This window comes from Ascidiella aspersa, chromosome 1, assembly GCF_963924565.1.
Source record: "Ascidiella aspersa chromosome 1, kaAscAspe10.2, whole genome shotgun sequence".
NCBI lineage: Eukaryota > Metazoa > Chordata > Ascidiacea > Phlebobranchia > Ascidiidae > Ascidiella > Ascidiella aspersa.
In genome coordinates this window covers 1,586,038-1,730,216 of record NC_139447.1, presented here as the reverse complement: position 1 = coordinate 1,730,216, position 144,179 = coordinate 1,586,038, and the positions used below count along the sequence as shown (strand labels likewise).

The 144,179-nt window shown below is 36.0% G+C and overlaps 8 protein-coding genes and 1 pseudogene across 11 annotated transcripts in view; 1 reads left to right on the top strand and 8 right to left on the bottom strand.

Annotated features, from left to right (window-relative positions):
* Window positions 1–4,697: 4,697 nt before the first annotated feature.
* Window positions 4,698–13,324, bottom strand: LOC146166481 (uncharacterized). The gene is made up of 9 exons (XM_083385823.1): window positions 13,312–13,324; window positions 12,844–13,031; window positions 12,198–12,375; window positions 11,419–11,490; window positions 10,833–11,011; window positions 9,762–9,924; window positions 7,769–7,834; window positions 6,844–7,125; window positions 4,698–4,810 (listed from the first exon to the last, which is right to left on the bottom strand). Exons 3-9 carry the CDS (start codon window positions 12,337–12,339, stop codon window positions 4,698–4,700), a joined length of 1,017 nt encoding a protein of 338 aa, XP_083241949.1. The 5' UTR covers window positions 12,340–12,375; window positions 12,844–13,031; window positions 13,312–13,324.
* Window positions 13,325–27,364: 14,040 nt separating this feature from the next.
* On the top strand, window positions 27,365–61,246 carry LOC146166480 (uncharacterized; annotated as a pseudogene). Its single transcript, XR_014494699.1, has 17 exons — window positions 27,365–27,548; window positions 27,884–28,050; window positions 28,509–28,659; window positions 28,736–28,767; window positions 29,208–29,330; window positions 29,988–30,055; window positions 30,701–30,758; window positions 31,135–31,308; window positions 32,215–32,429; window positions 33,000–33,173; window positions 34,515–34,639; window positions 37,072–37,135; window positions 39,086–39,262; window positions 43,356–43,518; window positions 46,769–46,904; window positions 49,138–49,207; window positions 60,630–61,246. The product of XR_014494699.1 is annotated as an uncharacterized LOC146166480 (transcript).
* A 2,072-nt stretch (window positions 61,247–63,318) lies between these two features.
* LOC146166478 (uncharacterized) lies at window positions 63,319–88,433 on the bottom strand. 2 transcript variants are annotated; one of them, XM_083397164.1, is made up of 10 exons: window positions 87,988–88,433; window positions 86,744–86,998; window positions 86,085–86,258; window positions 85,047–85,161; window positions 84,587–84,698; window positions 83,392–83,660; window positions 81,805–82,004; window positions 80,650–80,931; window positions 78,476–78,605; window positions 63,319–63,773 (listed from the first exon to the last, which is right to left on the bottom strand). In XM_083397164.1, exons 1-9 carry the CDS (start codon window positions 88,034–88,036, stop codon window positions 78,493–78,495), a joined length of 1,569 nt encoding a protein of 522 aa, XP_083253290.1. In that variant the 5' UTR covers window positions 88,037–88,433; the 3' UTR covers window positions 63,319–63,773; window positions 78,476–78,492. The 2 variants fall into 2 exon arrangements, with proteins under 2 accessions (XP_083253290.1, XP_083253226.1); XM_083397100.1 differs by lacking the exon at window positions 63,319–63,773 and having other exon boundaries at window positions 78,083–78,605; window positions 87,988–88,432.
* LOC146166479 (uncharacterized) lies at window positions 63,772–73,630 on the bottom strand. 2 transcript variants are annotated; one of them, XM_083397005.1, is made up of 10 exons: window positions 73,489–73,630; window positions 72,400–72,499; window positions 72,185–72,366; window positions 71,521–71,694; window positions 70,477–70,591; window positions 70,017–70,128; window positions 68,792–69,060; window positions 66,921–67,120; window positions 65,776–66,057; window positions 63,772–63,915 (listed from the first exon to the last, which is right to left on the bottom strand). In XM_083397005.1, exons 1-10 carry the CDS (start codon window positions 73,535–73,537, stop codon window positions 63,791–63,793), a joined length of 1,608 nt encoding a protein of 535 aa, XP_083253131.1. In that variant the 5' UTR covers window positions 73,538–73,630; the 3' UTR covers window positions 63,772–63,790. The 2 variants fall into 2 exon arrangements, with proteins under 2 accessions (XP_083253131.1, XP_083253061.1); XM_083396935.1 differs by having other exon boundaries at window positions 72,185–72,499.
* A 3,438-nt stretch (window positions 88,434–91,871) lies between the features above and the next one.
* LOC146166477 (uncharacterized) lies at window positions 91,872–102,463 on the bottom strand. Its single transcript, XM_083397262.1, has 10 exons — window positions 101,521–102,463; window positions 99,346–99,561; window positions 98,382–98,555; window positions 97,947–98,055; window positions 97,348–97,459; window positions 96,480–96,745; window positions 95,485–95,669; window positions 94,845–94,983; window positions 93,842–93,999; window positions 91,872–92,095 (listed from the first exon to the last, which is right to left on the bottom strand). The coding sequence occupies exons 1-10, from the start codon at window positions 101,567–101,569 to the stop codon at window positions 91,989–91,991; spliced, it is 1,515 nt and encodes a 504-aa protein (XP_083253388.1). The 5' UTR covers window positions 101,570–102,463; the 3' UTR covers window positions 91,872–91,988.
* Window positions 102,464–104,814: 2,351 nt separating this feature from the next.
* On the bottom strand, window positions 104,815–106,637 carry LOC146166476 (cytochrome P450 2U1-like). The gene is made up of 3 exons (XM_083385399.1): window positions 106,634–106,637; window positions 106,163–106,326; window positions 104,815–105,758 (listed from the first exon to the last, which is right to left on the bottom strand). Exons 1-3 carry the CDS (start codon window positions 106,635–106,637, stop codon window positions 105,438–105,440), a joined length of 489 nt encoding a protein of 162 aa, XP_083241525.1. The 3' UTR covers window positions 104,815–105,437.
* Window positions 106,638–108,220: 1,583 nt separating this feature from the next.
* LOC146166475 (cytochrome P450 2C21-like) lies at window positions 108,221–114,564 on the bottom strand. Its single transcript, XM_083385093.1, has 6 exons — window positions 114,290–114,564; window positions 111,551–111,699; window positions 109,829–109,916; window positions 109,076–109,185; window positions 108,766–108,883; window positions 108,221–108,313 (listed from the first exon to the last, which is right to left on the bottom strand). Exons 1-6 carry the CDS (start codon window positions 114,542–114,544, stop codon window positions 108,221–108,223), a joined length of 813 nt encoding a protein of 270 aa, XP_083241219.1. The 5' UTR covers window positions 114,545–114,564.
* Window positions 114,565–118,911: 4,347 nt separating this feature from the next.
* On the bottom strand, window positions 118,912–130,375 carry LOC146166474 (cytochrome P450 2J6-like). Its single transcript, XM_083384819.1, has 9 exons — window positions 130,063–130,375; window positions 129,077–129,225; window positions 128,603–128,693; window positions 126,999–127,108; window positions 126,382–126,503; window positions 124,791–124,912; window positions 123,188–123,332; window positions 121,206–121,378; window positions 118,912–120,306 (listed from the first exon to the last, which is right to left on the bottom strand). Exons 1-9 carry the CDS (start codon window positions 130,318–130,320, stop codon window positions 119,992–119,994), a joined length of 1,485 nt encoding a protein of 494 aa, XP_083240945.1. The 5' UTR covers window positions 130,321–130,375; the 3' UTR covers window positions 118,912–119,991.
* Window positions 130,376–141,601: 11,226 nt separating this feature from the next.
* Window positions 141,602–144,179, bottom strand: part of LOC146166473 (uncharacterized) — a 4,400-nt gene continuing 1,822 nt past the window's right edge. Inside the window, exon 3 of the mRNA XM_083389424.1 lies at window positions 141,602–142,794. Within this exon, the coding sequence (XP_083245550.1) occupies window positions 142,430–142,794 (365 nt within the window). The 3' untranslated portion in view covers window positions 141,602–142,429. The remainder of the gene's footprint in view (window positions 142,795–144,179) is intronic.

Here is a 144,179-nt window from a genome sequence, read left to right as displayed (position 1 = left end):
GGTAGATTTACAGAAAGCTTTGCAAATGTACTGCTCGATTAATTTGCGCCACATATTTAAGCTCTGTGGGTCAAAGGTGGCTTATTCCTGCTAAATACTAAACTGCTTCGGCCATTTAAGCAGAATTTTTAACACAAGTATAATATGTCTAAATCCTGGTCGTATTTCTAGCCAGATATTTTATAAATTATCATATTAAGGTCATTTAAAAAAATCTACCTAATAGTTTCGCGAATGGCAATGTGTTACTCCACCGACCAGGAATAGGCCTCCACAGGTAAGATGAAGACTTGCGCTGCGAATTTCGCCTACCATCTCGAATTGTGAGCTCGTTTTGACAAACATTACGTCATCACAGCTAACGTGACGTCACATATAAACAATATCAAGTGTTAAAGGTCAAACCTAAGAAGAAAAACACTCGCCAATCCAAACAGCAGTAGAGCTACGAGTTTTCTGTGGACGGGAAAACCCGAGTTTCTGTTAAACATAAATAAATAGTCAAATACTCTTTGTTAAGGGTTTGTTAAGGTAACTTTCGTTCTAAACGCACCAGAACGGATGCTTGGGTTAATATTTGAGCGAGAACCAACTTATATAATAATCAATAAAACGTTTTACTACAACTTCCAGCGATTATCTTAGGTTTTATTCGAAACGTTCAAATTGCTACCTATAGGTATTCTGTATAGGCTTTGATATTCATTTTACGTCTTACTACAACCTCCCGCCATTATGCTGCGATTACAAAATGTGGCACGGAATCATGAAGCTGTACACTCGCATGACCAGCGGCAACCAGATGTGCGGCATGTAAAGAAGCAAGCATGAAAAAAAAACATTAAAATGTAATTGCTCTCCAGCGATGTAACTCGGTACTTCTTGTTTAGATATAGATGTCGGCCTGTTGCAAGTTTTGCGGCTGTGCAAATCAATAAATATAAATTAATAAAAAAGTTGTTTCTCTAAAGCAGTGGTTCTCAACCGGGGCTCCGCGGCACTCTAGGGGTGCCATTTTTAGCGCTCAAAGATGAACAGAGAGATATTTTAAATTCTTCAGGATTTTAATTTTTGCTCTATTGGTAAGTTTCTTGGCACAATTTTGTGTGTACAATAAAGGTGCCAATTATTAAAAAAGGTCCTTTAATCTGTGTAGCGCAGGTAATGCGCTGTTTTAATCTTGATTATCGTAACTTTATAGTTAACCAATCAGTAAAAATACGAGCAAGGATGCCGCGAACCATATATAATTTCTGTAGGGCGGCGCAAGCCAAAAAAGGCTGAGAAGCACTGCGCTTTAAAGGTTAGGTAAACGGTTATACTAAAAAAACGGTTATAGAAAGTCAAAATATGTAAAGAGTTTCCCAAAAGGTGTTTAAACTTTTAGAACTTTATCGTTAAAGTTTTTAAAGTCGTGTTTATGCGGACTGAAACGGTTTTACTGTAGCGCGGCAACAGGGTGCCAAACAAAGCATTCGGTCGCTCCTAACAAAACGAACCTTCGCGTGCTCTGTGCTTGTTCTGTTATAAACGAGCCGAGGAAAGAAAATCCAGCGACCTTCCCCTATGTGTGCTTTTTGTCTCATCTCAAAACAAAAAATCCAAACGAGCTGAGGCGAATCGTGGGTGAAAAAAAAGTCTCCAAAATGCGCCTAAGTGGAAAAACCAACAAAAAAAGACGCAATAGACATCTTGTGGCTCGGAAAAAAATCGCCCGGTAGCGTAGATAAAGGCCGGCGACGCCGAAGAATGTCGGGTTCAAGCAAAAAGAGATGTTGTACGTATCCATTCTGACACATCTCACTCTATTGTGGAACTTTGCCTCGCATTTCTTGTTCACTTTGCGCACCAGGACAGGTTTAAGAGACCTGATTAGCAGTTTTGGCATGTCTGTACGTTTGTTTTTGGAGAAGCAAATAAACATTTTAGAAATTTTGCAAAAATTTCAAAGACTGCCATATAGTGCTGATTCTTGGCTGTTTTCAAGTATCAAAATGTATATTTGGAAACGTGAAATGACGAAAATAAAAGCATTAGAAATATAGCTTTTATATTAAAACATTAAAACTTAATAACGTTTCTAGGTTCTTGTACAGCTGATGACTAGGGATGTCCGACAATATCGGCAGGAACCGATACTCAAATGCCGATACTTGTCCGATACTAGGGCTTTATCGGTGCCGATTCGATACTAAATTGATTATAAATTTAGGCTTTTCAATTTGCAATCCAACATGGCATTTCCACCTTGAATTGTAAGTTTATCATAAAGTGTTGCTTTTCAACTGGATGTAACTAAGCTTAAAGCGAAGTTTGAACTAATAACCTGAAAACAACAAATCTTGGACGCTTCGATTCTGTCTATTTTGCTTGTTTAAGCACTGTGATGACGTCATTTGGTATGCTAATCATCGGTATCCGAAGAAATAGTCAAAATGTCATCGCAGGTAGTGATAGCAGTTATTCGTTGTAGTCAATTGACCAGGATGTGTTGTCAACTTGTGGGCCATTCTTTAGATCAGTGATGGGCAAACTGTGGGCCTTCTAGTCGAACTATTTTATTTCTAGCAACATTCGAATCTCTATATGTGTCCGTTGCGTCACGCATCCTTTTAATTGATGTTTTGTCAATTAAAATAAATAAACGCATTTTTTGCGCGACGCCCGATTAAAATAGAAGTTGCATATTTGACAACAAGGCCGGTCACAAACACCGAGGGCTGCCTGATTCTCTAACTCGTTCCTTATTACACCTGACTCCGTTAAGCAGCAGGCTGCTGAAATGCCTGTCCTTAACTTGTTGAACTCTCGACAGAATCACTTCACGCAGTTGATATTGCTCGTTGAGTATATTCACAAATCTCAAAAGTACAAAATTAAGTACCACGGTGTTTTAAGCCTCTATGAAACGTATCAAGTAGAATTAATCGCAAAACGCCAATTATGCTTTGTTCGGCTCTTGGTCACACCTCAGTGAACACCAAGTGACGTCAAATTAAGCACCACAGAGTAATTAATGCTTGATAAAGGCTAAACTATACAGCCTCACCAATAAACAAGTCAGACACGTAAGAGGTCGGTTATTAAAGAAAAACAGATCTTAAAGATCGATATTAAGTCCTGGCGTCGGTGCGCTAAAAAAATGTGGGACAGAAAGAGAAATTGAGTGCAAAAAGCGACGAGCGAAATGCATATATGGCGTGTTAAGAAAACAATGTATTTACAACTCAACAGGGCAACGTTTTATGGGTGTTTTTATAATTTTTTTAGGGGCGAAATTGTAAAAATATTTCTCTCTACGATATATATGTACAAGCGATTTAAAAATGCAATACAGAAAGCAATAAATTGTCGGCTGTGGATTCTATGATCAGAAACTCAAATGGACAGCTAAAGGCTGCCTGTTTTCTAAATCATGTATAATTTTGGTTGATTGAACCCTTTTCAAAGCGGATTAAATTCACACATACATTGATAAAATGCGATACATCGATATAAGTGGATACATGGCGATAAATTTCGTGCACGATAAGATAAACTAGGATTTTGCTTTAAGGTTATTTAGCGAAGATTTAATTTAGGCCTCTCTGACGCCATATTAGCGTTGTAAAACACTAACTCTGTCAGGCATTGTCGCGGACCCTGGTGTGTTAGATGGGCTATAATAGAGTTTTTTGGTTCGTTAGAGGCAAGTAGGAGATGTAGAAATGTGTCGTTTAGCAAATATGCGTAGTCGAATGCTCCTTACTAATGGTTTATTTCCGAAGGATCTTCATAGTTAGCAGGCTGTCTAACGTAGCTTTAGAATTATGCAAACAGCATGTTTGTAGGGCCGTTTGAGATGTGAGTTCACAAAGGGTAGGGTGAAAAGGTGAAGGGACAAGTTTGTAAGGTGCGACCGAGATTCGAACTCCGTTCGCGAACAATATAAGTCAACTATTTAATAGAGCTGAAATGTGATCCTGGTCCCACAGCGCGCAATGTTATACAAGCGTGTTACTGCACCTGAAACTTTTAACGATTTGTTGCATGGTTATAGCATTTTTCTTGAAATTTAAACGGTTAAACATTTTAGTTACTGTATAGCGTTAAACACCTTATATGTCTTTTACTTGGGTGTTGGCTGAGCATCTTCGGGGATGTTCTTGCAAGGTATTCGATCCTTTGGCTGATAGGAGAGCTATCTGGCGTCTTGAGAAGAGAAACGATTGGCTGTCGATTGTCTGGTTTATTGTGGGTCAACTTCCATGGAATTTTTTCTTTCATCTTAGAAATGTCCAGTCACGTGCATAGTGACGTCAAGTTAGGCAAAGCAATGGGTTAAGATGGAGAAATAAATGTCAAGCGCTATATTTTAAACTCTCCTGGAGCGTTAGGTTTTTTGTTTAACAAAGACCTCATGGCTGCCGAAAACAGCTACGTCTAAAGTTTTAATTCTGAAAGATGGAACTTAGCAAAACAAGGCGAACTTTCAACGGCGGTTTGAACGTTTTTCGAACATATTTGAGAACATTTTATCGCTTTTCTGAAAAAAAATTGTTACACACAGGTTACAAAACAAATATACACAATACTACGTAAACAGGCTACAATGGAACAGATTAGGACGGTAAAATACTTGAAGAGAAGGGGATTATATTAGTGGAAACATCTTGGAAGCGGTATATTACATTGGAGAAGGTTTACAGATGGTAGTTTTACTGCATTGGGGAACAAGAGTTGTAGTTTTGAAGCAACATCTTGTATCTGTACATAATGTGTTTCCAGGAATCGAAATCTCTCTTGTAGACGGTCATCATGAAGCCCGGGTCTGGGAAATAAAACAGGAAATAAGTTAATTTACAAACGTCTTAACTGGGATTTTAGTTATTTCAAAATGACCTGTTTACAACACTGTTGAACACCACATACAACGTGCGTTTTTCTAAGGTTTTAAAGGCCCGAAACGGTATTTCAAATCTCCCTAACAGTCTCTCCATGTATATGCTCAGACGAAGAAACAATTAATGGTGAAGCAGCAAAACCACAGTAAAACATAGCAATGTTTGATTTACTGCAGAGGTGTATAGACGGCAGGCTTGCACATATTTGAGAAAACACAAGTGTGGGCGGCGTACGTTGATACTGATTTTGTCCACTTAATAAAAGTAGGCTTGTGAAACTGATCTAACAGTACACATGTTTTTTATGTTAAATTAGTATTAAATTCTGAACCCTCTCAATTGAATTGTGCTTTTCGCATCAAATCACTTTAAACCCTTGTACTTTCTACGGTTGTTTTATAATAAACGAAGAACGGCAAAAGTCAAGTCCCAGTGATTATGAGAGCAAGTCAATTTCAAGTTATGTTATTGTCATAAAAGTAAACTGTTAAACCATTAAAATCGACTCATTCGATAAGGAGCAACATTTTAACTAAAAATAACACAAAGGCAATATACAGCAATATCATTGTTTAATGTGCAAAACTTGGGAATATTTTGTTAAAAAACACTTAATTTAATCCCGAGATGTTTAACAAAATGACTTAAGTCCAAGTCAAGTCATTTGTCCAAAAGACTTGAGTCAAATCAAGTCACTTGTCCAAAAGACTTAAGTCCAATTCAAGTCACTTGTCCAAAAGACTTAAGTCCAAGTCAAGTCACTTGTCCAAAAGACTTAAGTCAAATCAAGTCACTTGTCCAAAAGACTTAAGTCAAATCAAGTCACTTGTCCAAAAGACTTAAGTCAATTCAAGTCACTTGTCCAAAAGACTTAAGTCAAATCAAGTCACTTGTCCAAAAGACTTAAGTCAAATCAAGTCACTTGTCCAAAAGACTTAAGTCCAAGTCAAGTCACTTGTCCAAAAGACTTAAGTCAATTCAAGTCACTTGTCCAAAAGACTTAAGTCAAATCAAGTCACTTGTCCAAAAGCCTTAAGTCCAATTCAAGTCACTTGTCCAAAAGACTTAAGTCAATTCAAGTCACTTGTCCAAAAGACTTAAGTCAAATCAAGTCACTTGTCCAAAAGACTTAAGTCCAAGTCAAGTCACTTGTCCAAAAGACTTAAGTCAAATCAAGTCACTTGTCCAAAAGACTTAAGTCAAGTCAAGTCACTTGTCCAAAAGACTTAAGTCAATTCAAGTCATTTAAAAACAGTGACTTAAGTGCACTTAAGTCAAGTCAATGACTTAAGTCATTGCAACACTGCAGTTATGTATAAAAGCGAAATTTAAACCCTTAAACGTGCACTTCTGACAGTTCACGAAACGAGGATAAAATTTAGTGAGAATATCGAAGTCCTTATAAAAGTAGTTAGGATTTTGAACGATTTAAATATCTCTCTATTAACTTTTAACATTCGAAACGTTCAAAATGCTATACCTTCTTCTGTACGAGCTTTAATATTCTTTCTACGTCTTACTACAACCTCCAACCATTATGCTCTAGAGCAGTGCTCTTTAACCGGTGTGCAAATATGCATGGGGTTCACCAGTACGATAAGGTATAAAAGGGTGTTTTAAAGAACCATTATTATTTGACTTCTCAAGTTTGTTTGAATGCTGTTTTATGACATGCAATAGAACTCGCAAGAACCTGCAGCCAAGTCGAACTTTCACCGACATTCTGTAAAACTTAGGCAGCTCCATTAGGTTTAATTGGCCTGATGATATCAATATGCATAATGATTTTTCATATCGCTTTTACATCAGTTTACCTTTTAAGTAAACAGGGTACATGGGTTCACCACAACACCTTTAAGGGTTAACCACACGAAAAAAGGTTAAATAGGACTGATCTAGAAGACAAAACCGTATAGGCCTACTTTCCTAAGAATAGAAGAAGAAAACAAACACTGCTCACTTGTGAATTCCATGTCCCCGCAGAAGCAGTACTTGCAAGGAGAAGGGTCCATTACGCAATGCATTGCGTCCTTGTTAACACATAAGTTCTCCGGGTATTCAAAGCACTGCTGAGGCTCGAGTCCGTGTTCGACTCCATTCGCTTCAGCCCAGGCCACAATAGCCATGATGTTGGGGTGAACCGCGTTGAGGCGCCAGTCGATCATTGAGCATATCCAGGCTTTCCTCTGGTCACAACCGCGAGGAGAATTGTAGAAGCGCTCGCAGTGGAGGTTTATTGGGGCTGTAAGGGGAAAAATAGGCTTGTTATGGTTTGCCTTGGTATGTTTTAAACAGCTTTACAGAAAAAGTAGACATCGTGGAATATTAAAACTTTTAGACATGGCGTATACTGGTATGTAGGTGCGTATAAGAGGTTTACGAGTAGCATCCCAAGGGGCTTTTGATTGGGGAACATAAAACCTAATATAGTGACGTCATTGTTTTAGTTCTCTGTAGCTATCGACTCCTGTCTAGCGTTAGAAAAATAAAAATACGGAGTTCGTTCATATTCGCTCTCTTTGTTAAGCTCGCGAAGCAAAGAAAAGGCGATTGGCATGTTGTTCCAACCAAACATATCAACACCAGGCCTGCGCAATCTAAATTTGTACAAGGGCCGCAGCAAGCACAATCTATTTTGCGGGTCGCATACTGAAGTTGAATGCATTTTTAAGGATGACGTCACAAGTTACGTCATATCATGGCGTCAAACTTTCGATTTAAAAAGTAACGAATTAAGCACATATAAGAGTTTTGCATATTGCTCGAAACAACAGATGTAAAGTCTGTATTAAGATTGATTGAACGGAAAAGTTTACCGAGTAAAAGTTAGCAAATGAAATAAAATAAGGAACGAAACAAAACAATGATTTTTTAATGCGACTTACCAGGCTGGGTTGTGTTGTCTTGTGGAGTAGTAGGAGTTGTTGGTGGTGAGGTGGTCGTATTTGTCGCTACATTGAGAAAAATAACATAAAGAACGAAGTACTTTTTACTAAACATCACTAGAACATTTATTGCATGTTAAGTTTCACACCCATAGATCGGCATTATTTTAACTTGTTTTAAAGAAACTGATTTGTGTTTATACCACCTAAATTACTGTGAACTCAATTACCGCAATTTTAACTTACATTCCTATTTAAACGCTTACACTATAACATGGCGTCTTGCAAAAATAAATCTGAAAAACACTGCGCTTATTAGGTTTAAATTGGCAAAACGTTTGATATAAAAAGTGGCGGCACATAAAGAGGTTTTGCGAATCAAAGAGTATTTCGAAGGGAAGTGAAATCGTCCAGCTGCCCAATATTAAAACACCCTTTAAAGCAAATTTTGATTTTTTAGTTCGACTTACCAGGCTGGGTTGTGTTGTCTTGTGGAGTAGTAGGAGTTGTTGGTGGTGAGGTTGTCGTATTTGTTGCTACATTGAGAAGAAGAACATAAAAAACGGAGTACTTTTTAATAAACATCACTAGAACATTTAGTGCATGTTAAGTTTCACACCCATAGATCGGCATTATTTTAACTTGTTTTAAAGAAACTGATTTGTGTTTATACCACCTAAATTACTGTGAACTACAATACCGCAATGTGATCTTACATTCATATCGAACATAGCTTAAACGCACTTTGTGATATTGAATAATGAATAAAAATTAAGCGTCTTTTCAATCGAATAAGTTTTAGTGGCCATAGTAATGTGATAATTTTTGATATTGGCAAGCTAGCTAAATTTTTATATAAGAGAATGGCTGATTCGTAATCAATACTTTGTTTTGGTAATACTAGTAATACTTTTTACTTTTCATTTTTAGAGAGGACAAAAAAATAAAACAAAATGATAAAGCGGACAAAAATATTATTTTTAAAGTGGGATAAGCTTTACTTTGGATGTTAGGAAATATGTTTTCGAGTTTCTTTTAGGGGCCTTTAATTGGCAAACAAAAATCGTAAAATAAATGTGGCATCATCGAGTGGTAGCTTTAAGCTCTGTATCCCTATTGAGTGTTAGCAATATTTCGTAAAAAGAACTCGATTTTCAATTTTGTAGTAGTGTAGTGGGTTTGTATTCCAATAAGCGCTGAAAATAATATTATTTTGTTAAGTATTTTTATTATTACAAGTTCGTATTTATGCTTAGTTTTTTAGCTGAAGACGTTTATTGAGCTTTTTGCTTGTTATTCCTATCAAACGTATTAACACAAGGCCTGTACATCCTAAAGTTGTACAAGGACCGCAAGCAAGCAAAAAAACAATTACGCGGGCCACATACTTAAGTTGCAGAAGAATATATCCTAAAAACACTGCGTTTATTGGGTTTAACATTGCAAATTTTTTTATTTAAAAGTGACGTATTACGCACATAGAAGAGTTTTGCATATTGCTTAAAACAACAGATTTCAAGTATGTATTAACAGTATATGCACGGCCCAAGGCATGGAAAAAAATTACAGAGTAAAAGTTTGCAAAAGGATAAACTAAAGGCGTTAAAGCGTTTTAAGAAAATGATTGCCAGTTGTAAAAAACACATTAGGCAACATAAGTCTCTTTCGGAGTGCAAAGCCATAAAGGTCGATTACATAGACATCATCTTGACTAAGACGTTTCGGTCAATTTACTCGACATTTTTTGCTTTGCAATTTATTAATTTTGTCAAGCTGCATTACAGATCCGTGCATAATGTACCCACAAAAGGTCTCTTCGATGTTTTAATTACCGATTTCGCTGCATGTTATATATAAGTATAACAGCCAAACAAAAACTAACTATTTTGTAGTTAGAGATTCCCAAGAAAATATTTTCAGAAAAAAGTTTCTATTGAAAAGTCAGTTTCAAGACAATCGTGTTGTGCAAATCAATGCAGTTTGAAAATCTTACCGATGAAATTTCCTGTAAAACCGTTTCCGGTAATGGTAGCATCGGAGTAAAAGAACAAATAAAGATGCCCAGATGTCGAAACAAACTCGAAGTTGCTTACGTTGCCGCTCACACGTTGAACAGGGGTTTCGTTAGTAATGCTGAGGAAGGAGCTGTCATAAACCTGTAGAAAATTGTTTTACATAGCGATGAGAATTGATGGAAAACCATAAAGGCAACAGTTTAACAACTTGGTTGCAAAAGTTAGGAAAGTGCAATACGTTTTTAGCGTAACGGATTCATAGCGCTAATGATGAGCCATGTAGTTTAACTTAAGGAGGAATGAAGTGTTTACACAATTTACAGTATTACTTGATTTCTATGCTAACAGTGTATCACGTGACTATACATGACCACACCCAGTATGATTATGTATCACGTATTATTGATTCGGATAAGCACGAGCAATAGCGAAAGCAATTAAGTAAACCACCTTGTGTTATGTCTAGTCTTTGACACACAGAACTAAGCAGCGGAACACTATAGGTCCAACCTATATCCCGACAGCGCAGTAATTTTTTGGGTTAACGTTCAATGGGGATTGCAACTGCGCCCTTTTTAATCGTGCAGTGTCGTTGTTTACAAGTTTTATGCGCTTACACATTTTCATTCACAAAGCTTGCATTATTAGACACTCCTCCACATAAAAATGGCACCACGACAAACTAAAGTACCGTTCAATTAACGAGTCTAGCAGCCTGTTGATCTAATTGAAACTTAACTACTTCGTCGTTAAAAGCTTTTCCAGGATTTATAACAATGAAAAAAACTATGAAAAAAGTTCTGTAAATTTCAAGTAAAGTATGCATTTACTCCTTGCATTCTCGTCTATTAGTAATTGGAATATGTTATTTTCTTAGTTCCGCAGAACGTTTACACATTTTTTCTACAGGCGAACTGGTAATTCAAGGCACATTGTTATGGGGCCAATAGCATACACTAATTAGTAAACTGTAAAATATAGAGCAAAACGCTTGTAAAATATTGCCATCCTGAAAAAAGCTAATTAACCTTGTTCGAAAGCAGCCTTACCAGTAAATAGTCGCAGCAGGGCTCTGTGTCCAATTTTGCGATGGTAAACTTTATCTGAAAACCCCAAGGGGCGGTAAGTCCCCAATAGCAAGGACGATTGTTGGGGTAAGGTTGTGGCCAACCGGGAGAGGTGAGCGACTGTGGTGTGCTGCTTGCCGTAGTATCGAATCCGCACTCAGCTGAAACAGTATAGGGATGTTGAACCAAAAAGAATCTGATATATTATATTTATAAACATTTCATTATGTACTAAATTGCCCGAAAATAAAAACGAGGCGACGTCGTTGGGACTACTATGTATATGAAGTAAAAATAACTGAACCCTGTATTTATCATCCGGTGCTATCAACTTATTGGGGCGTTTTTGTGTTTATGAATTTGCTGTAAAATAGGTGTTTTACGATTATATGTTGCATATTATGGGTTCGCAATGAACCAAAATAATTCTGGCAAAGGTCACACTGTCCCTTGAAATATGGGCCAAATCTAGTAATGTTGTTCCGTAATTTCTGTGAACCAGTCATCCAGCTGACCGATGTTGCAATACCCTGGTTTAAACCAAATTTTGATTTTTAGTACGACTTACCAGGTTGGGTTGTGTTGTCGTGTGGAGTAGTTGAATTTGTGGTCGGTGGGGTCGTCGTATTTGGCATCATTACTACATTCAGAAGAAGAACATAACATGTAAAATATTGTGACATCATTGATTTAGTTCTCTAGAGTTATCAACTCCTATCTAGCGGTAGAAAGGCTTCAGTACAGATTTCGTCCATGTTCGTTTGCTTTGTTCAGCTCGCGAAGCAACGAAGCTACAGCACCACAAGACTATGGTATATTGGTAGAAACAACAGATATAAAGTCTGTTTTAACTTTGACTGCGCATCAAAGGCATTGTAAAAATTCACCGAGTAAAAGTCAGGAAAAGTACAAAAACCATACGCGTTAAACCATTTCAAGAGAAGGACTATTACCTTTTAAATAATCAAATGCCAGTTCGTCACTGCCTCTGGGAATGGGATTTTTGTTTTGAAGCAGCAAAAATAAAAATAAATAAATAAAATATTTTAATTGCAAAATGATTTTAAAATTAATTTTGCATAGTCGTTACCAAACTATCGTATAAAAAAAATTAAACCCTGGCAACTACCCCTTTCGCATCTAAGACATGATATTTTTCGGCCCATATCTGTTTTGCTTTCAGAAACAAGTTAAGGAAACTATAGAACAGGCAACGTTTATACTAAACCACAAACCAAAGTCAAATAAAGAATATTTGAAAGCAATCCTGATAAGTAACGCTATTTATAAAGGCCCACAAACAGCTGAAGTTTGTAGATGTTACATTTGGAGAATGTCCTTTCTTACCAGCAGATGCTGTGCCTGTGAATCCAGTTCTGGTTTTGGTTCCGGTTGTGAAGTAAACCGCTAAATAGTTGTGAAGAGACCTCTTTACAAAAGCGCTGGCTCCAGAATTTCGAAGATCACCGCTCATCGTCCCGATTGGCATTTCAAAACTTGGTGCTGAACTATTGCTATCGTAAAGCTGGAAAATAAAAATGTTTTAATAACGACTTTATTGACCATTTTGCGCCTATACTTTATTTTAACATTATGGTAAACCAATGTTGGAGAATGTTAAGTTAAAAAACAACGTTATGTCAAAACAACATTGCGTGTATCTATTATTACAGGTATTGGAAACATTAAAGGATGAAACAGTTCTTGGAACGTTGTTTCAGTAGTACTGTACCGTTTTAGAAGTTGCATATTTTGAATTAATAACTTAAAATAGTTTTGTTAAGTGGTTGACTCACGTTGTAGCGTTACATTAATCTAATTGCAAAAATATAGCAGGTTATATGATTACTACAGATTTATCTTTTAAAAAAGAGCAATAGATTATTAAAACAAAAATATAATGATTAAAGAAAAAACACTTCGTTAGAAATATTAGATATGCTCTGTCTTTTCGATGGTCCTTTATAAGCGTAGAACTAGCAGCAATACTTACGTTAAGAAAGTCGCAACAGTGTTCCGTATTATAGTAGCTAAAGTTGAGTTGAATCTGGTAACCGGTCGGTGCCAAAAACACAACCCAACAATCTAATTCTGGATCGTAATTCGAGGGATAGTTGTTTGATTGAATTGTGACGGCATTTTCGGGAGTGATGGTTACTGTTTGAGTCGAATTTTTGCAAACTGGAGAAATGCATTAGATGAGTAATTTTAAATAGCCACAAAAGGAATAAGCTATACTCAATATTGATATAAAATCAATTAAAATTTTAAGATAAGTAGTCATCTAACTAAGATTATGTAACTGCATTATTAATATTTAGTTAAATTATTCTATGTACTGACAATTTGGCATACGTATTATTTAGGAACAAAAAATTAACCTTCATATTTATATAAACCTTCATATTTAAATAAAACATTTAATATACATTTAAGTATAAATTTGTAGATGAAAACTCACATGTCACCGTAGACGAAGCTGCGAAAAAATGTATATATAACGTTTATTAATTGTAAGAAATTCTTTACCTTAGTTTACCTTACGGTTTAGTAATTTTCAATTTTAAACACGATTTTTTTAAGTTGTACGCCATTTGGTACCTGGCTTACGTGTTTGCTTAAATATCACACAAGTCGAACAAATACTGCTGCCACACGGGTCGTACACTAAACATACTTTGAATATACATCAGAAAATCGTCGCGGATAACAAACCTTCTAACAAAATATTTTGATAGTTATTGAGGCCAAAGCCTAATGGCTTCTCACAGTGTGCTTATCGACGCAATATTTAGGCAGAGTTTGCAAAATATTGCGTTTATTGCAGCAGTTTAACAGTAAGCAATTGCTATTTTCATTGGGGATTTTTATCACGTTTGACGCAGTTTGGCACGAAATTGCATATTTGCTTAAATATTACGCTATCAAGAAAGAAAGATGTTTGAAAAACATTGCAATTCGGCTACTTATTACTGTTTAGCAAAAATGTAAAACTTACATAAAATTTTAGTTTACGAAGACAAAAATTTAGATGTTTTACAGTCACACAAATAAATGGGATAAATATGACACGCCAACCGATTAAATGCCTCTCCCGTACAGACTAATAGGTGTTACTCTAATCGTGGGGAAGCATTTCGTTAACTTATTTTAGGGATATTCAGAGAATGATGTTTTGCCGGAAATATGTATTTGTTCAGGCTGGCATCGCCTTCTCTAAATCGCAATGCTGTTGCCACTACAACACTGGCCGTATCCCTAAAAAGTTTTATTTTAAATGTGTAATTCGGCGACCTATTTATACAGAATAAGGAACATTACCTTTCGGTCACATGTGACATTGCCACAACTAATTTTTAAATCATCGGTTATAAAGCGAGATATGAGCATACTGACACGTTATTGGTGAACATAATATGTAATGGTGATTAACAGGCAACAACTTGGTGTCCACCCGAGAACGATTTGGCACCAGGATTACATATTTGCTTTAAATATGACGCTAATCGATTGATTGTCGGTTTCATTCGGCCGTTTGCATATAAAGTTTTACTGGTTTTGTGGAAAAATATGTTTTATTTTACACACACTAAGCTACTAAAAACATTGGGACAACCAGTTGCCAGTGCCATTTCTGTTTTACTATTATAAGCTTCTTTTTTTCTTTGCCAATATGTACAAGACAACAATATCTAAAGCAGAATAATCTGTAATACCATAGGACAACTTGATGGCCACCCGAGAACGATTTGTCACCGGGATTACATATTTGTTTTACATATTGCGCTAATCGATTAATTGCCGCTTTCACACAGTTGTTTCCATACAAGGTTTTATTAATGGTATTGTAGAAAAATATTTTTCATTTTAAACCCATCACGTAGAAGCATTGGAACGACCAGCTGCCAGTTCCATTGCTGTCTAACTTCTATAGCAGCGGTTCCCAAACTGAGGTCCGCGGACCAACTGGGGTCCGTAAAGCATTTTCAAAGGGTCCGCGAGGAGAATTAGTCTTTAAGCTTTTTAACATTAGGCTTTAGCGACTAGTCTATGTTTTAAACATTATCTGTTATCATTATTGTCTTTAGTTATGGTTTATTATTCGATTATATAGCGTGTTTTAAGATGTCTTTTGTGAAACATGGGTCAACCGACCCTTGAATTTTTATAGGGCCGCGAAATTTAAAAATAATTATTCTATGAACCAGCCGTCCAGCTGACCGATGTTGCAATACCCTGGTTTAAACCATATTTTGATTTTTAATATGACTTACCAGGTTGGGTTGTGTTGTCGTGTGGAGTAGTTGAATTTGTGGTTTGTGCGGTGGCTGTATTTTGCATGAGTTCTGTATTGAGGAAAAGAATATAAAAACAGAGTACTTTTTATAATTTTTAAGATAATGATTATATATGTTATAGGTGGCCAAAATTTAAATTATGACCGCATTATCTACATAAATTCTATTTATCAAATATATTTTTTCGAACATCTTCCAAATGCCTCGCCATGTTTGAATTTATTGTCGCGGTAATACATAAAGAGACAAGGCCATGTAATAAAGTTTCACCCAACGTAGAACACAGGAAAGCTTTGCTAAAAGCTTCATTTATATGACGTTCGTTACACTAACTATGTCGCCAGATTGGTAACAAAAATGCTTGAAAGTTTTTTTGAAGGTAACGCTTTTAGGCGTCCAGTGCCAGTTTTGTCACTATCTCTGTGAATGGTAATTTTGTTTTGAAGCGGTAAAATTGCAAATGATTCTAAAATAACCAAAATATAATAAAATAACCACCTACCCCTTTCGCATCTAAGCCATAAGTTATGGCGGGCAATTTTTCGCCTATTTCTGTTTTCGGTGTTTTGTATTTGTACACGCAAATGCAAAACACCCAAAAATGAAATGAAAACGGTTTGTTTTTAAAGTGATCTAACTGAAGTGTATACGATTCTATGCGGAACTTTTGTAAAAATTAAAAAACTTTTGTGAAGTTATATTTTGTAAAATTAATAAGTTCTCTGTGCGAAGATGGTGCAAAATCCATTCGGTCACTTTTCTCAACTTTTAAACACATATTAGATACACTTGTGTGAAAATGCAGAATATTAAAAAGTTAAATTTCTCACCGTTTGTAGCGGCTACCGCCAAAAGAAGAAAACAAACCAGCTTTTCCATGTTTGGTAAACTCGTTTTAAATTTACCAGAAAAAAACTTTGAAAAAACTAAATAAAGAAAAACAAAAACACAGAGGTTATTTGAGGTATTCTAAAAAAATTAAAAACATTTACGATGGAATTATGTGTTATTTGTACCACTGGATCGCTTGTGCTTAGTGCCTTGGTATTGCCCGGAATTTGAACGCGGACAACGTACAGTACTTGGGTGCATTACGCAATAAGCATGGATCAGCTTGAATGAAATAATAAGGAAAATATATCGAGTGAGGGGAAGGGGGAAGCTGTTTATTTTTTAATGCAATGTTCTATTAAAATTTGAATGGTTTTTCCGCTTAAAGTAAGAGATATTATGTTAATGTAAAAGAAAATGCGATTAAACATGGAGGAGGGCGCGCCAATTTTATAATTTGTCCCCGGGCGCAAAATAACCTGTCCACACTTCCACACTTCTGCCCATAAAGGTCTTATTCTAGAAAGTTTTGGTCATGTTGCAGTAAACTTTAGGTCATATTACGACAAAGCAGGGGGTTATCCTTCTGACTTTGATCATTTTAAGACGATGTTGGTGCTTATTTTGACTGGCTTGGGCCTTATTCAGAATATTCTGACAACATTCGTTCTTAGTTAGACGAGATTATGCCATTGAAGAAGGCATTTGGTCTTATTCCATCGGGAGGGGGGGAGGTGGGGTACATATGTCCCCGGGCGCCCAGGAACAGGGGCGCCAAAATGAGGCTGCCTTTTCTTTAAATACAACATTCTATTACATTTTTTTCGTCTTATATAAGTGAGGTATATATTATCTTAATGTAATAGAAAATGTGATTTAACATGAAGGAGGGACGCCTTTTTTATAGTTTGCCCCAATTTTATAGTTTGCCCCCGGGCGCAAAATACCCTCTCTGCAAACAAGGCACAACAAGCCACAAGACCAAGAATTGGAAACAACTTAACATTTGAAACTTATTTCTATACGTTAGGTTTAATTCAGACGATTTTAGCTCTAATTCTGTGGATAGTGCCACGTATTTGGCTTTATTCTGTCGTTGGTCTTAATACTACGGTATTTAGCATTACTTCGCTTTAACTATTTTTGCCTTGTAAGTCCGATTGTGCGTTTTTAAATAGAGTTTAAACCTACACTTTATTGGGCAACTTGATAGAAATTAGTGAAGTACAAACACAAAAGTTCACTAAAAGTATAACAATTGCGTTTTCAATTTAATCCGACTCTCTTGCGAGATGAAAACCATTTTTCCCCGCATCTTAAAAAGTGTCTTTAGACAGAGACGCTTTCTAAAAGAAATCGTTTTTTTGCATTTCAGCAAAGCGTAAGTTTAAAGCTTGCATTGTGAATACCGTTTTTGTTGCAAGTAGATGTTTAGTCAGATGTATACTCGTTAGATGGCGACGTTGAGCTATGCGGTTTAACAATTGGAGTTTAAAGCCGACTCTATTGTATGTCAACCAAAGGGCCCATTATGTACAATGAATTGTCTGGTAGGACAACGCAACATTTTTACGGCGTCTCTCATTTAAAACGGCGTTCAGGCGAAAAGCTATTTGGCTCCTTGACTTTCGTGGTTGAATAAATTTCTCGAGCTGAAACCCACAATTCGAACGGATGCATACATTTCCATCCTTGTTAATTTCTCATTTAGACACGATTATTAGAAAATTTTACCGCTAAATCGCGCTTACGCATATTTTTAAATGCTGTGTTTATTTTGAAAACATTTTTAAAGCTGCAGTGTCATTAGATCAATTTTTTTCTGGTCAACTTTTGTCTTTATATCCTGTGTTTATTTTGCTTTACGTCCTTATATCTAATATATAACAATAAAAAAAAAGTTTAATCCGAGCAAAACACAGGATCACACATTAAAAAATAATGTCCGATTATGGTTTTACTCTAGTTTTTAAACTCTGAGTTTTTTTGTTAATATACGCGTCAGCGGAACAGTGATCGACAAGCAGAAACCTGCTGCAATGGTTTTGGATTCCATAAAAATACGCCCTTTTATAGACCAACTATGTTACGTTAGGGGCAACAGCAAAATACTCTAGCAAAGCTGGCAATTCAGGCCAGACACTATTGAAATATCCTAAAATATATAAATAGTTTTTGCTAGCCATTGTCAGTATATCTTAAATTTGAATCATTAGAACCAATAATACAATATTCCGCGTCAATTTTTCTCTGTAGCCCCACAAATGTCTTAAAATGTCGTTTAGCACAGCTAGCAAAATCAGGCCAGACACTATAAAAACATCTTAAAAGATATAAAAAGGGTATCGTCAGTACATCTTAAGTCAAATGACTCATAGGAGTAAACTATAGAAAATTTTGCGTCAATTTATCTCTGTAGCCTCAGAAAGGTTTCACACAGTAGTTATTTTAATGTGTGGGTTGCGGTGGTAACGACTTTGCGGTTTCATGCGTGGTTGAGCACCACGTCTACACTTGATCGTGGGGTCTGGGTGCCTGAAATACTGTTGAGCGCCAATCGAGATCAAGTCAAGCATTTTTGCCTTAGCGTGACAAAATGCTGACCAACCATGGAACAACAGGTAAAGAACGTCAGTAGCTAACATTGTGTGACCTTTTGGCAGGAAACCTAGGCGCAGATTGAACAGCGGTTAATTCAAAAAGTTTTTACAATGTTACCTTCTTCTTGGTTTTCGTCATCGTTTTTTTGTCCAAATACGCTTTAAAAGGAGATATATAAGTGAATTGTAATTCGCACTTTTGCATCAATATTAATATATAGAGTTGGGAACATCCCATCCCGCCTAATACAGTTAAAAAGCTGTTTTTGTTCCGTATTTAAATTAAACAGTTAAAAAACTGTTTGTTTTAAAATTACTCTGCAGTTAACAACGAGAACTGTGTTGCATTAAAAACGACAAAACCAACTAAATTTACCACGGGCAATTAAAAAAAGGCTCCTACGTAAACAGTACGATATTTTTCATATAACATCAAGCCATGTCTATTCATGTTGGCCATACAGTTTGTTTATGGGAACTTAGACATAACACAGCGAACTGCGCGCCGATCCTTAATGTTGAGCCAACAAGTTCAAACTTTAAACACATAAACTAGGAGACATGATCTTCACAAATAGCCATAGATCAGGGGTGGGCAAATGTATTCCATGGAAGAGCCATTTGCAAAAATACAAGTACCAGAGAGCCTCAAAATTATTTTAATACAAAAACGGTAAATAATGCAAGGCCAGAAGATCCACAAGAAACATACAGAAGAGTGGCATGTGGCTCACGAGTCGCAGTTTGCCCATCATGTTCAAATTAATTCGAAAAGGTGTTTAAAACTTCTACGAAAATTCATCACTGATTAAGTTCAAAAAAATTAAAGTAATTAAAGCCCTTCGCAATAAAAGTAGAAATTCAAACCTAATAAAACTATTTTACACTGCAGCCTTTTACGGCGTTCACAAACAAAAAAAAAAGCGACAGACTTTGCAGGACAAATTAAATCTTGTGAAAAGCATTTCACTGGTGAACAAAATTTCACTTTTTTTAAACGAAAATGTAAGTTCTTTTTTTACTTATATGTATTTTTCACGCTGATTTCGAATATACCTTTAGATATTTCTCTAGCACATCACATTTTTAAGATGTCGTCAAATTTAAATTTTCCGAAAAAAAAAACCCATTGAAAACAAACCACAGCTATGGTTGTATTACCATGAGAGCCATATTTTACTTTAAATTTAAATGGACCAAAAAATCGTCTAACATACAACTTTTTTACACATAACTCAGGTCATCACCATAGAATGTCTAACTGGCATTTTTGAATATCCTTCTAAAATCCTTGGTGACAGGATTTCATAGCTTAAAATGTCGTTTTTGTTGGTCACTAAAATGAACCAAGGTTCTCTGGAAAAATGTTTAAGTAAGAGTGCAGAAAATGCTCTTTGAATGACATGCATAACCCATCAACATGTAAACCTACGTAGATCATTAACACCTACCGGAAAAGAATGCATTTTTTTTAAAGTTAGCATACAGTCACTAAATACCAGCCAAGCGCGCAATTCTACATTTTACAACGTGCAATGTAGCGGTGTAGCCTATGGGTTACATCGCACTTCAAACAGGAAACTGATAGAGCAAAAGTTCCAACATGGTGCACACTCATAGCCTTATTTAGGGAAAAATAGGCAGAAAGGTGAAGGGCCGCAAAAAAATAGAAAAGGGCCGCACGTTTCCCACCCCTGAATTAGGGAACACTGGCGCAGGTCTCCTTGCTAAATCTAACAGCCTAAGTACAATTGTCCAACTTAGTGAAAAGCATAAGTAACAATATTACGAGACTGATTAAAATCGGGCATTGCGGAACATTTATTCAATATGTTTATTTGTGCTGTACCGGTAGTACTACAGAGTAGCCTACTTATTTAAACAACATTAATACACTCAGCTTGGAATGGCAGATTTTACATCTGGATATTAACGCTTTAATTACAAAAAAAACGTTGATTAAACATTTTTCCTATACTTTTTCCAATGATGTTAATAAAACCATATAGATTGATGCGTGAATCATGTCAAAGTTGAATTATGTCACAGTGCGCAATATATGCCCATATTAATAATAATACAGCAAAACATTGAAAAAATTGAAACGCGAATAGTTCAAAAACCTCATGTGTAGTAAATATATCATATCCCCGGTTAAAATTTGCTGCTGACCAGTGATTTTTTTAACACATCTATTCATGTTTTTACTCTTCAAAAGAACATTTTTGCTGGTAATAATTAAAACAATATCAGTGCCGAAAAACGTTAAGAAATCAAAGAAAGAAACCAAATTCGTTGAACTCTAATTGCCAATAATCCTTCGTGCTTTAAACTTCAAAGCGAATACTGGTATAGTTCAAAAAACGGCGAATAATCAGATGGGCGACTGCAAAAACAACATATAACAATCTAAGTCTTTTAAAACTATATTTCTAAAGTTTTTATTTTCATCATTTCACATTTCCAAATATACATTTTGATACTTAAAAACAGCCAAGAATCAGCACTTTATAGCAGTCTTTGAAATTTTTGCAAAATTTTCAAAATGTTTATTTGCTTCTCAAAAAACAAACTTAGGCTGCAGACATGCCAAAACTACTAATCAATTCTCTTAAGCCTGTCTTGATGCGCAAAGTGACCAAGAAATGCGGGGCTTTGGCCTATTCACAAAGCAAAGTTTTACAATAGCGTGAGATGTGTCCGATTGGGGACCAACATCTATTGTTGCTTGAACCCGACACTCTTAGGCGTCGCCGGCCCTTTATCTACGCTACCTGGCCATTTTCCGAGCCATCACGTGATTTCTATTACGTCTTTTGTGTTGTTTTTTCCGCTCAGGCGCATTTTGGAGACGTTTTTTTTTCACCCATGATTCGCCTCAGCTCGTTTGGATTTTGTTTTGCGGCTAGACATAAAGCACACAAGGGGTCGTCATCGGATTTTCTCCCCTCTACTCTTTATGACAGAACAGAGCACGCGAATGTTCGTTTTGCTAGGAGCGACCGTATGCTTTGTTTGGCACCTTGTTGTCGCCCTGCAGTAAAACCCCTTTTGAGTCAGCAATCACCATAAACATGGCTTTTAAAAACTTTAACGATAAAATTATTAAAGTTTCGACACCTTTGGGAAACTCGATCTTTACACATTTTAACTTTCTATAACTGTTTTTAGTGGTATAGCCTAACCTTTAGAGCGCAGTCTTTCTCAACGTTTTTTGGCTTGCGCCACCCTACAGAAATAATATATAGTTCGGGGCACCCTTGCTCGTATTTTTACTGATTGGTTAACTATAAAGTTACGATAATCAAGATTAAAACAGAACATTAACTGCGCTACAAGATTGATAAAATTTTTTAAATTCAAGAAGCAATTACCAGTAGAGCAAAAATTGAAATCCTTAAAAATTGAATTGGAAATATCTCTCTGCTCACATTTGAGCGCTAAAAATGGCAACCTGAAATGCCGCGGCAACCCGGTTGAGAACCACTGCTCTAGAGAAATAACAAATTTTTTGTTGATTCATTTTTATTGATTTGCACAGTCGCAAAATTTGCAACAGGCCGACATTTATCTACACACGAAGTACCGAATTACATCGCTGGAGAGCAATTACATTTTAATGTTTTTTGTTGGTTTTTTTCCATGCTTGCTTGTTTACATGCCGCACATTTGGTTGCCGCTGGTCATGCGAGTGTAGAGCTTCATGATTCCGTGTCACATCTTGTAATCGCAGCATAATGGCTGGAGGTTGTAGTAAGACGTAGAATGAATATCAAAGCCTATACAGAATATTTGTAGGTAGCATTTTAACGTTTCGAATAAAACCTAAGGTAATGGCTGGAAGTTGTAGCAAAACGTTTTATTGATTATTATATAAGTTGGTTCTCGCTCAAATATTAACCCAAGCATCCGTTCTGGTGCGTTTAGAATGAACGTTACCTTAACAAACCCTTAACAAAGAGTATTTGACTATTTATTTATGTTTAACAGAAACTCGGGTTCTCCCGCCCACAGAAAACTCGTAGCTCTACTGCTGTTTGGAAAGCGTGTAAGAGAGTGTGTTTTATCTTTGGGTTTGACCTTTAACGTTCGATATTGTTTATATGTGACGTCCGGTTAGCTGCGATGACGTAATGTGTTTGTCAAACGTAATGTGTTTTGTCAAAGCTCACAATTCAAGATGGTAGGCGCAATTGGCAGCGCAAGTCTTTCTCTTACTGGTGAACTCGTGTTCTATGCAGAAGCACATACGCATGCGCAAAACTATTAGGTAGATTTGTTTTAAATGACTTCAATATGATAATTTATAAAATATCTGGCTAGAAATACGACCGGGATTTAGACATATTATTTGTGTTAGAATTCCTGCTTAATTTGCCAAAGCAGTTTAGTATTTAGCAGGGATAAGATACCTGCGACTCACAGAGCTAAAATATGTGGCGCAAATTAATCGAGCAGTACGGTGCATTGTCAAGCTTTTTATTTGTAAATCTACCAAGAATAAAGCACTAATTGTGTTTGATTTGTTGTCGCTTACTAGAAATTAGGCTACTTGCGTAACTGGCCTTGCAACCCCCCGTACTGTGAAATTTGTATTTATTCGTAGAGCCCAGGTAATGAGTATAAAATATGCACGGGTTTCATTAAAACATGACATTCTATAATGTTGTAGTATAGGTATGGTTTTAGGCTGGGCTGTAAAGTCGGTTAAAATAACCCGATACCTACTACCGAGTTCTCCAGTCCGACTCTTGACGAATGTGCGATTTATTCGAGTCCCGAATGCGGCTCTGGTATCTACAGCTTGGTCTCATATAACTCATCCACCCACAATACATGGTTCAAAATATTTTACTATATGTTACGTATCCCTGCTTATAAAATCTCTTTTGAAAACGTTTGAAATATCGGTTCACCGTAAAGCATAGAATACTCAAGCCTGTTTTATTATTCTATGAGCCAGTACTGTTTTGTATTTCGCGGTTTATTCAACTCGGAATCGAAGTTCGTGTTTGATTTGTTAAGTAGGTTTTCAAGTTGTTATTGGCCCGCACGTTAGGTAGCAAGGGATTATTGAGAGAGCAAGTGTTTTTATTTTGGCTACAGGGAAATTTTACTGGTGTTTAATGACAAGGCAACCCTGCTTAGGTTACACAACTTACGGTGCTGGTCTAGAATCCTACCACAGTAAGGCACAGTTATAAAATAAACGCACAATATTTGGGTTAGGGTGCGAGTTAGCATTTGGGTGTGGGTGGGTCAAGTGTTATTATATTCTTTATTTAATAATAATACTTGTCCCACCCTAACCCAAACGCTAACCCGCACCCTAACCCAAATAATGTGCGTTGTGGTAGGATTCTAGACCAGCGCCCAACCTACAAGTTGCTTGCATTTATTAAGACTTTCAAAAGTGCACCCCGAAAAAATCTAGACTGCACCCCATTAATGTAAAACGCTTGTGTGGCATACGTTTGCAATGCAATACACAGTGCATCAGAAAATCAGTCTAGAATCCTACCACAGCGTTGATACAATTATTAAAGCAACGCACGATATTTGAGTTGGGGTATCGGTTAGTGTTTGGGTGAGGGTGGGTCAAGTATTGGCGCTCTTTCACTATTGTACGTAAAAATTAATAAAAAAAAATTTTTCTTAACATGCCGCATACCACAACGCATGTTGTTTGGGTTATGGTGCGGGTTAGCGTTTGGTTGAGGGTGGGTCAAGTTATTATTAATAATAAACATAATATTACTTGACCCACCCTCACCCAAACGCTAACCCGCACGCTAACCCAAACAATATGCTTTGTGGTATGCGGTATTATTATTTTTTTTTTTTGCATAACTTTTCACGTACAATGGTGAAAGAGCGCCCAAGTATTATATTTTAACAATATTACTTGACCCACCCAGACGCTAACCCGCACCCTAACCCAAGTAATGTTTGTTGTGGTAGGATTCTAGACGAGCACCGAAAATTTTAAGTACATCCAGAAATTTGAAAATTTTTGCACTTTTTTACCTTTGTTGCATCCGGATTTATTCGGCTGTGCACCAGGGTTCCTCTTTTTCACGGATTTTTTCACTCCCGGGAAACGGGATTGACAAATACACTTCCCGCGAATCCTGACGAAATTTTCAGTCATTATGATGTTTAAAATTACTTTATATTAGCTCCAAACGTTTAATTAAGCTTATTTATGTTCTGTAGTATTGCTTCTGCAATCTTACAAAATGTTCTCGTATTAAAGTCAGCACCCTTATTTCTTTTTATTTAGAAAATATGTGCATACTAGGCGCATTTTTATTGGTAAAATAATTTTAATTACCTTTTTCCGCTGGTAAGCGCAAAAAAAGCAACTCAGGCAACGTCTTTAATAGGTTTGGTAACATTTTTTTTCTTCATATTAGTCAAAAATGACAATTTTTTTTTTGTTAAAAATGACGAAGTCTTGCTATGTTGCCGAATAACCGGGATTATAAAAAAATTCCCGGGATTCAAGATTGTTAATTTGCGGGAATTTCCCGTCGCAACATTCCCGGAGAGGAACCCTACCGTGCACTCACAAGTCGAGATTTTCTTTCCAGACTGGCTCGTTGGTATAGAATTGATAATTTACTATTTATAACGTGAATAATGGGCCTTTATCAGGTATTTTGTTGAAAATTTGTATTTTGCACAGGTTTTGGTGCTGATCTAGAATCCTACCACAGTGCACATTATTTAGGTTAGCGTTTGGATTAGGGTGACTTAAGTATTAATATTAAACGATAAATATAGTACCCGTGGAAAACAATAACCAGCGCCCTAACCCAAATAATTTGCGTTAATTTAAGAATTGTTCAATGCTGTGGTAGGATTCTAGATCAGCACCCAGGCCTTTTGTAAAAATATACATGTTTATATTTATCTCATCTTTTTATTTTGTATGTTTTTTTAAGATATTATTATTTATATTCCAGTCTGCATTTTGTTGAGACTGAAATCTGTCCAATTTTTATTCTAAAGAAATTTATGTCCATACCTCAATTGGTATTTTGCGAAGTTAGATTTAAAACAAGCTAAATTGTAGTAGGATTTCCAACCTAACAAGCAACATAATTGCACACCTCAAACTTTGGGTTCTGCACACCTCTTGGTGTGAAGTGTCATGAAACGCAAAACGGTTTCTGTTTATAACTAACCCAATTTAGCATAAATATGTAACATTCCTAATAGGTAGTGTTGCCAATATAAATTTAACCAGCAATAATTTGTTGGGTTATCGACAATAAAACAATTGATGGTAAAATGTAAATAACTACAAAAACTACACATTCACAATACATAGCTTATTTAGCTGCTCAACAGGCAAACATACACTAATTCCAAGATCTTCTATTTGTTCGTATTATATTTCACTGTTGTGTAGGAGTTCGGACCATTTATCAAAATGCAAAAAATTATACCTTCGCTTCTTATTTATTGGCACTCAAATAGGTACGAGATATAAACAAACCTATATTTATTTTGATTTAACTTAAGGTTTTTCTGAAATGTTGGAAGTTGGGGGTTATATATTGGTTTATTTTCCGAAAAAGAATTATTTCATTACCTGGCCATTGGCCATAGACAATTCGTTTTAAGTTAATGCAAATAAATGCTTTGTAAAATTGACAGTGGAACATAGTGTACAAAATTTTAACCTAAATCCGCATTTTTTTCTTTAAATGTCAAGCAAGTTTACTTAATATTGGTTACACATTGATTGTACCTTTTAAGTTTTAGTAAGATAAGGCAATGTTTGTTATTGGGCTCAAGTACAGACACACTTCAAATCACTCAAGAGTGACTAGCACACTTACCAGCAGGTCTACACATGCTGTGATCACTTACTGTGTCAGTTGGTTATTTGAAACTTATACGCTTTTGTGTGCTTGTATCAAATTGACAAAAGGCGGCTAGACCTCACAGGGGCTAACACTTATTTCTTTAGACAATTTAAATGAAAATGTTTAGGGTCACAACTAATAATAACAAGACTTGTGTGTCATTTGTTGTTCACTGTAGTGTTTGCTTAGGAAAAAGGTTTTGTGAATGTTTTTTTTCAAAACCTGCTCCATCTAACCTCATAGTCAAAAGTGGAGTCTCATAGATTGTAAACGGAATGAATTTGATATTATAACTGTGTATTTTCTTCTGCAAGAAAATATAGGAATGTATTTTTATAGGTTTTGAATGTTTTGCCTTGGTAACTGCCAATAAATCAGCGAATTAGCTTGCTTTAGATTTTACAACTGTTGCAGATATATGAGTGACCGCTTGGTCCTTCAAAGAATCACTTTATATTTGTTAAAAATTTAAAAATACATTGAATAATGGGTCTCAAGTTTGCTTAGCAAGTTTATCAAACAGAAAACATACTTTTTTTTTGTTGTTTATATATATATGCATTTGCATATTCTACTTTTTTATTTATTTTTTATTTTTTATCTTCTTTTTTCTTTGTGTGATTTTACTTTGCGCCTTGTTGGCTTTGTGTGTTAGTCCCTGGCGAAGGCTTGCCGGATAGTAAGCCGAAACGTTGGTTGAAGAAATGCCAGAAGAACCTATTTTAAATAAAACTACTTTTTGTGTTGGTATTAATTTGCAAAATCAAATCTGCCTTAATTATTCATTTTCAGTACAGATTCAAAGATAGAAAATCAATCTGGTTATATAAACAAAACAAGATAAAAAGAAGAAATAGTTTTTTAATTTCAAAATAATTTTTTTTTGCAGTTTATTTGGTTTGGTAAATTATTTACAATTTTTTAAGATGGCTACCATTTGCCAGTTAAAGTTAAATTCTGGACAATAAGTAAGCTTTCATAAAACATGAAAACTAAGGCGATGAAGTATTGTCCCTCGACCGTGACAAGTCTGTTTTGCAACGATGAAATCTATAGCAAGGAAATACTAAGCACTTCGATACCGCTACCAAGGTTTGTTTTATTTTTGTGCAAAAAGTTGAAAATTATTTTTCAAGTTGCTTAACGTATTGCGTTTTAGATCTGTATTAACAAAAATTGCAAAATAGTAAAACCGCAATTTAATCTTAAGAGAGCTAACATTGGTAAAATTTGAGTAATTAAATATATGTAAACCATATAAAATCAAAGTTGCTGATGAACAAAGAAGTTGTAACATTCTCTGACCAGTTTTACATATTTTTTAAGAACGAAGTTCTTGTTTGCAGATCATTTTATGTTATATTTCTTGCATGTTTAGTGCTTGGATGCCTAATAGTTTAGAAATATATTTTTTTGTTTATCTGCAGGAATTCTAAACCCGCAGCAAGTATCTCGTTCCAAGGTAAAGTTTGCCATTCAGCGTCAAAAGTTCTGGACAACTACATCGCTGATTATGAAAAGGAGCAATCGCTTAAGCTGGCTGCCACGTTAGCAGATGGATGGCACACGCCAAGGAAGCAACAAATTATACAAAGTAACAAACCTTTTATTATTTTACGTTAAACTTGAACATCATATGGTAATATAGCTGAATTCCTGTTCTTTAGTGATGTGTTTAATAAAATTTATGTAATAACTATGCTATCCATTTATACGTTCAAGTATATTCCTTACTTTACATCACAAATCGTTGTAATTTTTTATATTCCAACAAAAATTGTGGCATTTTTGTTCACATCTTCGTATTGTATAAAGGAGTAAATCATTATTGAATCCAAAACTCAACAATCAGGTATCTCCTTGTGCTATATACAAGAAAACTCGGAGAGAGAATTAATGCACTTGATGTGATCTATATACTGAACTGAAACATATACCCCCTTTACAAGCCATGTAACCCTACATTTTGCTAGTTTTGCTAGAGTTTTTAAACCTTTGCTCTTTTTTTCAAAGCTTTTCCTCTAAGGCTCTCCTTTAATTTTTATTTTTTAGGCCCTTCAACCCTGACCAAAGAAATTCAACTTGCTCAACAACTTCTTTCTTCAAGTTATCGTCAATCTTCCAATAATTCTACAAGTTTGGCAACAGACGATTTGTTAGCTGCCCCTTCATCCTGCTATAACACCACAACACAGGTATATTAGTAGATTTGATTACTAAACTGTGCACTAATACTATTATTAACATTTATGTTGAATTTTATGTATTTCTATAAAAAGCCTGCATGTTGATATGTCATAATGTAAAAGAAGTATGTATAAGGTATGAGTATTTTGGGGGCTGTGTGCCATTTCAGCATTTACTTGCTTTGCTGTTTGTATTTTAGTTGTGTAATATTTTAATTACTTGTGCATTGGCTTTTTTTTAATTTTACCACCACAGAGGTACATTAGTAGATGTGGTAATAAATTAAAAGTGTGCATTTCTATAAAAGCTTGTTAAAACCTGCATGTTGAAATCTCCTAATATAAAACAAGTATAAGGTATGAATATTTTTCGAGGCTGTGTGGATTTTTTCAGTATTTACTTTGCATTTGCACTTTTTTTTAATTTTAACATAAATTTGCAAAAGTTCTCATTTGTTTATGTAGGCATTCTAAGAATTTTAATCTGTTGGAATTTGTTACAATGTATTTACACAACATATTATTTTTATTAACCACTTACCATTAAACTTAAATATTTACCCAGGAACGTCTTCTTTCTTCAAAGCACCGAAATATTTTGCATGAAAGCAGAAACTTGGATTCTTCGCGATTAAAACTTTTACATCTTGAATCAGGACACCATCGGAGTTCAGAGTCTCTCACTACGGTAATTTGGCAACATTTTTACGACATTACAGTCAGATATGTCATGTAAATCAATTTATATTCATAGTTTTTGTAATTGTGTTGTATTTATATAATTAGCCATTGACATAATTAAGAGGCCAGAATGGTTTATAATCAATACAATGTCACTATCTAAGGCAGGGTTTCTTATCCTTTTTGTATGTTTTACTCTTTTAACAAAGATGAATATCAAATTTACCCCAAATATATAAAGCGGTGCTGATTTAATAAAAAACGTAAGTAACAAGATACATCAGTTATATTCAGTGCGACGGCTGCCCTTGCTTTTCATCAATGAGTTGTTTTAATGTCTGGTAAAGTAGTAGGTAAAGCACAACGTATATCAAATTCAAGTCGGTTTCATGCTTTAGCTTTGCATAGGTAGTTAAAAGAAAGCGGAACCAGAATATTCATAGCTTGGATACCTATCCTTCTATTTATCCCCTAAAACGAGGAAATTTACCACCCCAGGTTAAGCATGGCTGATCTAAGGAAATAATGTAATTTTATTAGCTTCCACCTTTCTATAGAAATAATATTTTGTCATTTTAGTATATATATAGTTTTTGTAGGTCGTTTTAAGACTTTATTATACCTGTTGCTGAACTAATAACCGTTTTGCCTTGTTTATGTGAAGTCAAGTGAACGCAGTGAAAATGAGAGCAGCACCTCGGGATCTACAAGTAGTAGCCAAATCTGCAACAGGTATTTATAGCTAGTGTTTTTGGCTAGTAGTACTTAATTGTGTTAAAATATATTTTGTAAAATACTTATGAAGGGTTGCCAGTTGCCACAAAGTCGATGAATCCTAAAAAGCCTTTAATTGTCTTTATTAGTCGTTAGAATGTTTTGCATATCTTCAAAAACTCTTAATTTTGTTTTAATCGTCGTTGGATTTATTTTTGTGTGCAGTAATTTATCTGTTTCAAAAGCACCAGCAGAAAAAAAATCAATTTTTTTTATTGTTTTAACTATGGAAGGTTTTGTGACTATAGTCTATTTATTGTGAAATGATTCACAATAGGGTTGTATAAATATACTGAACTACTCTGTTGGGAAACAGGCAAACCAATAAAGGAAAAAACACAATGGACCACGTTCTAAACTAAACCACGAGGCGAGAAAAACTTATAAATACTTTTTCGCTTTTAGCAATAATGTTGCCCTTAAAAACATTGCTTAAATAGGTGGTCAAATAGTTGGTACTTTAATAAAATTTTGCCGGAAGAACAATTTTACAATTACGTAATATGGTGTTCATGTGATGTAAACCGATTGTTATTATGACTTACCATTAGCAACCATACCTTATTAAACTTTACTTAATATTCTTCACTTTTGTGTTTTCAGCAGCAGCATGAAACGTCTGCGAAGAACCTTAACTTTCACAGAAGACGATTTACGGGAGGTAAGTTGTTTATAATCTTGATTTATTTTCAGTCATAAAATACCCAAATCCACTAGTAGTCTTTTCTCTTGGTTTTCATTGTCAAAATAATTTGTGTGATAATAAATTAATTGCTTTGTCAAAATCAGTTCTTTTTTCTTTCTTTGTTAAAATCATTTGTGTGACAATAAATTAATTTATTTTTCAAAATCATTTATTTTGTTTCAAAATTTTTGTGACGATAGATTAATTCCTTTGTCAAAATCGCTTGTTTTGTTGAAAAAAAACAATTTTCTTCTGCCAGTCAAATTCCAAATATCAGACAAAAACAGCAAAATTCTAGAAACCGTCCGCGTGATAAAAAAATAGTTTAAATTTTAAACCATTTTTGTCTCAGCGCTCATCCGCCGATTCCGACGATTATGACGTAATACTGCCGCGCGTCAGAACCCCCCTGACCCCACCCACCCCCTTCACCCCCCAAACCGATTCAACGGGGGCGTCCGAACCGGATGTGACGCAACAAGTTCGTGAAATCGAGAAAACCTGGCGGTTGGTCGACGATTTGAAGGTGGGGAAAAATCCTACTTTAAAGATTGCAATGGAAATGCTAAAAAACGTTTTTTGTCCACTTATGATGAACTCAACTGAGAGAGGATAAGTAAAAGTAAAGAAAGTAGGTCAGGTTTGTGGATCGGTTCTTCCCATTGGCCAAGAAAGATGCCGGGAATTTCTGAACCCAGGCCTCGACAACCTGTCTTTACTAGGGAGCAGGTGCCGCCGCTGAGGTAGGGCCCGAGTTCAAGCTGAGCAAGTCAGTAGTGGTCTGAGCCCAGTCCTCTGACAACCTGTCTCCACTATGGAGCAGGTTCCGCCGCGGAGGTAGAGCCAACCCTACTTGTAGTCCCAGTCAATGGACCCATCGTGGCAGGCTGTTGTGCTAAGATACACAGTACCCACACAAATGTGTCCAACAACTGTGATCTAGCCCTTCTGAAGCTGCTTTTTGACCTACGATTATGTTAAGTTGCTTGTACAAACAGAATGTAGCAAGCATTGACGCATGGTTATTTCTCGACTTGCTCCTCTCTGAGCCTGTGTAGCTCAGTTAGTAGAGCGATCGTGGTATGGCCACGGTCGTGAGTTCGAACCTCACCACAGACTGGTTTTACGAACAGGATGCAGCAGGCAACGGTGCTATGGTTGTTTCTCGACTAGCTTCCCTCTGACCCTGTGTAGCTAAGTTGGTAGAGTGACGCTCCCTGTATGACCGAGGTTGTGAGTTCGAACCTCACTGCAGGCTAGTTGTTTTACTATCTGGCTCGCTTGCATCGTTGATCGACAGATTCGGTGAGCATGATGGCTTTTCGGTGCACAAAATTATAAAGGTATACTTTACCAAATTCATCTTGCGTCTGTATTTTATTCGTAAAACTTTTCGTTGTCGGTGGTTATTAACTTTTAAAGTCACTTTCAGGCCGACTTGGCTTCTACCACTGACTCGACTCAGCAGCGCCCCCACCCGGACAGGGAGTCCCTGATCGATCTCATTCACCGACTCTCTATCGCCGCCCGACGGAAGGAGGATGCATTACGCCGTACGCTGGGTGGCGACAGAGAGGCGAGACTGGCGGAAATTTTCGACGATGGCGAAACATCAGAAGACAATTCGCCAGAAGCTGAAACTAAGTGGTTGGTGACAAATTGTATCGATTGCCGACAAGCTTTCGCACCACCGCGCTTTTACTAAGGCTAAAGTAGATTTCATTTGAATTAGACAAATACTGCGATCTGCAACGATTGTTTAACATTTGAACCGAAAACTTTTCTTGTAACTTTTGAAAAAATAACAACCTAGCTAAAGCAAGTTGCAGAAATTGAAAAAATAGAACCTTAAAACAGATTAACAGAATATGAGACGCAGAAATAGTTTTTTCGACATATTGAAACTACTTTATATGCCATGTAGTTAATATCTGTCCTTATTTTAACTTACAGCAACTAACACAGACACTTTTTCCTATTAGTCTTTACAAATTTCAAAATTGAAAAATATTTCTTACAAAACTCTTCAAAGCAAAAAAAAATGTAAACCAGAAATTAGTATTAACTAGAAAATCGAAAATGGTCACGTGAAGTTTAAATCAACTTGCCCACAGCAATCCTCACCAGAAACCGCAAAAAGGTAATTACTTTAACCCAACGTGTCACTTGCACCCATTCCACTTGTTTTCACTAATTCTTAACATCACGTGCATTAAGGTTGCGTCGTGCCCCACCAACGACCTCTTCAAGCAGCCCTGTGACGCATCACGCTTTGATGACGTCACTCGAAGATTCCGATCCGCGCCGTTCCGCCTCGCTGCGCCGCCGGGCCCGCTCGACCGTGACGCGGTCGGAGCCGTGCGCGCCACTCAAGCGTGACCGCATCGCGAGGTACTTTTTTTCCTGTTGTTTTTTTGTCTTTTTTTTTCATATAGTAAACTTCTAATATTACCCTTTCAGATTTTTTGTCAACAAACGTATAAGTCCAATGGCGTGAAAAATCCTTACTTTAACACTGTCGACTTAAATTATGTTGAATGCAAAACAAGGTTTGATTTCTGATGCACTGAGTGCAGACCTTGTTGGCTTATTTTGTTCGAAACGGTTTTGCTTCTCAAGCTGTCAAAAAAAATTAGAACTTATACATTATGGTCGGCATTATGTGTTTTGTTGGAGGGCAAGATTCTTTGTGGAAACACATACTAAGTTACAGTGAGGTGTATTTTTCTTTTTCTCTAAAAATGTAGAAAAATAAATCTTTTATTTAAATTTATCGCTTCCGTTTAAGTTCAGATGCCCAGTGATATGACCAGTGTTATTTCAATGTTAAAAACATCATTAAACCGAAAAACATCTCTCTTAAGTACGTCGCAAAAACGTGATCATTCCAGGATTCTTGATTCATTTTGTTTTGAGTAAACAAGCTGGTGTTATTGCGAAATTCCAGGAGCTTTATCGAGGCAAAACCTTCGCATCGTTGGTAACCCGATATGGCCTGACGTCACAGGACGGTTTGTCAGGCCGCCATTGTGCTGGTCACGTGACTTGCCGAGACACCACTCTCGCCCACTCATGGGATTAAGGCGGGTGACCTTTTGTCGACTTTTGAAATTCCTTTCTTGGTAGACTTGGATATGTTTTCATTTCAACAATTGTAAAATTGAAATTGAGTCGAAATACATTTAAGGAGAAGGCGTCTTAGTGTTTTTTTTATTTTACGTTTTTTAAATTTTAAATGATTTATTTTTTCAAATTATTCACTAAGATTTTGATTAGGCCTTCCCAATCCCCTAAAACTAGTTCACATACCTCCAAAACCAAAGTTTTAACGTTTTTAGATGAGAAATGTGAGTATGCTTAAAACTCAAATTTTATGTTCTGGCCGAATTTTGTTGTCCGCGTGTTGAAAGACTCCCACAACAATGTTTTGTTGCATCTAGTGAAACCCGTGATTTTAAGAATTCATGGTTTAATGGAGGTGCCTACCCCTGGGTGGTATGTTCCATTAGTTTAAAGTCTTTCCATTAAGATAAAGTCTTTACAGGATTTTTTTCTTTGCTTTCATAACAGCATTACGCCTGATAAAATCTATACAGGATTTTCTTTATTGATTTAGCTTTGAAAAGCACAACGGTTATTTACATTCTCATACGTTATAGAGAAGGTTGCACTTCATATAATACACAACATTTTGTTTTGCATTCACACAAACTTCTGTATTTTAATGGCCAGGAGTTTCAATGAAGACGATTTTCTCCTCTCTAACAACAACAGCAAGAGCAGCGACGAGAACGATTCGACCTTGAGAAACGCCCAAGGTCGAATATCCGCCCAGCGACCTTCATTGTCCGACCCAGGTATTTCGCGTCCCAACAATGGTTTCGCGTTAAGTTTAATCCGGGATTTACGTTTTGTGTAGAAGCAGTTATCAGCGGGATTGCTTTATTGCCCAACTTCTCCCAAGTTGTGTTGTGAGTAACAATATACAAGCTTTATAATTGGAATGGGTAGATTTGTTCCGATAAGTGTATCCGCTCGGTTAAACATCTCACAAGCATCAGGGTTGAATTATTATTTTAATTTTTTTTATTATTATTGATTTAACGACAATCAGGTGGCATTCTTACGAAAAAACGTTTGTTGCGACACCAATTATAACGAGTAACAAACGGATAACATGTAATAACTTAATAGTGTACATTGGGAAGGGTTTACATCATAATCTAAAGCTAACAAAAAGTGATGCACAATGTTAAATAAAGTGAAAGATTTAGATAAATGTAAATCGGAGTGTCCGAACAGAATATATTCAACAGAGTAGCAAGAGACACAAAAAAAACTTACATGGTGACATAACAGAATTTTCGACCAACAGAGAGCCAATTGAGCGAACCAAAACGGACCTTTTGGGGGAATAAAGTAGACAAAAAATTGAATTTACACCTCTAAAAGCTAAATCTTCAAAAATAAACAGCGTGGTCTTATGAGGTTACATGTCACGTTTCAATGTAAATTTGTGACGTCGCCGTTTGAGGTAAATTTGTGACGTCGCGTTATGACACAACTTCGTGACGTCATCTCTGAAAAAAATTCAGACCCCAATCCCTAAACAAAAACCTGGTTACAAATGAACATCTTTTCATATATTTTGTTTGCCAACTTGCTTTGTTTTGTGAATATTTATTTTTGACAGCTATACTGTAATTAATTTTTAAATAACGAAAATCAGTGACATTTTTTAGTACATTAGTCAAAATTTTGTCAAATCCACTTTTTTAACTTAGAAATGGCTACAGACCTTTAGGAAAGTTAAATGGTTTTGTTACAAATTCCAAAGATAGGCTTAACTTGTAAATTGTGTGTCATTTTCATAAATGCGCGAGTTGTAGGCATGCGCATTAAATCGACCTTTCCAGAATTATCTATTTAATATGTAAGGATATATTTTGCTCTGTTTAAAATATAACCTTTTTTTAGTGGCCGTTTCATTTGGGTCGCAGCTTTATATTTAAAACGTCCTGGGCAATTTATCAAGCTCGCAAATTCACTTTTAAACACAAAAATATTCAAAAACATTTGAAACGCATCAAAACTTCGGCATACAAACACCTTTTTAAAATCTAACCTAAAAAAATAGCTAAAATAGCTAAATAGACTTCACATACAGAACTACAACTGTCAGACATACGCATTCCTTAATGCCAAATGCCGTAGTTCACATGGTTAGAGTCGTTGTGACTGATTTTGAGCATTTATTTAAAATTTGAATTGAATTCCAACCCATTTATTCTCTGTCTTATGTTTTGCTCACTAACAAATAGTTCAGTGAAGATAATGGGTCGCAAAGCTTTCGTTGTTTTGCTTAAGCTTAGTACCTGGTTCGCCACTAGAAGGGTTGAGAAGCACTGCTTGTGACAAAAATCATAAATGCCTAGTATATCGCCCTCAAATCTACGCTTGTGAGTTTAAATAACCATTTTAACATATCTTCTTAAATCCTTTAAGTGATTTCTTCCCTATAGAGAGAACGTCTGTCTGTCTGGCTTGTATTTATATCAATAATCCCCCCACAACCACACACACTGATCCCTGTAAGCAGTTAGAAGCTTGTAAAGTCTTTATGCGGCCGTTGTCTGATCACAACAAATCTCTTCACATTGTACGGCGCTTAGTAAAAAGTATTTTGTTTCTAAACAACAATAAACCGCAAATATTTATGCTTCTATTACTATTTTTGGTGTTGACAGTACGTATACCCTCATTGAGTGTCCCTCAACTTGTACTTTAACTTTGGTAAACCTGATAACTCAGTGTTTTTTAACCTATGGGTCACGGCCCAAAATTGATTCTTCGGTTGATTTTGTTGGTTCTGAAGTAGTTTTGCATAGTTGGATTTATTTATATTGGAAGCGAAATTGCTGTAAAAGAAAGTTACGGAATCAATATAAAGGCATACTTAGATTTGCACTTATTTTATTCTAATGTCTAATGTTTGATTCGCTTACAAAAAGTTTTGTGAAGAAAATTTGACCGCAAACCCTTCGCTGTTGTACAAACTTAGGCTTTTGTCGTCGCGAAAAAAAGGTTAAGAAGCTCTACTTGCAGAAATTTTAACCACCTGGCCTGTAAAAAGCATTTGAACGTCAATCCTGTGATCCTAAACTAACTTTTTCCCTGTAATCTTTTATAGTGACCTCTTACCCGTATGACCTATAGTCAACCCCTGACCTGTGTGACCTATAGTGGCCCCTGATCTGTGTGACCTACAGTGACCTCTATATTTTTTCAGATGCTGACTCGACTCTTCTGACAAGCGACAACATTTCGGAAGCACTTCGGTTGATCGACCAGAGGTTTGTGGTTAATTATAATTAACAAGGACAAATTCATCGCTACTGTTTCAATCATTGTAATGACGCAGAGCTGTCATTTAAGCGTTTAAGTGTTTTTTTCACTCATTTCTCATTGTATCGGCTCGCGCATTTTCGAAAATCACTGAAATTTAAATTTAATTTTAGGTTTCTAGTATTGACCATTTACTATATCTGTGGTTGTGACTAGTTGAACAATTAGTTTTAAAAGGTCGCTGCACGAGAAACAGAAAATGTCTTGGAAGGCTGGGTCAAAACGAGATTTAAATACTTCTAATATAAAGGGTGATTCCTTTACAAATATATCTCTAAATATCCTTGTTTTGACAAGCTCGTCGAAGTAGAAGTTAAAAAAATATCGCTGGTCAAAACAGACCCTCGTAAAATTCGATGGAAAAACTAAGCATTGCGCGAAAGAAATTCGATTTACTTTCTTTTTAGCTTAGTTGCCAATTCAAATTTAATAAAATTAGCATTTACATGCAACTCTAGTTTTTTGGATATAATTAAGTAAGGCTTAAACCAAATAATACGAGCGATTGGTTATTATGCTTTAGAAAGCTGGCTACACGTATGCACCAAATTAGAAGTTTAAAATAACACATGGATTTGAAGTTAACAGATAAAGCACAAATTTTTAATTTAACATTTTAAAACACCCGTTTAAACCCCGAGCGCAATGAAACCACGAAAACTGCTGGAATTGTTTATTCATTGTGTTTTGCCACCCCATAAAAGGCTTTTAATGACCCCACATGGGTTCGCGACCTATGGGTTGGAGACCACTGCCTTACTTAAAGACTGACACCATTATGCTTTCATTTCAAAGTAACATTGTGTTGTGAACCAAAATACCCACTGCTGTTTGTATTGCGTACTTTCAGGATATCCCGAGGTATTGGATGACAATGACTGAAATCTCTACAGCTTTCAACAATAAATCTCAAAATTTAAAAACCTGAGTAAAACCAGGATCAGGCATTTTGTTAAAGAAATATATATTTCCCCTATATTGGCATCGTCAGTTCCTTAATTCGAATGAATTAATATACATTAACGGAACAGTGATCGACAATGGTTTTGGATTCCATAATGATACCTCATATTATAGATCTCTACAGTTCACAACGACCTGTCTCTCATAGCAGTATTCAGGAAACATAATAACAGTGCTGTAGAGTTGTATATATCCTGTGTAACGGATGTAGTTGGCTATAGGCGTGAATCGTTATTTTCTTTTAACTTAATTTTAGTAATTTTAGCCGAACCCATTGTTCTAAAGTTTAAGTCCGTAAAAAGAAACGATTTTAGTCGTTCCTAAAATATGTGAATGGAATGTCGGGGTGCGAATTCAATTCACTTCGATGTAATGGTAACATTTGTAAATTTTAGTTACATCGTTCTTAATAGGCGATGTTCTTTTTCGTAGTGTATTTCAAAATCATTGCCAAACACTCGCAAAAATCGCACGTATTTCTTAAAAACACAAAGGCTAATTTAACAGGACTTGTATTTTATTTAAATAGGATATATCTAAATAGAAACAGTATAGTGTTACAGCAGCACTAGTGTTGGTTTTATTGCAAGTTAATGCGAAATATTGTAATTATAATAGTGTATCGTAATGTTTTTCAAAAATTTGGAACTGCTCGCCTAATAAATTATACAACTTACAATATGTGGCAAGTTTTTTTTTCGATTTTTTATATGCAACAGAAGCGCACATTTTTCAAATTCACATTAGAATTAATATACCCTAAATATTTCAGAATTTTAAGCCGAATTTTGCGGAAATTTATGAGTAGTTTAAGGTTAGAGGCTACGTACCCAGTGTTTGCTAAGAAACTTAAAAAATACCACTAAATCGAATGTAAAATAAACTTTTTTCATAAATTTCCCATTTTTCTCAATTCGAACAAATTCTATCCTCAGGACACGTGACCAGTCACGCTTCGCCGATTACGTCACGCCCGAGTGCTCACCGGCCGCTCGTTCCGCTTCATTGCACGCTGGCCGGACCCCCTACCCCCACAAAAGGGGAAGTCCCACCACAACGGAGCAGTTATTATCGGGTGACAGATCTTGGGAGATTATGGCGCCGAAGTCGAGGTAATTTACTATTTGAAGTAGAGGTTATACAACTGGGGTCATTTACCCACATAAGGGGTAATTTGGGGTTTAAGGGCTTATTTTTGAAATATTTTACGATGCTATTGAATAAAAATATTAAAGCCATAATATTCGATTAAATCGACATTTCGCAATTTACAAACGTGTCGGTAATGCCTCATGCCATCATCAGTGTAAAAAAGCAAGTGGAGATAAAATCGCTATAACACGCACAAAAGAAAAAGGACAACGATTTTATTCAAATTACTGAAAAAACGTGCATTGTGTTCCAAAGTTTCCGTTACTTTTTAAAAAGGGTGTTACTTGAATATATTCCAATATTCTCGTAGGTAACCTTGTTGCAATGTATAGGAGCTTATTACGTTAGTCAAGTGTGAAACACATCCGCTTGTTTTCCGGATTATGGCCGGTTTTGAAATTGGTTATGCCTCAGTGCAGCGAAAAACGAGGGCTTAGTTTGAGACATTTTTGCACAATGTGCGCACATTTTGACATAGGTAATGCAGGCGTAACTCTAACTCAAAAATGTGCGCACGTTTTTCAAAGCATTTAAATTGTGCGCTTTTTCTGAAAAAAGTGCGCATATTTTTAAAAGCATTTTAAATATCCCGCCCCCTTTTCGCTCGCACATTTATGTGCACACTGTGAGAAACAACGCCACGTCCACTGTTGTTTGAATTGACGCGTGATTTGGCACCTTTATAACACTTATATCTATACAAAGGCTGATAAGTCACATTTAAAAGTGAAGAATTTAATCCTTAGAATTAGGGATGTTCTAGTTTTATTCTAATATCAATACTTTGTGTATATTATGGGCAAAATGTACCGCTGTCATTCTATAACAAATGACAATAGATTACATTGAAAATTTAAGGGGAGCCGATGTACGATGCCAAGTGGTAGTATATCGATACTTGCACGATACTAGGGTGGTATCGGTACTCGCCCGATACTAGGGTGGTATCGGTGCCGATCCGATAACAATACCAATTTATTATAGACATTTCTGCCTTGGTTTTTGATCTAACGTTTTTTGTCATCAAAGCTTTATTTTTTTTTTTAAATATTACATTAAAAATTGAAGATATCTAGGCTTTGTCACGTCAAGCATATTTTACCGAAAAAATATCACCATTGAACTTAATGTTTATTCAATTGTGCTTATTTGTCCATAGTAATGACGTCATGTGCTCGGATCGCGGTACTTTTTCCCAAAATACCGTGAATCGAAATAAATTCTTCCACTCCATACATGCCACTTCACAGCAGGCCACATTACAGACTAATGAAACGAAATGAGCGTTCAATGCGATAAGGTTACCAGAGCTGGGATATTACACAAACATTAAACTGGAAGGCTGGGAATCATGAGTTTTTTGAAACCTGAGCTCTGTTTGCGAACAATGCCTATTGAAGCTTAAGGCACGGAGCGACGAGATATCAAAATACAAAGTGTTGAGGTTGACCACTTGTACTGATTTCACTGCAAAGTGCGAACGGCACTTATGGAAATATTGTTTTACGCACAGATGTTGATAAAATCCCTTTAAAGATTGCTACGGTTTTAAGATTGAATAACTCCGCTAACACATGTTGCCTGGGTTTTTACTCTTATTTGATGATGTTAGAAATTACGATCGCGGGCTGGATAAAAAATTGTCAAACTTTAACCTAATACAGAATTGTATTATGAAGAAAATATAAATAACTATGCAATAATAATTGTAGTGGGCCCTAATAAATTGTCGTGCAGTTCATCAAAATTTAGTTTTCAATGGCATTCGACAACATTAGCTAGGCTAATACATGTTGCCTCTGTTTTTCATCAAGTTCTATTTGGTTGATGATAGTAATTTTGATAAAGTTGAAGTGTTTTTTTAACAACTCACTAGGATTTCTTAGGGGTTATATTTGGCCAGGGGGGAGGGGGGGGATTTTTTTTGTCCCACCTAACTTAGGTATATGTGTGAAACACGTCCGTAGCATTGTACACCGAACGTGTTTTTATAAATATATTCTTAACGTATTGTACTTGTGGTATAAGCTCACAGAACAACAACTCTCAATAAATGTTGTATTTAAAAAACGCCACTCTTTGCTAATTTTGGTATTTTCGCCGATAAAATTGATTTTTTTTTAATATTCAAACAATAAAATGGACACTACTCTGCCCTTGCTTGTTTATTATCAAATCCCTTAAACAACTTTTTTTTCAAAATTGGCTTAAAAAAAGTTTAAAACACACCAGGATTGAGTTAAATGTCCACTTTACCAAACGAGAATCAAAATTAATTTTGCAAATAAACCAAAAACCGAGTTTCTGGTTTGTGTTTTAACTTAGTTTATATAAAATGGTCAAAATCAAGGAATTTTCCAACGAGTAAAATGACTTTTAAAGCAACACAATAGCACAACCTTTAAAACCAAATCACAACCCGGTACGTTTCGTCGTGCTGGGGGGGGGGGGGGGTCTGTTTGCGTGTAAACTCGAAATACACTTGGAACCTGATCAAGCGCAACCACCGTGTCTTTTCATTCGTGTACAAGACAGAAACTGCTCCAAAAATCCTCGGCGAAGTTGCCTTGTTTTCTCGTTCACGTTATAAATCAATCAATCTCAACTCTAAACCAAATCGAGCGTGCATTTCTGAAACCACGATAGTAGCCAAAGGAGGCGTATGGTTTAAACTTCAAAGTATAGGCTTGCAAAATGACTTCACGGTGTTTCTTAGTGCAGCTGTTTAACCGCTATCCAATTTAAGATTTGGAGTTTTATTTCTCGAAAATACGTAATCGGACTGGTTCGGATACTTCCACTTGGTATCGGTTATCGGCTCCGATCCGATATTATCGGGCTTTCCTATGAATATTAATTTTCATAAATATATAATTGTTATTTTTTTAACAAAAAAGTTTGATTGCTGGCTAAGTTAGGTGGCTTTGAGTGATGTGTAAAAATTTTGACAATCTCCTTTATTTCTCGAGTTATGGGACTTTTGCTTTTTGGCCCGATTTGAAATTATCGACGTTTATGAATTTTTGAAGGAATATTAATAACTTATCCCCGAATAATTAGCGGTCGAGTCATATCTCATTTTGAAGAGTAGAATCGTAGCTATCACCCTATGTAAGTCACTTAGGGCACATTTTAATTTAAGGGCCGAGTATTACAGAATATGAATATGAATATTTTCATGTTTTTTTTTAAAAAAAAGTCTGTTTGTTGGCCAGCTTAGGTTGCTTTGAGTAATGTGTAAAAAATTCTAATCGATATCTTGTTTACTCCTGGAAATATTACGCAAAGAATTTCGAGCTGCTTACTTCCCTTTGGTCTATTTGCGGAGCCTAAAACTAGTCGCGTATACTCTGCTCTAAGTGGGAGGAGGGTGAATAAGGGTGTTTCTAATCTTTGTGTGGGTCTGAGGGTACATACGACCCGTGTGAAGGTCAACAATCACTGATCTTATTTACTACCTCGCTCGATTGCATGCGGTGGTGACCAGATGTGTGCAATCAAATGAAGAATTGCTTGAAACCAGTCAAGTTTGTACTTAACACGAGTAACCACGTTTTCTATTACTTGCTATACCTATGTACCGTTGATAGCTGTATTTCTTTTTCTTGTTAAAAATTAATTTTAATTCAATTTTTTTTTAAATAGTTGCCTTTAGTGGCAGTTAAGAAGGTTGTGTTATACAGAGCGCCAAACCTTTATGAATAACTCTTCCTATATTTAAAATATTCAATATTTAACAATAAATAAATAATATATTATCATATATAAATGGCGATTTGCGAAAAAAATATAAAAATACTTTGAACATCCACAAAAATCTCGGACTGTAGCTTATTACAAGCATCGTAGGACTACTGCTGTTTCCTTTTTAATTCTATATTTCTAGCTGCATTCTTGTTCGTAACATAATGTGGCCATACGTATGGCACAATTCCATATATGTTTTTAACATCATCGAAAAAAACACATATTTTAACCTATTACAAGCATAACAGGGCTACTGCTTTTTGTTTTTTAATTCTATATATTCAGTTGTATTGTTGTTTACTACAGGAGGCGACCAGCAATGTTGTCAAACGCAGCATTGTATGGAAACAACAGCAGGTGTGGGGTTGGGGAGGGGAGCAACAGCGATGAAACTACTTCGCACATTTCAGTGTCGTTTTGCATGGAAGGGAAGCCGCTCGCTGTTCGCGACTTTATGGGCGATTGCCTCGCTACCACGGTGAGTTGCCACCCCCTTTTGATCGGTAATTTTTTAGCGATTTTTGGATAATTCTGTGGTTAAATGTTTAGTAATTTTTTGATTATTTTTAACCCAGATTTGTTTACATGTTACGCAAAAAGTTTGTTTACATGTTTAAAGAAACACTAAATTTCTGAACGAAAACTTCGTTCAAGGCTAAAAAAGTGTTAAAATCACTTTGTACCAGTACCACCAACTAATAAAAATCAAATTTTTACTTTTTTGGTAAACCTTAAGATGTTTTTTTTGAGCCGCTGTCAAAATTAAGCTAGCATCTAACTCAAACTTGCTCGCACAGAAAACATTTTTTTTGAATCGTTAACTTCATAATCATGTTGTGTTGGGTTTATTATAAACTGTATCAAAAAGCGTTAAAAGCTAAAAAAAAGTTAAAAACAGAAAAAGTGTTAAAAGCAGAAAACATGGTTTTAAAATCAGAAAAAAGTGTTAAAAACAAAAAAAAGTTAGAAACAAAAAGAATGTTAATAGCAGAATAAATTGTGACAAACAGAAAACAAAGTGCAAAAAACATTCTGTAATTTTTAGTTTTGTCCCTCGAGATATTTACACCCGCAACAAACCTTGGGTTTTTCTGTTGTTTTTCGCCTGATATGACTCGAAACCACACAGGATTCACTCGACTGGTTTTCGCCCGAATTGGGAATAACGTTTCTCTTATTTCTTGCTCCGCGGTACGCCTTTCATCTAAGTTGCTTAGTTTCTGTTGAAACTCAATCACAACCTCAAAGCACTTAGTGGGCAACTTGGAACCTGGGAAAACTCCCGCTTTCAGAGTTTCGATACTTTTTGTGATAACTTTTCAAGTTAGTTTCATTTATTTCCTTATTTCAGCAGCTACCAGCCAAGGGTGACTCTTCCCGTCTGAAATGCTATCACACATTTTTTATCATAATACATATTTCCATAGTTTATTATTAAGATTTGCCTGTATGAAGCAACCGGTCTCCAGCAAAAAGACTTAAACTAGAACATCAACTTCGGAATAACACACAGTTCGGTGTAAGACCAAATAACGACGGACTTGTTCTACTATTAAGTAAACCTAATTTAGGTTTTGTTTGGTAAATGGCCGTATTTGTCTAATTCTAAATGAATACAATATAGAAAACACTGTATTTGTATAACGCCACCTGATTACTCTGATTAATGATTGGTGTAGTTGTTGTAGTCTCTCCTGTCAAGTAAAGCATGTACCGCTAAATTTGTTAAATTTCGTAGTTTTGACCCACTTACATTGGGCATTGAACATCCCACGAAAAGTAATAACTGGGTGATCGGGTATTTTTGTCCAATTTCCTTGTGCTCCGTTAAAACTCACTTCAAACCTCAAAGCACTTTTTGGGCGCATTGGAAACTTGAAAAACTCAGCGCTTTCTGGGTTTGATACTTTTTGTCGTAGTATCTCAACTCTTTAAAAATACAGCGGTTCACGCTACTGATGCAAGCTTTTTCTTTTTAAAAAACAATTGAAAAAGTTGTCACGCATACAAATCGATACGATATCACCACAAAAATAAAATTAGAATGATGTTGATCTGTAACCGCCCTAACTGTGACCAGCAAATAAAGTTTAGGCCTTAACAAAGCGAGCTGCCCTATTAGTCACCAACGGCGCCAAAGGGCTAAAATTGTACATTTTTGAATTTTTTTTGGTGTTCGTAATTCTAAAGCAGTGTTCCTCGACCTATCGCCGATCGAAGTGGCTCATAAGATTATAATCTTTATAATTATTTCATTAAGGTTGGTTCTGCGCAAAATTTCTCCAAATTTAATAAAATTGCGGAAACAATACGTGGGCCTGACCAATATTTTAAAAAAATTACTTCATTTCTTATTTGTTAACTTTAAACTTTACAAAAAGTTGAGTGAAGATAATTGGGTCGCCAAGGTTTGCTTTTAAACTTCAGCTTAGTTTTTGATTGACCGCGATCAAGGGTTAAGAAACACTGTTCTAAAAATTGCTTCGCACTCACCCATTTTGCGTCTGGCGTCAAGTGCTGTCGTCCCGGTACACATAACACGTTGCCAGTGATGACGGCAAATTTCCTCGCTTCTAACCGAAAGCGTTAAAGTTAAAATACTTACACGTTTCCAAACCTTAAACGTTCCCGTAAGTGTTTTTACGCTTTCAGTGCCGCACAACACGTCTGAACCAACCTTCAAAGCTATGCACTGTTTTGTAACGTCGTTTATGATTTTTTGTGAGTATTATTATACAAATCGTACAAGAAAAGCCACAAAACAATGAAAATCTGTTTTTAGAGGGTTGTTGCTATGGATAATATAAGTAATCTGTGCGACAACTCTTTGTATAATATGAAAATCAATAAATTATTATTTAGGATATTTGTTTTTAAAGGTAAAATAGCCTCAAAAGCAACTCTGGCTGGTTTACCAACAGTTTATTGTTTCCTGCAAACATCGCTTTTGTTAAGGTTTATTTTCAGAGCCTTGTTAATGCAAACGCCGCAGCACATTCTTTCATATAAAGCGGAATGTCAGTTACAAAAGAAAAAGAAAATAAAACCCATTTCCAGTTGTCGCTATGCCTTTACAATTTCCCGTTTTTTTTTCAAGCATAGGCTCCACAGCGACGAACGCTTCTTATCAACCCAACAAACTTGGGATGCCGGTTATTATCGGATAAGAGCCGATATTAAAAAATTAAAGTTTCTATAGCTTATTGGTAATATTTTCTTGTAGTAACCAAACCGCTTTCGACGCTTAACTTTTTGTGTTGTCGTTATTAGGCGTATAACCTTTATATAATCCAAAACCAGTATAGGCGGAATATATATATGTATAGTTTCAAAATTAATTATATGTGTATATTATATATGTATACTTGTATAGTTTTAAACTTAAAGTAATAAGGGCTAATTTTTTTGTCATTTATACTTTTTTACATTTATGTATAGTTTAAATTATTTACTGATCAGCAGCAACCAGCGAATGACGAGGCTTCATTTTTTTGTGTTGTCGTTTATACGTTTTTACATTTATGCCTATAACCTTTATAGAATCCAAAACCAATATGGGCGAAATATATTCCTTTAAAAAATGTCTTATCCTGGTTTTTAAATCTTTGAGTTTTATGTTTACCTTTATGTATAGTTTTTAAAGTGACGAGGCTTATTTTTTCGTCGTTTATACTTTTTTACATGTATGCTCAGTTTAATTTATTTTCTGATTTACGCAGCAACCAGCGAGTGACGATTCCCCAAGTTTAAGCGGAGGTCAGCAGCCAGGATCAGTGGAAGCACTGAAGAACATGATTTTCACCCTGCAGGGCTTGACAAACGCGCCTGTGACGTCACAAAGGGGCCGGGAGCCAGGTAAGACATTGTCCCGCGCGCGGGCGTTTGTCCGGTAATAATGCAAACAATCGAAGGGCGCGGCATGGCAACGCTGCGAGGGAAAAAATTCGCGCGAAATTCCGTCGTCATAACTCTTGTCATTCCCTTAAAGCTAAAATCCGAAGTTTTTGTTGCTTTGAGAGAAATATTGCTCGTTGACGAAAAAAGAGAATAGGGGAGCTGCCTTTTTCCTTTTTTTGGTCCCATGACTCGGCCTTTTTTTACCTTTTGTTCTCTTATTTTCTCGCGGTTTAAAGGCTTTGTGTGGACGGATCTATTTATCTTTTTGTATGCGCTCCTAACTTTGCGCCGAAAACATTTCTCATTTATCTTTAGCTTGGGTTTGAAATGAGATCTGCGTGAACTTTGTACACAGTCCTGTATAAATTACGTAAGATCATGTGATCAGCGCAATATCTAAGGTGAACTTTAAAGTTGTACATTTTTGTATGTTACGCTTTCCAGAAATTTTACTTTTTTGCACCCTATACTTTAAGCTACTTCAATTAAAATAAATAAAACGAATTTGTGTACACTATGCACGGACCTTTAATATAGCCTGGGACTTAATTACAAACCAAAAAGGTCGAGTAGATCGGCATCATCTTGATTAATATCACCTTCAGTAAATGTGACTAAGAAATAAATCAAAGCATCACTTAACATAAGGTTGGATGCAGTTGTTATTATGTTTGCATTTTATTTTGCGTTCTAACTTTTCGTATCGAAACGTCCTAATCAAGATGTCGATCTACTCGACCTTTTTAAAATAAGTTGTAAAAATTATTTCGGTGAACACCGTTATTCTTGGGCTGTATGATTTTCAAGTTTTTCTTTATTTAAAAAAAAACTTTTTCCCCTGCATTCTATTGGGCAAAACATATTCTCCATATAATTGCTTTGTACACTGATATCTCATCAAGATGTGTTTTAACCTCTTGTTTAAATCCATGCATAGCGAAGGTTGTGGCCATCATATTTAACACACATTTCCATATTCGTTCGCATTTCAAAATAAACCTTTGAAGCATAATTGCTGGAGGTTGTAGTTGGACGTATAAATAACAAAGCTCGTACATAGGTAGCATTTTGATCTCATTATGCATTTTTAACGTAAAATAACCCTTGCTTATAAAACCAGAATATGATTTGTGTGTTGCAATTATATGTCGCGCATCAACAAATAAATGTTTTCAATAGTTTTTCAACCACTTAAAACATTCTCAAAAAAGTTGAAAATGATCGTTAAACACAATTCAACTGTTTTTTTATTCGGTGGGATAAAAATAAAAAATCAGATATATATCACATCAACATTTTTCCCCTTTTTCTTCAAACTCTTTTTTTAAGTCTGACCTTTTTCTGGACTTGGGTTGAACTTTGTACAGAGTAAGCCATGAATAGCGTGGGTGTGGCAACATATTTAACACGCATCTCTATATCCATTCTTTTCAAACTAACCCCTAAAATAGGTTGTGGATTGTGTCTCTTACCTTATTGCGCAACTGCTCTCCTAGTTATTGGTTTTAACAATAAGATGGTGTTTCTCAACCCAGGGGTCGCGGTGAAAAAATGTGACGCCGTTTGATTTGTTGGGCCACCGACTGCAGTAGTTCGTATTTATTAAAATAGTTTTTAGCCTAATTTTTTTCTCAAATTTGGATGATTTTTTTTTGATTTTTTAAGAAAACTGTGGAAGAAATTCGAGGATATGACTTATTTTGATTAACCTTGAATTTATTAACGCTATTTGTCATTTGTTTTATTCGCTTATTAAAAGGATTGGGTCTCCATAGCCTCGCTCTTATTTTTACGCCAAGTATTTCGGGTAAAAGGCTAGAAACGCTGCACTTAAGGGATAGGCGTTGATTTATTTCCATTTACGTAACCCAGTGTTTGTTAAACATTTTTTTTCTATGTTGGAATCACGACGCACCAAACCTAAACTTTACTTGTAAATCAGAAAAATTTAAATGCGGCAGGTGTTACTATCTGTCAGTATTTCACCAGCGCAACTTGAGTTTAGATACAAAACGCAATGTTTGTGTAATCCTTTTAAAAATTGAGAGAACCTTTGTAAACCGTCCCTATTTTGTAACTTGTACGTTCAAAGCACTTAAGAAGATATTTAAAACCAAACATCATTTTCTCGATAACGTAGGGCTATTTATCTGTTGTATTTGTTTATATATTTAAAAAAAATCTTTTTCAGCCAACCTATCCCAGAGCTCCGGATTAAGCGGTCAGGAAGATTTTGTCAAAGGTCAAAGTTCACTTGAAAGGTCAGTAATATTGTTGTCTACTATAAACTGAGTGGATAAAATGTGACCCCCTTCCGGGGCGATAAACACTCTGTGCCCCCTGCTCACGTTTCAGAAAGGTGCGTCACAGAACGTGCATTCTGACGTCACACTGAAACTACAAGCTTCAGTTTTACTGGAGAATAAATACAATAATATATGCCTTTGCCCCCCAGAGACCGATTCGTGAGCCCCTAGATGGGCCGAGGGCACTGGTTTAAATATCATCGAGTAAACAGCCTATATTTTTTAAAGGCATGTTACGGGTAAATATAATTATTGTTTTTCTAAGACTCGGAACATCATAAGACCTACAAAGCAACATTATTTAAGGCAGAATAATCTATAATACCATAGCACTAAGACCAACGACATAATAAAGGCAAAAAAACAGTAATATCCCCTACAAAATAAGATCTTAATCATCTAAGTAAAATCTAAGCCTGACGGAAAAAGTCCTAAATTCATCGTAATATTGCCTTAATGTCCAAAATAACGCCTGAAACTGTAGGGAGAGGGTATGATTCCAATTTAAACGTAATGACGACTTTAGGTATTGGTCCTACTTTGGTTTTATTCCGACGTTGATGTTGTTCTTATTTCGGTCTTATGGCTGGAGTCTCAACACAACAAGTAACACAAAAAAACTCCTTGAGTTCAATTTCACCGTCATGAAAAAACACAATAGTCCGTATTCTTTGTTTCGTTCACAAAATTCTTTGTCATTCCAACTTTTGGAACGCACACCGCAAAATTCTCGCCCATATTCCGCTGGAGGCAGCATATTCCCGGTAGCAGTTGCACGGGATCGCCGATGCTGGTTTCAGGGGCAAGGTCGAAGAGGTCGTACCTTGTTTTTTTTCGGGCGATTTCTTCTTCTTTCACCTTCTTTCTTTCGAGGAAAAAGCCGCACCTTCGCTGGGCGCTTATGAAAAAAATGAAAACATCGCGAAGAAATAAAAAGATTATCGGCGGCGTTTATTCAGCGCGCGCATTCTCCTGTCAGCGAACAATGGCCTTCGCGCTGTTACGTCACAATGCCAGCTCTTGTTGCCAAGAAAAACAAGATCTTTGTCGTTGCCGGACGCGATAATTTAACGCTGCCACAATGGACTTTCTTGCTTTGTGGCAGCATTAGCGAATGGCGCGCTGTAAATATTTGAACTCTTTTGACAACTTGCTTTTTTTGTGGCTTGTAGAATGGCTCTTTTTTGTTGCCGTTTTAATAACATGGACAACCCGAGGTACCTTGCAATGTGTACGCAATTGTTTGAAATGTTTTCCATTGTTTGGCACGAAGCCGGTGTTTGATCATCTTGACGAGGAAAATCCACAAAGGAATGACGCGTTTTTACATTGTATATATTTTCACTTCACAAAAAGTAGCGTTTTTTAATATTTTCTATATTTTTTACTTTGGGAAGTAACGCTTTTCTGTCTTCGTTTTCTTAAGAAGTGGCGTGTTTTTTTTATTGAGCACTTAGGTAGGGTTAAACCAGTTTTCTTGTTAAATTAAATCGAATTTTTTATGAGAAAGGTATTTCACCATAATAATTTAGTTGTAAACTAAACATATGTTTTTGTGCTGACACGCCTTTTATTTAGTTTGTTTTTTTTCAATTGTATTTAAAACACGACGAGTGATTTAATATAAGGTTTCGAAAAACCTTCGAATGTTTTAAAAAGCTACAAATAATTTTCTTTGAAACGTCTTTAAATGTCCTTCAATAATTTATGCACTTGCCCGCTAAAAATGCCATCCTATTTAAGCCGTTTTTTTTAATGTTTAAAAGATGTGTGACATTTCTAGAATATACCTCTGCCCCTAAAAATAGCATTCCCAATGCTTTTATTACATCCCTGATATCATGTTGTGCAAACACCTAAAATCGGACCTTCACCCTGCAATTAAACCTCATAACCATGCACGCCCGAATCGCTTGTATAGACAACGCTCCAGAACCGCACCTTAAAATACGACGCTTCAAATATCTCGAAAGACGCCGCTGAGTTACGCAATAGCGCGCTTTTTAACGCTAAAAATATGGGGCCTTTTAGGGGTGAAGGGGTGTTCGCGTTATTCCGACCCCATTGGCGCGCAACAGGGCGACGCGGTTGGACAATTGAAGACGTAATAATGCGCCCGGTGTCTTCATACCGATGTCACGCAAATCTGTCAGCAAATATATGACGCGTTTCGCTTCTGTTTGCTTTGGGAAACCGGACTATTGACTTTTTTGTGTTGGAAAAGAGTTTTTTGCTTCTGTTTGCTGTGATATGGAATGCTGTTGTTCTTGATTTAGAACAAGGTATTTAGAAGCCTGCTGTCACCCATGGACGCCGAGTTTGGGGTGCTTAGGGGGCTTAGAACATCCCTAGCAAAAATTGGGGTGCTGAGCCCCCCTAAATATTTTTAAATCTTTCTGTGAAATTCATGTTAAAGGCCGCTGTTCGTTAAAACGAAACCGATTGGACCAAGATTGGGCATTTTCCAAAATGCAAAATGATTTTTTTTTAATAAAGGTAATAATTACTAAAAGTTAAATACATTACTTCAGGTACAAACTCATCTTTTCAGCGGGCAGTTAATGACGTCATATTTAGCGGGAAAAATTTTTGGAGCACCCCTGTGTAAAACAAAAGGCTGTCACCTAATTATTCAATCGCTTATACTTTGCAAATCAAACTAATATTAATGCAGCCTTTGTCCGCGTGTTTGAACAATATTATAAACACAGTAAAAATAAGGGGGATTAGTACGGCCCTTAGCTCTGTTAGATTTTTTAAATCTTTTTTTACTGAAATATATTACATTGTCTACTAAGAATTTTTGTTAGAAATCATAGTTCTGTATGGTTAGGAACATAACAGGTAATGGAAAACTTTATTTTTGGTTGAATTGCCAATTTAACAGCATCATAATCAGTTCAGGAAGAGATACGTACTCTCTTTCTATAAATCTGTTTAGCCTTGCTCTTGATTGAACGTCTATATTGTATGGGGATTGGGAATTGAAGTAAACAATTCTCTACAGAGTCTTATTTGTGACAAATTATATTTCCGATGTTGTTACACCTTAAAACTAAGGTAACAATATTTCCAAAAGTTTAAAACTGCTTTAACGCGTTAAAACCTGATTTGGTTTTGTCGGTGGTTGGAAATAGGACTGAGTCCGGCTGGAAAGCGTCATGCTCCGTTTCACTTCGTCATCCTGTCCTATTTTTGCTGCGAGGCCAAAGCGTGAGAGGCGATTGTAAGCCGTGGGTCGTACATACCTGGTCGGGTTAAGGTTTTCTCCAGAATATAGGGTAACGAGATAAAATGTTAGGTATCGGACACTAGGGATCTTGCACCTAACTAACATTTTGCGTTGCCCGATATTCTGGACACAAACTATCAAAACACATAATCCCCTGAAATCAGCGTGATTCGATGCTGAAATTGGTTGTTTGAGAGTCGATGTTCTTTAATTGAGGTCCATGGACCCCTTGGGCATCGGTGAACTAGTTTAAGAGGGCCCATAAAGATCTAATTGATTGTCCTTAAAGGTCTAATTGAACTGTGTAATTAAAAATAAAATAGAATTTAACTAAAAAACGCTGTTGCGTCCCCTTATTTAATATATTTAGGCTCCATTTTAGTTTCACATTTGTTGGACCCAGAACAGAGGTTTGCTGCGAGGCCAAAGCGTAAAAGGCGATTGTGAGCCGTGAGACGAACAAACCTGGCTGGGTTAAGTTTTAAACCGTTACCCGATATTCTCGACACAAACTATCAAAACACATGAGCACCTAATAACACCGTAAGTCGGTGCTTAGTTCGGTTGTTTGATAGTCGGGGTTCCTTATCTGAGGTCCATTGACCCCTTGGGGGTCCGTGGACTAGTTTAAGTGTCAATAAATGTCTAATTGATTATCCTTAAAGGTCTAATTAAACTGTGTAATTAAAAATAAAATAAAATTTGATAAAAAAACGCTGTTGCATCCCCTTATTTAATATATTTAGGCTCCATTTTAGTTTCACATTTGTTAGACTCAAAACAGAGGGTTTCTTAAGGGTTTTTTGCTTTATGACGTCGTATTTCAAAATCCTGCCGACCCGGGACCAAACAAACAAAAACTTTTTTTGCGCGGTGCGCGTTGAAAAAGTATAATAACCCCTGATCTAGCTTATTTATGGGATTGTATGTTTGTGGTCTACATAAGCTCTGCTCTCATAAACCCGTGACTCGTCTAGTATTTAAGGAAAGAACTCTTGCCAAGTAATAAGCCGTTTACGTGTTATAGGGTTTGTGATCTTGAGCTTAAAGTTGACTATTACCTTAACCGATTTGTTTTAAAATGCTATACCCTGAAAATCCCCCATATGTTCTGCATTAGCTGGGTTTAAGAAATCCCAAAAAAATCGAACGAAGTTTGAGCTGCGTAAAACGAAACTAACGCTCTGCTGCTTTTAAAACTGGCTAGAATTTATTTCCAGTAGGATAAGACTTTTCCAGCCTCTGATCTAAACATTTAGGACAAGCGTTTATTCCTTCAGCGTTCTAATCTTAAAAAATTGTCGGTCTGCCAAAAAAATCTGGGGCAGTCCGACTAATTTTTAACTTCTGAAAAAAACAATTTTGACGTGTTTTGTTTGTTTGTTTTTTTAACTTTTTACGTTGAGGCTTCTAAAAAGTCATACACGCACACGCAGACACACACACACACACATATAGCTTAATAATAAATTTAAAAGCCGAAAAAGTCGAGTAGATTGACAGCATCTTGATTAAGACGTTTCGATACGAGCTTGTATCATCTTCAGTTAATGTGACTGAAAAGCAAATCAAAGCTTCACTTATAAAAGGTAGGACGCAATTGTTATCATCAGAGTTTTTACAGTTGGAGCCTTTAGGTGTTGAATAGGTAGAGCGGTGTAGATAAGGTGTCGACACCTAGCTTTGAAATTTATTATTAAGCTACATTACAGATCCGTGCATAGTGTACCCACACACATATATATATGACAGTTTAGGTAACTTATGAGCAAGGTAGTATAGATTACTATTATCTCCCGATGTAATCACAGTATACATCGTTCAGCATACTGATGTAAACCCATATTGAGTGAGCTATGAAAACATGTCTATTGTGCGATTGTGAACGACGGTTTCAAACGGACCAGAAAGATACAAAATCCTTATAAAAAAACATGGAGATGTTGTCTTATCAAATGGAAATGTAGTTCTTTGTAATTGTAGCGACAGGTCTTTATCCAAACTTGCCTCTCGCGTATGTACAATGAGCTTTCCACGATAAAACGAATGAAAAATATATAAAATTCAACTATATAATCATCCCTACTTACGAGTCATAAGAACGTGTCAGAAAAGTGTGTTACATAGCTTGGTGTTTATAAACAGGAAAGGTTTACAGTCATAAGAAAACACAAGCTTAAGTTAACTGGCAAATTTTGAAAAAAGTAACACTTTGATTTTGCAATACCACGACAGATATGCACCAAAAGACTCCGGTTAACCCCAATGGGGGTCGAGGGCCACGGTTGAGAAACCCTGGTCTAGTGCAAGCGACTGTAGAAGGTTTTTGCCGAAAGAATGGTCACGCACTGGTTGTTGGTGACTTGTGACTTGTGACGTTTTTCTTTTTCTTTACAAGTTGCCAACTCACAATGGAACGTGGAGTTCATTCACTTGAACGAGGCCCCTTTTTTCTTATTAAATTAGGTAGTTCATATAATCTTGTGTGGAACGAACCTACGTGGCATTTCATTATTACAAATAAAAGACTGCATTTCCGTTCGCTATAGGTTCTTTTGTGTGAAATTAATTTCCTGTATCTCTGCTTATTTCTTTTGAGTGTTTTTTTTTGACGTACACGCAACAGTAATGTTTGGTATTTCGCCTGGCTAAAAAAATCCGCTTAGCTTAGCAATGAATCTTAGGCCGAGATTTTTTTTCCAATAACGTTAAGAACAAACCATTGACTATACGTCTCATTAAATATTCCTTTTTGTGCGAATCTATATTGTTTTTGCAATATTGCCGTTGTATTGTGTGTCGTCAAATCTTTTGAAACAAGATAACGTAATGTTTAAATCAATGTGTCGAGCAGAGCAATTTGTTGTGTGCCCAATGCGAAAAACCCGAATCTACAGTTTAGCGCCAATTCAACCAATTAAACTCAACTGTCTTAGTGATATTTAATTGAAAATGCCGAATTGCTTTTCGTAGAGGGGAACGAAAGGCATAGGAAAATTACCAAAGGGGGGCGCGGCTGAAAAAAGGTTAAGAACCACTGCCATAGGCTATGTATAATTTGCCAGCAATAAGCCTAAGAATCGCTATTTAAAAACATTGGCCCGCAAGATAAAAAAAATATTGTTTTTGGCCCGCGATGAAAAGAAGTTGGACCACGCTGGTTTAAAATGCGCAGACGAAACGACGTTGAAACGTCTTTTAATATCTTGCTAAACTGTAGATTGTTTTGTGGCCCGAAAAATTAAAACTAATTGGTGTGGAAGGTGTAATTGTGAGATTCGTAAAACACACAATTTCCACACAGTTATATTACTAATATGTTAATAATGATGCAAATTTGTATAGATATGTCAAAATCAAGATGATGTCGCTCTACTCGAATTTTTTGACTGTGCAATTTATTATTAAAAAATATTACAGATCCGTACATATAGTGTACTCATTTTGTTACCTATATGAAATAAATTAATTATAAAGATCAACCTTACTTGCAAAACATTAGTTAGAACAAACGCCAGCACGCCACATTTTTTCTGCCAACAAAATTGCCTTTTTTGCGAACTTTTTTCCCGACCAGCAAATAATTGCCACCTCATCACTGTTGATTCTCCGTTGACGTCGTCGCCATAGCAACCACCCGGCGACCTTTACGTCATCGACGCGAGACGCCCTTATTTGCCGGGGTCCGATTTCACCCCCTAACCCCCCCAAACCCACGCTAAGTCATGCGTGAAGTATTCAGTCCTGTGACTCTTGTGAGATTTTCTTTTCTCTTCTCCAACGTGTTTTTTTTGCGTCAACGCATTTCACGAAACTTTGTTTAAACAAGGATTCTGCTAAAGCTGGGGTTCTTGAACTTTTTTCACCGGGTACCCCTCATTTTTTTTTTGCTTCGCGTGGACCGCAGTAAGCGAGAAAGTTTTATAAATGGCGTCACAATACAAATGGACTTTAGAAATTTGCAGTTTACGGTTAACAAAATGTGAAAGGAAAATAGAGTCTAAATACTTTCAGTGCAAAAACGTTTTATTTTTAATTAAAATCTTTTTTTAGGAAAATCGATTATTTCTTAAATATACACTAATATTTCAATTTGGCCTTCATGGACCCCTTAAAACTAGTTCACGGACCCCCAAGGGGTTCACGGACCCCAGTTTAAGAACCCCTATGCTAAAGGTTGCTAGGTTTTAGAACAAATACCAAAGCCCATACGTAAACTATTCATTTTCAACATTTGTTTCAAACAAGGTTTTCTTCAAACGTTGACAAAATGCCAACTACTTCTGATGGGCTTTACGCATTGCATGTCCAACTATAACCTCCAGCCATTAACTTAAGATTTATTCGAAACGTTCACATAATGCTACCAACTTCTGTATGCGCTTTGGTATTAATTCTACGTCTAAACTACAACCTCCAATCATTAAAACGAAAACGTCAACAAAATGCTTCCTACTTCAGATTTGCTTTATGTGACTTGGTTTAAAGCAGGAGAAGATGGGTTCACAATAAATTTAAAACTTTATTCAGACGTATAGGTAGCACTTTTGTGAACTTATTAATTTTCGACATTCCTTTAAAATGAAGTTTTTTTCGAAGCATTCTCAGAATTTCTATATGCTTTTAAGCTTAATTCAGAAGTGAGCAGCATTTTACATTTCTAAGATTCAATTAAATTTTTTTTGACAAATGCTGCCTATACTTTTGTATGTCGGCACTTTTCGGTAAAGGTATGAAAGTACGATTTCGCATTGAAAGCATACTGGTTGGAGGTTGTAGTAAGACGCAGTAAGATTACCCAAAGCCCATACAGAAGTAGGTAGCATTTTGAACTTTACGAATATATATTTGTTCAACATCCATTTATGTTTCAAATGTTAAAATTGTATAAAGTTTTATTAGAAACGTTCACAAAATGCCACCTACTTCTGAATGGGCTTTAATGTTCACTCTGCGTGCTTGAAATTTCTTTACCACTTGTCGAAATTTTGAACAAAATAAGACAAACCCAAGCTAGACAAAGTAAAAATCGGGCTGCTGCGTTGTTTTGCGTCAATGCTCGCGAACGAGAACTGCTTGCGTCAAGCGTCCCATGACTAGAACAGCTCTACTACGTTTAAACAGGCCGCTGTATAAAAGTTAATTGGCTTCTTGCGTGCCAGTTGAGAATGTGGCTGCCTGTGTTTTTAGGAAACTTTTTGCAGTTTGACACTTTCTTCTCACACATGAAGGATACTTTTTTAAATTTATCCAGATTTTCATAAAATTTCGTTGAAACAATAACTAATTAATGTTGTTCGAATTAGCACAACTTAATATTCCTAATCGTAAGTTTTTTCCGAGTGTCGTCTTCAACATGTATGCCTAAAATCGATAAACAACTCATCCATTATACTTTTTTGTTACATTCCCATTAAAACATTAGACCCCAACAAGTGTCAAAATATGTTTAATTGTAACATATGGCTTGTGTAGTTTACATTACAAAAAAGTTCTGGTAATGTTTGTATTACCCGATGTCAAGTGGTAGTATCGATACCCGTCTGATACTGGGTTGCTATCGGTGCCGATGGTTTGCGATCCTACACAATGATTCCCTTATAGGAAAAATGTGCAAAAATAGTAAGTTAGTTGCTAAGTGTAGCTAACTAAACTCTTAACACTAAAAAAAGTTTTTGTCCCAAAACCCTCAAAAAGTATCTTTAATTGTTTTAGTGTCATTTATTTTGCCTGTTTGAATAGGCATGGCATCGTTTAAAATATTTGATACCTGATTGGAGTAAAATGTTTAGTATCAGCCATCCATACAATTACAGTATTCCTAATAACAGAGTACCAATCAGTTTGGAACAATTTCTTTTAGTATTGGCAACAAAACTTTTAAATTGGAGATAACTAGAGCAAGTTTCACGTTGAAATGCAGTTAATGGAAAGCTAATCGTGAAAACCTCAGAAAAAAAAATAACACTCTAAAACAGTGATCACCAGACCACGGCCAGCCGATTCCTGCTGCGTATTTCCTGAAACAAGGTTATTATTAATTTATTTACAGAAATGTTTGTCAGATGCAAAAACTAAAGGCTGAATTTTGCTGAAATTTTAATCCTAACGACAATTTAATAAAGTGAATAGTTGTTCATGATTTTGTTTCTTTATTAATTAAGTCACATGGTTCAATTCCAAATTTTATATGCGGCCCGCGACCTTAAAACTTTACAGTTATTCGGCATCATGGAAAAAGTTGGCAGTCCCTCTTTGAAGGGATGCGAAGTTCTTGTTGTTTTTTCAGATCAAACTACAAACCAGGCCAGAATTACACTGTTTTCTACCATATATTTGACTTACAAGCTAAAAAATAACACAATTGTTTAAAGCAGGAACCTGAAAAACTTTCCCATTTCGTTAAACTACGAATACGCGCCTAAAATATTAAAGGGTAATAGTTTGTGCAGGTTTTTTTATATGTATGGAGAACATTCTAAAAGCAATAGTCTTAACTTAACCTTTTCACGCTTATTACGCCTGAGAGGCTTAGATTCGACGAGCGAGTTGGATTTTTCTCTTAAAAAAAGTTAATTTGCTTTTCAGCATTCAAAGCCGTGTATAAGCAGTAAGCACTTAAAACACAAGGGACAAATATAAGACAAGCGCCATCTTTATTTTTAAAGTGTTTCCTTAGCTTTACGAATAAACATGGTAACGTCATAAAGCAAAGATTCGACTCTTCATTACGTCATAAAGCAAGCACTCGATAACTCATTACGTCATAGAACAAACACTTCATTGCCTATTACGTTGTATACGACTAACAGGAACAACGATTTTAAAGTTTTACTAACTTTTATGAATCCTGATTTCCATTCATATTTTGCCTGAAAGCATTTTGAAAACTTATTTAAAACAATTTGTTAAAGCAAATAATTACTATATTTAAGGTTTCACAATAGTTTAGCTAATATTTATATACATATATATTTTGCAAAGTCTGCCATACAAAGTACTGAACCGAAAATTAGTTTAATAAATTGTACACAAAAAACTAAATTCTACAGTAATACAAGCATTGAGTTCAAAGTATATGTGTTTCTTTTTTCAAAGTTAAAGTTTTAAATTTAGATCAATCTGGTTACCTAGTTGTCATCCCAAACCTACAAATATATTTATTTGGTAAATTTAAAGCTTGGAGCTACATCTTTTGGATTGATCTGAATATGCAATCAGAATCAAAAAACGTATAATTGGAACAGAAAAAATATGAGAAATAGTCTAGCGCCTAGTTTATAAAATAGGTCGTGGACCGGATCTGTCCCACGGGCCGTAGGTTGCCTATCGCTGCTGTAAATCAATCTGCCCAACAACATTCTTTCGTCTATTTAAAGTTGTTTTTCCGACCCTGGTATTTGGAAGGCACTTTTCGTACTGAGGGGATTTTTAGATTTCGCGCCCGAGTGCTGACCAGTCTTTTATTTATGAAAAAGTCCGTGGTCTTTCTGTGAAGCCTTTTCCCAGCAAGTAGCTTTTGCCTTGCATTATTTTAATGGTGGGTTGGTAAATTACAATACGTCGTACTTATTTCGGTGTGTTTGTCCAAACATTCTGGCCCCGGAATGTTTCATGTGTATCGCTAATCTTTACATTTGAAAAAAAAAATCTAAAGAACAACAACTGAGATAAATAACTCAATTTTATAGTAAAATGTTAAATCAAAACACTTAATTTCAACCTAAGTCATTTGAAAACAGTGACTTAAGTCCAAATCAAGTCATTGGTCCAAAAGATTTGACAAGTATGTTGAAAATAAAGAAAGATATATTCAATACGTTTGAAATGATACCTACTTCTGTATGGGCTTCGATATTCTTGTTACTTGTCAAGTGATTTTACCAAAACGACTTAACACAAGTCATTTGACTCGGTCACTTAAGTCCAAGTCCACGTCATTTGTCCAAAAGACTTAAGTCAAGTGAAGTCAGTTGAAAACAGTAACTTAAGTGCACTTTACTCAAGTCATAATTATAATACTGGAAATATCTTCACGTTTCTCCCAAGTTCCCAACAAGCAACACTTCTTATGTTGCTCGTATCTTGCGGTCGCAATTTTACGAGAAGGTGCCAATTTGTAACCGAGCTCCTTATCTCTCGCAGGGCCCTTTATCATCTGGACAACCTGAAAAGCATCGCCCAAAAATAGACGCTGGAACCCCTACCCCCGATTGGAGGTCGTCATGGCAACCGCTAAACACGGACCCCGGCGTCCACTGGGGTTAATTCGTGCGTGACCCTCTTTTAGGGGTTTCGGGGGGTGCCGGACCCCGTTTGACGTGGGTGACCTTTTATTGAGGTGAAACGCGCGACGAAGCTTTAGGGGGCGTTCGATAATTGATGGAACTGACTCGATTATGCAATTTGCGTGAATTTCCGGCCTTCTGTGAATATATTCAATCAAGTTTTCTCGCTGGGTTTTGCAGTTATAATGTAGACACCGAATTTAGGGTTGGTACAGATTCTTTTTAGCTTTAAATTTCGTTGTTTTACTTCTGTATTAAAAAGTCTTTAACTTTTTAAAAGTTTCACAAAGCAATTTTACATTGACGCAGCAGAACAACTTGGTAAACTATTTGTTATTCTTGAATATGGCATAAATGCTGTTTAGTTTACGGAATTATTCGCAACATATCGATTAATCAGTTAATAGGTCTTTTCAAAACATATAAATGCTTTCTGAAAAGTCTTTCATTTTTTTTTTAATGTGTGGCAGCCCTGAAACATGAAATTGCCTTACATATTTCCCTTATTCTGCTTTTGTTGATTTTGAGGAGGGATTATTTCCGCCTATTTCCCCCTTTGTCGTGTTCCTGTGACCGTATTGTCGTTTTGAATGTTGTGACGTGTTTCACTAAAAGGTGGTGATCTTTTATTGTGTGTAAAGTGCCTTGTGTAAGGAATTTTCCTGCTTAATATGTAGTTAAGTTTGGGCCAACAGTTCCTGTATCAAACCTATATGTTCTAGGCTGTGTTCCATTTATTTCACTGTTCGGATGAAACTATACGTTATTTTCAAATAAATTTGTCGTTTTAAAGCATAAAATGTCGATAAATACAGGTATAAGTTTTAGTTTAATGTGTTTTTTTGAAAAACATAATAGCAAGTCAATTTCTATTGCTTTTTTTCACCAGAACGAATCCATGTTTTGATTTAGAGACTTTGTAACGTTTGAAGCTACTTGCCACATTTAAAGTAGGTTTATTTTTGTCCTTAAGATAATATGCTTAGGACCAGGTGTATTGTATTGTATAATGTACCAACATTGTGAAAGTTCTTTAAAGGCAAAACCTTTTAACTTCGTTTACCTACGTGTTTATGGACACTAACAAAAGTGTTGTCACCGTGCTATGAACTGTGAAGTAAATTCTACCATTTTTCCCCTCAATTTTTTTCTTCCCGTTACTTGAAATGCGTTATCCCATGCGTAATAAATCAGATTCTTTAGTAGACGATATTTTTTAACTTTGACTTTCTTGTTTGTAAGTTTACAGTTACTTGAGAATACAAAGACTGACATGAAAAATTGTTTTCAGGAAATTTTGTTTGAATGTAGTGCTTATTTCATTGTGTGGCTATTAGGGTGTAAAAATGTACAATAAAATATTTTTTTTAAATAAGACAATCTTAGAAATAGTTATTATAATAGTTGTATATTTCCCCAAGACTAGATATCTCACATCCGTAAAAGTTATGACGCCTTTTTTCTAGCGTTCCAATTAAACAATGTGCATTATGACGTCACTATATTTCTGCAGTATGATGTAAAATGAATATCAAAACTCTTACAAGAGAATTCGCATTGTTCACCTTTCCAGGAAGACAATGTGCATTATTTGGCCATAATTCAAACAATGTTTACGACATTGGGTTTTGAAACCAACCTTTAGATCAGGGGTTCTTAAACTGGGGTCCATGGACCCCTTGGCGGTCCGTGAACTAGTTTTAGGGAGTCCATGAAGGACTAATTAAAAAAACAAGTCTACTGTATACTTAAGTAATTAATTTTTCAAAGAAAACGCTTTAATTAAAAATTAAACGGTTTTGCACTGAATGCATAGTTAGACTCCATTTACCTTTCACATTTTTCGGACCGAATTACCAGAGTTATGAAGTCTATTTGTATTGTGACGTCATATTATGACGTCATTTTGGAGCATTTCTTGCCTACCGGGGTCCATGCAAAGCAAAAAAAATTAAGGGGTCCGCGGTAAAAAAAGTTTAAGAACCCCTGCTTTAGATAAACCAAAGTTTTAATGACACACGTGAGATCCTAACCTCTTTTCACAACTTGCCCTAAACACCTCGAATTACTTGTAACATTAGGTTCTCGATTTGTTGAATGATATGCGATCTAGCGAGAAACTACATTTGCCCATACATGCTGATCTAAGAACCTCTGTTTGCACCCTAGCTTTCCGTTATTGGCCATAACATCGTTTTATTTGAAGGTAAACTCATTGTAGTGCAGCGGTTTATTTTTTAATTAAAAAGTCCAAAAGTTATTTTGAATTTCAGATGTTTTAAAGTTCTGAAATAATAGCTTTTTATACATTGGTGACCTGAAAAACAAGATCCACTGCTGCGTATCATTTACATATAGTAACTTACTTAAACAACGCCCTTTGCCCATTTAGACTAGTCACTTAGCTTTTCCATTTTGAATACTAACTACCGCTTGCAATTTCCAAGGGAGCTGTTTTGATTATTATTAATAACTACTTGCCTTTGCTATCTTGAATAAGCTACTATTTAACCTATTTTTTTTGTAGTTAAAACAGCAGCTTATTTTCTTCTACGTTGTTTATTGCATATACAAGACGAGTTTGGAGAGACCAAAACATGAAGAACCATAGGATAAAGGTGTAAGTTTAGCATTTGTAAAGGGCAGAGTCTGGATAAAGACATATGCGCCACAGATGTTTTAAAACCCAGGTAGGTTTTTTGTTTAACAAAGACCTCATGGCTGCCGGAAACAGCTACGTCTAGAGTTTTACTTCTATAAGATGGAACTTAGCAAAAACAAGGCGAACTTTCTACAGCGGTTTGAACGTTTTATTAAAATCTTAGAGAATTTTTTATCGACTTATACCGAGAAAATTGCCACACACAGCTCACAAGACAGATAATACACAATCCTACGTAAACAGGCTACAATAGAACAGATTGAGCCGGTAAAATACTTGAAGCGAAGGGGATTATATTACTGGAAACATCTTGAAAGCGGTATAGTTACATTGGAGAAGGTTTACATCTGGTTGATTTACTGCATGGGCGATTGCATTGGGGAACAGGAGTTGTAGTTTTGAAGCAACATCTTGTATCTGTTCATAATGTGTTTCCAGGAATAGAAATCCCTCTTGTAGACGGTCATCATGAAGCCAGGGTCTGCGAAAAAAAAAGGAAACAAATAAAACGTTGCGAGATTACAAGATAAATGTAAGGTAATTAAGTGGGATGACAAACATAAACAAAAACCACGTATAGCCCTACCAGCTGTATGCTCATATCTGTTAGTTCAAATAAAGTATATATTGAATACCAGTGGTATTATGGATTCTGTCAATGACTTGACTTAAGTCACTGTTTTCAAATGGCTTCACTTGACTTAAGTGTTTTGAGCAAATGAAAATGAAATGTTTTTATTTAGCATTTTTTTATTTATTTTATTGTTGCGTTTTTGTTATTTTCTAGTTAAGTTATTGCTCATAGCACGAGTTTACCTATTTTAATGGTTGAACATTTAGTTTTGTATTACAAGGAATTGGAATTGAGTTGCTCTAATTATGACTGGACTGGTTACATTCAAACAGACTCGACTTAGACTTAATTTATTTTGCAAATAACTTGTTTACAACACTGTTGAAAACATAACATGGCGTTTTTTAAGAGGCCGAAACGGTCTTTCAAATCTCCTTTTCAGTCTTTAATTTAGGCTATCTATGGCCTGACTTGTCTAACTACAGCAAAGAATTAGTCGTTATTGCTTTATTTAATTTTCGAGTGGGCACAAAGTCAAACATTTAAAAACTATGTACAGTAGGCTACACAACCCTACTGTATAATACTATTATAAATAAAAGCTAAATTCAAACCCCCATAAAAGCCACTTGTGTACTTCTGACAAATCACAAAACGAGGATAAAATTTATTGAAAATTTCAAAGTTGATATAGGAGTATGTTGCACTGAATATGTGAATAATAGAAATCACCTTGACCCTTGCAAGATAAATGTCGACCTTAATTCCTGATCAGTAACAGCAAAATAATCTAGCAAAGCTAGCAATTCAGGTCAGACACATTAACCAGATCTTAAAAAGATATATATATATTTCGCCAACTATAAGGCATCGTCAGTATATCCGAATAAAAACAAACGCAACAGTATAAGAATGAGTTAGAAACATTAAAGTTTAAATAAAACAAAGTAAAATAACTAAAATATAAAATATAAAAGCTGTTAAATAGTAATGGCATCCAAGTTGTACAACCCCTGTACAGAAGCAATAAGAACGGGTCGAGAGAAACGCGGCAACGCAAAATAACGGCACAACAAACCACACAAACCACAAAACCACGTTTGTTGCCCAGCCACCGTTCCACATGTTAGACATTTGTGAGGCTTAACAAAATTAAAGCCAGAATCAATATTCAAAAAATGGTACTGCCCCAAATTAAGTAGTTGTCTAGTTCTTATCGTTTTCTTACGCCTCTACTCCATTTTTTCTTTTTTTCTTTTTGCCTTGCCGTTTTTGTGCCGTTATTTTGCGTTGCCGCGTTTCTCTCGACCCGTTCTTATTGCTTCTGTACAGGGGTTGTACAACTTGGATGCCATTACTATTTAACAGATTTTATATTTTATATTTTAGTCATTTTACTTTGTTTTATTTAAACTTTAATGTTTCTGACTCATTCTTATACTGTTGCGTTTGTTTTTATTCAGATATACTGACGATGCCTTAGTTGGCGAAATATATATATATCTTTTAAGATCTGGTTAATGTGTCTGACCTGAATTGCTAGCTTTGCTAGATTATTTTGCTGATATAGGAGTAGGTAGCATTTTAAACATTTTAAATATCTCTTTATTATACTTTTCAAAATTCGAAACGTTCAAAATGCTGCATACTTCTGTATGGGCTTGGGAATTTGTATTACGCCTCACTACAACCTCCAACCATTTTGCTCCAGAGGACAAAACACATATATTCGTGCGTTCGTCAAAGAGGAAAACAAACACTGCTCACTTGTGAATTCCATGTCCGCGCAGAAGCAGTACTTGCAAGGAGACGGGTCCATAACGCAATGCATTTGGTCCTTGTGAGCGCAGAAGTTCTCCGGGTATTCAAAGCACTGCTGAGGCTCGATTCCGTGTTCGACTCCGTTCGCTTCAGCCCAGGCAAACAGGCCCATGAGGTTGGAGTGAACCGCGTTGAGACGCCAGTCGATCAACGAGCACATCCAGGCTTTCCTCTGGTCACAACCGCGAGGAGAATTGTAGAAGCGCTCGCAGCGGAGATCCATTGGAGCTGTAAGAGGAAATAGACTTCTTTTAGGCCATATTTTGTTTTTTAATGCGTTTTCACGAGAAAATATAGACTTGTTTTACACCAGGAAACATTTTTATTGCGTGGGTCACAAACGAGACCTTAATCAATGAAAAAACACAAGCAGTTTTTACATTAAATTGCATGCTAATTTTTATTCTTTAGACTTTCTTCTCTTGATCAAAGTCAGTCTTTAATAGGTTCTAGTCATTGAAAAGCGTATATTTTTCGCCACAAAATAAGGCATCTCCAGTCTCTTATTCAATTAAAGATTTTAAGTCATTGTCATCATTTACGTGTTAGGGCGAGGAATTGCCTTCTTATTTGACACATTCAGTTTGCCATTGTAGCATAAATGCGAACTGCATCATCTCTAGTTAAAAATATTTGTTTTACCATTTGTTCTTTTTTAAACATTTGATTAAATTTATATATTTTTAAAACTCGTCTTCATTAAAAATCTATAATGGTTTATGAAGTGTTTTTTTTTGGTTATTTTAAGTCGTTTTGTTTAAATGATTTTTATGTGTTTGCAAAATATAATTTTACGCAAACCCAAAAACTCAGGGTTATAAAAAATAATAAAAAAACTGTCACCGAATGCTAGCTTTAATTCGACAAAATGATCACCTTTTTTCTAAATTATCACTTTAAATGACGATTGTAATTATTTTTTTTTCAAAAGAATAACCTCATTTTTTCATTTTGTTTGTCAAAATAATAATTTTTTTTCAAATAATCACCTCTTTTTTTACAAAATGATAAAAAAAATTTTTTACTGATCACCTCTTATTTTATTTCTGATTTTTTTTTTTGCTTCAAAGCGATAGGTTCATCTCACTTACCAGGCGCGCCGCACTCTGGCATCTGTAAGTTGGACATCATGTCGCTAAGAACTGTTATCGCATTGTGGATGACTGGTACGAGTCGGTCGTACGGTTCTCCAAGCAAAACAGCTATCTGATCCACCATCCCTCCCACCATCGAGAAGTCACAACGACCGGCTACCATCCCTTCTACTTTCTTCATAAAGGCGGTGAAATCTCTGCGCGGGTATAAAGAGATCGTTAATTGTTGTTAACGATTTACTGATAGCTTCATTTATTTACGTTTTGCTTCATTTGTTTACTTTTTGGGTCACATTATTTGTGAGTGAATGATTAATAGGAACGTTCGAAATGTCGTTCGCGTAAAATTGACATGCACTAAAAATTTGCTACTGTACTTGCAAAGGGCATCGTTGCTACTATACCTACAAAGTGGCCAGTGAGGACATTTGGACTGCTAGCACTATGTAATGATAGCACGTCAAATGTACGCCAGTCAATGCATAAATCATTGTTTAGGTCGTGTTTTGCTAAAAATCCACATTTATAGCAAACTCGCTGAATTCGCAAAATGGATAGAAAGGAGCTAATAAGAGATATAATGGGAATATTGATCTATGGCTGTAAAAGGTAAAAAAATGGCCGAAACAGAATTAGTCGCGTGGACTTGGACATTCGAGTTTTCAGTGGTCTTTACAATAAACAGTTATTTTGCTAAACTCTGACAAATTTAAGTCAGAAGTTGTGGAAAAGTTTACATGAAAACCCCTAAAAATCGACCTCACTACTGAACTTTAACTTTGACCCCGGAAAATTGGCAGACAAATCGCGAAACTCAACAATTGTGCTATTATTGACCACGGTAGGCAAAATTACGTTATAAATTTACGTCACAATACAAAAAAAAATCTGCTGATTTCGGCTTAAGAAATGTGAAAGTGAAATGGAGTTTTAATACATTCAAAACCATTTTATTTTTAAATAAACTGTTTTGTTTGATAAATTGATTACTTCCTAAATATACACTAATATTTCAATGTGTCCTTCATGGACCCCCTAAAATTAGGTGACGGACACCTAAGGGGTCCATGGACCCCAGTTTAAGAACCCCTGCCCTAGGGCAAAGAATCAACAAACTTTTTGTCATAAAAGTCGGTTCAACTGTAAAGCCCTCATCGCTGGCCAGTTATAAGATTTTGTACCGAACTTAATGTAAATTATACAAAAGAAATATAAATCACTATGCAACAAAAACAACACTTTAGTGAGCCTTGGTAAATCGTTGTCAGTTTAAATTTCCGTTAAAAATTAGTTTTAAAATGCATTTTTAAAAAAAATTAAAAATTCGTTTGTAAAAAAATAGTTTTAAAATGCATTTTAACTGTACTTCATTTTTTAAGGAAATATGCCGCGGGCTGAATTTATTAACCTGGTGGGCCGGATATGACCGAGGGCCGCAGTTTAGTTACTCCTGCCCTAGGGCGTCTATTCTACTCGACTTACAGTACCATATCATTCAATAAAAAATACACACATATATGTTTAAAAAACTGTCATCTAGGTCTTGTGAAAGTAGTCGCTTTTAACCAACTATTACGGCTTGCATATTACAGAATAGCTTAAGCACTCGAAAGACACCAAAAAAACTATATTAACTTTGGCCTAAAATGAAAGGTACACACACATATGTGTTTGACAGCTGTGATCCAGTCCTTCTGAAGCTGCTTTATGACCGATTAAATTCACACTTTGACAAACCTAATCCTATTTCCGCCTAAAACTCGCAAATAAATCTTATGTTTTTACCAAAAAATCCCACCTTTTTTCCCTGGTAGTTAATCGAGAAGCTTAAGCGAACACTTGTCTTTACACTTTAAACTCCAACTTACACGCAGAGTTCTTGTTGGGTCCTGGCCATGTAGAACTGTCGGGCAAACCCGAGTCCGGTATCGACTAAATCGCGCAGGAAGTAGTTATCGCACACCATGATTTCTTGTTTTCCGATACCCATGCTTTCTGCAGAGGGCGGCAGGTATGGAACCTCTCCTGGCACGGGACAAACGTAACTGTAGATCAAGCCCTCGATATCTGGGTTTCCCACCAAATTCATGAGGTCTTGAAGTGTTTCGATTTTCTCTTTAAGGTAATAGTCTCCGATCTGCGACAAATAGTTGAATAGACCGCTCAATGAAACTCATGAATAAGTTAATTGATGTTGATTTTGAAACTAGGCCTATATTGGTGTGATTTGGGTTTCACAAATTGTTTTTTATTGTGTTATTTTAACATTTCTAACTGATCAGAAATGTTATCCAATTAGTTTTTTTGAAATGGTGGCTTATATGTTCTGTTCACTCCGCCATTTTGTATTTATACTTTGTAGTTTTAAAAATGCTGCAAATGAATTTTGATATTGGAGTTGATTAATGTTTCAACCGCAGTTGCTCAAATGGCTGTAACCAATGCTGATTTACGATTGGTATAAGGTGTAAGTGGTAAAATTTTGACGGTGGTTTCAGTTCATTTTTACAAGTTTAAGAAATCAAGTATGTTTGTTTCATCGACATAAGCTCAAAAAATAGCGAAAATAGTCTGAAGGCAATTAGTACGAAATTTATCGATAAAACGTTAAATAGACACAGTTGTGACAACAAATTTGAGTGGCAAAAGGATTAACTAAACAAACGATGATTATCGAGCCAGTTTACTGTAAAGTATGTTAAATTTAAGTTTCAAAAAAGTAAAATAACAAATATATTTGAAAAAAGCGGGGTCGCATAAAAAGCTTGGTGCCCAACAAAACTAAATCTTTCGAGAAAATCAAGAAATTTGAAAAAGAGTTTTTTTAATTTTTAATTCGAATTAAACAGCCTTTTTGTTAGTTTTGAAGCTGTATTTAGACTTTATTTGGACACCTTAAAAACTCTATTGTGTTGTTGCATTCCCTGGTGAAAGCATAATGTACATGTAGCCAAACGTTGGATAAAATAAATAAGTGGCGAAGAGTTTCTTTTTAGTATGTTTTACCTGGTAGCAACCACATATTTATGAAGTAATTTTTTTTTATGCTGTACTTAGAGGCAGCATTATGCAAACCGAGATCCATGTATTTACCTGAAAAAAGTACAACATCTCGGGAATAAAGTCCAAAGGAGTGTGGCATGGGCTTCCAAGACAACCCAGGGCAACTTTACGTGCGCAGCTGAACGTCTCTGCAAGGCTCTGTCTAAATTTAACAAATTTCGTTGTTTAGTTGTAGAAGCTTTCGAAAATAGTTGTACGAAAAAATGCTTTGAAATAGATAACTGGGAAGGATTTCGACTTTTTATTGTCATCAAATTAGTTTTAAGTTTGCATAATGAAATATGGTTTGGTAAAATTATAACTTTGTTTCGCGGTTTTAGATTTAATGTTGTTTAAAATGTTCCTTTATTCCCATAAAAATCTGGACATCATACCGTGTTTCCAGTCACTGTTAACTTGTTTGTAATTACAGAGCCTTATTATTTTTTTTAAATTATGTTGCACTTAGCTTCACGTGGACTTTAAAGCGTGAAAGGAATGGCATATTTACCTGCACATCTGCTGTTCTTGAAATGGGTACTGCATCATGTGGTTGAAAAGGCATCCACCCATGTCGTTGATAACGTTTCGCATGGTGCAGCCCGGCAGGATCTTGACATCCACCACTGCAAGAAGCAAGGGTTAATTTCAAGGCACATCATGACTATTGTAACAGCTTGGACATTGTGTTCGAGTCAAACTCCGGTTCTGTGGCCACTTAAGTCGCTGTTTTAAAATTACCTGAGTTGATTTAATCTTCTGGGCAAATGACTTGATTCGGCTTAAGTGTTTGGCTAAATTATTTTGGACAAATGACTTGGGTTGAAATTTGCATTACGAATTGTTTTATAGAATATAGCTAATTATCCATTTTTAGCCTACATTAAACATTGCAATAAAGTATTTCTCTCATTGAGGTCTCATTCCGCACTAATGAATAACACGCCTTGGTAGCAATAACTGCACATTGAGAAAAATTACAGGCTTTACAAAAAAAAAAAGCTTGGCTGCCTTGTTAGAAGCACAGAGGTTTGACCTAGGATAGCTCCTATATGAAAAGAGTATGTAGGCCTCGTGAAAAAGGTTGGTTTTGTTAAAAACATATAGAATATTGCTGCCTTCTTTACAATGTTGCACTGAATATGTTAAAAAGGAAATCACCTTGACCCTTGCAAGATCAATGTCGACCTTAATTCCTGATCAGTAACAGCAAAATAATTAGCAAAGCTGGCAATTCAGGTCAGACACATTAACCAGATCTTAAAATATATATATATATTTCGCCAACTAAGGCATCGTTATCGTCAGTTTACAAAAAAGAAATGCATATGCTCAGAGTAAAATGGTTTGTTTTAAATTATAACTGTTATTGAAGATAAATGCCGTAAAAAAAAACGTTGTCACCCTTACACAAGCAAATATAACAGCAATTAAAACAAAACATTTTACTTCTTACTGGTCAAGTCGTTCTCTATTAAGGAGTTTGAATTTAAACAATAACATGGTAGTATACGCGACAATCACTCTTGTGACGCAATAATACTAGCTAGTATACCTTGGGTGGTGACTTGCGGACATTGCGGAGGCTCCTTGAAATTGTTGCAAGTGTGTCCTTTGCACGCGGTTACGTTACAACTTGTGAAGTTTATACCGGCGAAGGCGCTGGCTTGTTCGCATGTGTAGCCCTCCACGTACTCAGTCGGTGCACACAAGCCGGTTTGACTGTAATCTACAGCCACAAGGAAATGCTCAGTGTAAGGCAACATTTTTATAAAAGTCTTTTCTACATATGACTCGGGTGAAATGAAGTGTTTTTATTAAGGTTTTTATTTTAAATTGGGTTATCTATCCTAATTTTTGCACATAAAGAATTTGCTTGTTATATATTACTTTTATGTTATTTATAGTTAAGATGTTTCTCATAATTAAATCGGACGAATTTACTAGCTTTAATGGTTTAATGTTTTATTTGTATGACAAGAACTTGATTTAAAGTTGACTAGTTCTAATAATGATTTGCTAGGGACTTTGGTTCAAAATGACTTAAGATATTTTACATTTGACTTGACTGGGATTTCATTTCAAAATTACTTATTTACAACATTGGCGCCACCTTAAACCTTGATCACGGATATTGCGAACAATTGCAGAATATTATTAAGTAAGTCCTTCTTTTAGTAAAGCCCTCAAACAAACACAAAAACCGAGATTCAACTTACAGCCGTTTTCATCCAGGGTGTTGTACAAGACGCAGCTGAAAGGTCCCGCCCCTAGGCACTCTCTCGACGTCCTGTTGTTAAAGACAACCTGGCCGTCTTTGTAGATTGTAGAACCCTGGAAGCAAGCCATCCTGAATATTGGAGGCGTTGTGCCGTTCATTCCTCCAGTCATGTTGCCAAAGGTGCCGTTCATTCCTCCAGTCATGTTGCCAAAGGTGCCGTTCATTCCAGTGGTTATGTTCATTATGATTTCACCCACGTCGATGCCGCCGCCCCCAGTTGTACCGTTTGTGGCAATAGGACTCCAAGTTTGGCCTTAAGTTAAACGAAAGAAGGAAAACTTTAAGCTATAGATGTGCATCGAAATATTACAAGACGTGTATCTTCAGGGGGCAGCATGGGGTATAATTGCACCCTAGTAATTAAAACGTTTTGTCAACTTAAACAATCTAAGGCGTTTTTTCGATTTGTGCTAACCGATGTCATCTTTGTTATGTAAAAGTATCTTCTCTCCAATCTAAAAATTCCGTGTAGTAAACGAACTGTGTAGTGTCCTTCAGATAACTTGTTTATTACGTCACGCTTAGATGTAACTTTGTGAAGTTTTTACGTAACTTTTGACGTCACGTCTGAAAAAATGAAACGTTTATTGGAGAAGGTTTGATGGAAGACAATGAATTTTACGGTAGAAAAGAGGAGTAGAATGTCTGTGTTGAGAAACATTTTTAAGCATTTCTTTTCAACATCCATGATATATATTTAGATTTAACAATTTTAAATTTTATACGTAAATACGCCATTACTGCCGCCTTTGTATGGAATTGACGCTTGCTTCAATTTAATCAGTTGGAAAATCTTATTTACACTGGTTGGTAACCTTTGTGGTATTTTTCGTTTGGTTTAAACGTTATATATTATAGTAAGTCGTCCTTAAATGAAGGTAATTAATGACGAGTTAAACAGGAATTGGCGGTTTTGTTTTAAAGTGATATTACTGAAGGGAAAGTGTATACGTTCCAATGCGAATACATTTCGTTAAAATTATAAATGAAAGACGTCGTAAGAATACCGAAGCGCATACAGAAGTATGGGTAGCATTTTGAACGTTTCGAATAACTCTAAAGAGTGAATGGGCTTTTAGTATTCTTACCACGTCTTACTACCATCTCCAACCATTATGCTTCATAAATAAAAGGGTTATTTCTAACAAAGATAGAGAGAATTCCATTCGCTTTCCAGCCTATAAACACATTATAGGTACACATGTACGGAAATGCAGAATATTAAAAAGTTAAATTTCTCACCGTTTGTAGCGGTCACCGCCAGAAGTAAAAGACAAACCAGCTTTTCCATATTTGATAATTTCGTTTTAAATTTACCAGAAAAAAGTTGAAAACTAAATGAAGAAAGACAAAAAAACACAGAGGTTACTGAGTTATTTTTAAATTTAAAAATAACGAACTGCGACGAGATTTTTTCAATCGCCAAACAAACGCTGAAATGATGTGTTATTTGTAACACTGGGTCCCCTGTGCTTCGGTGGCCTGTTATACAGCCATGAATATGAAAGCGGAAAACGTACTTGGGTGCCTGACGGATGGGTTGTGAAGTAGCTTAAATACGTATAATAAGGGAAAAGTTCAAGTAAACCGACATCATGTAGATCAGGGCTTCTTAAACTGGGGTCCATGGACCCGCCTGGGGGACGTGAACCAGTTTTAGCGGGTCCATGAAGGCCTAATTAAAAAACTAGTGTATACTTAAAGTAATTATTTTTTTAAAGAAAACACTTTAGTTAAAAATTAAACGGTTTTGCACTAAATGTATAGTTAGACTCCTTTAGCTTTCACATTTTTCGGACCGAAATAACAGAGTCATGAAGTCTATTTGTATTGTGACGTCATTTTGGAGCATTTCTTGTCTACCGGGGTCCATGCAAAGCCAAAAAACATTTTAGGGGTCCGCGGTAAAAAAAGTTTAAGAAACCCTGATTTAGATAAAGACGTTCTGAAACGAACTTTTATCATCGTCAGTTAATATGAATGAAACATATCCGAACCGCAAGTCTTATGAGTTTCTAATCGTTTAAACATATTAACTATTAAATCCGCTTAATTTTGAATACGAATTTAAATAGAGTTTAAAGCGGACTGCACCGCCTTTACACCGAAAGTCACATTCTGTGCAATAAATTCTCTGGCAGGAAGACGCAACATTTTTACGGCGCTTCTTGTTTCAAACGGCGGTCAGGCGAAAAGCTTTTTGGCTCGACTGCTGCATTCATTTCTGGCCATCGTTGCTTGTTTCTCCTTTAGACACGTTTTAAGAAGCTTTTACTGCTAAATCGCGCTTACGCATAATTTTTTAATACTGTTTTTTTTTCTTAAAACCATTTTCGATCCTACATCGTCATTAGATCAATATGTTTTCGTTGTTTTTTTTTCTCTATTGTACTTGTGTTTATTGTTATACCGCCATTAGACCAATTTTTGTTGAATATGCGCAGTCTTTGAGTTTTTGCTAAATTTCTCAAACGTTTATTCTCGTCTCACAAAAAACAAAACAAATATAAAAGCCAAAACTACTTATCAAGCCCTATACCTGTCTTGGTGCGCAAAGTGACCAAGAAATGCGAGGCTTGGGCCTATTCACAAAGCAAAGTTTCACAATAGCGTAAGATGAGTCCGTGTCGCAACCCACATCTCTTGTTGCTTGCTTAAAAACCCGACACTCTTGGGCGTCGCCCGCCCTTTATCTACGCTACCCGACCATTTTTTCGTGTGCGTGGGCCGGGACGTCACGGGATGTCCAATGCGCCTTTTTTCTTTTTTTTTCCGCACCGGCGCATTTTGGAGACTGTTTTTTTTCGCCCATGATACGCCTCGATGAGCTCCATTAGTTTTGTTTTGCGGCGACGTGATAAGAAGCACACAAGGGGTACGTCGATGGATTTTCTCCTCTCTACTCTTTTATGACAGAGCAGGGCGCACGATTTATTCAATACATTTGAAATGATAACTACTTCTGTATGGACTTTGATTATCTTGCTACTTGTCAAGTGATTTTACCAAAACGACTTAACACAAGTCATGTCGCAATTTTACGAGGAGGTGCCAATTTGTAACCGAGCCCCTCCTTATTTCTTGCAGGGCCCTTTATCATCTGGATAACCTGAAAAGCATCGCCCAAAAATAGACGCCGGAACCCCTACCCCCCACATCTTGGTCGTCATGACAACCGCTAAACACGGATCCCGGCGTCCACTGGGGTTAATTCTGGGGTTAAAGTCTTTAACTTTTTAAAAGCTTCACAAAGCAATTTTACATTGACGCAGCAGAACAACTTGGTAAACTATTTGTTATTCTTGAATATGGCATTAATGCTGTTTAGTTTACGGAATTATTCGCAACATCGATTAATCAGTTGATAGGCCTTTTCAAAACATATAAATGCTTTCTGAAAAGTCTTTCATTTTTTTTAAGTGTGGCAGCCCTGAAACATGAAATTGTTACAAAAGATTTATATTAATATTGCTTTATTATACATTGCTGTCTAATTGAACGGGTACATTGGCGTGTTTTCACTAGCACGATGCCTTACATATTTCCCTTATTCTGCTTTTGTTGATTTTTAGGAGGGATTATTTCCGCTTATTTCCCCCTTTGTCGTGTTCCTGAGACCGTATTGTCGTTTTGAATGTTGTGACGTGTTTCACTAAAAGGTGGTGATCTTTTATTGTGTGTAAAGTGCTTTGTGTGGAATTTTCCTGCTTAATATGTAGTTAAGTTTGGGCCAACAGTTCCTGTATCAAACCTATATGTTCTAGGCTTTGTTCCATTTATTTCACTGTTCGGATGAAACTATACGTTATTTTCAAATAAATTTGTCGTTTTAAGGCATAAAATGTCGATAAATACAGGTGTAAGTTTTAGTTTACTGTTGTTTTTTTTAAACATAATAATGAGTAAATTTCTATTCCCTTTTTTCACCAGAACGAATCCATGTTTTGATTTAGAGACTTTGTAACGTTTGAAGCTACTCGTAATATATTAAACGAATTTGTTCAACTGTGCGGTTCTTATTTAAAAAAATAAAATTGACATTTTCCACGCATTTTTTTCATTGATGATATCGTAGACTTTTGTCGAAACGTTTGACGTACAGAAAAATATGTCCATTTTAAATAAAGTTCTGATTTTTATATTTGCAAGAAAGTGTCATGTGCGGCTTTTTTATTATTCAACAACTCAGAATCCATTTTTACAAATTTTTCACATATTTTTACCACATTTTAAGTAGGTTTATTTTTGTCCTTAAGATAATATGCTTAGGACCAGGTGTACTGTATTGTTTAATGTACTAACATTGTAAAAGTTCTCGACAAGACCAAACCTTTTAACATCGTTTACCTACGTGTTTATGGACACTAACAAAAGTGTTGTCACCGTGCTATGAACTGTGAAATAAATTCTACGATTTTTCCCCTCAATTTTTTCCTTCCCGTTGCTTAAAATGCGTTATCCCATGCGTAATAAATCAGATTCTTTAGTAGACGCTATTTTTTTTAACTTTGACGTTCTTGTTTGCTAGTTTGTAAGTTTACAGTTACTTGAGAATACAAAGACTGACATGAAAAATTGTTTTTAGGAAATTTTGTTTGAATGTAGTGCTTATTTCATTGTGTGGCTATAGGGTGTAAAAATGTACAATAAAATATTTTTTTAAATAAGACAATCTTGGAAATAGTTATTATAATAGTTGTATATTTCCCCAAGACGAGATATCTCACATCCGTAAAAGTTATGACGCCTTTGTTCTAACGTTCCAATTAAACAATGTGCATTATCACGTCACTATATTTTTGCAGTATGATGTAAAATAAATATCAAAACTCTTACAAGAGAATTCGCATTGTTCACCGTTCCAGGAAGACAATGTGCATTATTTGGCCATAATTCAAACAATGTTTACGACATTGGGTTTTGAAACCAACCTTTAGATCAGGGGTTCTTAAACTGGGGTCCATGGACCCCTTGGGGGCCCGTGAACTAGTTTTAGGGAGTCCATGAAGGACTAATTAAAAAAACAAGTCTACTGTATTCTTAAGTAATTAATTTTACAAAGAAAACACTTTAATTAAAAATTAAACGGTTTTGCACTGAATGCATAGTTAGACTCCATTTAGCTTTCACATTTTTCGGACCGAATTACCAGAGTTATGAAGTCTATTTGTATTGTGACGTCATATTATGACGTCATTTTGGAGCATTTCTTGCCTACCGGGGTCCATGCAAAGAAAAAAAAATTAAGGGGTCCGCGGTAAAAAAAGTTTAAGAACCCCTGCTTTAGATAAACCAAAGTTTTAATGACACACGTGAGATCCTAACCTCTTTTCACAACTTGCCCTAAACACCTCGAATTACTTGTAACATTAGGTTCTCGCTTTGTTGAATGATATGCGATCTAGCGAGAAACTACATTCGCCCATACATGCTGATCTAAGAACCTCTGTTTGCACCCTAGCTTTCCGTTATTGGCCATAACATCGTTTTATTTGAAGGTAAACTCATTGTATAGTGCAGCGGTTTATTTTTTAATTAAAAAGTCCAAAAGTTATTTTGAATTTCAGATGTTTTAAAGTTCTGAAATAATAGCTTTTTATACAATGGTGACCTGAAAAACAAGATCCACTGCGTATCATTTACAAATAGTAACTTACTTAAACAACGCCCTTTGCCCATTTAGACTAGTCACTTAGCTTTTCCATTTTGAATACTAACTACCGCTTGCAATTTCCAGGGGAGCTGTTTTGATTATTATTAATAACTACTTGCCTTTGCTATCTTGAATAAGCTACTATTTAACCTATTTTCTTGTAGTTAAAACAGCAGCTTATTTTCTTCTACGTTGTTTATTGCATATACAAGACGAGTTTGGAGAGACCAAAACATGAAGAACCATAGGATAAAGGTGTAAGTTTAGAGTCTGGATAAAGACATATGCGCCTCAGATGTTTTAAAACCCAGGTAGGTTTTTTGTTTAACAAAGACGTCATGCCTGCCGGAAACAGCTACGTCTAGAGTTTTACTTCTATAAAATGGAACTTAGCAAAAACAAAGGCGAACTTTCTACAGCGGTTTGAAAGTTTTATTAAAATCTTAGAGAATTTTTTATCGACTTATACCGAGAAAATTGCCACACACAGCTCACAAGACAGATAATACACAATCCTAGAAAGCGGTATAGTTACAATACACAATCCTTGAAAGCGGTATAGTTACATTGGAGAAGGTTTACAGAAGGTAGTTTTACTGCATTGGGGAACAGGAGTTGTAGTTTTGAAGCAACATCTTGTATCTGTACATAATGTGTTTCCAGGAATTGAAATCCCTCTTATAGACGGTCATCATGAAGCCAGGGTCTGCGGAAAAAAACAGGAAACAAATAAAACGTTGCGAGATTACAAGATAAATGTAAGGTAATTAAGTGGGATGACAAACATAAACAAAAAACACGTATAGCCCTACCAGCTGTATGCTCATATCTGTAAGTTTAAATTAAGTATCTATTGAATACCAGTAGTCAGGGGTTTTTATAAGGTTTGGTTTGGGTGGCCGCTAAGTAGTTTTAAGAGACCGCAAGTGTTTCATTTAAATACCAAAAAGTTGCAAGTCTAAAATTTGGGAAACCGCTGGAGAAATTTGAACCCCATACAAAAAAAAACAACATAAAAAAACACTCAGTGGTATTATGGATTCTGTCAATGACTTGACTTAAGTTACTGTTTTCAAATGGCTTCACTTGACTTAAGTGTTTTGGGCAAATGAAAATGAATGTTTTTATTTAGCATTTTTTTAAGTGAATTGGGTTATTTATTTTATTGTTGCGTTTTTGTTATTTTCTGGTTAAGTTATTGCTCATAGCACGTGTTTACCTATTTTAATGGTTGAACATTTAGTTTTGTATTACAAGGAATTGGAATTGAGTTGCTCTAATTATGACTGGACTGGTTATATTCAAACAGACTCGACTTAGACTTAATTTATTTTGCAAATAACTTGTTTACAACACTGTTGAAAACATAATATGGCGTTTTTTAAGAGACAGAAACGGTCTTTCAAATCTCCTTTTCAGTCTTTAATTTAGGCTATCTATGGCCTGACTTGTCTAACTACAGCAAAGAATTAGTCGTTATTGCTTTATTTAATTTTCGAGTGGGCACAAAGTCAAACATTTAAAAACTATGTACAGTAGGCTACACAACCCTACTGTATAATACTATTATAAATAAAAGCTAAATTCAAACCCCCATAAAAGCCACTTGTGTACTTCTGACAAATCACAAAACGAGGATAAAATTTAGTGAAAATTTCAAAGTTGATATAGGAGTATGTTGCACTGAATATGTGAATAATAGAAATCACCTTGACCCTTGCAAGATAAATGTCGACCTTAATTCCTGATCAGTAACAGCAAAATAATCTAGCAAAGCTAGCAATTCAGGTCAGACACATTAACCAGATCTTAAAAAGATATATATATATTTTGCCAACTAAGGCATCGTCAGTATATCTGAATAAAAACAAACGCAACAGTATAAGAATGAGTCAGAAACATTAAAGTTTAAATAAAACAAAGTAAAATAACTAAAATATAAAATATAAAAGCTGTTAAATAGTAATGGCATCCAAGTTGTACAACCCCTGTACAGAAGCAATAAGAACGGGTCGAGAGAAACGCGGCAACGCAAAATAACGGCACAACAAACCACACAAACCACAAAACCACGTTTGTTGCCCAGCCACCGTTCCACATGTTAGACATTTGTGAGGATAGATGGCTTAACAAAATTAAAGCCAGAATCAATATTCAAAAAATGGTACTGCCCCAAATTAAGTAGTTGTCTAGTTCTTATCGTTTTCTTACGCCTCTACTCCATTTTTTCTTTTTTCTTTTTGCCTTGCCGTTTTTGTGCCGTTATTTTGCGTTGCCGCGTTTCTCTCGACCCGTTCTTATTGCTTCTGTACAGGGGTTGTACAACTTGGATGCCATTACTATTTAACAGCTTTTATATTTTATATTTTAGTTATTTTACTTTGTTTTATTTAAACTTTAATGTTTCTGACTCATTCTTATACTGTTGCGTTTGTTTTTATTCAGATATACTGACGATGCCTTAGTTGGCGAAATATATATATATCTTTTTAAGATCTGGTTAATGTGTCTGACCTGAATTGCTAGCTTTGCTAGATTATTTTGCTGATATAGGAGTAGGTAGCATTTTAAACATTTTAAATATCTCTTTATTATACTTTTCAAAATTCGAAACGTTCAAAATGCTACATACTTCTGTATGGGCTTGGGAATTTGTATTACGCCTCACTACAACCTCCAACCATTTTGCTCCAGAGGACAAAACACATATACTCGTGCGTTCGTCAAAGAGGAAAATAAACAACGCTCACTTGTGAATTCCATGTCCCCGCAGAAGCAGTACTTGCAAGGAGACGGGTCCATAACGCAATGCATTTGGTCCTTGTGAGCGCAGAAGTTCTCCGGGTATTCAAAGCACTGCTGAGGCTCGATTCCGTGTTCGACTCCGTTCGCTTCAGCCCAGGCAAACAGGCCCATGAGGTTGGAGTGAACCGCGTTGAGACGCCAGTCGATCAACGAGCACATCCAGGCTTTCCTCTGGTCACAACCGCGAGGAGAATTGTAGAAGCGCTCGCAGCGGAGATCCATTGGAGCTGTAAGAGGAAATAGACTTCTTTTAGGCCATATTTTGTTTTTTAATGCGTTTTCACGAGAAAATATAGACTTGTTTTACACCAGGAAACATTTTTATTGCGTGGGTCACAAACCAGACCTTAATCAATGAAAAAACACAAGCAGTTTTTACATTAAATTGCATGCTAATTTTATATTCTTTAGACTTTCTTCTCTTGATCAAAGTCAGTCTTTAATAGGTTCTAGTCATTGAAAAGCGTATATTTTTCGCCACAAAATAAGGCATCTCCAGTCTCTTATTCAATTAAAGATTTTAAGTCATTGTCATCATTTACGTGTTAGGGCGAGGAATTGCCTTCTTATTTGACACATTCAGTTTGCCATTCTAGCATAAATGTGAAGTGCATCATCTCTAGTTAAAAATATTTGTTTTAACCATTTGTTCTTTTTTAAACATTTGATTAAATTTCTATATTTTAAACACTCAAGTCTTCATTAAAAATCTATAATGGTTTATGAAGTGTTTTTTTTTGGCTATTTTAAGTCGTTTTGTTTAAATGATTTTTATGTGTTTGCAAAATATAATTTTACGCAAACCCAAAAAACTCAGGGTTATAAAAAATAATAAAAAAACTGTCACCGAATGCCAGCTTTCATTCGACAGAATGATCACCTTTTTTCAAAATTATTACTTTAAATGACGATTGTAATAATTTTTTTTTCAAAATGATAACCTCATTTTTTCATTTTGTTTTTCAAAATAATAATTTTTTTTTAAATAATCACCTCTTTTTTTACAAAATGATAAAAATTTTTTTTACTGATCACCTCTTATTTTATTTCTGATTTTTTTCAAAATGGTGACTTCAAAGCAAAAGGTTCATCTTACTTACCAGGCGCGCCGCACTCTGGCCTCGGTAAGTTGGACATCATGTCGCCAAGAACTGTTATCGCATTGTGGATGACTGGTACGAGTCGGTCGTACGGTTCTCCAAGCAAAACAGCTATCTGATCCAGCATCCCTTCCAACATCGAGAAGTCACAACGACTGGTTACCATCCCTTCTGCTTTCTTTATAAAGTCGGTGAAATCTCTGCGCGGGTATAAACAAAAGAGATCGTTAATTGTTGTTAACGTTTTACTGATAGCTTCATTTATTTACGTTTTGCTTCATTTATTTACGTTTTGCTTCATTTGTTTACTTTTTGGGTCACATTATTTGTGAGTGAATGATTAATAGGAACGTTCGAAATGTCGTTCGCGTAAAATTGACATGCACTAAAAATTTGCTACTGTACTTGCAAAGGGCATCGTTGTTACTATACCTACAAAGAGACGAGCTAGGACATTTGGGCTGCTAGCATTATGTAATGATAGCTCGTCAAATGTACGCCAGTCAATGCATAAATCATTGTTTAGGTCGTGTTTTGCTAAATATCCACATTTATAGCAAACTTGCCGATTTCGCAAAATGGATAGAAAGGAGCAAATAAGAGATATAAGGGGAATATTGATCTATGGCTGTAAAGGGTAAAACAATTGCCGAAATTCAGTGCAAAACCGCTTTATTTTTAAATAAACTGTTTTGTTTGATAAATTGATTACTTCCTAAATATACACTAATATTTCAATTGGGCCTTCATGGACCCCCTAAAATTAGGTGACGGACCCCTAAGGGGTCCATGAACCCCAGTTTAAGAACCCATGCCCTAGGGCAAAGAATCAACAAACTTTTTGTCATAAAAGTCGATTCAACTCTAAGGCCTCATCGCTGGCCGGATATAAGATTTTGTACCGAACTTAATGTAAATTATACAAAAGAAATATAAATCACTATGCAACAAAAACAACACTTTAGTGAGCCTTGGTAAATCGTTGTCAGTTTAAATTTCCGTTAAAAATTAGTTTTAAAATGCATTTTAAAAAAATTTAAAAATGGATTTATAAAAAATTAGTTTTAAAATGCATTTTAACTGTAGTTAACTTTCTTAAGGAAATATGCCGCGGGTTGAATTTATTAACCTGGTGGTCCGGATCTGACCGAGGACCACAGTTTGGTGACCCCAGACCTATAGGATCCTACTCGACTTACAGTACCATATCATTTAATAAAAAAGTACACGCACATATGTTTAAAAATCTGTCATCTAGGTCTTGTGAAAGTAGTCGCTTTTAACCAACGATTACGGCTTGCATATTACAGAATAGCTTAAGACGGCAAAAGACACCAAAAAAAATTATATTGACTTTGGTTTCAAATGAAAGGTACACACACATATGTGTTTGACAACTGTGATCCAGTCCTTCTGAAGCTGCTTTATGACCGATTAAATTCACACTTTGACAACACTAATCCTATTTCCGCCTAAAACTCGCAAATAAATCTTATGTTTTTACCAAAAAATCCCGCCTTTTTTCCCTGGTAGTTAATCGAGAAGCTTAAGCGAACACTTGTCTTTACAGTTTAAACTCCAACTTACGCGCAGAATTCTTGTTGAGTCCTTGCCATGTATAACTTTCGGTCCATGTCGATTCCGGCATCGAGTAAATCGCGCAGGAGGTAGTTATCGCACACCACGATTTCTTGTTTTCCGATACCCATGCTTTCTGCGGAGGGCGGCAGGTGTGGAACCTCTCCTAGCACGGGACAAACGTAACTGTAGATCATGCCCTCGATCACTGGGTTTCCCACCACATTCATGAGGTCTTGAAGAGTTTCGATTTTCTCTTTAAGGTAGTAGTCTCCGATCTGCGACAAATAGTTGAATAGGCCGCTCAATGAAACTCATGAATAAGTTAATTGATGTTGATTTTGAAACTAGGCCTATATTGGTGTGATTTGGATTTCACAAATTGTTTTTTATTGTGTTATTTTAACATTTCTAACTGATCAGAAATGTTATCCAATTAGTTTTTTTGAAATGGTGGCTTATATGTTCTGTTCACTCCGCCATTTTGTATTTATACTTTGTAGTTTTAAAAATGCTGCAAATCAATTCTGATATTGGAGTTGATTAATGTTTTCAACCGCAATGGCTGTAAACAATGCTGGTTTACGATTGGTAAGGTAAAATTTTGACGGTGGTTTCAGTTCATTTTTACAAGTTCAAGAAATCAAGTATGTTTGTTTTATCGAAATAAGCTCAAAAAATAGCGAAAATAGTCTGAAGGCAATTAGTACGAAATTTATCGATAAAACGTTAAATAGACACAGTTGTGACAACAAATTTGAGTGGCAAAAGGGTTATCTAAACAAACGATGATTATCGAGCCAGTTTACTGTAAAGTATGTTAATTTTTAGTTTCAAAAAATAAAATAACAAATATATTTGAAAAAAGCGGGGTCGCATAAAAAGCTTGGTGCCCAACAAAACTAAATCTTTCGAGAAAATCAAGAAATTTAAAAAAGATTTTTTTTTTTAATTTGAATTAAACAGCCTTTTTGTTAGTTTTGAAGCTGTATTTAGACTTTATTTGGACACCTTAAAAACTCTATTGTGTTGTTGCATTCCCTGGTGAAAGCATAATGTACATGTAGCCAAACGTTGGATAAAATAAATAAGCGCCGAAGAGTTTCTTTTTAGTATGTTTTACCTGGTAGCAACCACATATTTATGAAGTAACTTTTTTTGATGCTGTACTTAGCATTATGCAAACCGAGATCCATGTATTTACCTGAAAAAAGTACAACATCTCGGGAATAAAGTCCAAAGGAGTGTGGCATGGACTTCCAAGACAACCCAGGGCAACTTTACGTGCGCAGCTGAACGCCTCTGCAAAGCTCTGTCTAAATTTAACAAATTTCGTTGTTTAGTTGTAGAAGCTTTCGAAAATAGTTGTACGAAAAAATGCTTTGAAATAGCTAACTGGGAAGGATTTCGACTTTTTATTGTCATCAAATCAGTTTTAAGTTTGCATAATGAAATATGGTTTGGTAAAATTATAACTTTGTTTCGCGGTTTTAGATTTAATGTTGTTTAAAATGTTCCTTTATTCCCATAAAAATCTGGACATCATACCGTGTTTCTAGTCACTGTTACCTTGTTTGTAATTACAGAGCCTTATTATTTTTTTAAAATGCTGTTGCACTTAGCTTCACGTGGATTTTAAAGCGTGAAAGGAATGGTATATTTACTTGCACATCTGCTGTTCTTGAAATGGGAACTGCAGAATGTGGTTGAAAAGGCATCCACCCATGTCGTTGATAACGTTTCGCATGGTGCAGCCCGGCAGGATCTTGACATCCACCACTGCAAGAAGCAAGGGTTAATTTCAAGGCACATCATGACTATTGTAACAGCTTGGACATTGTGTTCGAGTCAAACTCCGGTTCTGTGGCCACTTAAGTCGCTGTTTTAAAATTACCTGAGTTGATTTAATCTTCTGGGCAAATGACTTGATTCGGCTTAAGTGTTTGGCTAAATTATTTTGGACAAATGACTTGGGTTGAAATTTGCATTACGAATTGTTTTATAGAATATAGCTAATTATCCATTTTTAGCCTACATTAAACATTGCAATAAAGTATTTCTCTCATTGAGGTCTCATTCCGCACTAATGAATAACACGCCTTGGTAGCAATAACTGCATATTGAGAAAAAATGACAGGCTTTACAAGCTTGGCTGCCTTGTTAGAAGCACAAACGTTTGACCTAGGATAGCTGCTCTATGAAAAGAGTATGTAGGCCTCGTGAAAAAGGTTGGTTTTGTTAAAAACATATAGAATATTGCTGCCTTCTTTACAATGTTGCACTGAATATGTTAAAAAGGAAATTACCTTGACCCTTGCAAGATAAATGTCGACCTTAATTCCTGATCAGTAACAGCAAAATAATTAGCAAAGCTAGCAATTCAGGTCAGACACATTAACCAGATCTTAAAAGATATATATATATTTCGCCAACTAAGGAATCGTCATCGTCAGTTTACAAAAAAGAAATGCATATGCTCAGATTAAAATGGATTGTTTTAAGTTATAACTGTTATTGAAGATAAATGCCGTAAAAAAAAACGTTGTCACCCTTACACAAGCAAATATAACAGCAATTAAAACAAAACATTTTACTTCTTACTGGTCAAGTCGTTATCTGTTAAGGAGTTTGAATTTAAACAATAACATGGTAGTATACGCGACAATCACTGTTGTGACGCAATAATACTAGCTATAGTATACCTTGGGTGGTGACTTGCGGGCATTGCGGAGGCTCCTTGAAATTGTTGCAAGTGTGTCCTTCGCACGCGGTTACGTTACAACTGGTGAAGTTTATACCGGCGAAGGCGCTGGCTTGTTCGCATGTGTAGCCCTCCACGTACTCAGTCGGTGCACACACGCCGGTTTGACTGTAATCTACAGCCACAAGGAAATGCTCAGTGTACGGCAACATTTTTATAAAAGTCTTTTCTACATATGACTCGGGTGAAATGAAGTTTTTTTATTAAGGTTTTTATTTTAAATTGGGTTATCTATCCTAATTTTTGCATCTAAAGAATTTGCTTGTTATATATTACTTTTATGTTATTTATAGTTAAGATGTTTCTCATAATTAAATCGGACGAATTTACTAGCTTTAATGGTTTAATGTTTTATTTGTATGACAAGAACTTGATTTAAAGTTGACTCGTTCTAATAATGATTTGCTAGGGACTTTTCAAAATGACTTAAGATATTTTCATTTGACTTGACTGGGATTTCATTTCAAAATTACTTATTTACAACATTGGCGCCACCTTAAACCTTGATCACGGATATTGCGAACAACTGCAGAATATTATTAAGTAAGTCCTTCTTTTAGTAAAGCCCTCAAACAAACACAAAACCAAGATTCAACTTACAGCCGTTTTCATCCAGGGTGTTGTACAAGACGCAGCTGAAAGGTCCCGCCCCTAGGCACTCTCTCGAGGTCCTGTTGTTAAAGACAACCTGGCCGTCTTTATAGATTGTAGAACCCTGGAAGCAAGTCATCCTCGTTGTGCCGTTCATTACTCCTAAGGTTTCGTTCAGTCCAGCGGTTATGTTCATGACGATTTCACCCCAGATGCCGGCTTCCCCAGTTGTACCGTTTGTGGCAATAGGACTTCCAACTTGGCCTTAAGTTAAACGAAAGAAGGAAAACTTTAAGCTATAGAGGTGCATCGAAATATTACAAGACGTGTATCTTCAGGGGGCAGCATGGGGTATAATTGCACCCTAGTAATTAAAACGTTTTGTCAACTTAAACAATCTAAGGCGTTTTTTCGATTTGTGCTAACCGATGTCATCTTTGTTATGTAAAAGTATCTTCTCTCCAATCTAAAAATTTCGTGCAGTAAACGAACTGTGTAGTGTCCTTCAGATAACTTGTTTATTACGTCACGCTTAGATGTAACTTTGTGAAGTTTTTACGTAACTTTTGACGTCACGTCTGAAAAAATGAAACGTTTATTGGAGAAGGTTTGATGGAAGACAATGAATTTTACGGTAGAAAAGAGGAGTAGAATGTCTGTGTTGAGAAACATTTTTAAGCATTTCTTTTCAACATCCATGATATATATTTAGATTTAACAATTTTAAATTTTATACGTAAATACGCCATTACTGCCGCCTTTGTATGGAATTGACGCTTGCTTCAATTCAATCAGTTGGAAAATCTTATTTACACTGGTTGGTAACCTTTGTGGTGTTTTTCGTTCGGTTTAAACGTTATATATTATAGTAAGTCGTCCTTAAATGAAGGTAATTAATGACGAATTAAACAGGAATTGACGGCTTTGTTTTAAAGTGATATTACTGAAGGGAAAGTGTATACGTTCCAATGCGAATACATTTCGTTAAAATTATAAATGAAAGACGTCGTAAGAATACCGAAGCGCATACAGAAGTATGGGTAGCATTTTGAACGTTTTGAATAACTCTAAAGAGTGAATGGGCTTTTAGTATTCTTACCACGTATTACTACAACCTCCAACCATTATGCTTCATAAATAAAAGGGTTATTTATAACAAAGATAGAGAGAATTCCATTCGCTCTCCAGCCTATAAACACATTATAGGTACACATGTACGGAAATGCAGAATATTAAAAAGTTAAATTTCTCACCGTTTGTAGCGGTCACCGCCAGAAGTAAAAGACAAACCAGCTTTTCCATATTTGATAATTTGTTTTTAAATTTATCAGAAAATAGAAAACTAAATGAAGAAAGACAAAAAAACACAGAGGTTACTGAGTTATTTTTAAATTTAAAAAGACGAACTGCGACGAGATTTTTTCAATCGCAAAACAAACGCTGAAATGATGTGTTATTTGTAACACTGGGTTTCCTGTGCTTCGGTGGCCTGTTATACAGCCATGAATATGAAAGCGGAAAACGTACTTGGGTGCCTGACGGATGGGTTGTGAAGTAGCTTAAATACGTATAATAAGGGAAAAGTTCAAGTAAACCGACATCATGTAGATCAGGGGTTCTTAAACTGGGGTCCATGGACCCGCCTGGGGGACGTGAACTAGTTTTAGGGGGTCCATGAAGGCCTAATTAAAAAACTAGTGTATACTTAAAGTAATTATTTTTTTAAAGAAAACACTTTAGTTAAAAATTAAACGGTTTTGCACTAAATGTATAGTTAGACTCCTTTAGCTTTCACATTTTTTGGACCGAAATAACAGAGTCATGAAGTCTATTTGTATTGTGACGTCAATTTATGACGTCATTTTGAAGCATTTCTTGTCTACCGGGGTCCATGCAAAGCCAAAAAAAATTTTAGGGGTCCGCGGTAATAAAAGTTTAAGAACCCCTGATTTAGATAAAGATGTTCTGAAACGAACTTTTATCATCGTCAGTTAATATGAATGAAACATATCCGGACCGCAAGTCTTATGAGTTTCTAATCGTTTAAACATATTAACTATTAAATCCGCTTAATTTTGAATACGAATTTAAATAGAGTTTAAAGCGGACTGCATCGCCTTTACGCCGAAAGTCACATTCTGTGCAATAAATTCTCTGGCAGGAAGACGCAACATTTTTACGGCGCTTCTTATTTCAAACGGCGTTTAGGCAAAAGCTTTTTGGCTCGACTGCTGCATTCATTTCTGGCCATCGTTGCTTGTTTCTCCCTTAGACACGTTGTAAGAATCTTTTACTGCTAAATCGCGCTTACGCATAATTTTTTAATACTGTTTTTTTTTCTTAAAACCATTTTCGATCCTACATCGTCATTAGATCAATATGTTTTTGTTGGTATTTTTTTTTCTCTATTGTATTTGTTTTTATTGTTATACCGCCATTAGACCTAATACATACCAATAAAACATATACCAATAATCAAGCTTAAAAGCCCGAGTTAAACAAACGATCAGGCATATAAAAAATAATGTCTAATCTTGTTTTTTACGGATTTTTTTTAATTTGAGTTTTATTGTTAATTTACACGTCAACGGAACAGTGATCGACAAGCAGAAACCTGCTACCAATGGTTTTGGATTCCATAAAGATACGCCCTTTTATAGACCTACTATGTTACGTTAGGGGCAACAGCAGAATACTATAGCAAAGCTGGCTATTCAGGTCGGACATTATTAAAAGATCTTAAAAGATATATATATATATTTCGCAAGCGAAGGTATCGTTAGTATATCTTAGTTCGAAGGAATCTTTACGCGCAACGCTACAAAATTTCGGAGAATGCCTTTAAACTTGCCCCCCTTTTTTTTTTTTTTTTTTTTTTTTAACAATCGTCCCTCCATGTTGCGAAACATTTATCAGCTTTCCTGTTGATGGAAGTGAACTGAGGGGCAGGGGCGGTTCCAGGGGGTGGGGCAACACGCCACGCCTTGTATTATTTACCTTTATTACGTAGTTTCAAGTTTTCATTGGGTTTCTAGTATGTTCCATTTTAATAAAATGGTTTTAGTTGAAAGGCATCTTTGCGTCTCATCGCAACTTAAACAATACATAAAGGAGTTTTTTTAATAACATCTTCTAATGTCGCTTTTGTTTTAAAACTAACACCTCTCCAACCTAAAACTTGTATAAACGAAATGTGTGTTTAGATGCAACATATGACGTCATCCCTCTAGCACCAAAAACGTCCTAAACATGTCGTATTTCGAAGTGGGGGTAACGACTTGGCGTTTTTGTGCGGCTATTTTGCCACCACGCCAGCACTAAAAAAATTCCATTTAAAGTGCTAAACTAAAGTGCTGAGCACCTGAAAAATGCTAAAGATCAGGCACAGAACGCCAACCGCGAACAAGTCAAGCATATTTGCCTTAGCGTGACAAAATGCGCTGCTGGCCAACCGTGAAACAACAGGTAAAGAACGTCAGTATGGTGCGCTGTTTTCAAGATAAAGGCACATTATATAGTGGGTGGTTCAAACCTTTTCACAATGTTAATATTTTCGTGACATTTAGTCTTTTCGCGATTTCGCATCAATATTAGTATATTTAGAATGGCGAACACTCCATCTCGCCTCATACACTAAAGAAGCTGTTTTTTGCTCCGTATTCAAATTATACACTTAAAAAGCTGTTTTTTTTAATTACTCTGCATTTAACAACGATGACCGTGTTGTACTAAAAACGAAAAAAACAACTAAATTTACATCGGGCAAAAAAATGCAAAAACTGCAAAAAATATTTCTTAACATCACGTCATGTCTCTTCTCGTCGGTCACACATATTTGTCATTTGCTGAACTGAGATCAAAACCATACATCAGGCAGTCAAAGCGAAACCAAATCCCATAAAACTGTTTTTCATTACAGTCTTTTACGGCGTTCGCAAACCGTAAAAAGCGGTGGTCTATACAGGGCAAGTTAAATCTTGTGAATAGCATTTCTTAACACAGCTATTCATGTTTTAAATCTTAAAAAGTTCTTTTTTTGCCGGTAACAATAAAAAAGACTAGTGCGTTTATAAAAAAATCAAGAAATAGGGGGACAAATTAAATTTGTTAAAAAAACACATTTAACAATAATTAATTATGTTTTACACTTCCCAAAAGAGAATTACAGCTAAGAAAATGGGCAATAATCAGATGTGCCGCTGCAAAAACAACTTTCAACAATCTGAGGGTCACATCAAGTATTTTAAACTATATTTCTAAAGTTTTCAGACTTTCATACTTTCAAACGTACATTAGCATACTTAAAATAACCCAAGAGTCATTTGTATTTTTCAATGTATCAACTATTTAACAAGATAGCAAAACAATTTTTGTTGAATATGCGCAGTCTTTGCGATTTTTGCTAAATTTCTAAAACGTTTATTCTTTTCTCACAAAAACAAAACAAATAGAAAAGCCAGAACTGCTTATCAAGCCCTATACCAGTCTTGATGCGCAAAGTGACCAAGAAATGCGGGGCTTGGGCCTATTCACAATGCAAAGTTTTACAATAGCGTGAGATGAGTCCGTGTCGCAATCAACATCTATTGTTGCTTGCTTAAAAACCCGACACTCTTGGGCGTCGCCGGCCTTTATCTACGCTACCTGGCCATTTTTTCGTGTGCATGGGCCGGGACATCACGGGATATCCAATATGCCTTTTTGTGTTGTTTTTTTCCGCACCGGCGCATTTTGGAGACTGTGTTGTTTTTCGCCCTGATACGCCTCGATCGGCTCTCCTAGTTTTTGTTTTGCGGCGACGTGATAAGAAGCACACAAGGGGTACGTCGATGGATGTTTTCCTCTCTACTCTTTTATGCCAGAGCAGGGCGCACGATTAACAAAAGGCGAGGGGAAAGGTTCGTTTTTTTAGGAGCGACCGTAGGCTTTGTTTGGCACCCTGTTGATGCGCTTCCTTTCAAGTAAACCCTTTTGAGTCAGCATAAACAAGGCTTTAAAAACTTAAACGATAAAATTATTAAAGTTTTAACAACTATGGGGACTTCTTTCACATTTTTACTTTCTACAAACTTTTTCAGGGGTGTAAAACCTGTCGAGAAATAACAACTTTTTTATTCATTTATTTTTATTGATTCGCACAGTCGCAAAATTTGCAACAGGCCGACATCTATCTACACAAAAAGTACCGAATTACATCGCTGGAGAGCAATTACATTTTAATGTTTTTTGTTGGGTTTTTTGCATGCTTGCTTCTTTACATGCCGCACATCTGGTTGCCGCTGGTCATGTGAGTGTAGAGCTTCATGATTCCGTGCCACATCTTGTAATCCTTACGCCACATCTTCGCTACAGCTCCCATGTCTGAAACAGAACAGAAATATTGCAGCATAATGCTTTGAGGTTGTAACTAGACGTTGTTACGCCCCGCCGCTACTGGTGCGCTGGGGCCTGGCCCCTGACCCCACACAGTTGCCCGGCAGGACATGGCAATTAACTAATTTAGGTGTTTAATGCGTTAGTGAACACGTAGTAAGAAAAAAAAAACACATACTCAAGTAGGTAGGAATTTAAGATTAACTTTTTACTCATTTTCAACATAGTCTAGGAAATATTCGAAACGTTCAAAATGCTACCTACATCTGTATGGGCTGTGTTTACATCTTTATAGTTGTCAAAAAAAGTCGGGGACTTGGGCTAGTGTCTGCCACAGAATAAAAATATTTGATAAAACCCCATTACATCGCAGCAAAATAAAAGTTTAGGAAAGCGCTTTAATACAAACAGACAGCGAAAGGCAAACTACGGTAACCAAACAACATTGCGCGCTCAACCCTTTATAAGTTTATATCATCTCTACGTCCCATCTGGTGATATAATATTTAAAAAACCCGTTCTTAAGGCCTCACACTTATTTCATTTGGAACTACCAAGTCATCTTGATGGTCACAGAGCTATAATTTTACCCAGCTCTAAATAAACACTGCGTTTCTGTATATTAACCGTATAGCTCAACGTCGCCCTCCAGCGAGTTTATCTTTACAAGAAATCAACTTACAGCCAAAACATTATTCACAATGCAAGTTTAAAACTTACGCTCTGTTTAAATGCACAAAACTATTCCTTTTAGTAATGGGCTCAGTTTATTGACATTTTTCAAGATGCTGGGAAAATGTTTTTCGTTTCGCAAGAGAGCCGGATTAACTGAAAACGCAAATTTTTTTTTTTCGTGAACTCTTGTGTCTGTCTACTTATTTCGATCGAATCGAAATATAAAGTGAACTGCAAATTAGTGTTCTGCTTCTTTTACCAAGCTCCTAACACAAATCTGAAACTCAAAAGGCAAACCAAAGACATGTTTTGTGGAATGGATAACTTGCAAGATTTAACGCGCAAACGGGTCCGGTCTCGCCTGCGGGTTGTAGTTTGCCTAAGCCTACTCTAAAACCTAATCAAATAGCGATATACAACTAAAATTACCGCTTTTAAATAACTTGGATTGACTCCATTTATGTGGAGAAATTACACTTGTCTTGGAGTTAAGTTTATTTAGGCGATTGACTTACATTTATCTCGGATGTTTAATTCTATACTTTTTCATAAATATGTGTTTTTAAGTGAAACAAATTTATAATAGATACAACGCCTGGCAGCAATAATATATTCAAACAAAGCTACAAACTATAAGGTGTTACAATTACCACAGTTATAAATAAAAAAGGGCTGATTTTGATTATATAAGTTGGTTCTCGCTCAAATATTAACCCTAACATACGTTCTGGTGCGTTAAGATAAAAACTACCTTGACAAACCCTTAACAAACAGTGTAATGAGTGGGCACTATATAAAGACAAAATGTATTGATTCCCGACAAGCTTTTACACAACTGTGCTTAATCAGGTCAAAGTAAAAGACATTTAGTACCGTAAACATTTCTGCGAAAGCCTGTCGATAATCAATACAAGAAATAGACAAATACAGATATTTTACAAAGATTGGTAGAATGTCAGGTACAATACAATTTGGCTTTAAATAGTGCCACCTGATTACCCTATTTGGAATAAGACAAATACGGCCATTTACAAAGTTTAAAAACAGTATTCGCCTTACCTGTGTACTCGTGGTCGGTGCAATAGCACATGGGGCAGTTCTTGGTCCCGACCACGCACCTCATGGTCCCACGGTTGGTGCAGAGGTCGTCCTTCCAGGCCAGCTCACACTTTTGCTCCTTGCCCATATCTGGCATCTCCATCATGATGTTGTTTGATCTGCGGCAAAACAAGTTTTTAATATTGCACCAAGCCTTCGACAGAATAACCGAATCAGTAGATTAATGACGCAAGCAAGGCTGGCTGGAAAAACAAACTAGCCTGCCGTGAGTTTCGAACTCATGAACCGTCCCTCTACCAACCGAGCTACATTGGTTGAGAGGGAGCGAGTCGAGAAACGAGCATAGCACAATTGCTTGCATGTGTATACATCTTTCACTGAAACTTTAAATAATTGATACTTAAACACCCGGAAAATATTGGGTTGCACGTTTTAATTTGTTTAATTTAGCTTATTAGGTCGTATAATTGGCGTCATTTGGTATAGGATAATATCGGTGTGCTTTTTGCTTAAAACATTGGCTTACGATATTGCAGTAAAATACCAGATATCAGGCATCCCAGCAAAAATAATCATGAAAATAAAAGATAGCGATATTAAGCCACCTCTGAAAGACACGACAGCAAAATGACACTACATAGAAATGACACTAAACTTAAATGACCCAATGTGAAATGACGCAACACCTAAAATACCCCATCGTGAATTATAATACACTTAAATGACCCCAAAGTGAATTAACAGCACCTGAATGGCCCCTAAGTGAAATGACACTAAAGCGAAATGACATAAAACCTAAATGACCCAATGTGAAATGACACTACACCTAAATGACCCATTGTGAAATGACACTAAAGCGATTGTAAAATGACACTAAAGCGAAATGACAACAACGCCTAAATGACCCCAACGCGAATTAACAATACCTGAATGGCCCCAAAGCGAAATGACATCACTCTAAATCGACAAATATTAAACCACACAGTCTCGATGAGTGACTTACTGCCATTCCTCGACCTTGCTCATCCAGTTCTTGAAGAAGCTGAGTTTCCAGTCAACGTAGTCGCACAGCCAGGCCTTGCGCAAGTCGCAGACTCGCTCAGATTCGTGGAACTTGTCGCAAGGACTCTTCATCATGTCGACTGAAAAACAACAGTTGGGCTAAAACAGGGGTTCTTAAACTATTTCCAATAAGGTCTAATTGCAATATTAGTGTATATTTAAGAAGTAATCAATTTATCAAAGAAAACAGTTTGATTGAAAGTAAAACGGTTTTGCATTGAATGCATTAAGACCCCATTTCATTTTTTTAAACCGAAATCAGCAGATTCATAAAGTCTATTTGTATTCTGACCAAAAATTTTGACGTCATTTTTGAATTTTTTTGCCTACCGTGGCCCACGTAAGGAAAAAATAACAAAAAAGGGGTCCGCGGTAAAAAATGTTTAAGAACCCTTTGGGTAACGGGGCATATAAATAGTTGGCTAAAAGTGCTGTTTTTTGTTAAGTTTTAATTGGTTATCTTAAGTAGCGTTTGGTGAATATTTCGAAATATTTTTCATTCGTTTTTACCTTAACATTTATTCGCAACTTTTAAACAATCTGTCAACTCGCACGTGCTTTGATATCGTTCAAACACTCACATTCGCAGTTGGGCATTTCCATCTTGCTGAAGACATCGTGCATGATTTCCATTGCTCTCATGATCACGCTCACGTACTTGGAGTAGTTGCCGGTCAGCATCTTGGCGAGGAATTCACGCATCATCTCAACACTGCAGCTGTCCTTCCACAACTTTTCCATGCGGATGCCGTACGACATCATGGAGCTGTGGCATAAAACAGCAGGGGTCACAAAGCGTTTCTCATAAAGGGTAGGACAACAGAAGGGACTGACTTTAGCGAGCCAGATAACTGTTTGGATTTACGATCGCGGGCCGGAAAAAAACTTGTGTCAAACTTTACTCACATTATTATACAAAGGAAATTTATTAAATAACTCTGCAATAACTGTAGTTAGCCCTAATAAATTGTTGTACAGTTTCACATTTCATAACATTTTAACTCTAATTCATGTTCATTAAGACAATAAGCCGCGCGCCGAATTAATCGACCAGGCAGGCCAGATCTTGCGGGTTGCAGTTACCCTTTTGAATAGAATAATGTAATGAAAGGCAAAACCAGGCTGAATACACACAATCTAGTCCAATGTTTAAAATTGTTTTGTACTTGGTTGAACGAATATAAATACCAAATATCGGGGGCGAAAAAGCAAAATTGTAATTGTCGTAAACGTTTGATCTGGTGATGAATTTAGTGTGTAAAAAAACATCGGCTTTTAATTGGTCTAGATCTTACTGAAATATAATGTTTCCCAAAAACAATTAAACAAGCCTTCGTAAATTCGACATAACTACCAAAATTGGAGACTACTGCCTATTAGACTTTAAAAGCTGAATAAGATATCTATTTAGAAAAAAATCAACAGTTCACCAAGTCAAGACCCAGTCCAAGTCATTGTCATAGCAAGTTAGGCCAAAGTCAAGTCTCTTGTATTAAAACAAAGCTTTAAACTATTAATAGTGGGAACTCATGCGGTTAGACTTAAAAAAAGCCAAGGCATATTTAAAAAAACGTACATGCAAATGTCGGCGCGGCTCTCAGCCGAGTAGAAAGCCTTCATCATTTCCATCTGGAGTCCAGTCATCTTCTTAAGGAAACCTTCGTCACAGAATGGGATTTCTATACTTTCCATCCAGCTCATGTCGATCTCCGGGAAGGATGGGGTCTCTCCAGCCACTGGGCAGATCGCTCCCAAGATCATCTCACGGTACTTGGTGTCGAGTTTGGCCATCTCGAACAACTCACGGATGCTCGTGTATTTCTTGGCCTCGCCGGAGACGTTCTGTGTTGAACCAAATATAAGTGATGTTTATAAGTGTAAGGTAATTGTTCCACAATGTGTTTGACCCCACTATCTTTTATTACAGAAAAGGGTTTTCATTTTGTCTGAATGTTAACTTGTAAGTTTTAAAAGTTTATTTTTTCTGTTAGCTTGACTTTTAGTGACTGTAGATTTTATCTCTATTGATTATGCATTCATTTACCTACAACTGCTTATAGCCCATGTCATTATTGTTAGATTAGCCACAATTATTGTAAGCTAACAACAATTATTGTAAGCTAACACCAATTTAATTTGCTTCTCGGTCAAACTTACTAAAGATGATGGAAGGTCGTATCGAAACGTCTTAATTAAGTTGATGTTTATTTGCAACAAATCTGATATACTGTTCACGTATTTAAAGTGTACTGTCTAACTTTCTGCTATTCCATAGAGTATTTTGTCCAAACCTTACAAAAAGGCGAAACAATGACGATTATTTACTTAATCTAGCAAAATACCTTTAGAGATGCCAAAACAGATTTTTTAATTTGATTAAATTGAGCCCAACTTATGTTGAATTATTTTTCTAAATATGAACAACTATCTTAAGTTAAACTCACCCTTAAGATAGCTCTCAAGTGGGGAATGTCATCAAGGACGGTTGGGCAGGATCCGGAAAGACAACGGGAGGTTGTCTTGCTCAAGCAGCTGATCGCCTTGTCCAAGTTCGAGCTGAAACAAGACATCAAGTTAAGGATAGCAGCACACTTGTCAACTATCGCAACAGCCTTATAGTTAATATAAACAAAAAATAAATAGGACCGTACTTTTATTTAGTCAACAGCACCGAAAAATTGTCAATTGAATCTTCGGAAAATCTAGCAACCGTAACGGACAAAGCAGCCCGCTATAGCCTATAACCAATTTAAAGAACCCGCTAACCTAAGAGAAGTACTACATTATAGGTAGATATGCATTGTGGACTTATGACATCCCAATTGGCAGTTCAACTTAATTAAAGAACCCTAACTCGACAGAAATAACCCATTGACACAATAAAGTGTTAGATTTATTCACGTACATTGCTAGAAAAATTGAGAAGGAAGAAATTCATTGCGGACCTGTCATCGCAATCGTCATTCAAAAAAAAACTTAATTGAACAAAACCCTAACTTGACAGCAATAACCCATTAACTCATAGCAGTGTTAATTGACTCACGTGCATCGTTCCTGCATCTTGTAGGGGTACCCGGAGTAGAGGGGCTCAACACACGTCATCACTTCCTTGAGGGTTTCGCGGAGGGTGCAGCTGGGGAGGATCTGGATGTCTGTGGCGTAACAATGCATGATTGTTATTCGGGTGCTGTGTTACTTAACCAGTATTTTGAATTGCAACAAAATGTAAAGCCGGGTCGACTTGTTGTAGGTTATTAAGGTCCTTTCGTCGTATTTTACACTTGAAACACCAACGAGCTTGGAAAACACGTAATATTAAAAAACATCTTTTTATACAAACTTTTAATGATAGAATTGGTATTGCAGCGAAACCACAACTTTTGGTTGAAAAAGTAATATTGTATTATTTTGAGATTGCACAATAAGTTACTTTCTTGTTTTCGACATAGCGTAACGTTGTCACGTCACCGTGACGTACCTTCCTTGGGGGCTTCCTTGCACTCCTTGGGAGCGGTGAACTTGTTGCAGGCAAATCCCGCGCAAAAGTCGACTGTGCAGTTTTCGAAGGTGACGTTGGTTGTAGCCTGAGCAGCGGCGCAGTCGTAGAATTTTTCCTGGCCCATTGCAACGCATTCGCCGCTCTCGGTGTAAGCTAAAAACAGTAATAAATAAATTCGGCTTTGCAGCTTAATACAAGGAGGTGTTAGTTGGACTCTGTATGCGCTTTGATATTCTTATCACGTCCTACCTCCAACCATTATGCTCAAAAAATATCAAATTCCATATATAAGTACGTAGCATTTTGTTAACGTTTCAAATAATTCTTAAGCAATTAAGTATGCAGTATTTTGTTAATATTTCCGTAAATGTCAGCATAATACATACTTTTAATCAGTGCTGAAAATGAATCAAAAATTTATTCAAAAAGTTCACAAAATGCTACCTATTTCTATAAGGGCTCCAATATATTAATTTTATGCTTTACTTTTATGTATTTTGTAATTTAGAAAACAACTTTTTACGTTCCCTGCTCTCCAATTGGTGTTCGTTTATTGCGCTTTAAAGTTATTTATCGACTATTTTTAGTCTGATTACGTCTTTTCAATTTGAACCACAATATGAAGGCACAAATTGCTAACTAAATCCTGATGTTAATAGGTGATTTAAACCTCAAAAAGACGTGCGACTAAATTTTAAGAAATATATTTTGATATTTTAAAACCCTTTGCGGCACATCAATTATCCAAATTAGAAAAAAGTAAAAACAGAATAAAGAATACTATTTAAATTAATTAAAAAAAAATTATGAAAAAAACTATATCATAAACAAATTATTATTAAAATTAATTAAAAAAAAATAAATTGAAAAAAATTAAATTATGAAAAAGTTAAAAAAGTTGGAATTAAGAAAAAATAGATAAAACAAACAAAGTTCCGCTTACAGAGCACGCCTCCTTCGCGTGAGACGATCTTGAAAGTGGCGCAGGTGGAGTTTACGTCAGGGCAGACGGTGGCTGTGGTGTTGTCGAAGTACACTCCCGCCCCTTCAACCATTACAATGGTTCCAACGTGGCAGACCATGTGGTTTTCAATAAAGCCGCCTCCTAAACCGGGCATCATTGTGGATTCCATAATTGGTGGCATAGCTGAGGTCTGGCCTGAAAAAACGTTGTAATATATCGGTTAGATCGCGATATTTACCGTAAAAATGAGTAACTGGTAAGTTCCAGGAGTCCTTATGTTGTATAAACATTAAAAACGGTGAACACTCAACGATAAACATTAAACAAACTGTTGTGTCGCAAATTTACATGTACTAACAAAGATCTACCACAACGATTTATGTCGCAAACGTTTGCAAACAATGAAAGTTTACTTCTACTGTTTATTACATTGAGTTCGAACAATCGATAAAACTAAACTTAAAGCGGTGAAACTTTATTTAATTTCGATGTATATGTTGTTCGAAGAGTTAAATTTTTTATGCTTAAAACACATTCAAAAAAAAATTATTTTACAATTTTAAGTCTTAGAAATGTAACTCTTCGAACAACATATCCATCGAAATTAAATAAAGTTTTACCCATTAAAGTTTTGTTTTTGTTAAATGATTAAGTTTTCATTAAATAAAAATCATACACAAGCGGTTATTTGTTGCGTCATTTGACAAAGTGAAAATTTTGTTTGTGTGCAATATTCTTTATGTTTAATTTTCTGTTGCACTTGCTGAAGGATTCCAAAAAAATCAGGAAAGTTAAGAGCGGAGGGAAATACAAGATGACAAGTCATTCCCGCAACTCTCGCGCCCATTGTGTTACGTCGCTTGCGCTCAAACACAATAATCGTTATGGTAACGCAGCAGAACTTTGCAAACATTAGTTCAAAATTCTTTTGTTGACATTTTTTTCTGCACGTTTGCGCCTAAAAATCATTAAACGGTCGTTTAGCCTGCGCTATTATGCGTCGCAAAAAGCAAATATTGGCTGGTGGCTGGCGTATTTGAAGTTTGGGGTGCGTTCCCTTGTGAAAGCGTTTACTAAAAGCTCCAAACAACGTTTGTTTGTATGTAACATGACCCTGCTTTGTTCCGTTGCCATACCTACTGTTAGTAGCCATAGATGAAAATATTTCGGTAAACGCCCAAATAAAATGCCAGGTCATAATGGATCTCAGGCGTTTATTACAAATCATAAATTCTTATCGTTTTTTGTTCTTCGCAAAGAAGTTTAAAATGAAAAACCGTAAAGCATGTGAATACGGCTTTTTTAATTTATTTTTACAACTTTAGATCAGTTGATGATTTTTTGTACACTTTTTTAAATTTAATAATTCATTTCTTTTATGCTTGAGTCGTGGAACCAGTTGACATCGTTTGTTTTTACAATTTTCTCGATTCTATATTTATTGGCGGCTTATAATTATTTATTAGAATTAAAAAAAGGTCTGCAAGAATTTTGTTCCACCAAATTCTTAACATTTCACTTAGATTTTCTGTAGTTTGCAACCGTACCCAGTGATATGGATTCTTAAAGAATAAAGCACACAAGGTATCAATGCTTATCTAAAAATCGGTTCTCCTACGCAAATCTTTAGCAAACTTGACTTTTAGTTTGGCGAATGGAAGTAAATATTTCCGGACTTGCCATAATTTTGCTTGAGAATGCGTAAGTTGAACAGAGCAAGCAATTTGTTTAATTTTTGGGTAATAGCGAAACCTTTTCAGTAACAATTTACTGAAAAATGTAGTTAAGGCTTGTTTTAATTAACAGCAAAACCATGTACAAATATAATAATTACTACACAAAATGTTTAAGTAGCGTCAGTTTTTTAAGCCATTGTAATACCGTATTCCTCCAAGCTTCACAATCGTGCTTAAAATTAGGACAAATTTTACTTGCAATGCATGTTGTTAAAAAAAAAAAAAAATGGCGGGGTGATTCAAACGTACAAAATCGTTTTTAATTAGATTATTTATTTCAGATTGAATTCTGTAATATATTTTAAAACATGGAAAAATTGAAAAAAGATTTGAAAAACGCTGAAAACAAGTTAAATCACATAAAATGGGGAAAAATCCATGTTTAACCTTGATTTACGAATTACTCTAGGCATCTTACCTTGCGCATAAGCGACAGCCAACAAAAGTATGGCGACTGCAAACTTCATTTTGTTTTAGTTCTGTTTGGTTCCTATCAGTTTCGAAATATCTGAAAGAAGAAAAGCGTTATAGCAACACATGTACAACACCCAGGTTGTAATAAGACAATAGCGATCTACAATATATTTATGCTAACTTCAATTATACCTAAAGCGAATAATTTTATGTTTAACAGTAATTTTGCCTAATTCAATATTTTCCGCTGAAAGGCACCGTGCCATATTTCCATCTTTTCTTTAAGTCCACAGGTAGCGACGTGTCTCTACAAAAAGTTCCGCCAAATTATGTCGTTGATGCTATTTTGTCTGTTTGCGCGGATCTATATTTGCAAAATGGCCGTTGTGTCACGAATAACACCTATTTCGCTGCAAATTCTCCCTAAATTTTAACATTTCAATTATTGGGCTTCGTTAATGTTACCCGATATTCAATGAGTCTATTGTTCGTTTAAAAGTGATGCTACAAGCAAACATTTTTCCTAATTAATTTATCTTTGGTTATATTCTATATTTGTTTAAAAATCACAAATGCAAAATAAAATTCCTTTTAAGATTTTAATCATTTTAGGTTAGCGCAGTAATCTTACTAGACATTTTTAGCTATTATCAAACAAATGTTGTTGCTGATACGGGCACACTTGCTTCTTTAACATACAAAATCAAAGTTTAACCTATAATTTCGGCCCCATAAGTAGCAATAGGTGAATTTTAACGAAAATCCTTTCTACATCCTCTTATATTATCCTTATATAGTTTTTATCCATATATATCAACGCATTTTTATGATTTACCACCCGCAACCTATCACAAACTAACGACAACACAAAACCAATTATAACAGCAACCACACAGAATTGCTAAATTTGGCCTAGTAAGTGATATAGGTTAAAAAGACTGTTTTAATATCACCATTCCAACGCAACGTATTAAAGCCAAGTCCCATTTAATTTTTTCACCAAATCCTTCCAGTATTTAAGCAAAATCCATCACGTGATCGCGCGACTTTCTTCTACGCAATAAAGGCCTTTATTTGCCCGCGATCACAAGGTCCCCAGGGTGCGGCGCGTTGTCGATGCGTAGAGCACGATTTTCTATTGTCTCCGGCGGTTTTGGGCAAACACGAAATCACACATCACGGGATTTTCTCCATTAGCGAAGTATGAGCCTAGAAACGTGGAACAAGGACTTTGGGGGGGTCAGTTGACTTTCAAAGTCCTTGCGACTGACCCTAATGAGAAATTGCCAAACTGGGACACAGGTCATGAGGAAGTATAATTATAGAAAAGTTTTAACCAAATATTTTATGAAAAAAGCAAATATATATATTGTGTTTCAAACTGTTGCTAAGAGAAATGGTGAAATATGGCCACAGGTCATGCGGTAAAATTATGGAAAACTTTTAATCCAATATAGCTAGTATAAAAACACAAATAACACACCTGTGGGGTAAGTGGGCTTTCAAAGTTCTTACAACTGACCTTAAGAGACGAAACCAACTCACAGATCATGAATAAATATAGTACAGTATTATTTATAAAACAATTTTTGAAAAAGCATATATATACAGTGATGTCGGTTGTATTCAAAACTATCTCTAAGGCGTTTTCGAGAAATTGCGGGACTGGGCCACAGGTCAGTAGGTAATATTATGGAAAACTTTTAATCAAATATAGTTAGTTATAAAAACGCAAATACCACACCTGTGGGTAATTTGGCTTTCAAAGTTTATACAACTGACTTTAAGAGACGTAATCAACTCACAGATCATAAATAAATATAGGGGAGTGTTATTCATCAAACATTTAAAAAATGTAACATATGTACTGTGATGTCAATTGTCTTTTAAACAATCACTAAGACGTTTTGGAGAAATTGCGGGACTGGCCACAGGTCATGCTGTACTATCATAGAAATATTTTAATCAAATATAACTAACTAGTCATACAAAAACGGAAATAACACACCTATTAAGTGGGCTTTCAAAGTTCTTGCAACTGACCTCAAGAGACGAAGCCAAGTCATGTCATGAGAAATATTATAGAGTAATATTCATCAAATAATTAAATAAAGTAAATATGTATATTGTGATGTCAGTTGTTTTCCAAACTGTCGCTAAGGCGTTTAAAAGAAAGCACGAAACCAGGCCGGTGCGTTGTCTTAATTTTCCAAGGGAGTCGCACATTGATATCTTTCGTATCTAAACGTAATTGCGAGAATACAATGCTTGTAAATACCGTTAGTTTCTGACATGGGCATTGCAAATCATTGTACGAAAATCTGCAGTCATTAATTATTATTTTCTTAAACACCCTATATAAAACATCGCTGGGCGTCAAAAACTTTTCCAAAAGCGTCGTATAATGTTTAAAAACCACTGGGTTAATCCAAAGAATATGTTTTGGTTTATTATAAATAGTTGTAAAAAATTCAAACTAAACACTTGAGGGTCAATTTGGCCTCAAATTTCTTGTAATGACGTTAAGAAAAATTGCGAAACTAAATGAAAGGGTTGTAAGGTAAAGTCATGAAATATTTATCAAACGCAAAAAACAAACAAAATATATAAACGCAAATAAAGAAGATGTGTGAATAGTCAGCTTTCTAACTTCTTACAATGGGCTTCAAGAGATTATTGTTCAAGCTGGCTATTGGACAAAGACGAAAAATCACAGGTTTTGTTTTTTTCATTAGATATAGATATACTTATACGAGGGAAATATACTTGAAAATGGGACTAATGCATATTAACCATCAGAGTTGTGTTACCTGTAGCGCTAAAGCAAGTTTTTGCTTAACAACCAGTAAAACATTACGTTTTCACGTTTTAATTTTTTATCAAGTTTGCTTATCCGACCCAGTAATCGTCATTAGGGTAAGTGTACCTGGATAAGTGTACCTGGATAAGTGTACCTGGATAAGTGTACCTGGATAAGTGTACCTGGATAAGTGTACCTGGATAAGTGTACCTGGGTAAGTGTACCTGGATAAGTGGACCTGATTTCAAAGAATGGACAGTACTGTGCTAAATGTTTTGATTCAAATAAATGTGTAAGACACAAATATAGCATTTATTAAATACAACGTATTTAAAAAACTGAAGCATGTAAGCATGTACACATGTATGTATGCATTTCATGGTCGTGCTTACAAACGGTAACGTCCCACATATCAATATAACAGCAAGTGCTTTGTTAAATCCCAACCGAAATCCTTGCGTGTCACAGACTTGGATATTTTATTGCAATGACTAGAGTTCAGCAATAATTGTGCTTTAGTGACATCGTGCGGTTAATCATTTTTATTTTATTTCTAAATCAATAATGTCGTTTAATTTTACAACAAAACTACGCTGTTAAATCCCCCCATTAAACGACTACAAATTGATTTAATTAACATTATTACAAACAATTAGGGTTTATTTTATCACATGCTTTTATAGAATTATATCCATGAACAAAGCATTAGCGAAGCCAGAGGTCGGCACTACAGTTAAGAACTGTGTTTGCGACTTTTTAAACATTTGCTTTATTGTAAGCCTAACAAATAGCGTAAGCAACAAGTACACGGTTACACACTACAAATGAAGTACATAAGGGCAGTTATTCAAACGTAGCTTCAAATATAATCGAATGCTAAGTATTTTCCCTTAAATTTAAAATAAAATTGAGTTATGTCATAAAAAATTTAAAACAACGAAAATTGTAGAAAGAATATCAAACCCCGTACAGATGTAGCATTAAGAGATATTCAAAACCTTCAAAATAATAGTGTTCTTTTACTTATTTGAAACACCAATTAAGATCAGTGCATCGTTTACACTGTTCGCCACATAATGTGGAACTCCTAGCCAACATTTCCACCACATTTGTCGCGCAAATCACAGCTTCTTAGCGACACAGAGGAAGGAAAAAGGGTGGAATGCCGCCCCTTGACTCCCCTGCTCCAATTCGGGAAGAACCCCGCTTTCCAAATCCATCTCAAAGCTGAATCTTCGCACCATGGCCACGATAAAGTAGCGGGTGATCTTGTAGAAGACCTGCTTTCCCAGGCAATACCTTGGACCCACCGAGGCAGGGATGACGTGGCTTGATCTTACAAACTCGCCGCTGATTTTGTTGAGGTGTCGCTCCGGTTTGAACTTGTCAGGTTCGTCCCAGATGTTTGGATCGTTGTGGACCGCCCAGATGTTAGGGATCACCTGGAATGTAGGAGCAGCATAGTGGTTGGAGGTTGTAGTAAGAAATAGTAAGAATATATTATAAAAGCCTATATACAGAAGTAGGTAGCATTTTGAAAGTTTGGAATAAATCTTTATTAATGGTAGTGGTTTACAAGGATGCGTAGTCGGTTTACAACAACCTATAATTCGACCCGGCCGTCCCGAGTCCCGACTAGGACTTCACAGCCCTGGATTCTTCCTATTTATACGTTGAGTTGACAAAAAAAAATTATATCGTTATTAAACTAAACAAACCAACTAGAATTAAAAAATTTAATTTAAAAAAGGATAATATTAATATAGTTCTAAGTAAATTCTGGCCCCGACATTGCTTCAAAACAACATACGCGCCAAATAACACCCATAAGTGACTTTAAACTTACCATTGTATCTTTTGGGATTTTGAATCCACGCAAAGTGACGTCCTGTGTTGTTTTGTGGGGAAGTCCCGTAGGTACGACTGTGCGGAACCTCATTATTTCTTGCACGAAGGCTTGTGTGTAAGGCATCTGGGCGTACACTTCATCGTCACATAATGAACCATCGCCTAGAGAGGGAACACATGAAAGAAAGTTTGTGATTAAGCTATGGAGAAGTAAAAACACATATTAATGACATCTTAAAGAGACAGCCGTGGTTGGAAGAAAAATATTGTATTTATGATTTAAATTACACCTCTACGCACAGCTCAAAAATTTGTTATACTTTGAGATAAAGCCGAGGCTTATGCCAGCCGTGTATTAATCAAATCAATAATTTATTAGCATTTTGTTTTTATAAATCCCAGAAACTGTTTATACCCCAAAATATACATATAGTTCATCCTGGGTAAATACTTTCTTTAAGGCTTTTACCCATAGGGCAAGAGTTCCTAAACTGGAATACGTTGACACATTGGGGGTCCGTTGACACATTGGGGGTTCGTTGACACATTGGGGGTTCGTAGACTAGTTTAAGGGGTTCTCGAAGGCCTATAGTTAACATCTTAGTGAAATATTTTTTATTGAATTAATTTTCTCAATAAAAAGACTAAAATAAAAATAAAATTGTTGCCTTCTTGTTTAATGAGTTTAGACTTTATTTCAGCGTTTTATTTGTTTGACAGAAAACAGCAGGTTCCGGGGTTCTACTTGTTTTACCAAGTCAATTGATAATAAATTGCAAAGCCAAAAAGGTCGAGTAGATCGAAAGCATCTTGATTAAGACGTTTCGATACGAGCTTGTATCATCTTCAGTTAATGTGACTGAGAAGCACATTAAGCATCAGTTATAAGAGATGGGACGCAATTGTTATCAGTGTACGTTTCGAAAGGAAGAGCATAATTTAGCACCTTCAGGTGTTGAACAGGTGCAGCGGAGTTGATAAGGTGTCGACGTTTAGTTCGGGGCTGCAGTCTTGGATAGATTATTAAGCTACATTACCGATCCGTGCATAGTGTACCCAAGTCAATTTATATTATTGCACAAATTTATGCCGAAACTCATCAACGCGAACCAAAAATATTTTAAGCATCCGCGTTAAAAAAAGTTCAAGAACCCCTGCTCAGAGACTGCAATAGATCACTTTTTTATGTTTTATTTACTCATATGTATCCACTAATTCAATTGTTAATGCTTAAGGTCGCGAATTTCGTTCCATGTCTTAACTTACCCAGAACTCGAGCGATTTCCTGTCTTAACCTCTCTTGCGCCCCCTGATGATGGATCAAGATGACGACGGCCCACCGCAAGAGGTGCAAGAGAGGCTCGACTCCGGCGAAAAAGGAATCGTAGCAGCACTGGGATACTTGCAGCCTCTGTTAAATTAGGCATACATTTGAAACAACCTTGTGGCAGTAAAAGTATGTAAACGAATTGACAGAAACTTTTTAAAGTCATGACAAATACAACACAAATCACTAATAAAAAAGTAGAATTTAAATTACCTATAGAGACAAACTGTAGGTTTTAATTCAAATTGCGTGCCTAAAGTTTAAATAGAATTATCCTTTATTTTTGAACAATAAAGTTATCCTTACACTATTAAAGTGACATTAAAGCTTGTAGTCAGCAAGTAGATTTTTGAGAAAAAAGATAATAAATTGGAAATCTGGTATAATAACATTTTTTGTGATTTTCAATGGTTTGTTTCTCGTACCATAACTAAGAAGTGGACTTAATTAACCAATTATGATTTTGGATGGTTTTAAGACCGTCTAATTTTTACCGAAAACTTTTCGTCCCGCATCTCCTTAAGCTCTTCCAATAATGCAGCGATGTAGTTGTCTTTAGGTTTATCTTCATTTGCTGCCAAATATTCGTCTATAAAGACGTTAAAGACATCTGAAACAAAACAGAAGAAACTCATGTAAAAAGTGGTAGCTTCGGTTGTTTGGCTTTTAGGACAAACGTTTTAGGTAAACATGAATGCCCAGGTTGTAGATTGGGATATAAAAGTGACATCATGTTTGTCGCTCGACCTTCTCCCCTCTGAGCCTTTGTAGTTCAGTTTGTAGAGCGACGCTCCCGGTATGGCTGAGGTCGTGAGTTCGAACCTAACCACAGGATAGTTTTACCAACAGGATGTAGCAGGCAGCAGTGCTATGGCCGTTTCTCGAATCGTTCCCTCTGAGCCTGTGTTGCTCAGATCATTGAAGCGACGGCCCGTTATGGTCGAGGTCGTTAGTTCGAACCTCGCCACAGGTTAGTTGTTTTTCTAGCTTGGCGTACTTATACGGCATCCGTTATCGTTGATATAAAGGCGACCCTTGAAGAGCTTTAAGATATATATATATATAGATATCGCTAGCAAAGTCATCGTCAGTATAACTTAATTCAAAGGAATTAATGTTTTTTATTGTGTTAAACTTTAATTGCTAGCTCTCCTAGAGTATTCTGCTGTTACTTTTCAGGAATATTTTGCAAGGGCCAAGGTTATTTCCATTGTAACATTGGTTCTCAACCAGGTATATTTCAAAAGGAAGGAATCTAATTTCTTCTTACCAACTACCACTTGGACTCTATCCTTCTGATGTGCTGCTTTCTTGGCAATGGACGGTAGTTTAAACATAAAAGGAAATGATGTACAAGCTCCTATGAGAGCTGCTAGCTTCTTGTCGCCGATTCTAAAATTAAATCACCGGTTAAAATGTTATTTGAATATTTACTTCTTTTTTTTACAATTAAATCAAAATCAAGTGAATAAAATATTTTATTGGCGGCCCATGACCACCAATTCTTATTGTTATCCAGCCCATTATACGCAAAGGTTGTGAAACCTGATCTAAACACCTCTTATCAAGCTTAAGGGAACTTACGTCTTACTGAAGTAATTGTGCAGTTTGACGAATCGTTGGTCGTTCTCATCCAACCTACATCCGAGTACGATCCTGCACATGCACTGCACCATAGCATGAGACAGACTCTCCTACAAAACACACAAACAATGTTTGACAGTTGTAGCCTACAGTTGTGGTACCTATGTATTTATTTGTTTTGTTTTTCAATTTTTTAGTTTGCGTCTCCAGACATTTATCTTTTTACACAATTAAATGTCTATATTGCTGTGTCATTACACAAAGAAGGCAACCTTTTGTTTCCACGTTTCTAAAATAGAGGTGCCATCCGCACAAAACTAAAGCGTGACGTGTGAAGTTTTCAAGACATCCATCAAATCTAAGCCTTTGTTTACCAAAGAACCAACAATAGAAAGCTATATCCTGAGTAAAAACTACCTTTGACGCAACTCTTATAAACAATATGCCAAAAGAACCTATGCCAAAGACCATATAGAATACTTTATTCGACGTTTGCAAAATGCTCATATAGAATACTTTTATAGACGTTTGCAAAATGCTCCTTACTTCTGTATGGGCTTTGATATTCATTCTACGTCTTACTAAAACCGCCAGCCATAATAAAGATTTAATCAATACGTTCACAAAATGCCACCTACTTCTGTTTATGCTTTGGTATTCAATCTACGTCTAACTGTACAAACTCCAGCTATTGGGCTCCAAAAATAGTCCTAAAAACTTCTGTCCTTGCGTATGATAAAGTTATATACTTACTGTGATGTCAAATGCAGCGCCATCTTTAGAGGCAAGGACTCCAAGAAAGTGGGAAATTTCTTCTTCCACCCTCTTATCGATGTTAATACTGCGCAGTAAGTAATTCAGATTTCATTTTAAATTCCCAAAAGTACAATTGCATACTTTGGCTTCTGGTTTGAATGATGTTGTACAAGCTAATGTTTAATTTAATATAAAAAATTGTCGGCATCTGTGGCTGTGTCCCCCAACCTGTTTTTAGTCACGAAACCCCGTATAAATCATAAAATGTGTTTTTATAGATTAAGACTTGGTTTCTAGTAAATTGTGTTTGTAATATTAAAAATAAAAACAAGACAGTTGATGGTTTGTTTTTATCGACTGTAGCGCGCTATATACAATGATTATCCAACAACTATTTAGTTCATGTAGTAATAATAAAAAATTTTACGTGTTTATGTTTTTGTTCTCTTGAACGAAATTAAAAGCAATAATAGAACAAGTAAACCTAGTCCCGCTAAAGCAATACCAGATTCTTTGCCATGCCATGATTTTCACATATTCTTTGTTGGTGCAATGTGTGTGGTTAAAGGGCGACATTATCTTGGTGCCAGAGGCTACGATCAAATACACTTGAATGTGTGTGTGTGTGTGTGTGTGTGTGTGTGTGTGTGTGTGTGTGTGTGTGTGTGTGCGTGCGTGCATGCGTGCGTGCGTGCGTGCGTGCGTGCGTGCGTGCGTGCGTGCGTGCGTGCGTGCGTGCGTGCGTGCGTGCGTGCGTGCGTGGGGCGTGCGTGCGTGCGTGCGTGCGTGCGTGTGTGTGTGTGTTTCTTTGTTGCACGAGAAACGCACCTATTTACGGAACGATGAGGAATGTTCTGAGATATATTGCAGAAATAACAGAACTTTTATTTAACATATTCAATCGCAATATTTTCATAAATCTAAAGTACAAAACCGGTCTACGAAAGCCACAGTTTTAGCTAAATGCAAATTGGTTTTAATAAATGAAAGGTTATGTTTGTTAAATAATTGACGTTTGAGCCCAAAACTGAATCATTTATTCACATGTATAAATAGACTCGATTTAGTCCCTCTGAAACTGCGCTGTAAAGATAATGACAGGTATAGTAATATTATACCTTCATCGTGACCATACATCCGATATTATTAGGGGTTTCCATGCTAGCAAATAGCCAAGGGCTAGATGAACAAGCTTGTGGTAAATTCACACTCGCGACCTCGACTGTTATTATGGCTTATTTTGGCGGGCAAATTAAAAAAAAGTCGCATATTAAATACACTATAGTTCAAAAAATACACGGATAGTTGATTAACATGTGTTAAATGTTTTTGCGCAACCACCTTACATTTGTGGGGCCTTTTTAAAACATGGTCATAAATATTACAATTTTTCCAGGGTTTCAAGTCAAAATTACTACAGCGTTACGAAGAATGATACCTCTATAGTTCTTAAACACTGTTTGGACCTAAAATTGTTAAAATTGTTTGTTAAACAACACATGATGCTCCTTTTAATAATGAAAATAAAACTAAAATCGTTTTTGATAAATTTACCTTTTAAACGTAGATCAGCTGCATTAAAACACAAATCATTTTTGAAATTGCTAAACTAATTCGGTATCGAGTCGGCATTGATACTACCCTATAGTATCAGACAAGTACGATACCATCACACAACATCGGGTATCGGCTCCGATCCGATATTATCGGACAACTCACCTGCAGAGAGCTTTATGTGCAAAACGTTTCTGCTGTTTGAGGAATTCGCCGTAATCTACGAAGCCAATTCCGTGCTTGTTTTGGGTGAGAATGTCGAGAAACACGTTCTGGGGCCGACCGGAGAATTGCTCACTCTTAACTGCAAGCGCCTGAGAAAATTAGTATGTTAATGATGCATTTGGCCGGTTATTCTTCTTCAAGGTGAGCCAACAAGCTATATGCGCTGTGTAAACAACAACGTATTCCGTCCACAGAAAAATAATGGTACATTCAACCGCTAGGTAATAATTTTGGAAACCGGAAACATTCAAATTTTACTTCATTTTCATTAAGGAAATATGCCGTGGGCCGGATTAATTGGCACGGCGGGCGTACTTTGGTGACCACTAGCCTAACGCAGTGTTTCGCAACCCATGGGTTTTATACATTCTTTACATTCTTTGTGATTTGCTTTTGCCACCTTTCTGCCGTCAATATTAAGGGTATGCGTGCCAGGAAATACAGCAGGATAGGCAAACCAACATCGAGCAAAAAAAGCAAAAAATAAGGAGAAACAGAGTAAATTCCACAAATACTTTGTACTGTAGTTTTCAACATGTCTCGGCTTACGTAATTAATTGAGGATCAAAATCAATTTTTTCGGCAACAATTTTTTCCTAATATAAAGAAAGCCTGACTTGGTTGGAATTCCTAAACTTGACGTCCCCGTTTTCGACGCCTTACGCTGATCAGTAGACCGTTAAATTGTAAGCAGGTAATTTGCCAGGGATTTTGCGCTTGGTGAAAAGGCTCAAAGAGATTTATTATAAACGTTACGCTTAATCGGTTTGATCTTGAATCTCAATAAACAATGGTATGCGCTCGATAGAATCACATTACCACGCAAATATTGGAGTTTAGGGAGATGGTTTGTGACCTTTGTGAGGGCCAGAATAAAAAAGTTCCCTCTTAAAAATTTTCCTTTCTTGTAAACCTAAAGATTTTAATTTTGTTTTGCGATGGCGGTTCTCTTTAAAATTTAAAGATTAATCCTAATTTTTAGTAAAATGGCTTTAATATTAAATACAACAAGCAGTGCTTTTAAGAATTCAAATACCACAATTTCATCTACTTTAATTCTCCGGCGGACAAAATCAACATTTTACGAGGAAAGCGCTCATTGCGTCAGGCAGAGTATTTGTAACGCACGGATACCTTGAGCGTGCAAAGTATGCGCGTTTACTATAAGTCCTTCTTACTACAGACTGTCAACAGTTTGACATTTAAGGCATGCCTTAAACTCTTTTCTACGGATCAACCCAATGTTTCGCAACTTTTCTCGGCTTGCGGCACCCTACACAAATTATAAATAGGCCACCCTTGCTTCTTTTTGTTGAGTGGTTAAGTGTAACGTTACAATTAACAAGATTGAAACAGCACATGAATTTTGCAACAAGGTAGAAAACCCCTTTTTAATTTTTGGCACTTTTATCGTACACAAAAACTGTATTAATAAGTTCACCAATAAAGCAAAAATTATAATCCTAAAAAAATTGAAATATCTCTCGGCACCCTTGAGTGGTAGAAATTGCACCCCGGTTGAGAACCAATGGATTAGACCAGCGTTTCTCAACCGGTGAGCCGCGGCGCACTAGTGCGCCATGGAAGGCTGCTAGGTGCGCCGCGAGCGAAGGAAAAAACATGTCGAAATAAGTCCAAAATTAATTGGAATAAGACTTTAATGGACAAAATAACGGTTTTAGTCTCAAAGGCTGGAAGTACCTTTAAAGATATGCAACTATAAAACCCATATAATAAAAAAATTCAGGCTATAATAAAAAAATACAGGAGAAATATCGGTACACCTCAAAAACTTCGGGCTCGCTTCGCTCGTAATGTGCGCCGCCACGTTTTCATACGTCTCTAGGTGCGTCCCCAAGTAGAAAAGGTTAAGAAACACTGGATTAGACTTTTAACTTGAAGTTTTTTAAGTTAAGACAACTGAAAGTTTTAATAGATTTTTTGTTCTATTTGATTTTGCCGATGGGTTATGCTTTATTAATTTTGTTAAACCTGTAGCGTTTAAGAGGTGGTATGCTAAAAATACAGAATAGATTAAAAGCGATAATTTCAATGTTTTAAAAAGAAACAAATTAAGATGTCAGGTAATGATTTTTTATTTCGATGCCCGATATACGTTTCGCACAAAATGTACCGAGATCCGATACCAAATGACGTCATCACTATGCTCAAACATGCGAAATGTGTGGAATAGGAACCTTCGAAGACGTTTTTACAGGTCATTAAGTTCTGCTTTAGTGTTAACTTCAGTTTAATTCTTCACCTACTAATTTTAAATATATTTTTTGTGAAGCCAAAAAGGTCGAGTAGATTGACATCATCTTGATAAGACGTTTCGATACGAACTTTTAGATGTCAATTTACTCGGCCTTTTTGGCTTTGAAATTTGTTATCAAGCTACATCACAGATCCATGTATAGTGTACCGAAATATATTTTTTTCAATTATTAAATTTACCTAGAAACGCCGCATTGGATTGTAAATCATGATTAAGATTCTTATATCAGTCTATAGTACGTCATCGATACTAACTATTGGCAGTGGGTATCGGCTCCGATCGGATATTATCAAACATCCCTAGAAACACTGGTATGCTAAAAGCCTAAAAGAGCCACATGTTGCCCTAATATGGGATTTTTGCTATCCGCTTATATTCGACAAAATGAGAAATCAACCTACTTCGTTAATGCTTTCCTTGTCGTTAAGAATCACCCAGTCTTTGAAGCCGATTCGAGCCGAGATGACCGGCCCATAGATTTTGCTCCACTCCCAGCAAACCTTACCCGGGTTTGTCTTGTACTGGCTGATCACCCCGAGTGGGGGGTAACCGTACGGTCCCGGGGGTGCTTTGGGGGCCCTCGAGTAGAACCGGAGTGTGAGATACAGTGGGATTACCACGATTATGCTCCAGGCCCAGCTTATATCAGGCAACATTGCTCTCTGGATTTAGAGTTGAATAATTTGTAACAACCTACAGGAAATAGGTTTGTAATATACACATTACGCACGATCGTACATACTTTTAAAGTTTCATTTTTCATAAGAAAGACAGATTTTTTTCATAAGAAGACAAATAACTATAAGGCCTGACCATCGGGGGCTGGATAAAAAAATTGTCAAACTTTGCTATTGTCGCACGAAGGAAATATAAATAACTATATGCAATAAAAACCGTGATAACCCTTAATAAATTGTTGTTTAGTTTAAATGTTTTGTCAAATATTTTGAACTGCATCCAATAACATTTTAACACTTTATGTTGGATAAGGACATGAGCCAGTTTCTCAGGGAGCGTCACTGGTTAACGATAACGGCCCCGTTTGAGTTACAACGAGTAGTGAATGTAAGACGGAACGTTTTGGAATGGCGTACCAACAGTATAATAATTGCTGCCGTAAAGGGCGTTCCGGTAAAAAAATCTGTTATTTCTGCAGTGCTTTTTAAACTTTTTTAGTTTAGTTCACCCCTAGCATCGATCTCCAGATTTCATTCACTCTTCAATCATGATATGATAAATCTCGTCCATATGTAACAGCACACCCGGAATATCCGCCCTGCTCGCAAGTTATAATCCATTTCTGACGGTTCACCCTTATTCCCCCTTTTGGTTGGTTCACCCCTGCAAAAAAATTATTCACCCTGGGGTGAGCTATACAACTGTTTAAGAAACACTGCTTGTCAACCGGTATGTCATCTAATTAAACGAATGTTTTAGTTGAATAGGCGTGCCCTAAATGAAACCATCACCGAACAATAGTCTTTGGTTTTCCGGGGTTCTTTCTTGTTATATCATACATCCAGTTATGACGTTACTTTGTGACGCAATCCTTAAAAATGTCATGCGTTCCATAACAAAATGTTAACAATTAATCAACCCTTACCCTTGGTTGCAATACCTGTCTGCTAACTGACTTATGTACAGCTAACTTGATATTTCAGTGTTCTTCAAAGAAAAAAAGGTTGATTTGTAACGTTTTCTTATTAAACCTACGCCCATTACAGATGTATCGATTTAAAACACATTTGTTGTCCAACTAAAAAGCCTCTTTCTATGTTTAACAGAAAGCTATGACTAACTAACTTTCTATATAAATTCTGTGGGAACTGATTAATAGTATGTATCATTCTCAAACCCCTTTTGTGCTCTGTTTGTCTAGCAAACTCTGACTCTCCCCTTTTAGCTTGTGGGTAATAATGTTTGCACTTTCTTTCTAAAACTTGATAATGCCCCTTAATAGAATGCAATATCATTAGTTATCTAGCGGATAATGTGCTTCCAAGTCACGTAGGCTTGCCTGTATGGCTGCTTTGTTCCCGGTGTAACTGTTCGTTCGACAACGATTTTGATTATATGTGCACGAAAAATTATTCATACAATGCCAGGCAGCAGTTTATACAAAATCTTTCGCGGCCCAGAGTTTGCAAACCACTGGTCTAAAGTGTAAAACTGTAGCTTAATTAAACACACCAAAAGTCATAAACACAATATGCCGTTTAGACAAAATGCCAACAGTGTTGTTAGATTTTAATGTAAATCTGTGCAAAGCTACATTCTTCCAAAACTATTATAAATCAAACCACAGGAACAGTGGTGTACTAGCCTGCCTCGCATTTATATCGTGCCGCACAGAAAACTACACAGACAAAAGGCCAACAGTGTTGTTAGGCTTTATTGCATAACTGCTCTGTCAAAATTATTATAAATAAAACTAAACTGGTGTACTGGCCTAACCTATTATGCGGAAATAATAACATACAGCATATGTGATTAGCTGCAACAGAGCTAAATACAAGGTAATCAGTAGTTACAGCGATTTTTAACACTATAGACTTTACTTTTCTCTGAATGCCGTGCGCTCAATGTTCCGCAAAGCGACGTTTTGCAACATGAAACTTAATGCTGACAGCAAACACTTTGCTGTAAGAAGCAACATCGCCCAAAGGAAAACTGCAGGGGCAAATTATAGGTGCGTACTGGCAATTGCGATAAACCTAAATCAGCTGTTACTGTAGCTGTACCGATCATTATATCCTTTAGTATCTTCCAACTTCAACCTGCATTTATTTTTAAACAATGCGCTTACTTCTAACCCCATTGTTAACGAATAGCGAAGCGTGACCAGGTTACGCTTGATAAAGCGTGACTTTCACTGGGTCTTCTTAAATCGGGGGGCGCGACTTGCGAGGGGAACACACAAGAAGACCTACAAGGCAACGACATCTAATGATATATAATTTTACAATATTAAGACCGACGACATATTTAAAGCTCAAATAGAAAGTATCCATGACAGAATAAGAGTTAAAGCGTCTAAATAAGGCCTAAACCTGTCGGACAAGCTCTACATTTACCGGATTAGGCCTGGATTACAGAATTACGTCTGAAACTGTAGGGAGAGGGTGTTGGCCATTTGGGGACCCCTGTTTTGGTGTCGACGTTTGGGCGCCCTAGTTTGACGTCGCCGTTAGGGTGCCGCTGTTTTGACACCGGATTTTTGCCACTGCTTGGCTTCAATGGTATGGATGAGAAATTGAATTAGTGTTAAAATTATTAGGGGAGTTAGTGATGTACTTAGGATTGGCGTTTGCGGTTAGGTAAAAGGTTGTTTAGGCCTGATCCTGACTACTTAGGTCTTATTCCGACGGGTTTCGTACTTGTTCTGATTCAGACGTTATTGCCACTATAATGTATTATTGTATTAGTCTTATTTTGATGTTTAATTTTGTTCTTATATAGGTTTATGGCTGGAGCCCGCGAGGGGTAACTCAACCAAAGTTTTAGGAGCGGGGCAGTATATTAACTGTATACGAAGTGATTTACCTATTATTCTAGTTTTTATTCCTTTGATAAAAACAATAAAGCAAAATAAACCTTAGAACACACAATACTTTCACGCTAGCATGGCTAAGCAGACAACGAAATGTTTTGTTTAGCACTTTTAATCACAAACAGTCACCGAAAGTCTCATAGGGATAAACTATAAGAAAAAGTTTGAAAATAGTTACACTAGCTAAGCCTAAGGGATTCGTTTTAACTTTCAGGAAGATAGGTTCAAACTACACAGTATGTATAATTTGTGCACTCAGTTTAAGGGCAAACTAGAATTTCTTAGTTACCTTTGTAGCGTAAATCTTTATTAAAACTATCTTCAGGCTAGATTGCAGAAATTTCACAGATTAGCTTGGTTTAGTTTTGCTTAAAACACTAAAAATCCGAGCCCCGAGTCCGACTCCGCAGCCAGGTATTTAACAATTAAACATGCAACAACCAAAGCATACGAATCGAGCAAGGCGTACTCTCAAATTTCAACACTGCGTTAATTTATGAATGTCATGATTTAACGAATATTCAACAAATCGATATTTTAGTTTTTGTACAATTATTTTATATTCCAGATCTCATTTTAAATAAAAACTAGACTCAGAATACAAAGGTTTAAATTCTGATTTATTAGCGTGCAGTAAAATAGAGTTATTATACCGCGTACTCACTTTGAGATACAGAGCTTCGCCTCAAACAGATAACGCAGATTAAACAGAATACTATGAGAAACCGGCAGAAGCTAAACTCGTTAGGAAGGTAAGACAGACTGGCGTAAAAATTTGGGTTCGGCAATTATTCAATCTCAACGAAAAACAATCAACAAGAAAAAATGTTAGGATCGTTTACATGGAAGAGAGAGAAAGAGAGAGAGAGAGCTAGCAAGAGCAAGAGAGAGCAAAAGAGAGAAGGAGAGAGTGTGAGAGAGAGCAAAAGAAAGAGAATCAAAAAGAGAGAAAAAATAAGCATGAACAAGAGAAAGAAAAAAAGAAAGGGAAAGAACGAGAGAGAGAGAAAGATGCAAAAAGCTCCTCCAGTGGAGAAAGGACGTGATCAACAAACGTGGACGAAGTATGTCGGGAGATGGCTCAGGAAAGTTAGGTACACACGATTTTGTAAACTAGGACAAGCGTGTTAAGTACAGGAAGCCTCGTTGACGGCCGCAATTAAATTGCTCAAAGATCCGACAAATAAAGAAAAGTGGGGGACATAATTTGAAAAGTTCGAATTTTTTTTTTGGTAGGCTTACACTATGCACGGATCTGTAATGTAGCTTGATAATGAATTGCAATGCCAAAAAGGTTGATTAGATCAACATAGTCTTGACAAATTTGTTGTAATAGGAATTTGTTCCGACTCAGATTGGTAACAATTTGGTCCAACCTTTATAAGTGATGCTTTGAATTACTTCTCAGTCACATTAACGGAAGTTGATACAAGTTCGTCTCGAAACGTTTTAATCGAGATGTTTTTGATATACTTGACGTTTATGGCTTTCTAATTCATTATCCAGACTTTATTGATTTTCGACATGTTCAAGAGAGCACTGGTTCGAAATAAATAAAGTTGAATTTTTTTAAATCATTTAAAATATGCTGCCTAATTTTGATATAGCTTTGATATGCGTTCTACGCATTTAGTTAAAGCATACTGTTCTTTTTTAGATGCGAAAAATGCCAAGTTTTGGGAATTTGCCATACCAATAATTCTAAAACACCATACATAACACTACTTAAAAAGTTCACAAAGAAATAAAGAATATAAAAAAAATCCTAATAAAATAAGAATGGATACGCGATGACTTGAAACGATTATAAAAGTACAATTTTAGTAACTAGCGAATTTTTTTTACATTTCAAAAATTGTAATAACCGATGCAGTAATCAACAACAATAAGTGTAGTATAATTTGCAAGTGGAAAGTTTGAATACATGGCCTATTATATAAGAATGGTGCTTCCCAACCAGTAGGTCGCGAAGAATTTTTAAATGTTGCAGTTTTCTATTAAATAGGGACATCATTGCATTATCATTATGTAACATTTATGCAACTACGTAACAAATGATAATATCCAATATGCAAGTCCAAAGTCCGCATAATAGTAGGCTATATTGCATGTGTAAGTATACATTTTTTTATTTTCTCAATAATTTGTTTTTATTCGTTTAGTCATATCTCATTGTGGATCGCACAATACAATTTGCATCAAAAGTGGGTCGCGAACTGAAAAGGGTTGGGAAGTACTGTATTAGAATATAGTATAGTCCTATTAAATTTATGCTGGTGCATTGTTTATAATCAATGCGCAGATTGCGTTTTTATTTGTAAGGTAACTTAGTTATCTAGCAATAAATCAAATTATTGCTCCACAACTTGGAAAAATTACGTGTTTATGTTTCAATTGAAATATTTTGTCTATTTGACCATAACAATGACGTCATAAGGGATAGGATTGGGGTACTTTGGCCCAAAATATCAGGTATTGAAATTAAATGCGAAAGCATCAGAAAACCCCACAGCACAAGTGGGTCCACACCGTGACGTCACCACCATTACGTCATCACACGTCAGTGGTGACGCAATCGAATGGAAAGGCGTAGATCACCGCTCCGTTGAGCTTTGGTTTCAGGCGCGGTACTTCCCCGAGTGGGTCGGCCCCGAACTCGAACCTGGTTACCATGGCGACGAGGAAGTTGCGGACGATCTTTGGGAAGAGAAATCTTCCTAAACAACTGCGGGGTCCAATTGAGAAGGGAATCACGTGGTCTGAGGGCTGGAACCGACCCTCAGAGTCCAGGTGCCGCCCCGGGTCGAATTTATCCGGGTCCGCCCAGTATTTCGGGTTGCTGTGAATTGCCCAGAGGTTGGCGATCACCTGTGGAAAGAATGTGTTTTAAAACTACTTTAAAATTGTTTTTTTTACATTAACTGAAGATAATACAAGTTCGCATCGAAACGCCTTAATCAAAATGCTGTTAATCTACTCGACCTTTTTGGTTTTGAGATTCATTATTATTAAGGTAAAAGACACTAATAAGTAATAATTTAAGAGTTAGATCTTGGTTAATTGCCCAGGGGTTTTCGAGTGTGGAATAAAGTTTTTTAAAGTTGTGTTTTTTAAATAATTTTTCACTAATAATTAAGTTTTATATCAACGTTGATTGTCCAGGTCTTTGTTGCTTGGAAATTAGGTTTTATAAAATGTAGATTACACAAGTTTTGTGATCACTAAGAGAAAAAAATAAGTGTTTTAGATTTTTTTAATTAAAATTGGCGTAAAACGTGGGTAAAACTTGAGCTTAAGAGGTAAACCATATATATAAAAGTTAATGTCGAAATCTTGTGTTATTTATTTTTAAATGCACACTTGTTTGCACTATCGTGCCGTTAGTACCGGCAAGTGGTAGGTATTTTATTTCTATTTGGCCGCTAGATGGTCACCTGCGTTCTTGCAAATACACAAAAATGTTTTTTCACAGAAAAAGAGAATTCTTGGTCTACTGGTTTAACTAAGCCTCTACTTCAGTGGTTTTCAACCAGGGTTCTGTTTCCATATGGTTCCACTCCAGCAAAAGGTTGAAAAGCACTGCTCTACTGAGACTTCAATTTTAACCCTCAGTAAAATATGATATATTTTCAATTTAAACACACCACGTTTTGTCGATCTATATTCTAGGTCGTCAAAAAAGTTTTACATTTCTTAAAACTGCTCACGTTACAGGTCAGTGTCGCCGGTTACGCTATTTTAGCTGATTTATCTAGGTTTATACTCACAACAGTGTTATTTGCGACTTTCATGCCTCTGATCTCAACGTCTTCTGTTGTTTTGTGGGGGACAGCCGTTGGAACAATAGTTCGGAAGCGGAACAGCTCTTGCATGAAGGCGAAAGTGAAGGGAAGCTCTTCTGGATTAAGCTTCGGACTCTCAGCAGAAAATTCCTCGTCGCCTGAATGAAAAGGTGGATATAAGTGATTTAGAAATTGAAATGTCCCTTATTTTCCCTGATACCTTTCTCTAAACCACTTAACCTTCTTAACCCTCAATGACAGCTTAACCACTAACACCTTATGCTTTTGCGAAAAAACTAGTGAAAGATTGATATATATGATTTAGACATTAACATGGTAAAATTAAGATAAGGGTCATATCTTTCCAAATCAGCCCCCTTAACCTTTTCAACCCTAAAGTTCCCCATAACAACCTAATATAGTTTCCACAGAAAAACCCTTGCAGCTTCGTAAAAAGTTCATAGTTTGAAGTCGAGATTAAAGCTTTCACCCGCATCAGTTTTCAAAGACGGTCGCTTTCTCTTTTGTAAATAAAATCATTGTGTTGGTGTAACGGCTGTCATACAGCACCTTTCGAAAAGGAGACGTTTTTTTGGCAGCCATATACGCCACGTGTTTTAAACGTACCCCTTAAAAACTCGTTTACATTTGACAATTTGTTTGGAATTACTACGCTCCGTTTGTCGTCTTAATTATTATTCCATTATTATCCAATCAGCGTTTTCGTTTTTCCGCCGGCAAAGCGAAGAAAGGTTTTATTCCCAAACAGCGAGCTGAACATGTAACTGTGCTGCAAGTTTTAGCCAACAGTCATAGACAGCCTATTGATGTAAACCCTTTAACTTAAGATAGATTGCCACAGTTGCAACTACAAATACCATTTGTTAATGTAAAGGCGTTTTCTTAGTGATTTTCTAGTATTTTAGCATTAGGCTTGCCTTATAAATGTAATGTATTGTCAAAAGTGACAAACTTACTTTTTTAGAAAAGGATTTTAATTTTTTGGTCACCTATCTCATAAAGCATAAAGCTAGCTCGATAACAAGCTATTATAAATATACCATATTGGTGTCTACTAGGTGAAAATAACACCACACAATCTTGCAAGTATAAACGGAAAAGCAAAATGTTCAAAGCAGTTCCTTTGGAAAAGCCATCAAGTAAGTTAAGAAATGTTGTTTTTTCTAGGATAAAAAGCGCCGTAAATAAATTCGTAGCATTGGAAATTTTTCTGGATTTATTTTAAACCCCGGGAATTATGAGTATAGAAGCTATATGGACAATTTTATAAAACGCTTATGCCCTTCGGTTTTGTATCCTTTATACATACGATTAAACCCACTGTCCGGTATAGGTAGTTTTGTGACGTAGAACTTTTATCAGTCGGTGCTCATTTCCTATGGTAACATAAATTAGAATGCGAGTTAGCGCTTAGAAGTGACTTGTTTCGCAATAGCAAAATCAGTTTTTTCTCTTGGGATAAATAAAAACAAATATATAGAATAGGTTGTTAGCGATAATGCTTCAAGCTACAGCTTTTTAAGCGCTGACTAACAAGGTTATTGAATATATTTATTTTGCATAAAAACTCAACTATGACAATTTTAAAAAATCGTAGTTGATGAATTTTCACCCTAATTTTTTAAATATATATATATTTTTTGTTTAAATCGCACTTTATAAATTTTACCGATCACTTTTTGAATATTTTGTAAAATTTGTGTTAAAAAATACGTTTTTCGAATTAAATTTACCATTGACATTGTTTAGAACGCATGTTTTAAAAAGAGTTTATGAAAAATGCCTTCTACGAAGTATCGTTAAATGTACAAGGTTCGCAAATCTATGTTTATGTTTTTAATGGGCCAAAAAGTTTAGGAACCTCGACCCTTTAAACTAAACCGTTGACTTTTTCTTACTCATCCCGTATTTAAGCTCGACGTCATTTTTCTCAGGTTGCAACTTACCAAAGACGCGTTTGATTTCCTCTCGCAACCTTGTCTGCATCTCAGGGAACCGAATGAGCACAATGATAGCCCACCTGATCGCTTGGTATGTTCCCTCTACTCCAGCGAAGAAGCAATCGTACGTGAATTGAGTGACTTGGCGTCTCTAACAAGTAAGCTGCTTGTTACTTTAGCATTTGTAGAGTAAGTTAGTTTAAAGTCATAAATAGTAAAAGCAGTGGTTTCAAAAAATTCGTCAAAACATGAAGCCATATAAAGACCTACGCCACTGCCAGGCGTCATTAGGTAATGTGTGGGCTATCGTTACGTTAAGCAAACATTCTGATTGCTAAAAAATACAGGTTTAACATATAAAAGTGACTTAGTAAAATTTCCACTTGTAACGTTGGTTTTATGTTGAGATGAAAGGCCAAATACTGACCCTTCCGCTGGCAAATACTAGTTGAACGACATTCATCTAATATAACAAAGATCTACATAAAATGTGAATTACGTCATATTTTAAGTTGGACGTAAATTTGGTTTTCACTTTTATTCATTACAAATAAAAAATCATTAATTTGTTTTCAAATGAAAAAAGAAAAAAAAAATACCTTACATGAACTGAAAGGGCGATATTGTAATAATGTCATAACTTTTCCTGAGAAAATCGTGCTAAAGAAAGTTTTTTTTGTCTCGTGAGAACCATTGTTGGGGCGTGCCAAAAGTAATTGAGCGAACTTGTAATTACACAACTAATTACGCAAGCTAGGAGACTGCTATAAATAAACGTGAGCTATATATAGCGTAAAGTCGAGTTGATTTAGTTGTAGTATTTTCCCATCCAAAGTCAGGATATCCGCCTATAAGTCAGGGCTACTTCCTTGGTTTTTGTTCACTGGGCAAAAGCTGTTTAGGTCAAAGTACCTCCCAAATTCAAAGTTACTTCGAAATTTCCACCCCAAATTAAAAAAAAAATTCGAAGGGAGTCAAGTGGCTCCCTTTTGAGAACCACTAAACTAGACAATTAAATATAAAAAGGTTTTATTTCCAAAGACATAATTTGCTTGATGATTTAACCATGAACGTTGACATTGGAAAGGTAAAGCGCTGTGGTTGTTTGAATTTACTATAAATCGGGCCTTTCAATTAGGTTCAAGTTGGAAATTTTAACAATCACGTATACCCTTTACCCAAAATATCGAATATCGGAATAGGAATAAAATTTCAAGTATCGGGCATTTCTACATTAAACCTTAAGGGTTAATGCAAGGATTCTCAACTGGGTAAACTGGGTGCCATTTTTAACGCTTACGGGTGCCAGGAGATAATTTAAATTCTTTTGGTTTTTAATTTTTTCTCTATTGGTAAGCTTCTTGATACAATGTTTTTTGTACAATAAAAGTGCCAAAAAAAGTTGTTTTCAACCTTGTTGCACAGTTAATGTGCTGTTTATTGTTACGTTACAGTTGTCCAGTTTCATCGTACACAATATTGTAACGTTACAGTTTATTTAGCAAAAATACAAGCAAGGGTGCCGCGAACTATTCATAATTCCTGTAGGGTGCCGCAAGCCAAAAAGGTTGCGAAACACTGGGTTAATGGAACGAATTATTGAACTAACCGTGAAAGTTTTATCGTGTTCCGCCTCAATCTCTCCCTTCGTTGTTGCTGCGATGAAATCTGTTGATTCTCTTTGGTCATCTTCATCCTTTAATTCCTCCGATACAAACTCGCCGATGACATCTGCAAATCAAAATAGCAAGATTAAATACTTTGCTGTTACAAAAAGTAAATGGCTTATTTAAAAAACTGGAAAACTACGGCGTACTACTTGTTTTAGGCCAGCAAATATTGTAAATATTAAAAAAAGCTCATCCTCCGTTAAAAAAAGAATAAAAATAATTAATAAAAAGTACAACTGCCCATCGCATACTACGCTACGCTGTGGCTTTGTTTTGCCACAACCACTATGATTAAGTTTAATGGTAAAAATAACGGCCCAAATAGACGTTAAAAGCGACATGCTTTATTTTCAAACGTTTCGGCAATTTCTAATGCCATCATCAGTGATATGAAGGCCACGTCGGTTGCACCCGTTTATACACACTTTGGTCGCACCAAGAAATGATAAGAATGATATAAAAGTGAGAAACAAGCGTCGCAAAAAGATAGATAAAAAGGTGCGCAGCAAAAAACGAGGAGCGAGGTGTAAGCCACCTGCGAGTGTGCGTCTGACACTATGATTAGCTTTACAAGAATTGGAGTGTTAATATATACGCTGGTCTAGCTGACAACAACACGAACCGTAAATTTATTGGGAATGTTGAAAGACTTAATGCAGTGGTTTACAACCGGGGGTCCACGGACCCATGGGGGTCCGCAAAACGTTTTCAGGGGGTCCGCAAAAACCAAAATATATCTTTATTAAATCAATTTAAGCTGGGATATGTGCTTAATCACATTCTAGGTAAGTGATAAAATCACATTGTCACATGTTGTAAATCATATTTAGTATGACGTAACACTTCCATTGTGATGTAACACAAATAGATTGTAAAGTGAACAGCAGCATTGCAACAGTTCACATGTACTGGACCTCGGTTTAACTTCATGCTATCGTTCGCAAAGATGACATGCGTCTAGCATTGTCAAAAACACAACCACGCATTTCAAGTCTTGCTTCGTAGATGCAGCAGCAAAAATCATATTGAAATAAACGTGTCATAATAAAGCAATCTGGTGTTTTTCATAATAAAGCAAATCTGGTGGTTTCTTTACTCAACATACGGTGTCCTACGCAGATATACTGAACTATTAAAAATAATTAAACGCACATACTACACCAGAAAATGTGAGGGGTCCGCGACTATTTGACGGCATCAAAAAGGGCCACGGCTACATAAAGGTTGAGAACCACTGACTTAATGCATTGGAAAAAGGATAATTTTTAACAAATCTTCAGGTTTAAGCACAACAAGTATTTTTATACTTGTGTTTTTGCATATGTGTAATCTTTTTCTGTGTTGTTGTATCTCTGACATTTATGGCACACAACGATTTATTAAAACCAATGCGCAAACGTAAAAGACCCAAAACACTGCAATAAACTTAATTAAACTTTTGTTGTTAAACGAAGCACTAACGTCTATAACGATAACATAGCATTACAAAAACGAGCTAGTTTTTCGTTTTCGATTAGTTTTCTCTCTCACCCATAACAACCTCTTTACGTTGTTTCTGGTTTTCGGCTTGCTTAGAAAAGTAGCGCAAATTGAGCAGGAATGGCATGAAAACCCCGATGGCTAGCATTCCTGATAACTCCTCGTTCGCAAACCTGACAAAGTATAACAGAAGATTATTAGGTTGAACATGTAAATATCGCGTTGTTTTACTAAAAAAGTGATTAAATTTCGGTTGGGAATATAAAATCGCGTTGTTTTACATAACTAAATATTTTTTAGGAAATTAAAATAAACATTTTTTAATTAAATATTACGTAGATTTCCCTATATTAGTAATGAAAAACAAAATCGAATGTTTCACTTATACTTAATCGACTGTTGTTGTGTAAATATATCGTTTTGTTGTTTTACTTATACAAATATAAATAAAATATAAATGATTTGCTAAAACAAAATGCAATATAATTTATACAGGAAAAAATATTTAAATAAAAAACAAAATACAGATTATATTATGTTGTCAAATTATACAAAAATCGGATTTCTATCACTTAAACCGTGTTTCCACTTTGTGTTCACAATTATAATTTCGCTAAACTAAGTATTCCAGTATCCTTTGAGCAGAAGTACGGCTGCAAAATACTTACACGACACTAAAGTAGGCGTGAAGTTTTTGGAACCTCGGGTCCTCTGTCTTCAGTCGCTGTCCGAGCATAATGTTGCAAAATAAGTGAATCATTGCGTGAGATAAGCTTTCCTATAGGGATCATCAGAAAACATATTGAAAATGTTATTCAACTATACTTACTATTGGGATACTGACAAACAATACGTGAAAAGTTTAAGAGTATTAACAATTGTACATAAAAAAATAAAAATTTCGATTTAAAAAAAGATTATATTTCTTTTTAATAAAAAGTAAACATTTTCATTTAATCAAAAAGTTAATACTTCTATTTAATAAAAAATTTTACCTACTCCATTAAATAAATAACGTTAACATTTCTATTCCATAAAACGGTTTACATTCACATTTAAAATAGCTTATTTTCTTATACTTTTTTAGACTGATTTGGTAATCAACAGATTGTTTAACTACTAAAACCGCGGTGGCTTATCAAGGTTTGCACGTGCTACGCAGCTTAGCAGTAACATAATTAATACTTTGGAGTACAATGGATGGAGGTTGTAGTTAGACGTAGTAAGAATTCCAAAGCCCATACAGAAGTAGGTATCATTTTGAACGTTTGGAATAACTCTTTATTCTCATAGTAGGTTAAAAAAGTGATTAAAGAGATATTTAAAACGTTAAAAATGCTACCTACTTCTGTTTCTGTTTTGGTTTTAATAGTTAGTACATTACTCGTTGATTTGATTCTCTGCCAAGTCCACAAATTATTTGTATAAAGGTTAACTTTGCGTAATTAACGCGAAACGTATATTTTCTTTACGAGGTGGGTTTATTCTTAAAGACCACAAATATTAAAAATTGTTATAGAACATATAAAAAATCGCAATCCTTTTCAACCGATGCAAATACAGCTTAAAAACAATTATGGTACCGTTTCAAACTTCACAACAGAAACATGCTTTCCGACCATGGCACTCTAAATATAGTTTAACCTATATCTGTTGTCAATTTGCCCAAGAATGGATAACTATCTTTCTGTGAAAACAAGTCCGTTGTTGATCGGTGTAAGTCCGAAATAAGGATAGAGTAGACAATGTTGTGTGCTTCAGCAAACGATTATTGGGTCTCGAGTCTTGTAGGAAGTTTTCAACATACTTGGATGAATATAAACTTATACATAGGCATAGCGGCTTACGGTGACATCGTAAGCCTTCGTATTTGTAGTACCTGACACATGTTTCTAAATATTTGTATAGTCGTGTTTTATATAGCGTTTTAAGCATTACTGGTCACTGTTTATTTAGCTTGAAATGGCAAGGTTTAACCACGCAATTCATAGGGATTTCTTTAGTTTAACGTAATAAGAATATCAAAGCCCATACAGAAGTGGGTAAGAGTTATTCGAAACGTTCAAGATGATACCTACTTCTGTATGGGCTGACCATTAGAACAGAGTCGTTCTACCCTTGCGTTGCGTGCGTTAATATGCAAATACAAATCCCTGGAGTATAACATGGATGCTAAGGTGTATTCAGCAGACGATTATTCGGCCTCTAGTCTGGTATAGATTTTCGACCATACTTGGCTAAAAATAAACTGACAGATAACATAGCGACTTACAGTAATGTCGTAAGCCTTGCCGTTGCTTAGTTTTCTCACATCTTCCAAGAGATGCGGAAGTTCTTCGTTCATCTTTCTGTCAAGTTGCAAGCTAACAAACAAAAACACATTACCTGTAATATATTATTGAAAACGCAGACAGGTTTCATCCGGACCGTGTCTTAGTTGACAGTGTCAAAAGATAATTAATGGGGCCGGAATTATCAATAGCAGATCAAAGGCTATCAACAAATGATATGTAAGCAACCAACTATTATATAATGACTTAGTTTTAAGTTAAAGATTGGATTTTTGTCGTCAAACGAAATGGAGTAAGTCCATATTGTGCCACACAGTGTAACAAAAGGCCAAAGTCTTTTTAAATCGCTTCAATTGAGTAACTTTTTAAACTGCTTCGTTTAGACAGGCTAATTCCCTATAGCTACCATTACTTGAGTACATTTTTACTATTTTAAGTCCGAAAAATATTCTAACCCGTAAAGAGCTTTCTCTCCCAGCGGTTTTTGCTGCTTGAAGAACTTGCCGTAATCGACAAACCCGATCCCGTATCCGTTGTCGTTGATTATATCCAGGAAACTGCTTTGCGGCCGACCGGAGAACTTCTTCTTTTGGTCTACAAGGGCCTGGAAATAATGAAAAAAATAAAGGTCGGTTTTATTATATAGGGATATTCGATTGCATATTACGTCGTAGCCAATTCGTCATTTTGACTAAAGTAGATAGTGTAATAATAATGATTTTAAGGGCATGAGATACAATTTTTTTTGTGAAACCAAAAATCTGGTTATCTTCATTTTTAATGTGCTAATTTACTAGAAACATACGTTTGAAAAAGGAACACAATAAAAAGGGTTTCTTAGTATTTTTAATAACAGTAATAAATCACAATATTCATTAAATTGACATTTAGTTGATTTACAAACGTTTAGGTTTGCGCAATGCCTTTTGCCATCATCAGTGTAAAAAAGTGAACGAAAAAAGTGATAAAAAACACAAAAAAGTACAAAAGGACAAAGCAAACGTTTATAGCAACGAAATATTTTATCGAACATGATGGCTTTGTTATTTTTATTAAAATGTACAGAATGTGATCTATACTTCTGTGTAGGCTTGGTTATATACATAATTGTTACAGATACCCAGGGCAGGATCATGCATTTTTGAGGATAAAGCAGTTAAGACGCCCTGTATGTGTGAGGTTTAAGATGATACTTGGCAACTAAAAAACAAGCAAAGTTTCAACTGGGCCACTATTGAGTTCTGAGTCGTCTGGCCAACTTATTTTCATTAAAACTAAGGCACCATTGAAAGTTCGGCAATGAAAAATCCTGTGGCCCCCTTCCCTTTGTGCCCTAAGCACGTGCACTTTGCTTAATGGTCAATCCAGCCCTGTATATACCTCACTACACAGGCTATCGGGTATATAGATATTATCAATTTTTCAACATTCTACCAATTACCTCACGAAGGCTGTCATAGTCGTTCAGCACCACAATATCGCTGAATCCCATTCTTGCCGAGAATATGGGTCCATACTCGAGGCTCCAGTCGTAACAAGTCTTCCCCGTATCCTTGCCAAACTGCATGACCACCCCCAGGACCGGGACCCCTATGGGGCCGGGTGGGGCGTCTGAGGGGCGACGGTAAAACTGTCGGTAGATCAGGTAAATGGGAAGAAGGAAAAATGCACTTAGATTGATCCCCCACATTGTACACATTGGCTTTTCGCGTTTGGCGTCAACGTATAACGCTCTGTTGTTTTTTACGCTAAGTTCTAAAGCTGTTTGACGAACAGATTTTGTTGTATTTAAGTAACATGTATATAACTAATATTTCCAATTTTGAGGTAAAATTCCTTTATTCCTCATTGTACACGTTGGCTTCTAGCTGGCGCCAATGTAGCCTATAAAGCTGTGTTGTTGTATCTACGCTTACTTGTAAACCGTACACTATAGGTGCAACTGTACCGCATTGTTGTTGCAAAACACAGCTTAAATCGGTCGTGAAGTCAGCAAATAAAATTTAAGGCGACTAGACATCTAGAATTAAAAAAATAGCAGCTAAAATATTTGCAAATCGCAAACCGTATTTCGCAGTTAGTAAACTACACAAGGGTGTAATTTTATTGTATACCATTGGGTAGCAAAAAAGCGGAATTAACACCAAGCCGACCAATAAAATTGCTTGGAAAAACTTAAGTATTGAAGTAGTGCTAGAGCCCCTCCAAGGAAAACCACTGTTTTAAACTAAGCGCTTATCCTTCAAAAGAGTAATACTTCAATTTCGCAAAAACGCTTCAATTTCAATGACGGAAATATGTACACAGGCTGTCTACCGCACGAATCTATGCTGGCAGCTGCTGTTTGGCGAACAAAAAAGACGGCGTCAGAAAATCCCTACGGTATTAATAGGAGATGTGCCAAGGGATTATTGCGCCTGGTAGCAAGCTCACTAAATATATAAGAATCTTGTGTCAAAGATTTTTGTCACAAAAAGTGTTAACTTTCTATAACAACTTATTTTTACTGGTAAGTGAAAGGTTTAACACTGAAAGGGCAAATTTTACTGATTTTAGGCTGTACAATTTGTTTACTAATCTTCAAAGGAAGCACCTTGCAATAAACATGACATACTACATGTTTCGCAGATATTTTTTTCGAGAAATAAGCTTTTCTCTATTGCAAATAAACATTCAAGCAAGCGTGAAAACTTGGATGCAAAACAATACATCAATAAAAAACATTTTAGGATACTTACCTGTGCCCACAACGCGATGTGATGTACTTAGCGCGTTTTTTTTTAGTTATTAAAGTATTCTTTTTTAGAAAGTGTGCCGCGAAACTTTGTCTGATTTGATGCAAGCTAATAAAGTTTAGAAAACACTGTTTCCTGGTCTCAATGAATCCAAATATGTGTTTCTATTCCCTTAAACGTCCAAGGCCTGCGTTTCATCAACTAGAAGTGGCATTCGTTTTGTGTGCGATATCACTCCTTGGCTACAGACGAAAGCAACGTAATATGAAATGCTACAGTGATAGCAGACTGCGCTGAGTAGCCCTGCTTCAAACTTGAACTTTAGTTAAGGATCAACGCGTATATGTGTTTTACAACTGTGATCTAGCCCTTGCTGTATTTTGACCAACGATTACGGCTTACCTATCATTATTAGTATACCGAAAACTATCATAGACTCACCGAACCTGTCGAACAATACTACAAGCAGAGCAGACTAGAAAAACAACTATCCTGCAGTTAGGTTCGAACTCACGAACTAAGGCCAAACCCGGACCGAGTAGTATTACATTTTATTGCCTATTATATTTTTGTTTTTTTGCAACTAAAATCTTGCAAAACTGAGTCACGCTGTGCGGTTGCGGCGTTCTTACCAGTTTCGCTTAGCTCTCCAACGAAAACAAAGTCACTCAAGCGAAAAGGAGCAATGGCACGTAAAAAAGGCCCAGCTAAAAAATATGTCAGACGATAAATCAGAATTCGTCGAACTACCTAAATGGAACGGGCCACCCTGTGGCTACACAATCAGGATAGTTAGAGAATATGACATATTTCATCTAGAATCACGCTCTTGATTCATCATTATGTAACGTAGGATGTTTTTCGATATTTATAGTTTAGTTAACAGTAGTAATTGAGCATTTTGGACATCTGCTGCCAATGGGTATGGATTCGAAAAAATCTTCACTGCTTTTAAACGCTGTTTAAAATAATGTTGGTGCAAAACAAATGCGCAACCCATGCAAATATATTCACTTTTTTATTTTGCCTTGCACGCAATTATTAAGCTGCTAGAATTTTGCTACAAAGTGTTACGCAAATTTTGTTGAAAGTCTTGCAAATCTAAGTTACCGGGCTTGTTTTTTAAACTCTGTACTAAATATTTAGTTCTTTAATTATAAAAAACGAAGTCCCGGTGTCGCATTACAAACTTTCCTTTCAGAATAAGTTAATAAGCTGCGATTACTATACTATCAATACGGCAATTTGTATTTTAGACTGGGCACACTTTTCTTTAAAATATTAAAACATTCAGGTACTGTAAAAAATTGTCAAGACCTATACGGTAAGAATATCGACGGCCTTACTGAAGTAGGTATAACCCCTCGCTTTAAACCTGAAAACCTCACGTTTGTATTTGGACCATGACACTGGCTCGCAGCAAACAGTCAAAACACAACACACGCGTTCAACTAAAGACTGAAAACGAGTATACCCATTCTGAAAATTTCGCAGCACTAAAATTAAGCGGACTGGCTGTTAGCCTAACCTGTCGCTTCTTGATGGGTGCTTTTTCATTTCCGCCTGTTTTTTTCATCTCGTTAAGCGTAATAGTACAACAAAAAGACAACTAAACACCAAATATATTTCAACCCAGCCAGTCTATAGAAAGAGCTGTGGAAGAAAACATAAAACAATGCAGTAAGTTTGCTTGGTAGCCGGGTGCAAATTTACAAAGCACATCATCTGCTGCAATAAACGCCAACTTGTTTTAACCCTCATCTTATACGACTTGCGATATTATCAAAGCGAAACTGACACCCGACAACAAATTGTATTATTGTTATTTATAAGGGGTGATAGTGCGGATATGATGCTAAACGGATGTTTGGTAATTTAGCCTGCCTTGTAGTTCAACGTAGGGTTTACGTGTTAAATATGTTTCATGTGTAATAGTAAACTGTAGCAGAAGTAACTAGACTTTTACTAAGACTACATTCATTTTTGTCCTAAAAATGTGAAATCACATTGTCTTTGCAGGGGTTAAGTTCATATTTTTTAGCAAATTGTGACAAACGTAAATAAACTTTTAAAAACTAGATTATGTTTTGGTCCCAATAATCGAAAAACACATTGTCTTTACAGGTCTTAATTTCCTATTTTTTAGTAAACTTTACCAAACGTAACTAAACTTTTCTAAGACTACATCAATTTTTGTCCTAATTATCTAAAAACTCATTGCCTGGTTTCAATTTCATTATTTTGGCTTATTTCACGATGGTAATGAAGTCAATTAGTATTGTTTGCGAGAGCTGTGTTTTACAGCTATCGTTATCTGAATAATACAAGCACCAGGCCTCTCGAACTACAACAGTTTGATTTCAACAAGCTGTAGCTATTAATTTGTCGAATATTGCCACGAAATCCGACGAAGCACATTTCCTTTGAGCCTTCAGGCACTTCTCGGCATTCGCTTAAAGTTTTCGCGAACAAAGGCCTCAGCTTGCCTTCGGCTTAAATATCACCAAGTTGGAATGTAAAGGGCGAATTAAAACGACTGCTATTTGGAATCACTTATCGCGCCGTGTGACTTATTGGCCTGATAACGATAGCGCAATGGCACGAAATAACCGTGTTTATTCAGACCAGTGGTCGGCAAACCCAAAATGCTCTTTGAAGAACTTTTTTGGCTTTTTAACAGGTTTATTAAACACCACATGCGCGCAATGTGCAATTTGTGTGCATGAGGTAGGCATTAGGACTAATTCAAGAACTTTTGAAGGCCTAATACGTGAAACGAATGACGTCACAAAGTTATGTGGTAAATCACATAATCCTAAAAAATCTTGCCTTTAGTGCAAATAGTTTATATTCTCATTTATTAAAAAAAATACCTTTGTAGCGTTTATAGGTCACACGGCGCAACATGTTATAGTATGCATAGCGTCTTTGGGTTTAAACGATTTAATAAAGTATAGTGTTTTAGAGGGTGCAGAGCACGGTGGCTTATACTGTAACAATAAGTAAAAAACCCTTAACCACACAATTTTTAAAACACATTAGAGTGAATGTACTGCTATCACGCGGCCCACAGCTATAAGCAAAACTGTATTACAAAAAATGGCCGGTGACATTCTGATCGAAAAACAATAAAGTGTAAGTTGACATACGAATTTGCCTTTCATGGAACACTAAAGAACAAGTAACACCGGCTGACCCTAGGTTTTGTCTGGCTCAATTATAATATATACAACACGTTCTTATTGCTATTGTGAGCATCGCGTAATTTAAAAAGCTTAAAGAACAGAGGCATTTGTAGTAAAAATATCAAAATCCATACAGAATTAAGTAGCATTTTAAACGTTTCAAATATCACATAATTTAATGTTGAAAATAATAACAAATATTCAAAACGTTCAAAATGCCACTTACTTCTGTATGGGCTTTGCTATTCTTACTGCATTGTACTACAACCTTCAACCATTATGCTCCAAAGGCATTCGGCGAATCATAAAATCGGCTTGTATGAATTACATACGCAACACCAAACGCCGGCCAAACAAATTTTGCAGACGCTAAAACGCGCTGCCAGCATTTCGGCGTTATATCGATTACTCAGTGGTTGTGGTTTGAATCGTGCTTCCTATATAACTGATGCATAACTCGTGAAGGAAGGACATCAATCAAAACAGGCCGCATCCTCGACAAACCGCACTAAGCGCATGTAATGCTAATTCATAGATATCTATATATTAATAATCAAAAACAGCTTCTCTGGTGCATAATGGTTGGAGGTTGTAGTAAGACGTAATAAGAATATCAAAGCCCATACAGAAGCTTCTCTGGTAATTGTTGCTATGACCAACGATTCGGCAACCTATTCAAATCGCCTTTTTTCAGGGTGTTTTTTCACATCACAATTCTCAGAGGAGCTTATTTTATGATTAAATATTACTATGCCTGAGCAACAATTTATACATAAATGTATCTTTGCAACTTTCGCAAAATAAGGCCATTCGTTATTTCGTTTCTGCCCTTTTTTTCAAGATTCAGCGCTGCACTACAACACGGATTATTGCAGCCGAAAGTTATGCCTTGAATCGCTTGGCAACAATTTAATGAAAATAAGGCAAATCCTTTGACTCGTCAAAGTTTCCTAAAATTCAAAAGTATTTCCCTATTTTTGCGTTGTTTTTTTGTTATTTTTTATTGTTATTGGCCGCTTACAGGTGCAGTTTTTTTAGGGAGTTTTAAATTTCTGCATCGGTCTCGTAATATTTAGCCAAATTCGGTAGCTATAGTAGTTTCCAGGGCTGCGGAGTCGGTTATAAACAACCCGAGTCCGAATCCGGCCAAAAAAATACACCAGAGTCCGACTCCCGAGTCCCGAGTCCGACTCCGGCCAAAAAAATACACCCGAGTCTGACTCCCGAGTCCCGGGGGCTCCGACTCCAAATGTAAGATTTTGTCGAGTCCCGAATCCAGCTCTGACTCTTCAGCCTGCATTTTAACCATTTACGCAACTAAATTAAGGTGGATTTTCTGCAATCCACTCATATTGGTGTCATAATTGATCTACCCGCATTACATGGTTTACAAATATTTCAACATTTGCTGTTAGGCTACACTTTTACAACATTTTACCGCCATAACAGTTAAAAAATTTGATACTGCGCAGGCGCACGTCGGACTCGGGACTCGGGTAGTTTCCGACTCCGCAGCCCTGGTAGTTTCACTAAGATTTTCATCGTTGCATATTGCGCTGAAATAGTTGCGGAACCACAGATTCTCATATCATGGCAAATTTAATCGACTAAAATTTTAGCACAAACACTGCGACTTCCTATAAGTTGTCTAAACAATTGATGGAACAACTAAAACTATATGGCCAAAACTTTCCTTTGAACGCATCTCGTGTCGGTTTAAATGACTGCTATAAAAACAACAGGCTCTCATTTTCATTTCCAAAACAATCATTGGTCATATTAGAAATACGGCGATAAAGATGCTATTTAAAATTAGTTTGAATTGTTAGAATGATGCCTATTTCTTACGGCGAAATATCTATCTTTGTAATATTTTAAGAAATGATTCTGTGCTTTTATACTGGCTGTACGAAACAGTCTACATATATTCAGCCTGAACTGTTTAATTTGCTCAAACTAAGTTCGGTTTTGGAGCATAATGGTTGGAGGTTGTAGTAAGACGTAATAAGAATATCAAAGCCCGTACAGAAGTATGTAGCATTTGGAACGTTTCGAATAACTCTTTATGATGTTGAAAATGAATAAAGAGTTATTCGAAACGTTCAAAATGATACCTACTTCTGTATGGGCTTTGATAAGTTCTGTTGTTTTCGAATTCAAACATATTTGAACAACAGACCAAAACTGTGAACGAATTATTGTGAGGTTTGACTTAAATTTTTAGTCTAATTCTGACAATATCTTTAGTCTAATTCCGAAACTAACTATATAGCACTATGTCTACTTAATGTAAAAGTTTGGTTTCGTGGCATATATGCGTAAGGTTTCGATAATGTGAGGTTTACTTACGTCAGTTAAAAAGGGGCGTGATATGAAACTACGTCACATAACTTAGAACTTAGATTTTGCAGGCGTAAACAGGTCGAATGACCAGTGTTTGTTTTTTAAACTCCTTAATCAATAACAGAATTAACTCTTGATGAACATTTTTTTTCTCTTCGCAAAACTAACGTCACCCTTGGTAAACCCACATTTTGGGGTATCACTAAATTTTCTTTGTAGGACAATACATCAAAATTAACGACAATGTAAATGCTGCTTTACATTTCCAAATAGCCATACTTAAAAATCTAATTTATATAAAGTCCCGGACAAAAGAGTTTGTTTATAACGATGATGGAACACTATAGTATAGATATAGAATAATTACAACCTACAGCCTACAACTGTGTATTCCATAACTGTTTTGTGATATTCACGACCTATGTAGTGTATACAGATCGTAAGGAATTATACAAATTTATGTACTTGGTTGCCACTAGAAAATTGCCTTAATATACTAAAAGTTAAGCAAGAGAAATACGATAACTCTTGAAAACAAAACTTCTGCCTAGAATAGAAGTGCGATCAAGTTCTTAACCAAAAACTCTTTGCTAGTAAGCTTACTGCAACAACGATTGAACAGTGCATTGGTTCACAAGTCTAATTATCTTTAATACACCATCTTTTTGGAATCGGCGGTTTATATACAGCTATTCTTTTTCTTGTAACAAAATTTATCATATTTAAAAGTCTCACACTAGCACGCGGTTTATAGAACCGAGAGTTTGAACTGCTGATTTGATATCAAAGCCTGTACAGAAGTAGGTAGCATTTTAAACGTTTCAAATATCTCATAATTTAATGTTAAAAATTATTCAAAACGTTCAAAATGCCACTTACTTGTGTATGGGCTTTGCTGTTCTTACTACATTGTACTACAACCTTCAACCATTATGCTCCAAAGGCATTCGGCGAATCATAAAATCGCCGTGTATGAATTACATACGCAATACCAAACGCCGGCCAAACAAATTTTGCAGACGCAAAAAAGCGCTGCCAGCGTTTCGGCGTTATATCATGCGAACTACTGATTTGAGCATGCGAAGTGCTGAAAGTCAAATGGGGTGATTAATGTCAAAGCGGTTGGCTGACATTCTACCGCAATTCAACGACAACTTCCTATTAGGCAAAACGTCACTTCATCTGATAGATTATTCATCTAATAGATTATTCATTTAATAACGTTGGCATACGCTTATCATTGCTTCAAATATAGCGCTATAAACAGACCGACACAGTTTTTACCTGTATTGCTGTTTGAATTTGTTTAATGTTGTGTGGTTGTAATATTCTAGCCAGAAACCTGTTTTTCTGCCTTTAGGGTCGCTTCACTATTCCGTTGACTTGGCTCTAAAGTTTTCCTTCAAATAAGGCGGGCATTAGCCCAGTGCTGCAAACAACTCGTTTTTGAAAAAACTTAAGTTCAAGTCAATTCATTTCGAAAAAATGGCAAGTCAAGTCCCATTCAGGTCATAATTAGAGCAAGTCAATTTCAAGTCAAGTCCTTGTCATAAAAATAAACGTTAAAGTATTAAGATTGGTAAATTCGTCCGATCATGACCAATCCCTCTAAAAACAACAAAAACCCTACATATTGCAAGCCAAATTTTTTACGTGCGAAACATAACGAAAACAAAGCTCAATGAAAAAACTTTATGTCAGCCAAAGTCTTTTTGTCCAAAAGATTAAGGTAAAGTCAAGCAATTTTGTCCAAAAAGACTTAAGTCAAGACATTGACATTGAATCAAGACAAGACATTGACTTAGGTGCACTCACAACAATGGGCGTGGCAATGCAAGAAACATTGGGAAGTCGCTATTAACTTGCTTTGCCTTCTACCAGTTTCAGCAATTAATGCAGCTATCTAACAATTTTGCTCTCGCCTTTGAATGTCGTTTATCACCTCAATATAGCGGGGTTATTGCACATAACGCGATCCCGAAGTTAAACAGTTTGAAAAATAGCGTCGAAAAACAATAAAAAAGGGCAACAAACGATGAATATGTTTTGGATCTTTTTGTAAATACAGATAAAGTATGCAAGAAGATCGGAATTTTACAAACATTTCACCGTATAGTTTAACTGACTTATACAGGCCGTGAAAATATCATAGTTACCCAAGAATATCTAAACATTTCCTCGTTGTGGCTGGCAATTTGTTAATTTCACCAAAATAGAAAATAGGCCAATTCAGTTAAACATTTATTGCATTTGTGGTAATAAATGGATGGCAACTCGCGTAGATGTAACCATTCTGGTGGTTTGCATGCTTTCGGGGGTCACTGGAGTTGCGACGTTTCCTAAAGCGATATAAAGCATATACTATTAAGTTGTAACCGATGACTTGGAAATACTTTTCCTGTTTTAGAGTCCTATGAAACAACTGAACACGGCAAAAGTGGCTAGTTGCGCTTTTGAGACTACAACACCGCAATATTTGAGAAAGCAACTTACTAAGAAACTACAAAACTACAAAACACTGCAAAACCGCAAGCCTTAAGGAAGCAATTTACTATTGACACTGCAAAACCGCAAAGACAGTTTTTTTTCTTATCAGCGTTATAAGCAAGCGATTTTAAAATAACTTAAGTTTCAGTACAACTTGAGTTTAAAGTATTTTTTATAAACATGGTTAAATGGTCGTGTTGTAATTGCGTCAAACTGAGCCACATAGGATTTCCTACCCTGGTTCCACCGCAAGTCTCTCTAACTTTCACGCCCGTGTGACGTCACATCCTTTCAAACAATCGAGGAACCGCGCGCGTTCGTGACGTAATGCGCGTCAGGTAATTTCAATGAAATATTACCACGAGCCCTCTACATTCTCTACCAGTGACAGTTAGCTGCTTTGTGTTACAGTTTTAACACTTGTCTGTCGCAAGAATTCACCCAGTTTGCCAATTTGAAACTAATTTTAAACTCCACGATATTTTCAAATTATTTATTAGACTTCACGATCTCTCCAAAATATTTATCAGGCTTACGATGTTTGTATTGTTCTCTATTTGTATCATTCAGGACGGCGCAATGGTTTAAAATTCCGACTTCAGGCTAGAAAAAAGTCGATTCAGGATAAGTACAGCAATTCATTCATTTGAGTGTCATATAACAACATAACATATTCCAATGTACACCACTACACTTTAATGATTTACAGATGGTTCTTAACTGGGGTTCGTTGACTTCTTAGGAGTACGTGGGATAATTATAGGGGTTCATGAAGGCCTTTTAACTGTAGATTTTTTTATTAATTGCTAATTTTTTTAAGAAAGAGTTGAATTTTAAAATTCTTTTGCGCCTTTATGTATTTACAAATTGTTTCAGTTCGGCGTCAGTTCGGCCTAAAGCAGCAGATTGCACAAGTCTATCTATGACGTTATCTCTAAAAACTCCACGCCGACCATGGTCCGCGAAATTCTTTGGTTTTCGAGGGTTCGCAGTTTATTTTAAGAATCACTGATTTACAGTGTGCAGTCTTCTCGGTACCGAACTTGCTACAGCGAAAACGCATTTGAAACTAAGGATTTGTAGTCTTGAGCAGCTTACTCGAGTCCCGAGTCCGATTTGAGGGAAGTGGTAAGCGTAGATTTTAAATGAAATTGAAAAATATTGACAACTTTTGCTTTCATGCTACTTTTGTTAACCTTTGTTTAGGTTCCAACTGTAATAAATCTCTTTTGTTTATCAAATTACTAAGCACTCAAATTTTTAATCATTTTCTTAAAATCCTAATTATTTTTATTTGAATTGTTCCTCATGCCTAAGCAATAAAGATATGTTTTGTGAACGGCACAACTCTAGTCGGGTTTCAGCAAAATTAACCGAATTGATTTAGTCCTAACTTCCGAATCTAAAATTCAACTGTCATAATTTTACCACTCATTAGTTAAAGGTCACAACTCACCTACTAGAGGGGGTCGGCAACCTTTTCGCACTGCGGACCAGTTGGAAACTGAAATTTTGTCGCGGACCGACCTCAAAACAAAGACAAATGTTCAATAAAGGAAGTTTATTACAACTTTAATTACAACACATGCGTTTATTTCGACAACTTTCCTGACTGAACATCAAAATAATAAATCATTTTATATTTGTTTATAAACATTGTTTGCCTGATTTAATACATTTTATTTTTTTTGACTTATACCTGGCTTTGTATGTAGGTTATACTGTTTGGGTTTTAATCAAAATTTAAATCTAGCAACCAACGGAACGGAAGAGAAATCCCCTCGGACCGGTGATTGCCGACCACCGACCTACGAAGTCACTTGAAATCTATCATAAAGTTTCGCGTGTTCTCTTTTATCAGTCTCAATTACGCAGCGGTAAAAATACTGTGGCTTAACTTAAACCTAAAATCTATTGCAAAAGTTTGATTTTGTTGAAAGCAGTCCAGGATCCCTGTCGTTATTGTGCTTTGGCAGTTTGAGGTTAAAATCGCCAAAAACGATTTGAAATCTCACCACTTACTGTTTTTGCCAACTTTAAATTAGGATTTTTGGCAACTTTAAAACAGGTTATGGCAATACAAATATATGTAAATTGTTTTGTCAGTTTAGCCCCTATATAGTCCTTTATATACAAGTTTCAAACGTACTGATGATATTGCCTTGTCAAGGCTATTAAATAAATAAAACCATAAAAAATTATTACCCTTTGGTATGACATCACACAAAGGTTGTATGGCACATTTTTAATAAGCGTAAAAACAACTGTACGTACCAAAGAAAATTGAACGTATATATAATAAAGATGAACGGGGTATAATGAAGCAAAAAAAGCATGAAAGCAACGGACTATTTAAGAGTCGACGGCAAAAAATAAATTACAAGGCAAACTTAGATAGGTCAGTGTGGTTAAGCATGTTATATGGATGAACATATTGTAAAATGCCTTTTACGCCTTAAATTTAGAATACCTCTTTAGTCATTTTCAACATCGATGTTAAAAATAAATAAAGAGTTATTCGAAACGTTCAAAATGCTCCCTACTTCTGTATGGGCTTTGATATTCTTATTACGTCTTACTACAACCTCCAACCATTATCCACAAAACTTTAGGTTTATTTCAGGCGGAAACTTGCAAACAAAGTTAGGCTAGAAAAACAACCAGCCTTGAGGTTTAAACTCGAGACCTCGGAATGACAAGGAATGTCGCTCTGTTAACTGAGCTACGCAGGCTGCGATATATCGTGTGCCGTTATCGATGGTCAGAAGGGCTCCAGAAGGTTTTGATCACAGAATGCACATTATGTATAGGGATTCTCAATACCATCGTATACACCTTTTGGGGTTGCTAGTGAGTGCCATTTCATTGTAAAATAATAACGTCATAAAAAATTAACAAAGCGGATACATCAGTAGGTATAGCATTTTGTGAGCGAATAAATCTTTATTCTTTTTAAAAATAGTCTTTCCACAAATGCTTATGTTTTTCTGTATAGGTTGTTATATTCGTTTTAAATCTAACTCACATCTTCAGCCATTATGCTGCAAAGTTTAAATAGTTACAGCAACGTGAAAAGAACAACAGAAAATATTAAAAGCGCCAATAATTTCAAATCCGAGATCGACACCTTGCAACTTCCGCTAGTGGTCGCTGCTGTAGGCGCTCGGGTAACCGTAGATCCACCACTAGAGGTCGCCGGAGCCTCCGTGCTGGAAGGTGACGTTTCCGGTGACGTCACAACTTTGTGCGATGATGTCACAACGGCTGTGGGTGGCGGAGTTGTCGTAGTAGGGTTGGTTGGTGTGTTTTCGCTGGTGGATGGTTGCGTTGGTTTAGTGGTGATCGGGGATTTTGTGGTTAGTTGTGATAGCGTTGTGCTTACGAATTGCGGTTCCTTGGCTATCGACGTCAATTCGAGGTGCGCTTGAGAAAAAAAGTGTATCGTTAGTTAAGCGATGAGCAGATATAGTTTCTAGGAGTTTGTTTGCCGGTCGATAAACAAAAAACTTGCGCTTGAGGAAATTGAACCGGGTCGCTAAGTGATGAGCGAAAATAGATCTGAGGTTTTTGGTTTGCGGGTCCGTGAAAATTTTTTTTACGTAACGAAGTTATGTCGTACTGTGACGTCATTAAACTTAAAATCAGGCTTTTTGCCAACTGTGAAGGATGTCAGAGCAATACATATATGTATAAATTGACTTGTGAGTTTATCCCCTATAGTCCCAAGTTTTAAATATCTTAACAAATTTTCTTAATAAGGCTATTAAATAAACCATAAAAAATTTGTTACCTTTTGTTATAACACCAAGTAAAGGTTATATCAAACATTTATAAGAAGCGTGAAAACAACTTTATGTGCCCAAGGAAAGTCATAGCGTGACTTCATAAAACGATAATTAATCGTCGTAGCATACATTCGTCTGCAGTGAACATAAAGTGCTCAAAATATGCAGCTAAAGTCCCGTTTAATCGCGCCTTTTATAGCGTGAAAAGAACTGCGTTTATTACTTTAACTGGCAAAACTTTTAATTAAAGGGATGCGTGGCGCATTAGGCACATAAAAGAAACTCGACTATTGCTCAAAATAACGGCATTTATAGTCTAGTTTTACAGAACACGCAACACGTGAATAGCGCCCCTGGGCTAACAATATACAGGTTTAATCTCCTTAACTGCGATAAAAATTAATCTTGATTTTGCCCACTAGTAAACAATATAAAACGACAAACGAAGTTAATTCTCGATTTCAATGCAAGTTTTTTCATTTCCGCGTAAAAAATAAGGTATTATAAGACACATTTTGTAGTACTGTGGTCATCCTAATTAATATATTTATTTGTTGGTACACCGTATTTTGTGCTACAGTATTAGCCTTGAACGAACATGCTTTTTATTATTACCAAAGACTTGCTTATGTTAGCATCCATCTGTAGTTGTTTACCTGAATATTTACTGAATTATGGATACAACACTAAAACAAAACTAGGATTTTAGTCATACTATGGATTTTTTGCATCGAATATGCATTCGAGCATCAAGGTTGGAGGTTGTAGTAAGATTTAGTAAGAATCTCAAAGCCCATACAGAAGTAGGGAGCATTTTGAACGTTTCGAATAAATGTTAATATAATGGCTGGAAGTTGTAGTTAGACGTAGAATAAACATCAAAGCCCATACAGAAGTAGGGAGCATTTTGAACGTTTCGAGTAACTCTTTATTCATTATCATGTTAAATAATTATATAGTCACTTTTGACGTTTAAAATGCTACCTTTCTGTATGTGCTTTGATATTCTTACTATGGTTTACT

Excerpts from the sequence above, each read along its gene's own strand:
- LOC146166475 (XM_083385093.1), bottom strand. The coding sequence starts at position 114,544 with ATGTTGCCTGATATAAGCTGGGCCTGGAGCATAATCGTGGTAATCCCA. Across the intron at positions 111,700-114,289 it reads ACAAGGAAAGCATTAACGAA|GCGCTTGCAGTTAAGAGTGA; the intron begins GTAGGTTGATTT and ends TAATTTTCTCAG. Across the intron at positions 109,917-111,550 it reads GCACATAAAGCTCTCTGCAG|TATTAACATCGATAAGAGGG; the intron begins GTGAGTTGTCCG and ends CTTACTGCGCAG.
- LOC146166474 (XM_083384819.1), bottom strand. The coding sequence starts at position 130,320 with ATGTGTACAATGTGGGGGATCAATCTAAGTGCATTTTTCCTTCTTCCC. Across the intron at positions 128,694-129,076 it reads GGAGAGAAAGCTCTTTACGG|CTTGCAACTTGACAGAAAGA; the intron begins GTTAGAATATTT and ends TTTGTTTGTTAG. Across the intron at positions 123,333-124,790 it reads AACACGATAAAACTTTCACG|AGACGCCAAGTCACTCAATT; the intron begins GTTAGTTCAATA and ends CTTACTTGTTAG.
- LOC146166481 (XM_083385823.1), bottom strand. The coding sequence starts at position 12,339 with ATGCCAATCGGGACGATGAGCGGTGATCTTCGAAATTCTGGAGCCAGC. Across the intron at positions 7,835-9,761 it reads TTTTACAGGAAATTTCATCG|CGACAAATACGACCACCTCA; the intron begins GTAAGATTTTCA and ends TTCTCAATGTAG. Across the intron at positions 7,126-7,768 it reads AGACAACACAACCCAGCCTG|CCCCAATAAACCTCCACTGC; the intron begins GTAAGTCGCATT and ends TTCCCCTTACAG.
- LOC146166479 (XM_083396935.1), bottom strand. The coding sequence starts at position 73,537 with ATGGAAAAGCTGGTTTGTCTTTTACTTCTGGCGGTGACCGCTACAAAC. Across the intron at positions 71,695-72,184 it reads CACCCTGGATGAAAACGGCT|ATTACAGTCAAACCGGCTTG; the intron begins GTAAGTTGAATC and ends TTGTGGCTGTAG. Across the intron at positions 70,592-71,520 it reads TCCGCAAGTCACCACCCAAG|TGGTGGATGTCAAGATCCTG; the intron begins GTATACTAGCTA and ends TGCTTCTTGCAG.
- LOC146166476 (XM_083385399.1), bottom strand. Across the intron at positions 105,759-106,162 it reads AAATCCCAAAAGATACAATG|GTGATCCCTAACATCTGGGC; the intron begins GTAAGTTTAAAG and ends CCTACATTCCAG.
- LOC146166477 (XM_083397262.1), bottom strand. The coding sequence starts at position 101,569 with ATGAAGTTTGCAGTCGCCATACTTTTGTTGGCTGTCGCTTATGCGCAA. Across the intron at positions 96,746-97,347 it reads ACTTGAGAGCTATCTTAAGG|AACGTCTCCGGCGAGGCCAA; the intron begins GTGAGTTTAACT and ends GGTTCAACACAG. Across the intron at positions 95,670-96,479 it reads AGCCGCGCCGACATTTGCAT|CTCCATGATGTCGTACGGCA; the intron begins GTACGTTTTTTT and ends TTTATGCCACAG.
- LOC146166478 (XM_083397164.1), bottom strand. The coding sequence starts at position 88,036 with ATGGAAAAGCTGGTTTGTCTTTTACTTCTGGCGGTGACCGCTACAAAC. Across the intron at positions 85,162-86,084 it reads CCCGCAAGTCACCACCCAAG|TGGTGGATGTCAAGATCCTG; the intron begins GTATACTATAGC and ends TGCTTCTTGCAG. Across the intron at positions 82,005-83,391 it reads ACTCAACAAGAATTCTGCGC|AGATTTCACCGACTTTATAA; the intron begins GTAAGTTGGAGT and ends ATACCCGCGCAG.